Source organism: Hakea prostrata, chromosome 2, assembly GCF_041222555.1.
Source record: "Hakea prostrata isolate BN-2017 chromosome 2, UWA_Hpros_2, whole genome shotgun sequence".
In the NCBI taxonomy this organism is placed as follows: Eukaryota; Viridiplantae; Streptophyta; class Magnoliopsida; order Proteales; family Proteaceae; genus Hakea; species Hakea prostrata.
This window is the reverse complement of record NC_142601.1, coordinates 2,720,827-2,865,005: the sequence shown is the minus strand read 5'-3', so window position 1 is coordinate 2,865,005 and position 144,179 is coordinate 2,720,827. Positions and strand designations below refer to the sequence as shown.

At 38.3% G+C, this 144,179-nt stretch overlaps 6 protein-coding genes, 1 non-coding gene and 4 pseudogenes across 11 annotated transcripts; 10 read left to right on the top strand and 1 right to left on the bottom strand.

Moving 5' to 3' along the window:
* The first annotated feature begins 1,082 nt into the window (after positions 1-1,082).
* Positions 1,083-5,815, top strand: LOC149023281 (L-ascorbate peroxidase, cytosolic-like). Of its 2 annotated transcripts, none has more exons than XM_089143832.1 (10): positions 1,083-1,185; positions 1,310-1,447; positions 1,543-1,717; positions 1,819-1,884; positions 3,708-3,756; positions 4,100-4,182; positions 4,269-4,354; positions 4,474-4,576; positions 5,197-5,255; positions 5,379-5,815. In XM_089143832.1, the coding sequence occupies exons 2-10, from the start codon at positions 1,329-1,331 to the stop codon at positions 5,392-5,394; spliced, it is 756 nt and encodes a 251-aa protein (XP_088999958.1). In that variant the 5' UTR covers positions 1,083-1,185; positions 1,310-1,328; the 3' UTR covers positions 5,395-5,815. The 2 variants fall into 2 exon arrangements, with proteins under 2 accessions (XP_088999958.1, XP_088999957.1); XM_089143831.1 differs by having other exon boundaries at positions 1,303-1,447.
* An 840-nt stretch (positions 5,816-6,655) lies between these two features.
* On the bottom strand, positions 6,656-9,365 carry LOC149023280 (uncharacterized; annotated as a pseudogene).
* A 9,598-nt stretch (positions 9,366-18,963) lies between these two features.
* Positions 18,964-22,200, top strand: LOC149023279 (mitochondrial import inner membrane translocase subunit TIM23-2 pseudogene; annotated as a pseudogene).
* Positions 22,201-30,699: 8,499 nt separating this feature from the next.
* LOC149023278 (mitogen-activated protein kinase 3-like) lies at positions 30,700-39,899 on the top strand. 2 transcript variants are annotated; one of them, XM_089143830.1, is made up of 7 exons: positions 30,700-31,045; positions 31,165-31,294; positions 32,373-32,510; positions 32,637-32,969; positions 33,590-33,773; positions 39,101-39,272; positions 39,394-39,899. In XM_089143830.1, coding segments are annotated over exons 1-7 (1,167 nt in total). In that variant the 5' UTR covers positions 30,700-30,836; the 3' UTR covers positions 39,395-39,899. The 2 variants fall into 2 exon arrangements, with proteins under 2 accessions (XP_088999956.1, XP_088999955.1); XM_089143829.1 differs by lacking the exon at positions 39,394-39,899 and having other exon boundaries at positions 30,701-31,045; positions 39,101-39,310.
* Positions 39,900-44,151: 4,252 nt separating this feature from the next.
* On the top strand, positions 44,152-98,098 carry LOC149023277 (putative LRR receptor-like serine/threonine-protein kinase At1g67720). The gene is made up of 15 exons (XM_089142725.1): positions 44,152-44,611; positions 56,167-56,698; positions 56,971-57,476; positions 57,645-57,777; positions 57,983-58,054; positions 58,143-58,211; positions 58,303-58,374; positions 76,704-76,772; positions 86,672-86,826; positions 86,932-87,170; positions 87,232-87,251; positions 93,254-93,339; positions 93,443-93,629; positions 96,656-96,791; positions 96,967-98,098. The coding sequence occupies exons 1-15, from the start codon at positions 44,536-44,538 to the stop codon at positions 97,300-97,302; spliced, it is 2,688 nt and encodes an 895-aa protein (XP_088998851.1). The 5' UTR covers positions 44,152-44,535; the 3' UTR covers positions 97,303-98,098.
* Positions 98,099-98,948: 850 nt separating this feature from the next.
* Positions 98,949-103,045, top strand: LOC149023276 (receptor kinase-like protein Xa21; annotated as a pseudogene). Its single transcript, XR_016171512.1, has 2 exons — positions 98,949-101,702; positions 102,151-103,045. The product of XR_016171512.1 is annotated as a receptor kinase-like protein Xa21 (transcript).
* Positions 103,046-106,663: 3,618 nt separating this feature from the next.
* TRNAW-CCA (transfer RNA tryptophan (anticodon CCA)) lies at positions 106,664-106,735 on the top strand. The gene has a single exon. It is a non-coding gene; the product is annotated as a tRNA-Trp (tRNA).
* Positions 106,736-123,744: 17,009 nt separating this feature from the next.
* Positions 123,745-126,417, top strand: LOC149023274 (protein NRT1/ PTR FAMILY 2.7-like). The gene is made up of 4 exons (XM_089142774.1): positions 123,745-123,935; positions 124,040-124,257; positions 124,371-124,897; positions 125,511-126,417. The coding sequence occupies exons 1-4, from the start codon at positions 123,824-123,826 to the stop codon at positions 126,322-126,324; spliced, it is 1,671 nt and encodes a 556-aa protein (XP_088998900.1). The 5' UTR covers positions 123,745-123,823; the 3' UTR covers positions 126,325-126,417.
* Positions 126,418-128,822: 2,405 nt separating this feature from the next.
* LOC149023273 (receptor kinase-like protein Xa21) lies at positions 128,823-129,413 on the top strand. The gene is made up of 2 exons (XM_089142724.1): positions 128,823-128,867; positions 129,048-129,413. The coding sequence occupies exons 1-2, from the start codon at positions 128,823-128,825 to the stop codon at positions 129,411-129,413; spliced, it is 411 nt and encodes a 136-aa protein (XP_088998850.1).
* A 3,354-nt stretch (positions 129,414-132,767) lies between these two features.
* On the top strand, positions 132,768-134,674 carry LOC149023272 (protein NRT1/ PTR FAMILY 2.6 pseudogene; annotated as a pseudogene). The gene is made up of 2 exons (XR_016171400.1): positions 132,768-133,144; positions 133,771-134,674. The product of XR_016171400.1 is annotated as a protein NRT1/ PTR FAMILY 2.6 pseudogene (transcript).
* A 2,204-nt stretch (positions 134,675-136,878) lies between these two features.
* LOC149023271 (protein NRT1/ PTR FAMILY 2.7-like) lies at positions 136,879-140,647 on the top strand. Its single transcript, XM_089142773.1, has 4 exons — positions 136,879-137,191; positions 137,263-137,480; positions 137,654-138,189; positions 139,620-140,647. Exons 1-4 carry the CDS (start codon positions 137,098-137,100, stop codon positions 140,461-140,463), a joined length of 1,692 nt encoding a protein of 563 aa, XP_088998899.1. The 5' UTR covers positions 136,879-137,097; the 3' UTR covers positions 140,464-140,647.
* Positions 140,648-144,179: the final 3,532 nt, after the last annotated feature.

Below are 144,179 nucleotides of genomic sequence, written 5' to 3'. Positions count from 1 at the left end.
GTATAGGTGTATGGCTGTATGTTGTATGGGTAAGTTGAGTATAGATGACCAAAACCTCTACGACCTACTCATGTCAAACTTTTGTGAGTATCGGAAGATGGTTAGACTGACAGTATGATAGTGGAGAGGATCTCTAGTATCTGGGCACTCATTCACTCATTCTTTCATGAGTCTGACCATTCTTACTCCCCTGTTTTTTTTTTTCACCACAAAATCAAGTGGGCCCATTTGGAACGCACTAGTAATCCCATATCTAAATATTTTTTTTATTACCATTCAGATATGGACCCATTCCATTCTTAGGTGAAGATTGAAGAAGTGATCCGCATTCTTTTAAGTTATTGTTTAATACTTCAAAGCCCACATCCTTTTTCTTTCTTTGGTTATAAAATCCCACTCCCTTGCGTGTGAAAGGAATCTTCCACACCACAATTTATAATACCAAAACAAGTGGTATTAATTACTTGGCCACAGGATCTGAAGATGAGTGAGAGAGTAATAAGAAATTAAGAAACCATAGTGGCAACTGTTTTCTTTTATTGTTTTTTTAAGGGTCAACGTGTAAAGCAGTATTTGCTTTTTTTTTTTAAATCAATAAAAAACATTACTTTTTTATTTTTGGTAAATAATAAAAAAACATTACTTGCTTACCTACAAAAATGAAGCACGGAAGCTGCTGCCGTTGAAAATGAACCCTGACCCACGACTTTGACATGGACGGAATCACCGTTTTAGTGACGCCGTTACCTTATCCGCCAATCCCCGTGTCCCGCGTGTCATAATCATATTCCACAAATGGAGAGAATCATTACTTCCCCGGTGCGTTCACACGTAGCGCACGTCTAGGTTGACATTCCAGAAACAGGGGCAGTTTAGTAAATTTTCACCCTTGATGCTCTCTCACTTCTCGTGATTAGACCAATTAACGATTTTCCATTTTTAGAACTCGGAAAAACAGTAAAGATTTCACTGACCAAGATCTGAGCCGTTCATAGACAATCGATCAAGTCGTACGCAGATCCAACGGTTTATATTTCAACTACTTAAAAACTCCTAAACCTAGCACCCTTTATATTCTCATTGCGAGGGAGTGCTTGCTTGTGACCTCTGTTCTGCTAGTGAGATTAACATTTTAGGGCTCCCGAGTTTTGCTTGCTCTCGTTGTCTGATCTTCAAGTTTTGCAGGTCTGCAACTCTCTCGTTTCTTCTCATTTAATTGATCGCGATCGATGGATTCATCTGCTATTCATGTTTTTTATGCATTTTCATCAACTCATTTATGCTTGCTTATTGTTTTTGAAGTTGATAGGTTTTAAGAAACCGAAGCGATGGTGAAGGTTTACCCTACCGTGAGTGAGGAATATTTGAAGGCTGTTGAGAAATGCAAGAGGAAGCTCAGAGGACTCATTGCTGAGAAAAACTGCGCTCCAATTGTTCTCCGAATGGCGTAAGTGACCTCGATCGCTTCGATCCGTTTCTTCTTAATTCCTGGACAAGAGTACTACTGATGAGTAGTTGCTGATTATGTTTGTGATGTTTCAGATGGCACTCTGCTGGGACCTTTGATGTTCATACAAAGACCGGAGGTCCTTTTGGAACCATGAAGCACCCCGGTGAGCTCGCTCATGGGGCTAACAAGGGTCTCGAGATTGCTGTAAGGCTTACTGAGCCTATCTATCAGCAGTTCCCAATCCTATCTTATGCAGATTTCGTTCAGGTAATTAAAGCTACTATTATTGCTGGTTGATCATCGTTTTGTTCCTTTTTGCAGTTTTTCTTCTACTTGTGTGATCTTATTTTTAAGTTTGCTACTCGTAGTTGGCTGGAGTTGTTGCCGTCGAAGTTACCGGAGGTCCTGAAATTCCTTTTCATCCCGGTAGAGAGGTGAGAGATGATCCATTCTGAAATGTCAATTTTCTGATCTGTGATTGTCAACTTTATTCATGAGTAGACAATTATTGTTTAGTTAGAATAAAAATTTGAACCGAGTGAATGCGTTAGGTCAAATTTCAAACTTGTGTGTAGCAACGGAACGAGGATTCCCTGATCTGTTAGTGAGGTCCTTGGTCACTTGGTCACTGGTGACTGGCGATCATCTGTCCGTACGTGAAAGCTTCATGGAGGGTTTTATGAGATGCGTGTTTTTTTTTTACATAAATGTCCCTCGAAAATATTATTTTTTCGGCTAAATCCTCAAAAGAATCCTTCATGACAAAGTCACATCGCAGTAGTTGTAGAAAAAGGGGGAAAAAATTCAAATCGCAGTGAAATTGCTTTTTGTATGGGCAGCAAGGTGGCCAAATGGGGGGTTTTGAAGCTTCAATAAATGGGAAGTACTGACCTGCCTAAGGTGAAGGTCGTGATGAGTGATGAATTCTGGTAGTGTTGAGATTGAATTTTCACCGCTCGTTTGATTTTTTATTTTTTTTTTTTTACATTGAACAGAACGTTAAAAAAAAAAAATTTGGACCATAGACGGCTCATGCTATGCATTAGTTGTGCAACATTAAACTTTTTTCTTTTGGTAAGAATATATTTTTTATTTTCCTAAAAAAAATGAAGAAAAAAAAACATTTTCTATTCAGTAAAGAAATCAATAATTACGGGATTTATGTACGAATATGAGTTCCTTACCCAAAAACATGCAAGTATTTATTTGAGTTTCTATTAGAAAAAAAGTTAAGTAGCCACCAATAAACCTTTTTATTTTTTATTTTTATTGCCAACCTTGGTTTCCAAGGCTTTGCATAGACTAATCCGGTGTTCGGTCGCACACCTGGCTATGGTAGGTGAGTCTCTCAACGGGGATTTTTTACATCCACAAGGTTTTGATACCGGAACTTTGCTTAAGATGACCAAGCTGCTTACCACTTAGACTAACCCCGTTGGTTAAACTATTTTTATGATGTACTTTATTTATATGAATTTCGTTTTAACAAACTTATATGAACTTGTCTTTGGGTCTTTCACAGCGCCTTCTTTATTTCGTTATAGACATTCGTTAATTGCGAACAATTTAAGTAGATGATAGGAAATATCTTACATATTCTATTAAGTTTCAATTTCATCCGTTATTCTTTCATTATTGGTATAAACTTTTGTGTATATCCTTGAGCCCTCTTGCATGTTGGTGCATATCATTGCTTTTTTGAGCTTAGATTTTTTATTTTAGCATATAATTACTGAAACTTGATCCATGTGTAAAAGACATTATATTATCCATATTTGATCTTCACAATTATCAATCATTTTTCTTATCAATTACGATAGGGTAGAGTAACTCCTCTAACAAATCTGCCCATAGTTTTGGGCACAAAAAACTGTCATATAACAAAATTTTAAGGTTAAATATTACTTATGTTCCTTTTTAATTAATCAAATAGCGCTTGAATTTCTCTTAATTGGATAATATCATTTACTCTCTTTTTAAATATATTTTTAAAATTCCAAACCACCCTTAATAAAAATGTATTTTAATTTAACTTCTAAATTACCCAATTACCTTAATGTACAAAGATAATATTATTTCAATATGAAATGACAATGATTTGTTTTTTATTAATTGTGGTGGCCACTTTTAGTGGTTAGAATTTTTTTCCTTTATTTTTTTAATACATAGTTGATAAAATATTTTAATTTTTTCCATTAAGCAGATGCAATTAAGAGTCATTTAATATTTTAGTGATGTTGAATTTTTCAAATTACAGGACAAGCCCGAGCCACCCCCAGAAGGCCGTCTACCTGATGCCACTTTGGGTGAGTTTAGTTTTCTAACGTATGCCAGTCATAGAATGACACCACTATAAAGAAAATTTTATCCAGTTCATTGGATCATTCATTTCTTTTTAGATATATGGCATGTTTCTTAATATCACTTCAAATGGTTGATATTCATTTATAAGTCACGTCAAAGTGTTGTGATTAAATTTTAAAAAAAAATAATGTGACTTATAAATATACTTTCAGCTTTTGATTTGATGTTAGAATTCATGTTACATATCTAAAAGAAAATGGACCGTCCAAGACCATCCATTTTCTTATCATAAAAGTGCAAAAGTGCAGTTGTTTTAAAATTCTCAGATTCCTGTAATAATTTCAGGTTCGGACCACTTGAGAGATGTCTTTGGACACATGGGTTTGAGCGATAAGGAAATTGTTGTTCTTTCTGGTGCCCACACCTTGGTTAGTTCAGACTTGATACATCTTGGTGTTGGTGTTTTCTTTATTGTTATATTTTGATCTCTGATCTTTATTGTTATACTATTCAGGGACGATGCCACCAGGATCGCAACGGACCTGGGTTCGAAGGACCATGGACCAGCAACCCTCTCATCTTCGATAACTCCTACTTTGTGTAAGTCGGACACTTTTTATCTCTTTCCCTTGATGTTGGAGTCCTGGATGGGTTCTTTTCATATGTATATTTTTACATTCGTTGGCCTCAAAATTTATATTCTCATTTGGGTTGAACAGGGAATTGCTTACTGGAGAAAAAGAAGGCCTTCTACAATTGCCAACCGACAAGGTCCTTGTAGAAGACCCATCCTTCCGCCCTTACGTTGAGAAATATGCTGCGGTACGTTATTTATAGATTTTTTTTATTTTTTTTTTTCCTTTTCCAGTCATTCAAACGATTTGTAGCAGCTTCTACCCAAATTTTTTTTCCCTTTTATTTATAGCAGCTGTTTTGATCCATTTATATGGAATTCTCTTTGTTGTTAATCGGAGTGTTCTGGAGGAAATGCATTTGAATCTGGATTTTCCCTCGTCCATAAAAGATCCCTATTCTCTTAGCTTAATCATTAATAGAGATATCTTCTAGCCCATAAAATGATTCAAGTTTATCTATAGATTAAAAATAGGTGGCGTTGGACAATGAATGTCAATGATGAAACTGCTCCCCAGAGTGTTTAGGTGCTTTAGTATAAGAACGTGATCCCTATTCCCTTAGTTTAAGCATTGGATTAGTTAGGTCTTTCCGCACCCTTCGTTAAAAATAGGTGGCAGGACAAAGCATGGCTTATAAAATTAATAAGGCTTTATAAAGGAAGTCAAATCCAATTTGAAAATTATGAATGTATGATGCTAGGAGAAACTCAGGTGTCTTTGGTTTTGGTTTTACTGTTTAGTTAGAATTCTATCAACACTTTTCAGAGAATTGACATGATTATTTGTCTGCTAACTTTAATATGACAGGATGAGGATGCATTTTTTGCTGACTACGTGGAAGCACATCTGGCTCTTTCTGAGCTTGGGTAAGACAGGATCGCTTCTTTTCTTTTTTTAATTAACATTTTTACTGTTTAAATAATTCTGTTGTTCTGTTTTTGTTGCATGGAAATTCAAATATTTATGCTTGTGGTTGTCCTTGTTTTCAGGTTCGCTGATGCATAGTAAGAGAGCAGTAGCTAGCAATATTGGGACACTGGAGTTTGTGCGTCTCTCTTCTTTATTTGATACTGGATACATAGTTTAGATGGTTGGGAGAATATTGTTGGGGGTGTTTTGATCATTACCCATTTGGTATTATTTTTTTTTTCTTCTTCTTTTTTCTGGGTCTGCAGATGAAAATCTATTGTGGCTTTTGCATTGTCATTGCCATTCTCAGGGTTAAATAAGAAAGAAAGTGGCATAAATATAATCAATGGAAAGTTTGGTTTGATGAAATACTATGAATCTTGATGCCGATGCTCTCCTTTGATCTAAACTCTCTTCAGTGGGAATTTTCTTTTCAACCAGGTAAAAGAGTCTTTAAGATCAACGTAAAACACATTGAAAGACTAGGGAAAATACACCTCTTTGTTTCCCATCATGAGATAAAGTCGGTAAAAAAAATTTTGGTAAAAGACAAAGGCAGGAATACAACAAACTGAATTTGAAATCAAAAAGGTAATATCTTCGAAGACTGATCTAATTTGCAAAGGTGAAGACAGTATTGAAGGTCAAAAAGAAGGCCCTCTTGCTTGACTCAAAATTTTCTTACCAAGTTACATGAAAAATAATGTTGGAGATCTGTAAGAACTAAACGTTAACTGCTGGGATGAGAAGCAAAAATGTTCTGATGATGAACTTCTACAGTAATATCACCATGCTTTAAGCAATCTAGGACGAGAGTGACTTATTCAAATTTTATGATTTGTCATTTGGTAAATCCATTGTAAAACCGGCATAAGTACCTGTTATTTAGACACAAAAGTTACAACCTAAGTACCACTTTTCATCCGTTTTGTAAGCATTTACACCATTACTTGTGGGCGAGGATGTGGAAAGTAAAAAGATTGTTAATTGAGTCTCATCTAATGAAGAGTAAAGTCTGGGTAGCCATGAATTTTTAACGTCATATCTGGTTGTCTTGAAGACTCGAATGTAGACTTATAGTAATTGCATTTGTTTTTAGAAAACTACTTATTCCTTTAAATTAGTAGTATTTTGTTAAAATGGTTTTTCTCTATTGATGCCTAAAATTCTTATATAAACTATGCATTTGCCAAGCATAGGAAATTCATTAGATCTTGCCTCTACACAATTCATATACTAATAGCAAGTTACTGAGATGGTCAAAGTTCAGCCCAAACCACTCTCATCCAAGCACCATTGACATCCGGTGACCCAGACGATAATCAAACCATCTATCTGCAGGACAATAACATTAAGATTGTGCATTCCATCATCAGCCATCATTCTATAGGGCAACTCGACATGAATATCCTGTGGGGGATCTGTATGGTAAATAGAATCATAAGTAACAGTAGGGGAAAAATTACCTTCATGTGACAGCAAGTATCTAGAAATAAGCAATCCCCTAAATTGTTATGACATTACAGAGCAACAAAGGGCTCAAAATAAACCTGGAAAGAAGTCAACAATTCAATGAAAACAACATACTGTACAAGAAATATTGAAACTGAGAAGATATCCCAATTGCAGTAGCAGCACATATCACTAAACACTCACATCCTCCAACTAGGGAAAGAAGAAAAAGTTTCATCCCACAATTGCCCATAATGGGGGGAAAATCACTTCAACCAACAAAGACACAACAAGCTAACTAGTGATTTGATTAGCCTATGAAGGTTCCAGGGTGTTTAACCAAATATAAAAGTGAACGACATCCACCTCTGCCATAAGCCTTGAAGGCTCAATGGAGTGGTGTTTTTCTTAAACTAAGTTGCTTCTTAAGAGGAATCATCCAAAAGCTAAATCTTTTACTCACTCCAATGAAATGTGTATCTGAAATAAATTGCTCAAATTTTAGCTCTCATTACCTGCTAAATGCGATCAACCAGCAGTATCTGATAATACTCTCTCTAGGATTACTCTTGAGTTATTCAAATTGCAGCCAACCTTGCTTACACATACCTCCCACAAACTAGTCTCAAGGAAGGCTTCTTTAGAATTAATTGCCATGACAAGAACCTTGGTTACATCCTCTTGCATTCCTGACTGGTTAAGCCCTTCAACCAAGATAGAGTATGTTGACTTATTCAGCATACATCCCTTCTCCAACATCTCCTCTAAAACCCTAACTCCTTCTATTGCTTTACCCACTTTACAAAACCCCTTAATCAACATGGTATAGGTGAATGCATTCGGAGCACATCCCTTCTCCACCATGTCATCCCACAACCTTCCAGCCTCCTGCAACTCCCCTTTCTTGCACATTCCTAAGATTAGTGTGTTATATGTCAAAACACTAGGAATAGAGCCCTTCTCAAACTCGTCAAACAATTCCTTTGCTTCCAAGATCTACCCTTCTTGCAGAGCCAGTAAATGAGTGTGCTCGAGATAGCATTATCTAGAGTGCAATTTTTCCTCAGTAGCTTCTTCCACATAACACAAGCATCTTCCACTTTACCCTCCTCGCATAAAACATCGATCACTTTGCAACAGAGTGCTGAGCTTGGAATGAACTTTTTCTCAAGCATATCATTGAGCAAATTCAGAGCTTCACCAGATTTATTTACTTTACAGTGGGCCTCAATCATGAGTCCAAAAGTAACTTCATTGGGTTCAACTCCATTCTCTTCCATATCGTCCATGATCTTAATAGCATCGATCAACCTCCCTTGCTTACAGAATCCGTCCATCAAGATTGTATATGTCGTCGCATCTGGATTCCATCCACGATCCAATATCTCATTAAAAACATTCTTGGCTCTAGTCATATCACCACGGAAACAATAACCATCCAATATCGTTGTGTACGTGACAAGATTATGAACCATCCCCATTGCCGGCATTTCATCGAGAATCTTAAGTGCCCCATCTAAATCGTTATTCTTACATAAAGCTTTTATTAAGATATTACTTGAGAAAACATTAGGGATGATCCTGAACTTCTTCTTACAGTTCTGAAACAATAGATGCACCCAGTCATATCTTTTGTTTTGGATCATAGCGTTCAAGAGCGGATTCAAGGATCGAACGGATCTAGCAAACACCGAATTCTGGGATTCGGAGGAAAGTTTGGAGGGCCTGCTTGGGGCAGCTGGCTATACCGTAATTGCGGATCACCGTTACGAAGAGGTTCTCGCCACATTTGATATCTGAACGTTGGTGGTCCGAAAGAAGGGCCTCCAGGGGCTGGAAAGCTCGGGCACGAGCGAGTTTCTAGATCATGGCATTGTAGGTCTCGTAGTTATGGGAAAACCCAGGATGGAACTTGCCCGCGTAGTCGAAAATCTGGAGGGCGAGGTTGAGGTTCTGTTGACGATGAATCATGGAGACGAGGCGTTTGGGGTAGAGACGTTGTGGCCATGGTTTGATTGGGGGAGTGACGGTGTAGCATTTTAGGAGATCTTCTTTGGAGCGAATGGAGGTTAGATGGTTATGAGATGGGTGAGACACGAAGGGCTCCGTGGTAGTGGTGAGGTGGTGGGAAGAGGCGAAGGAGCTTGGTAGGGAACGATGGGTCAAAACTCTCCAAAGGACAGAGAGTGGTGTTTTCATTATAACCTAGCAGTACAGCCTTTGCCCACGCCCATACCAGAGCATCACCGATATGACTCAGTAACTGGAAATGGCAGAAGATGATGAAACTTGTAAACCCTAGGTAGAAGGAGGCAAAGGTTTTCCATTTTGAGTATTCATGGATGCATCAAATACCTCTTCCCTTGGAGAACCTGATTCGTCCCTCTCCTTCTACGGCAACTTCTTCGTCTTCTGCATCCGCAATTACGCTCACTTCCTCTGCTTTAGCTTCTGCTTCTTCTACTGCAACTATTACTCCTGCTCCAACAACAAGCCAGTTTGAATTAACCAAAAGTCAAGCGCTAAAAACACCATTGCCGGATTGTTACTGACCTTCCCGCGGTTACTGCAATGATAATCAAACAAGTATGAGGGAGGCAAATGATTCCGATAAATTAACAGGCAACCGTAGTGGTTGAATTGGGTTGTTTTGATTAATTTAAAACAAGATGCATTCCTAGCATTAACCCAAATTAAATAACAAGAAATTAAATCCAGGTTAATTGAAGTACGTTTTTATATTCCAGTTATAAGAAGAAGTATAGAAAAGAACACAAATTAAGATTAATCACATAAAGTAAGTAAGTGAAACCGTCCATACAAACCCCATGGATTCATTAGTACTAAATCCAGAGAACTCTCATCGTCTAGGATCCCTTACGGTTGTTAATGGATTTATCATCATCGCGTGATTCACAGAACACACCAGAGTAAATGAGTAATCCAGTTCTAGACTCACCTGACATTGTGAGGTGTTCACACGAGGATTGGCATTCGATCCTTCACCACCATTACCACCAAGTGTAACAGAAGTTACAGAACCAACAACCCCCTCAGCCATTCCTAAACCAACAACCCCCCATCTTTAGGTGATGTTTTAGGTCAAAATAACACTCCCAATGTATTTATTGGCCTCAAATTAGGCTACACGTCAAATTTCAAGTCAAAATGATCTGAAATACCCTTCGAAACAGGGGTTCGATTTTTCATCGAATCCCAACCAAAAGTCGGCGATTTTTGGCGACATGTCGCCAGGGTCCAACACGGCGACATTGGCCGACATGTCGAACCTTGATTGAAGCAGAAGCTTTGCGATGAAGGAAATGAGTCGAGATGAAGAGCTACAACATCAGCAATTAAACTTGTTTCCATTACATCCAGAGAATCTGTTCGAAGAACGAGATGCTCAAGACGACAACGTCACTTACTTATTCGATGCCAACGGTGGAGACAGCTTGAACAATCTTCTTGGAGTTGCAGCTAGAGTAAGAGCAATTTCTTTTCGTAAATTTGAAAAATTAAAAATTTTTACTGTAAAAAAGAAGAAATTATATTTACCACTAAACCCTATCCTTTTAATTGCAACCGTTCGATTCATGTGGTAAAATTTGGGGCGTCCGCTGCTGGCAGCCGTAAATAAAAATCCTATGTAATATCCCTGTACCTTATATATATAAAAGCGCCTTAAAAGAAAATTACAATTCTTTTTTTCTCCTTAAACCGATCAAAAAATGTGAAAATGTGCGTGTTAAAATAACTCTTTAATTTAAATTCTACTTTTTTATATATTTATATATAGAGAGACATGGGTGACGGAGAAATTCCTTCGCCCACTCGAATCAGTTTTAATGGCTTTCTTTTTGTATTTAATATAAAAGACAAGTAACAACTTTCATTCCCTTTTCTTTTTAACATATACATTTCAACCCACATCTTGAGCCAACTTGTGAGTGTGCTTCTAGTGTATTGGAAGACAGCTTCTTATTAGAGGCCTAAAGTCTTAGGAAGCCTATGATATTCTATATTTCCATTCATTAGATACCCTTGAAAGTGGGGTTATTATCTTCTCATTCTCTTGTTTCTCTTCTACTTTAGTAAAACCTCATCTTCATCCTTCAACTCTAATACTAAACCCAACCCCTGCAAGATTATGTACCTGTAATTCATTGAAATAGTTGTTATGAATGTAACTTGCTAGTCTCCCAACTCTATAAGGAGACTAGTAGAAAGGGGGAGTTAGAATTTAACTTATTGTAAAATTCTTACTCCTTTCTATTTAAAGATAATGAAACCTCACCCCAGAAGTAAGTTAGATTGGGGTTTTCTTGCTGTGGATGTAGGCTTCACAATGAATGCCGAACCATGTTAATTCTTGGATTCTTGTGTGTGAATGTTATGATAAATTTAACATGGTATCAGAGCTGGGTTCGGTGGTTTAAGGAAATGATACGTGTCAAGAAAACAGTGAAGGCTTCAACGGATTGATCGTAGTTGGATCACTGCCCATAACTCGAGGATCGTGTGTTTCGCACTGAAGGTACTCTTATTTGGATTTTCAGTACGGTGGATGGTTCCCGCTGGCGAGGGTTTGAGCGGTGCTAGTCCTTCATCTTCAATTGAGATATCCATCTTGACAGATAAGTAGTAAAATACATCTTTTCAATTTTATTTGTCTTTCGTAATTGTTTGCTTTAAAAATAAAATTAAAATTAAAAAATAAAATAAAATCTATGCAGTCCAATTAGGATCGTTGGCTGTTGCCGAAGTGTGCGATCCAAGTAGGATCACTGTTGCCAACAAAAAAAAAAAAAAAAAAAAAAGAGAGAGAAGTTGGCGTTGGAAGTTTGCCGTAGATTTTGAAGTTTTCCATTCCTTTCACATTAATTTTTTGTTTTTTAGTCTCATGTAACGATGACGTTCAAAAGTTGAAAAAAGGAAGGAAAAAAAAAATTTGGGGAAAAGACAAAAAAGAATATTAGGTATAAAAGAGTGGTTTGTGATTGAAACAAATCGGTACCGTTCAAGTTGTTTTCACAGGATTTTGTGTGAATGTGTTCTGTAAGGGATTAAGTCGCCTTAAGGTTTTTGGGCGTTCCAAACTCAGTGAAAGTAACGGATTGAGGAGATTTTGCTATTTTTATTTGATATTGTGGATTCATACAGAGATCTTCCCATTGCAAATTCCTTAGCAATTTGACTTCATTAATATGTATTTGGTATCAGAGCAAGGTTCGTCCCATCGTCATGTCTCATCTTCGAGTTTTTTGTTGCATTGTTTATGTTCATGCTCAGGGCGGTGGTAAAGTTGATCATCATGCTCGTAAATGTGTGTTTTTGGGATACTCCTCTACTAAAAAGGGTTACAAGTGCTTTGATCCATCTACTGATAATTTTTTATTTCACGGGATGTGTCTTTTGATGAAACTCAGATGTTCTTCTCTAGCAGGAATCAAACTCAAGGGGAGACTAGCAAGTTACATTCATAACATTTTTATTTTTTTTCAAAGGATATAATGTCTCTTCTCTTCAAGGAAATAGCCTTTTTTTAAGGTCACGAGTCACAACAGTTTCTCTCTCAGTTCTTGGCGGTTTTCGTTTCAGTTTTACGAGTCCCATTATTAGAATCTGAGATTTAAAATTGGTTTTGCGAGTTAGTTAGGAATGGCTTATTATTTCACAAGAGGAATAAAAACACCGCCATTGAAGGCCCTACTCGTTCAACTTCCCGGGCATTTCTAATCGATAGTTCTTTTCAGTTTAATTTCACAAGAGTACTCAAAACTTGCATTGAAGGCCCTACTCTTGACAAAAAAGAAGAAGGCCCTACTCGTTCAACTTCCCGGACCTTGTCGATCGACACGCTTGCCTTGTTTAAGAAATTGGACGCGGGGACTGCCCCGAGAACAAGTTGAGGCAATAATTTAAGTTTTCAAAGAGTCCTTGGAAAATGCTGCCGAGTCCTTTGTCTTCAAAGGAGAAATTGAGAAAGTGTCGGCATAAGCCGGGTACAGAAGACATTATATTGCACAAAACTTGGTTCCTGCTACTTTGAAGCAACAACCGGTTGGAGGGCTTCCTGTTTCAACCTCACATTCTGTGATTCCCACTTCTGGTTCAATTGATCCAAGTACTTCTCATGCGGACACTTCAGGATTGAAAGTGTAGAATTTGATCTTGCATGAGTTGATTTCAGAGATGCTAGTGGAAGAGGGTTCCATTGGAGGATTTGGAGCTTGATTTGACAACTATTTTGAGGCAGGAATTTGATGTATTGAATATTGATGCATTGGTTATTAAACTCTTCATTTGATTTTTTTGATTTGGTTCTTCAATTTTGTATATTTCTATACAAGTTGACTTCATTAATATGTATTTGGTATCAGAGCAAGGTTCAGTGTTTGTCGCTGGAAATGTGTGCGAAGAATTGATCGAAGTTGATTTCTCAGTGCAAATTTGGATTTGAAATCCTTGAATCGCATTTCTTTGGACAAATTGATTGAAAGTACGAAGTTTTTTTATCATTTTTTTTTCTTGTGCTTTGAGTGGATTAAAAAAAAAAAAAAAAGAGATTAGTGGTGCGATTCAAGTTTGGATCCGGGTTGTAGAATTTCTTTTTCTGCTGCACTAGTCGTGGTTAAAAAAAAAAAAAAAGAAGCTGATCTAGTCGTTTTTTAAGTTTACATTTTTTTTGGATGTAGAATTCACAATGAATGCCGAACCACGTTAAATCTAAAGTTCTTTGTATGAATGTTTATGGTTTATGATAAATTTAACATGGTATCAGAGCAATGTTCAGTGTTTGTCGCTGAAAGTGTGTGCGAAGAATTAATCGAAGTTGATTTCTCGGTGCAAATTTGGATTTGGAATCCTTGAATCGCATTTCTTTGGACAGATTGATTGAAGGTACGAAGTTTTTTTTTTCCTTGTGCTTTGTGTGGATTAAAAAAAAAAAGAGATTAGTGGTGCCATTTGACTTTGGATCCGAGTTGTAGAATTTCTTTTTCTGCTGCACTAGTCGTGGTTAAAAAAAAAAAAGGAAGCTGATCTAGTCGTTTTTTAAGTTTAATTTTTTTTTTGGATGTATGATTCACAATGAATGCCAAACCACGTTAAATCTAAGGTTCTTTATATGAATGTTTATGGTTTATGATAAATTTAACATGGTATCAGAGCAAGGTTCGGTGTTTGTCGTTGGAAGAATTGATTTCTGTTGCACTAGTCGTAGTTAAAAAAAAAAAAAGGAAGTTGATCTAGTCGTTTTTTAAGTTTAAATTTTTTTTTTGGATGTAGGATTCACAATGAATGCCGAACCACGCTAAATCTAAGGTTCTTTGTATGAATGTTTATGGTTTATGATAAATTTAACATGGTATCAGAGCAAGGTTTGATGTTTGTCGCTGGAAGAATTGATCGAAGTTGATTTCTCGGTGCAAATTTGGATTTGGAATCCTTGAATTGCATTTCTTTGGACAGATTGATTGGAGGTACGAAGTTTTTTTTATCCTTTTTTTTTTCTTGTGCTTTGAGTGGATTAAAAAAAAAAGAGATTAGTGGTCGATTCGAGTTTGGATCCGGGTTGTAGAATTTCTTTTTCTGTTGCACTAGTCGTGGTTATAAATAATAAAAAAAAAAAGTTTGGAATCTCCGATTGAAAAAAAAAAAAAAAAAAAAAAAAAAAAGAAAGAAAGAAAGAAAAGAAAAGAGGACGCTGATCTAGTCGTTTTTTAAGTTTAAACTTTTTTTTTTAAGGGATTTGTAATAGTGATTACTTTTTAAGTAATCCCTATTTGTTTTTTTGTGAGTGGAAGGAACGTGGGAAGAGTTTAAAAAAATAAATAAAAATTTGGATAGATTTTGTTTTTATCCAATTGGTACTGTTTTCCACAGAATTTTGTGTGAAAGTGTTTTGTACGAGGTTAAGTGGTCTTAAGGTTTTTGGACGTTCTAGACTCAGTGGAAATAACGGATTGAGGAGATTTTGTTCCATTTGCATTTGATATTGTGGGTTCGTACAGAAATCTTCCCATGACAGGTTCTTTAACAATACAACACTCTTTGGGAAATGTTATATATTTTCCTGAGAACTTCATTCAGTCTCATGGTACTACTCTTGCTCTCTCTACTTTTCAGAATTCATTTATAATAGATTCAGGTGCAACCGACAATATGTGTCGATCTACCAATATTTTATCTGATTTGAGCAGTGATAAGTTACAATCTTATCCTCCTATTACTGTTGCTAATGGTACTACTGTCCCAATCCAAGGTCAAGGGACATTGAACCTGTTTTCAACCAAGACTGATGCATTATTTGTGCCATCATTATCTGTGAATTTGTTGTCAATTAGTAAAATTACTCAGAGTTTAAATTGTAATGTGATCTTTTCAAAAGACAAGGTAGTGTTCCAAGACAGTTTAACAGGGACAACGATTGGTGAAGGTAGACTGCAAAACGGACTCTATATGCTAGATCCTACAAATAGCGCCTTGACTTCTATAAGTAATCTTGAGAAATCTCGACTCTTGCATTGGCGTATGGGTCACCCTTCTGATAGGATTTTACGATCTTTAAATCCTAGTTTATCTTTTAATTCTACTGATTGTGATGCTTGCCATTTTTCTAAGCAACACAGATTACCGTTTCCACTTAGTACTCATGTTTCAAGTGCATTATTTGATCTAGTGCATTCTGATGTTTGGCATTCTCCTATAGACTCTAGAGATGGTTTTAGATATTTTGTTTCATTTGTTAATGATAAATCTCGGGCTACATGGTTGTATTTATTGTCTTCCAAGAATGAAGTGCTACGATGTTTCAGGAATTTTGTCAAATGGTTTTGACTCAATATCAAACACGCATTAAAGTTTTGCGAACAGATAATGGGACAGAATACACCAATAGGTTCTTTCAATCATATCTCAAAAGTTTGTGAATCCTACATCTACATGTATGTTGATGAAAATGATACAGTTGAAACTATAGCGCAATTACTAATTCGCAGATCTACTCAGGTCTCTCAGCCTTCAATGAGATTGCGCGAGTTTACCACTTATCATACAGTTAAGTTTCCAATCCAATCTCATATAAGTTATGATAATATCTCCCCTCAATATTTTGCATATCTTTCGGCCATTGAAGACCATGAGGAACCGGCCAATTTTATTGAAGCTAAGAATTCACCTAAATGGGTGAAGGCTATGAATGAGGAACTAGAAGCTCTTCATAAAAATAAAACATGGGATATAATGCAACTCCCAAGTGGCAAACATCCAGTTGGATGTCGTTGGGTCTATAAAACCAAATTCAAGAGTGATGGGACTCTAGAGAGGTATAAGGCAAGGCTTGTTGCCAAAGGATATACTCAAACATATGGAGTTGATTATAGAGAGACATTTGCTCCTGTAATTAAAATGAACACTATAAGAGTGTTGATGTCAATTGCAGTTAATTGTGAATGGCCACTTTTGCAAATGGATGTAAAAAATGTCTTTCTGCAGGGAGACTTACAGGAAGAAATATATATGGAAATCTCTCCAGGCCACCCATTAGAAAAACAAGATAGACTTGCTTGTAGATTGAAGAAATCAATATATGGCTTAAAGCAATCACCACGAGCATGGTATGAAAAGTTAAGTACATCTCTTATTACGTTTGGATTCACTAGAAGTGGATCAGATTCCTCCATGTTTGTGAAGAAAGCTTCTACTAGCACAACAGTAATTTTGGTATACGTGGATGACATTGTAATCGCTGGAGATGATCATGAAGGAATCAATACCCTCAAAGAATATTTGAAGAAGACCTTTGACATCAAGGACTTGGGACAACTACGATACTTTCTTGGAATTGAAGTTGCTAGGTCTAGTAAAGGATTATTCATCTCTCAAAGGAAATATGTTCTTGACTTGTTGAAGGAAACTGGCAAATTGGGTGTGAAACCCGCCAACACACCTATGGATTACACTTGTAAGGTTACTAATGATGATTCTCCATTGCAGGATAATAATTGTTTTCAAAGGTTGGTTGAAAAATTGATTTACTTGACCATTACCAGACCTGACATTGCATATGTAGTCAGCTATGTCAGTCAGTTTATGCATAATCCTACCAAAGGGCACATGGAATTGGTTAATCATATACTACGTTATCTGAAGTCTTCTCCAGGAAGGGGCATTTGCATAAAGAATAATGGACACACAAACATTGAAGGATATACCGATGCAAATTGGGCTGGCAATCCTACTGATCGAAGATCAACTATTGGCTTTTGTGTATTCGTAGGAGAAAATTTAGTTTCTTAGAGAAGTAAAAAACAAAATGTTGTCGCTCGTTCTAGTGCGAAGACGATACGAGCAATGGCATCTGCCACTAGTGAATTAGTCTGGATTGGTGCCCTACTTCAAGAATTGGGGGTGAGAGGTTCTAAAAAACCCATGAAGTTGTTCTGTGACAATCAAGCGGCTACACACATTGCCTCTAATCCGGTGTTTCATGAAAGAACTAAACACATTGAAGTTGATTGTCATTTTGTTCGTGAGAAGGTTCAGGATGAAACTATAGAAACCCCTTATGTAAGAAGTGAAAATCAACTTGCAGATGTATTCACCAAAGCCTTGTCAAAGGGATTGTTTCAGATTGCATTGAGCAAGTGGACCTCAAATGATGTTCTCGATCCAATTTGAGGGGGAGTGTTATGAATGTAACTTGCTAGTCTCCCAACTCTATAAGGAGACTAGCGAGAGGGGGGAGTTAGAATTTAACTTATTGTAAAACTCTTACTCCTTTCTATTTAAAGATAATGAAACCTCACCCCAGAAATAAGTTAGATTATGGTTGTCTTGCTGTGGATGTAGGCTTCACAATGAATGCCGAACCACGTTAATTCTTGGATTCTTGTTTGTGAATGTTATGATAAATTTAACAATAGTCATCTAAAAAATGTGGTTTTTCAACTTCAATCTCTGTCAAAATTTGTAGTGAAGGCTATCAACCCACTTACTTCTAGATATGAAGGATTACTTCTAAGAAGCCAGATAGAAAAGAAGAGAGAAGAATAAATGATAAATGAGAGATCAAAAGTCCTTCAAAACAAACATTAAGGCTGCGTTTGTTTGTTGGAATAAAGGTGGGGTGGGAAAATTCTTAAAAAAAGTGTAGAATTTTTACTTTTCCCTTAAATCCCAAAATGGTAGATTGTTTAGTTGCTTGGGGTGGAAAAGTGAGAGACAAGTTTCATTGTCTGGTGATGTGGCAAAGCAACTTTCTCACCCCAAGCCATTTTAAAACCCCATATATTTGGTAGGACTTTGTGGGAAAATTGGGAAAAGTAAAAAGTGGGACCCACCACTACTTCTTTTCTTTTCACAAAACCCTTTCCTTTTCTTTTCTTCTCCCTCACCCAACTATCACATGGGACCCACATGTTTTTTTTTCCCACCCTACTTTTGCAAATAAACGCAGCCTAAGATTAAATTTATATAAAAAGACAAAAGTAGTTGAAGGATAGGAGCTCATGTTATGGGTATTTCTGTGAAATTGGAAGACATGGATTGTCTATTCCCAAAAGATGACTAGTGCATTTTTTTTTTCATTAGAATTTACAACAAAACACTTAAAAACCATATCAACCATTGCATTTGCATCCTATATAAACCTATCTTTTGTTTTGGCCAAATTTAACTTCTTTTTTTACATTTTTTTTATGAGGTTCACGGGCCAGTTTGCGCGCACCACGATTACATCCTCAAATTAATGCCACCGAATGAGGTGCGAACCCAAGACCTCTCCGTGGAAGGTAAAGTCTTTAACCGCTTTACTAACCCATCATTGGTACTATATAAACCTATCATCTCATGAAATCAGATGCTCAAATTGAATATCATCATAGTTTGAAATTGAAAGTGCTTAACTTTTCTTTTTTTTTGTTTTGGTAATAATTGAAAGTGCTTAACAAACAACAACATAAGTGACTATGGAGGATTGGGTTATTGTTTGAGAATTTGAAGAATTCTCTTCCCCCACCACTTAAAATCTAGAGTTTAAAAGAAAATTTTTGGACGAGGGTAGAAGAGGAAATCGTATTACTTCTTAATTATTTTTTTTTCTATTTATTAATTAAGGGTAAAATGGTCATTAACGATAAGCAATCGACAGCTGAGTACCATGGGTTTATATAACTGCTGGGAGCAGGTGCTGCCAAGCAAAATCAAGAAATGAGGGGTGCATGTGAGAAACTCGAAAGAGACAGAGAGAACGTTTAAGCCTGCACTGCACTCTTCTGCAGTTATCTCGTTCCAATTGCTCCTCACCTCCATCTCGAAGGAGAGGAGAAGAAACACGGTCAAGGAACAGCTGTTCAGATCAAGATCCAAAACCCAAAGTAGTAAAGTGGAAAAATTATGGCGAATTCAAGAAGTGACCAAGAAGAAGATCGCTCTCGTCTCTACAGCCCCTACCATGATCTGCAGCTACCGGCACAAACCCTCTATAAGCTCCCTACGTCCCCAGAATACCTATTCCAAGAAGAGGCAATCGCGCACCGCCGCTCATGGGGAGAGAATCTTACGTACTACACTGGCTGTGGCTACCTTACCGGAGGTATTACCGGCGCCGGCAAAGGCCTTGTGGATGGTGTCAAGGCCTTCGAAAATGGCGATACCTTGAAACTCCGGATCAATCGGTTACTCAATGCTTCCGGGCATTCCGGTCGCCAATTCGGAAACAGTTTTGGTGTTATTGGGTTGTTGTACGCTGGATTTGAGAGCGGTATCGTTGCCGCTAGAGATAACGATGATGTTCTTAACAGTATACTGGCTGGACTGGGCACCGGAGCTCTGTATAAGGCGGCTTCCGGGCCAAGGGCTGCTGCAGTTGCCGGCGTAATTGGTGGGCTGATGGTGGGGGCTGTGGTTTCTGGGAAGCAAATTTTGAAGAGCTATGTACCCATTTAGGGTTCGTTTTCCGACTCCAGCCTTCTTGATACCCATCTAGGGTTCGTTTTCCTGCTCCAGCCTTCTTGGTGGTATTCTCTTAATGTGTTCTCTCAGCTACTGAAAAGGAAATATACTTGTTACCAATTTGTACAGTCTTTAGCCTTGTAATGTGTAACATGATAAACGTTTTCGATTAATAGAGCAATTTAGAAATATTCTATATTGAGTTATTTTTGTAATCAATTTTTATTTCTGGAGCCGAAAATTTGATATCCATCATGCCTTCTAAACCCATTTGAGTCTGCTACAAGTTTATTGACTGGTTATCTCCTCTGTTATAGTTTACTTTCATAATTCAAGGTTTTCACTCTTGAAAGCTGTGTACCCTTTCTCTCTTCATTTTGCCGAGATCAAATGCTTGATTATATCTTTGAAAGCTCTTTCACTGACTATGAATTGCCCTTTACCTATGCATCCCTTATTTGGACTTTGTACTCTTCACTCTTTAAGAAGTAATTTGTGAACTATAGAGAACTAATGACAATGCAAGCACTTGTACTCTGCTACCAGAGTTTGGTAACTCATAATGTGATGAAAATCATAAAAATAGAAAGGGCTAATGTAGTTCAAGTTTTGATTGACATGTAGCTGGACCTTCTGAGGGATGCAATAGCCACTTGTTGATAGTAATTTCAGCTTATTTTGCTCAATTGACTGGTACTGTTTAGATTTTGGTTTTAGTTGATTGATATTTAGATGAGAAAAGGATCATGTAGTAAGTATTATTAAGTTGGTCTGAGAAATATTGATTTCCACTTTCTTGTTGGTAGTGAACGATTTTCAGATTAGGAAGAAACATGTGAAAAGAGGCTGAGATGGATTGTATAGTAGGCTAAACAAAAACAGGTTTGGATTTTCCAACACCAGGGATTTTGAAGCAGCTAAAATTGGTTGTCATCTGTTGTTAATTTGTGTGCCTTTATTTTGACAAGCATTTGCCTTCTCTTGTTTGTATTTTGATTTATCTCGTTTTATCTGACTTTTTCACCATACAAAGGAAAGTTGGGATTAGCTGACTGAAAATTTTCCCTTTTCAAATAAATTTCCACTATATCAGATTTGAAATATGAGATGCATATCAGGATTGAATAAAGATGATGCTGTTTAGTTGGGATTTATCTCGTTTTATCTTGTGTTATTGTTGTTGTTGTTTTAGGAACATCAGTTTGAATATGAGCACTGCTTGTGCTTTGTAACTGATGGACACAATTGAAATAGGAAATTATTTGGCTGCTCAACATGAACGTGTAGCTATGTGATTCTCCTTCTCACATGCAACTCTGAGTTCCTTCCCCCTTTCTTACCAGCCTTCCAGTTCACCAAGAAGGGAGCTAAAGGATTGGTGCAGAAGAGGTAGCTGTTGCAAAATAAGTATATACTACTTATAAAAGAAGCTGATTGTTTAAAATAAATTACCGTAATTGATAGAAATAGAATTGGCTGACCCTACTCATGGCTAATTTAGATTTGAAAGAAAACCAGTTTGGTTGTTCCAGTGAGTAGCTAGTTGACCACTATTGAGTAGCAGGAAATTTACTTAAAACAAAGGAAAGCTCATTAGTCCATCCTTACCTTCACCTTGTCTCCCTGACCTTCTGTTGTTGTTATTGCTGGTATTGTTGACTACTGGCTTGGAACTACAGAAGGGTGTTTGGAAAGATTGGGTTCTAAGGCAATATTATAAATGGAGTCAATTTTAATAAAATTAATGGAAATGAGAGAAAGAGTAAATGTTATCAGGAGGGTGATGCAATTATGCTTAGAAGTTGAAATTTTTTCATTTTAAAGTTAAAGTTTGTGATTTTCCTTCTATTATTGTTTAGATTCCATTAAGAGTCATAGTTGGTTCTAGAATCAGAGTTAACTGTTGTTGAGTCTCCTACCCCTCTTCTGTCCTCAGGGTTTACCGGTTCTATGTTCCTGAAATTCCCCCATTCCAGGGTCGTCAAAGCTCCATCCTTCTCATCCTTCTCATCCTTCTCGAATGAGCTGAGCCTTCCCTCTTGACCCATCCCCTTCCCCTTCTCCTCTAATTTCTTCCCCTAGGCTAATGGGCCCCTTGGAGCCTTCAGCCTAGGTCCCTAATACATCCCCTTCCCTGCCCAGGCTGGGCCAAGCCCATTTTTCTCCCCCTTGTCCCCCCATTTGTGACCTGCCTCCCTCTCTTGGCCCTATTTACCTTCCTCCTCTCCTTCACTTCCCCTCTCCTGACCCTTTGCTTGGACATTGCTCCGTGCACTTCTGAGCTTGAGGAATCTTCCTCTGCTGAGACTCCTTACGTCCCTTTGGGACTGTAGGCGTAGTAACCTGTCTACTGGAGGTTGCCACCACCTCAACAAGGACTTCATCATGGAGCTCCACTCTTCAAAAAAGAAGAAAAAAGAAAAATCGCAAACTCTAGTTTCACATTGGTGTTTGGCTTGGTCTTTTGGTCTTGGGTTGTCTTGTAATTCCTTGTGTTGCTGGGCATCTTGGCGTGGTAGGCTGTAGCCCTTGTTCTTTGTATCTCCTCCCCCCCCCCCCCCCCCATCTCTTCTTTCTCATTTGGTTGATGAATTTTTTATTCATCCAAAAAAAGAACTGTTGAGTCTGAAATAGAGTTGAACTCTATTCAGTTTCATATCAAGAATAGGGTTATTTATTTATTTTATTTTATTTTATTTTTAAAGGTGTGTATTCCCCTCGTTGGAGACTGATTGACTTTGAGAATATGTTGAAGTTTTGTTCGACACTGCTGTTCAGAGCTGTGCATATCTCTTCACATCCTCTATTTTCTACTTCTTTTTATTATTTATTTCCTATTACCTTGTTTGGTTTTCTGAGCATTACTTTCAGCCCTATATTGCTGGTTCAATCTTGCTGGAGCTTTATTATGCCTTCGATTTCAGAAACTAGGAGTGGCATTCCTACCTATAGGAGATCCTAATCCTGCTGCATCAGTCCCAAAAGGTTCTCTTTGGAGAATTTCACGTCTGTGTCCTAACCCATGACTGCGTTACTGCCTTGAGAGATTTCAGAGCTTTAGTACTTCATTGAGGCTTGCTGTTTATAAGAATTACCACCTGGGTATATGGAGCTTGGAATTGCAACCCTACATGTGAAATATCAAGCCAAATTGAGGCCAGACATGGGAGCTTTTTTTATCTGAGTTTCTTTTCCTCTGGGTGCTATTCATGACTGAAGGTTATAGAATATCCTATTTCCTTTCATAATTAATTTTTTCAACTTTTCTACTTTACTATTTCCTTCTTCCAAAATTATCCTTTTCATCCATATGTTGCCTCTTGTCTTGTGTGCTCTAAGATTACAATTCTGCCACCTCTCCTCGCTACTTTATGTAATTACAACCCTGCTCTCCCTACTATAACTTTCTGCCACCTGCATATCTAAACTTCTGAATATTTGCTGTTTTGCCTGTTACTTATCAATTAAGATGTGTAACACTTGGTGGGCCTGTAATGGCAATAAGAAGTGACCCGACCTGGATCCGCATCACAAGGATTAGTGTAACCTTAATTCAATAGACTAGTAGATGGAAGAGTAAAAGAGCTTCAGAGTTGGATGACTTTAAACTCTGGTATACCAGGGATGACATCAATAGAAGTGAATTAGGCATAGTGGATAAAGATATCAAGAATGATGTGCTGGACATTAAATGATCCAGTGAGGATTAAATTCATCAAGCTTGTGTTGGAGATAGAGAGGTTGTCAATATAATTTACATTTAAACACCTCGAGTAAGATTGAATGAAAGTAGTAAATTATAATTTTGGGAACAAATTAGTGGATTACTGAAAGATTTTAGTCAAGGAGAACATGATTATTGTAGGGGGTGATCTGAATGGACATGTTTGGAAATATCATAGATGTTATAAGCTGTTCACGAAGGATATGATTTTGGGGAGAGGAATAAGGGGATCTCAAGTTCATTTCTCTATGGCTTATGATTTATCCATTATTAACTCTTTCCTTGTAAAGGCAGAGGATCATTGGTTACTTTCAGAAGTGGGCATTGGAGTTGCCAAATAGATTTCTTTCTAACTAGAAGATTCGGTAGACTGCTAAATAAGGACCATAAGGTTATACCAAGGGAGGTTTTCCACAACATAGGTTAGTGGTCAAATGGAATGTTAGTTTTTATTGACAATATGTTTGATCATACAGATGAAGTCGCAGAACCACAAGTGTCGAATTGTTAACCGGTAGTGAAAACATGCCAGATTGTTTGTAAGGGAAATCTAGTAATTTGATAGCATTATAGATGTAATCAGGCATGCAAATGATATTTGGAAGTGCATCATAGCCTTAAAAAGGCTTTGGAATTGTTTGGAAGCACAAATAAGTTTGCGTATGCTAAAAATTTCAAAAATCGTAGGTCCGAGCAAGTGGTTCTACTTTGATGCCAATTTGTGAGATCCAGATGCCATATTTGGTCAGAAGGTTCTTTCCAAGAAATGTAGTTTGTAGAGTCTTGGTTCTATTGCACTGTGAATCACGTCAATAAGTGTTTAGATGAAGCAGGTAAACATTTTCCCTGAGGAGTGTGCAAAAAATAACAAAAAAGGCAAAGTTTGTGAAAATTTGGTGCTCATTAGTTAGCATTCTGCTGTTTTTCATGTAAAAAAATTTATGAAATCACATTCTAGTATTTACAGTGGTCATTGTCCAATTTGTTAGTAGAAATGATTGATTTATGAGCAAGAATCTTTTTCAGGAGCTGAGCTGAGCTTTGCTGGGAGGATTGTGTTTTACTGTTGTAAGTACTAAATGTATCATTTCACTTGGTCCACATGAGAAGATTCTGTTGTAAGAGGTTTTGTGATGGCATGCTTATAAGGCACAGAATAGAGCTGATTGGAGGGAACGAAAACAAATGTACTTGTGAAGGCAGAGATCATCCAGCCATTGGTGGAAAGGAGTGATCAATCAGACACCCAAAATCGTTCAGATTTAGAAATTTCAGCTGGAGAACAGATTAAGAGAGCTGGGCTGGAAAACAAAAGGGAATCACAAGCACTTGAGGTTGATGGAGGAGCAGTGGCAATGGCGGCAGTCTCAGGGATGCATTTGATTGGCAGTGAAGGAGGAGGAAGACCAAGCGAACCACTGACACTGAGATGTAACAATATTGACCTCAAGCTGTCATTTTCTGGTGTGTGGTATTATTGAAGAGGCTTGGTTAGCTCTTACCAGCGGTCTATTATCAGTGAATGAATACAGTCCATAATTCTCTGATGTGAAAATCCCTAGAGTTTACTATTGTAATTTTTGTGTGATCCTATTATTCTACTGGTTTTTGGGTTTCTGTTGCTGCTATAGTTTACTCTTGGAGTTGTTAGTTTCTTCTAGTCTGAGATTTTGGTGTAGAATATGCACCTTGATTGGATTGAAAAGACTAGTTGTTGGCATTGCTGGCAGGAGTAATTTGGTGGAAATGAAGTTTGGGACTGGATAGGGCCATCTATTGATATTTGAATGGAAGTAGATATTGAGGTAAGAGTAAGACTTGCTACTGTATCGATGACAATGAGAAAACATGCTTACTTTTTTTTTTTTTGGCAATGAAACTGTTCATTGAAGAAGGGGCCGAGGCCTAGAAAGTACAGAAGAGTCAGCTTGGGAACCAAGAGAGGAATGTAGCCACTCAATCCTATAAGAACAGGCGAGCGCCTTCCCGGGCTAGGGAATGGGCTGAGCCATTTAGCACCCTAAAAATATGTCCAAAATCACAATATTCAAGCTGTTCCTTAAGGATTCCTATATCAAACAAGATCCCAGATATTACTTTAGTTGCTTTTTATTAGGACTTGAATTGGCAGGCCTTTGTGCAAGCTTAGGTTTTGCTGTTGCCAACAGATCAAGTAAATCAATACCTTCTGAGGATTTGGTCAAGGTTAATCGTTTGTGATTATTCTTTATGCGATCACTTCACTAACTCCAGTGCAATCAATATTTGGTCATGAAATTTCACTCTTTATCTTGTATCTTGTTTCCCTCGATTTTAGTAAGTAAACAAGGATTATTTGTAAACTATATCATTACAATATATGATATGAAATTCATGATACAAAAGTTCTTTTTAGAGTTTTTTTATATGGCATCCATTATTAATGGGGTAAAACTAGTGACCATTCACTATTATGCTTTAAATTACATGGCATAGTAAAATTACAAGTTATTTATAGTTAAGAATTTCTATTAATTGATGGATAAAATGACATAAATATCTTTACTCCTATTAATTTAAAATTTAAAATATAAATTATCCAAATGCTCTTTGGATAGTATAATGACATTATTGTCTCAAATTTGACTCACTAAATGACCTAAGGGCCGGTTTGGTTACTTGAGTCTTGAGATTTCAAATCTAGAAATTTCAAATATATGGAGTAATGGCTTCATAAAATTAACTGTTAGGTTAACCTGAATCTTTGGAATGAAATCTGTAGATTCATCCTGAAAAAATATTTATGGAATCATGGTTCAAATGTTTAATGATTTTATAGTAGATGATGAAATCTCTATATTTAACTTCATACCCATAAATCTACAGATTCACGTTTTTAGTGTAAAAATGTGAATCTCTAGATTTTATGAATCCAGGGATTCACACAACCAAACAAATATCAAACTCCCATTTGTGAATCCAAAGTTTTCAAATCTCTAGGATTCATGTAACCAAACAGACCCTAAATGTTTTTATTCTCATTTAACTAATTCAGTCGGCACTTATTTTTTGTTCTTTACAAAATCACCTTGAAGTTGGAAATTATTCTAAGTGTACTGACTTCAACATCACTTATGCCGATCAAACCTGTCTCGATAAAGCCAGGCGGAGGTCGGTAAATTATTTCTGGGGGCGATATCCTCCCAAAGATTTGTCATAGGAGAAATTTTGGGGAATCCCAGTTAGAGCTAGATGATGTCTTTGGGATTCTTACACAAGCTCTTGAAAATATTACAGGACATCTCAATCGCATCGTTGGTCTTATTCTCAATTAAGTTACATGAAACAACTTATTGAGAAAACAGGGCACAGAAATTGAATGGTCATGACCAACTTAATTTGAACTTGGAAGTCAACCAACTGAGATTTCAAATGTTGTTCAACAAGAGCTGGTTGGAAATAGTGACGCTTCTCCTGTTGTCATTCGTGATGCTGCCATTGCTGCAACTCCTGCAGCTGCTGATGATGATAGAATTGTAGAACTTGGATCCGTTGAGAATGTTTGAATGATTGGTTCGACAAAGCTGGATTTGGGTCACTGGAGGGGAGCACAGTCGGCTACAATTTTCCAATTCACAAAATCTCTGGTTAAGTTTAGTTTTTGGGTTTCATTTTGCAAATCCAAAAACTTCAAAAGCATTTTTCTGCTCAATGGGCATTTGAATAATTTATATTTTAAATTTGGGATAATTACTGTTGCCCCCTGTAATTTGATTTTATTACTAATGAAACCCTGTTCTTTACGAAATTACTGTTGCCCCCCTTCTTTATAACAATGTTAAGTTGCCATTAAGTTTGAATATGTAATGTCTAATTTGCCCTTCATTAAAATTAATAAATCAAAAGACGATGCTACCCCATTTATAAAACCAGATTAAATGTCAATTTTACCCTTAAACTTCATTTATTTTGAATTAATGAAATGAGCAAAATTCAAATCCAATTTGGTTTCTCACCTTCACAAACTTCATCTATTTTGAATTAAAGAAATGAGTAAAATCCAAATCCGATTTGGTTTCCCACCCTCACTAAACTTCATTTATTTTGAAAAAATTGTAGGTGATATTCAGTTTCCAATTTGAGTTGAATTCGATTTTCTTTCCTCTCCGGTTTCTATTTGAGTTTTATTCAATCATTCTTTCTTTATTTGGTTTTTTTTTTTTTTTTGAGAATAAAACGGATTATAGTTAATTTTTTTTGTCCACAGTTAATTAAGGGTACTACTGTAACTTGACAAAAGGGTAAATAAGTAAAGAGATAAGTATAAGGGTATTTTGGGGTTTTTGAACAAATATAAAGATGCCACATCATCAGTTAACTAACGGAACTTAACAGTAGGGGGCAATAGTAATTATAGATAAAGTTGAAGGTTGAATTAGTAATTTTGAAAAGTACAAGGATCAGGTAGTAATAAAATCAAAGTACAGGGGGCCAATAGTAATTATCCCTTTAAATTTTCATTGAGTTAAATGACGGTAAGGGAATTTAAGTCAGCTTTTTCATCACTTAACGTAAAATCTTAACTGCGAATAATTTGTAATTGTGATAGTGGGTGCCATGTATTTTAGAGTATAATAGTGGGTGATTACGAGTTTCACCCCAATAATTATTGGGTGCCGTGTAAAAAATTCTTTCTTTTTTATTAAACTTTGCCTCCAATCCCTTCTTTTCTTTAGTAATCAAACGAAGCCGAAAGGATGATTAGTGACCTTTTGTGATAGGATGTATGATGATGATGATTTCATGCTTAAAACCCCAAAAGCGATATATTTTCTCTCAATCTCCATTGTCGGTTTTTTCATTTCTTATTTTATTTATTATAGACTAAAGAAAGAACATACCGACCCCATTTAGTTGGGACAATACTTTTTCTTCTTTTTCTTATTACTGGTATCGATTAGAAAAAAACACCCCACCCCACTAGTTGTATGATTGGTAGGTATCATGCTAGAGGTCTAACCTGACCACAATTGGATGAGAAATCACTAATCCATCCCTACCTACCTTTCCATGCTTTGTGGTACTTTATGGTAAGGTGGTCATTTCTTGTAAAGTTTTATTAAATGAGTAAAAATTTGTACATAATCGATAAATGATTTCAATTTGATTTGCCGAGTTGAGATTCTAAGTACGAGATTGTTACATTTAGAAAGAAAATCTATCTTTATATCGATTATAAATAAAGTTTCCTCTTAACTTAATGACAGAGGATCCGGACTTGATTTTGGCACCCTTGAAAAATATTGTTAGAATACCAACCAACCAATTGATGAATTGTTCATTAAGAATGACTTGATCTTATCCAACCCATGCAAGAGGGATTGTAATAATATTATTATTTTATTCTTGAGGGGTGCATGGCATTTCATGATTGATTGGTGGATCAATTACTTCCATTACATCGCATGCACCATTCACACCTTGTTCCCTTTTTGACGTGTGGGCACTCTGTAAGGTTTCATGTTGAAGACAAAAAGGAAAAGGAAAAAATTTGATTTTTTTTTTTTTTATGGAAATTCACCTAATAAGAAGAAAATCGTGATATAGCCAAGGATACAGGCGTGCATAGTGCCTAGAGCCATGGAGTGGAATTAGGCCAAACCGTTGCACACGAAATCGACAGGGCCCTCCTAGCAAGAGCGTCCGTAACTGCGTTAATTACTCTTGAAAAATAACAAAATGAGCGAGATAAAAAAATAGAACTTAGCTCACTTATGTCTTCTACCAGAGACACTAAGGAAAATGAAAAAAAATTTGATATCGATATCATACTAACTATATCATTTAATGAGTATTGGTATCATTGAAAAATGTTATCGATGAATGGTATTATGATGTAAATATGCATTTTGCTTGGAAGCAGCGCTGCTACCAGCAATCTACCACCCATATTTAATTTAGAATTCAGAACAATTCTGGATCATTAAGTTGTTGGGAGCAACATTAATTGCTCCCAAACATGATCTTGTAAATACACTAACAATGACATTAATTGAAGACTACTAAGTATTATGAAACTAACGCTTATACATTGACACCAATACACAATAGAAAAAGATATTATTAATTACAAAATAGTATATTTTGTAAAATAAAATTATATGAGTTCTATTTATTATATCCATCAAAAAACAGGTTGAGCATGATTTTGTGGTCTATGTAGAAGAGCAAGGACTATTTTCTCACCATACCAAAATCTCCTGGATCTAGTACTGAGTAAGTTGTGAGTGATCTGAACTTAAACATAGTTAGTGAATCATAACTTTCAAAAAATTGTCAGTCCCTATTCACCCTATGTTAAATTATGTACTTAACCTGTGATGAAGAATGATCATTCAAAAAAAGGATTTCATCATTCTCGTACAAGAATTTGTATTGGGTTCAGTTCTTGCTCGAATTCGGATCATTTACCTTGACAAATAGAGGTTTTAGCTCCCCGTACATGTTTCTATAACACATTAGGAGGATTTCACATTTGAATTACGAAGAATAATCAGAAGTAGATTCCCTCATAATATGTAGTAGAAAAGTGTCAGAGAGCACAAACCTCTACCCGTTAGAATAGAGGATCCAAACTTTCTCGCCCTACCCTTTATTTAAGAAGATCCAAAGTACCTTTTATGCTAATAAAAATGTTTTTGTTGGAATTAATATTATGTGATTATACACTACCAAAGAAAACTTAGAACATATATATGGAAAGTTTCTCTCCAGTATTCACCATGGTTGCATAGCAACTCGGACGGAGCTTTAGTGCTGTGCAATGTGCAATTGCTTAGTAATTTGATTACGGTGAAGATGGAATGGATGGTCAAGGGTGAAACCTCGATCACTGATTTGTATGTTTTTTTTTTTCCTTCTATTTTTTCAACAATATCTACCTATAACAAAAAAAAAAAGAAAAAAAAAATTAACATGCAAAATGAGTGGTCGAAATTTCGACCTTGACCACTTGAAGAGATTATACGCAAGGTCAGTGGTGCACCACTAAGTTGAACCCTAGCACCTCAGGTGCTCTCTAACGAAAAATGAAATGAAACGTGCGATTTGGTTTGGAATGTGAAAAGGAAACAGACAGTATCAAAAAACCGTTGACAAAAAAGACCGTTGAAAAATTGGACCGTCGGATGAGTGGCGGCTGTATTCTTAACCGTCCAATCTCTTCCATTACGCGGTTCGACTCCTTTCGCATTGGCTTCGCGGCAGTTGCTTGGGAACTTCTGTGAAAAGTGTAAAAACAAATCTCTCTTTCAACTATTTCTTCCTTAAAAATCAGATACAACCACCACAGGTCCACAACTTTCTTATTCTCTGAAACATCAGAACTCATCAGATTTCGATCGGACTAAGAAGAGAGAGAGAGAAAATGCAAGAAGGAGCTGCCGCTGCAACCGATACGGTGATGGCTGATGCTTCTGCGAACACCAACGGCACTCAGGCGACGGATTTTCCGGCAGTTCCCACACATGGTGGTCGCTATGTCGAATACAAAATCTTCGGTAATTTGTTCGAAATCACCTCCAAGTATCACCCTCCAATTATGCCTATCGGACGTGGTGCTTACGGAATAGTCTGGTACTTCGAAGCTTTTCTTCATTTTATCTTGATTTTCCAAATAGAATTGGTTGGATAAGATCTTCGAAACCTAATTAAGTGCAAAACTTTACTTACTGGTCTGGTTTTGTCTCTTCTAGTTCTGTATTGAATTCGGAGACGAATGAAATGGTTGCTATCAAGAAAATAGCCAACGCTTTTGATAATCACATGGATGCCAAACGGACTCTACGCGAGATTAAGCTCCTCCGACATTTAGATCACGAAAATGTATGGAAGTTCCCTTTTTTTCGCAACCTTTTCACTTTGATTGCTCAACATCATACTTCTTTTTATCTTATTTGTGACCTTTACGCTTCCAATAATTGTTTTCTGGACTTCCTTCCAGAGTTTAGCTTATTGATAATTATCGCGTATGATCTCTGATCCATAATTCTCTTATCCGCTTTATAAATTAGGGCTTAGAGAAAACAATCTTCCTTGGTGAGTATCTTTGTGTAAGTGTTTACTTTTAACGGTCCGTGAGGCATAGTGATCTTAGGGTCTTAAAGCGACAGTCACTCTGTTAAGTAATTTGCTAATCCTAAAGCAGAATGGCTGACTGACTTATTGTAAAAATTCAAAATTCAAGACCAGATGTCAACATCAGTGGTGTTTTTTCCCATTTACGTTTTTAAGTTTAAGGCAAGAACTTCCCTAAGCAAGAGTATATTTCCTTCTCATATACGTTTCCTTATTCTCTCTCTCTCTCTCTTTCTCTCTCTATTTTGATCATGCAGACCTCACGTGGATGATACCGTTTTCCACACTACCATTGGGATGGCTTGCAGATCCCTCTCATCTTGTCTAGTTGTCCTGGGAAGCTTTCCTTTGAGCTTTTATATGTTGCTGGTCATTTTTAGTTGAGTATAATATGTACAACTAAGTGGCTCTTTTATTTGGTCAAAAGTCAGTTTTTTTGATAAATATGTTAGTTTGTATCACTAGTTGTATCCATGTTTAAGCATGAGCTGTCCTCATGCATTATTATTATTGTAGAAATATATTTGCAGATTAAGAAATTCTAATTTATAACATAGTCTTCCTTTAAAAGTATACTGTTCTGTCTTCATGTTTGCTGAATCTTGGTAGGTTGGATATATTTGCATGATGTAGCTTGTGACTAACAAGTCTCATAAGTCCTTTATTGCAGCCATCACATCCCTGTAGTTTGTACCTGGGATTGACAGAAATATTTATTTCAAGCAAAATGAAGCATTAATCTTAACACTTTGTGGCTTTTGATCGTGAATCTGGTCCCCCCCCCCCTGATATATGTAAAGTCTAACAATGGTTTATGCAAAAACAGGTGATAGGTATAAGAGACGTAATTCCACCACCTGTACGAAGTGCATTTTGTGATGTATATATTGCAACCGAACTCATGGATACTGATCTTCACCAAATAATTCGGTCCAATCAAGAGTTATCAGAAGAGCACTGCCAGGTAAATTCTTTTCCCCATACATGCGTAGTCCAATTGTAAGTTGATGATTTGGTCCTTTTTATCCAGGAGCATTGGGCCTTAATTATTAACAGTTTATGTTCCCCTCATAATTTTCCTTCTGTGCAGTATTTCTTGTATCAGATCCTCCGAGGGCTGAAGTATATACATTCTGCAAATGTTATCCATAGAGATTTAAAACCCAGCAACCTCTTGCTTAATGCAAACTGTGACCTGAAAATTTGTGATTTTGGTCTTGCTCGGCCAACCTCAGAGAATGAGTTTATGACAGAATATGTTGTCACAAGATGGTACAGGGCACCAGAATTGTTACTGAACTCGTCAGATTATACTGCGGCAATTGATGTGTGGTCTGTGGGATGCATCTTTATGGAGCTGATGAACCGAAAACCGTTATTTCCAGGTAGAGATCATGTGCACCAGATGCGTTTACTGACAGAGGTAAGACGATGTTTAAGTTAAATTGAGTGTACTTGGTGATAGGGTGTTCAGCTTTTAAATCCCAATCATGTCAAGGTTTAAATCACGCTTTACTCAAAATTTTTTATTTTTTATTTTTTATTTTTTATTTTTGGGGGGGGCTTCTGGTGCAAGTTGTGTGATGTAATTTGGAAATCTTGACCACAGCGACAGGGTTCCCCCATATCCAGTGATGTATGGAGTAGATAAAGATGACTGCCTACAATATGGGAACTTGCATGGACATGCACATGTAAATGCAAGCAAAATATTTTGGCTGGGGCAGATTTTGGTGCCTATGAGACAGAAATGTTTCGCCACACACTTGTGCACATTTACAATTGGCTAGTTGCAATGGATTCTGAAACTTCTATTATTTTGTTTGAGTTTATGTTGATGACGAAGTAGTTGGAATTGGGGTTTTGCTGTTTCATTATATGCCTACAAACTTGACTGGGATGCTCAAATGTATTGAAAGACTTATGAAATATCCTTTATGATGATGCTAGGATTAATTTATAATTTTCTTTAGACTTTCTTTATCTAAAAAAATTTACGTTTCATTTTACAGTTGGTGCTTACACTTGGTTTTCTGCTTTTAGCTTCTTGGCACACCAAATGAATCTGAGCTGGGTTTTGTTCGGAATGAAGATGCAAAGAGGTATATTCGGCAACTTGCGCAACATCCTCGACAACCATTTGCCCGGATATTTTCACATGTTCATCCTGATGCCATTCACCTTGTGGAGAGAATGTTGACATTTGACCCCACCAATAGAATTACAGGTAATTTCTCTTATAGCGGTTACATGTTCTGTATCAAGGTTGTGACCAACAAATATCTAACCGGAAAAACATAGTCTGTCTATGACAAAGCTTCAGTCATCAAATTGCAGAATGAGTGACTTCACAATTCAGCATTCTTTAAATAAAACTCTTCTCATTACCCCCCCCCCCCCCCAACCCACCTGCCAAAAATGGGAAAATCGTTTCCCTCCCATTCCTTTTCCTTCTGGGAATGAAGAAAGTAAAATAGGAGGAGGGGCACAAAAGGAAAAGCATCTAAACGTATATAGGTGAATTGTGAGAAACATATTTGTGTTCTAGGTTGTTCTCATCCAGTAACGTACAAAGCTTTGAAAAAGGATTACAGATGAGGCCCAAGCACGATTAAAATGATTACTTTTTTCTTTCCTGGTTATTAGGTCATTAGTGAATTAACAACAACAACAAAAAAAAAAAGCCTTGTCCCAACTAAATGGGGTGGCTGTCCAATTACTAACCTCTCTTTCAAATTTATTCACTGGAAAATTGAGGGCATTTAAACTGATAACCTCTCCATTTTTCCAGTAGATAAATGTTCAGGAGCTCTTGGTAATTTGCCATTGACCTAATAACCAGGAGAGAGAGGGAGGGAGGGAGGGAGGGGGGGGGGAGAGAGAGAAATGAGTAATCATTTTAAATGCGCTTGGGCCTTGTTTGTTAGCCTTTTTCAAAGCTCCGTAGGTTAAAATTGGAACAAAGATGAAGAAATCCTAAGCAAAAGATGACTAATATAAAATCAATGGATAAATAAAGTTGCTGTAAGAGGGAAGATGGCTATTTCTGAAATCAAAAGATAACTGTAAGAGGGATGATGGCTATTTCTGAAATCAATGGATAACTAATCAATAAGAAGATAACCACCATCGAGAACCCTACTACTATCAATTAATAGTGAACAAGAGAATATATGGTGCAGTTTTAGAAATCACTATCTCTACTCATAACCTCAAATTCATTAATTACAATTTCCCCGTACAACCACATTCTTGTCCCTGACAATGAAATTGTTGCAATTCACATATTCATAACCTCTTCATAATTTTTTTGTTTTTTAATCTGTTTCAATCAATTTAATTTTGGGTCTAGATATTAGTTGGCCGGACATGGTCTGTTTTTCAGCCAGTCTAGCATATGTTTGCATATACACATACTCAAGCCTGGTTTTTGATATCCTAATTCGATGTGAAGATTTATTCTCTACTGTTGCTGGTGACAATTAGTATGCTTGAGGTGACATTGTTACCATAATGAGGCTCTTTGTACTCACATTCACGACTAGTTTTATGGTTAATTTCTGTTCTTGTTGTTTCAAGGTGGATCTTTGATATATCTGCCCTTCAGCTTGAGGGGGAGTAATAAGATACATAAAACTGTCCTGCAGTTCTTTAGTACTTTGTAAGAAATCATGATAAGGGAACGTGTCTATGGCATGATATATGTTTAGCTTATTCTTTTGTTGTACGTTTAGTTCGTTCTGTCGTTAGACATCAACTATGCTTAGGCTTTTGACTAAGAGTAATGGAAACCCAATTTTAGGGTTAGGGTTCCCAAGATGGTTTCCCTAACTTTGCCCGGAATCTTCTAGCAAATAATTAACAATAGAGTTTTTACGTGTGGGTCCCTTTAGTGGACCTTAGATTAATGTTGGGTCCCTTTTATGCAATATATTACGTGTGGGTCCCAAGTAGACTAACACCGTTAGCGCTATTAAGTATATTCAATTTTCAAACATGAAGGGACCAAAATGCCCCTCAGGTTTAAATAACATGAGTATTTTGGTCCCTTCACGTTTGAAATTTGAATATACTTAACGGCGACTAACGGTGTTAGTCTGGTTAGGACCCACACGCTAAGGGGACCCACATGTAAAAAACTCTTAACAATATTATGGGTTGCCTATGGGTATCTAAGGAAGTTGTTGGAAACCCTTAGGAGAAATATGGGTTTATAGGAAAAAGCTATGGGATGAAAGGATCAATCTAAATTGATTAGGAAAACTCAATTAAGTCAAACCTAAATGGTTGGGATATTTTTTGGGAAAAGGGAAAATTAGGGGTTTTATCAAATCCCTGGTTGGTTTTGAGATATCCAGAATCACCCAAGGGTTGAATGTAAATAGAGGGGATTGATGTTGGGAAGGTTTTGACTATGGGCTTGATCTCTGAAGGAAATAAAGGAGTCAGTCAAGTTCTTGGGCAATCTTTAATCTTTTTTTTTTTTTTTTTTGAATCCAAAGAGTTTATATATTGGGTGGGGGAATATTACTAATATAGGTGCCACTGGATGGGTGCGAACCCAGGACCACTCCGTGGGAGGTTGGACTTTTAACCGCTCTACTAATCACCATTGGCTTCTTTTCTTTCTTCTTTCTTTCTAATTTTCTGTTTTTGCCACAAGTCAGTAGAGAAAGAGAGAAGGGGCCAAGAGAGAAAGAAAGGGGGAGGAAGGTTGCCGCAATGTAGGGAGGGGCTGGAGGAGGATTTCCTTGCTGCCGCAAGGAAGATGGGGTGCTGGGGAAGGCCTGCGGGGGTGAGGGGAGGGCTGAGGAGAGGCTGCGATGGGAGGGGAGGGGTTTCTAGGGCCTGCACAAGAAGGGAAAGGGGCTGGGGAGGAGGGCGATGGGTTTGGGAGGTGAAGGGGAGGGTTGCGGTAGAGAGAGGAGGGGGTAAGGGGAGGGGGTAAGGGGAGGGGGTTTGCTGTACTTATTTGGAAGATGCTGTAATGGCTTGTAGTTGCTGCCAGCTGGAGACTGGAAAAGAGTGCCAGAGCTTGAAGAAGTGCAGATCTTGAAGAAGAGCTCTCAATCTTTACTCAACCATGGCCTCCTCAACAAGGCCACGATCCTTAATTCTTATTCAATAATCAGACTTAACCTTGCAATGAAAAGACTAGGCTTATGTATAGCCTACTAAAGACTCCAATCTAATTGGGAATTCTTTATAATTTAGGATCTCCCTTACAATTAATCTCAGCCACACAATTAAAGACTTTAATTTAAAGTAGACAACTAATGTACTTTTCTTGAAAATAGATTCCTCCTAAGACTCTAGGACTCTGACAAAACGAAAGGAACTCTTCTTGTAATAAAAGACTTACAAGAGTCCTTCGTTAAAGAAAGACTCCTAAAGGACTCAAGAACTCAACTTCAAATCAAACAAGACTTCTAATCTAAACAGGACTCTTGAAAATTAAGAAAATAATCTGAAATTTAATTCCAGCAGATATTTAGGATCAGAATTGACCAAAATACCCCTCAAGAAGGTTCGGCCAGCCCCAGGTGAGCCACTTTGGAGTGGCCTTGAGGCCCACAGCAGGGTTTTGACCCTTGTTCACATCAAAGAGTCTAGTGGATTATGTTATAAATACAGGCAGTAGGGCACCATGATAGATACTCCGAGCCCATTGTGGTTTAGTCTTCTTTCTCTTTACAGGTTCTGATTGTTAAAATTTGTTACAGAACTTTCTTTTGAAGTCCAAACAAATTATTTAAAAGTCTTACATGGTGTAACTACTTTGTTCATATTTGAGTTGAAGACTCATTTGGTGGTTTGGACCAGATAATATTTATGTCATTGGAGCCTATAATTCGGATGACAGCTGTTTGGTGCATACGAAACCATATCATTACTTTCTTTTGCTTTGCATTCAATGTGAATAGTGTACTTAATTTAACTGATTGTTGTACAACACAAAAATTTAAGTTGTAGAGACAGAACATGCAGTGATGGACAACCCTCAATTCCTCTTTAAAATTTTAAGAAGAAAGATTCACATTTAATTTGTAAATCTCTGTCATCAATTCTCATTATATTTCCAAGTTATGAGTCAGTCACCCATTAGGTGATGACCCATCAATTCGTACTTTATTTTTTTCCTTTTTGATAAGTAACTTTCGATGCAATTCACGGTAGACTTTGATACCTTGGCACAAGTGGAAACTATATCAAGGTTCAAGCAAGGTGATTGCTGCATGAGCATTGTCAAATAGTATATTAGCCACAAGTTCATCATTTATTTTATGTACAACTTTAACTTACTAAGATTTTTTGACTACTAGGGGCTAAAGTACATATCATTTCTTTCCGCTCCAGTCTATTCAAGGCTATATCAACTTAAGGACTCATATGGCTAACCGCCTCAACCATGTTGCTTTCAATCATTACCTTCACTACTTTATATTTTTGCCCAGTCTAATAATCCTTTTGCTGGTACATTTGTTTGTCCTTGCATGGGGAATCATCTCTGTTGGAGATTAATTTTAATGGAATGCATCTCTACACTTCATTCACTCAAACCCTAGTTCTACATGCAACAGCATCTTTAATCTCTCCCTCCTTACCGGTGATTCAACCAAGATGACAGCAACAGTTACTTTGAGATATCCTGTGGTAATCAATCTTAATAGTATCTTCATTTCTACTTCTCAGCAATCTTAATAGTATCTTCATTTCAACTTCTCAGTAATAAAATGCATTCCCTATTTTCTGCTTCAATCCATTATGTCTTAAGACTCCTGATTTTAAAGCATTCGATCATAATTCTAGTTAGTTACATGCCTCCTCAATAACGTCATGCCACCAAAATGTATCCTCCGCAATTAGCATGCTCAGTGGATTTAATCTCATGTGCATGTAATCAAAATTGATTTGTTTTCGTAAGGATGGATTTTTGTAAGGCCATTTCTCTTTTCCTTACATTGGAGAGAATAAATACATGTTGTATATCATGTAATCATGTATGGAACATGGAAGCTTGATGTCTGTCCTTCCAAAAAAAGGTATGAAGAGGAAGCTATCCGGCTGTATTGGTTGGATTTCTATATACCATTTTTCACCTCATATAGTTGAGATTATCCTAATTTGCTGGGCCGTGCCTTGTTCCTCTTGCTTCCATCTTTCATTCTTCTTTCTGGTTTTTTTTTTTTAATTTCAAGTTGGCCTTCCTCCATGTCTTTTTCTCCGTCTTCTCTAATTAGAACTGAGTAAACAGCCCCTCCCCCCTCTCTTTTTGTGTTTTGTTTTGTTTTGTTGGATCTGTGTAGCTGAACCCATTAAGTTGGGAGAAGGCTGAGTTTTGTTGTTGTTATTGCTGTTTACCATTTTTCATGTCATCAACAGACTAATGGTGTTTGCCAAGAAGAACAGTGCCACCATAACACTGAATAGACAGAAGAAGGATAATTATATGAAAAATTCAAATTCTGAGAACATTGGATGACGTACTCCTCTTATTTGGTTCTTCTTTATAGCTTTATTGTATCTGAATCTCAAGTTTCTCTTTGGCTGCAGTTGAAGAAGCACTAGCTCATCCTTACCTTGCAAGATTGCACGATATTGCAGACGAACCATCTTGCTCAGAACCTTTCTCTTTTGAGTTTGAGAGACAAGCCTTGTCGGAAGAACAGATGAAAGAGATGATATACAGGGAGGCATTAGCGTTTAATCCAGAGTATGCTATTTGGTAAGCCTCTGTGGTCTTGATATTGTAGATGAATGCAACAGTATGCAATATCAGGACACATGATGCATCATGAAGGGACTACTAACTTTCAATTTAACCTTCCACTTGTCCCATCTACTAGAAATCACGTCAAAGGATCTTGCATCACAATGTCGCAAATGATGCTCTCCAGGGAGAAATACTTGCAGATCTGTGTTGTTTCTGGATGGCTTTGTTGGATCATGATGTATTTTTCAAGAGAAGTGCACATTTCCTGCTGCATGTGTTTCTAGTCTGTGACTACAGATCATGATGCCCATCAATGGGGACTTGACCTACTGATTTAGTGATTGTAGGGAAGTGTTATAACTTGTGTCTGTGAAACTCCTATGTACTTGTTAGATCCCTGGTTTTCCTTTTGCTAATATTTGTTACTGGATAAGTTTGATCATCAGATCTTCTGGTGCATCTATGCAAATTATTACACTGTGTATATATGTAATCAGTAGGATTTCTTTGATTGTATCCTTTTAACAGAAAAACTGCAGTGGGTATTCTAAATAAGAAAGAAAAAGCACTTCATTTCCTTTTTTAGGACTCAAGTTGCATGGGCTTCTCTCTCTCTCTCTCTTACACACACACACTCTTTTGACCTACTGATGTCTATCTTAATTTTTCTGTAATCTCCAGAGATTCAAACCAACTGATTAAATGATCACCTAGATTCAGATTTTGCTTTTTCAGAAACAATGAGCTCTCTCCCCCCCCCCCCCCCCCCTCTCTTTTTTTGTGTGATAAGATTCAGAAGCAAACATCCAATGAAGATACATGAAATCTTATTCCTTAGTTACTAAGATTCATACGAAAAAGCAAATTAGCTGTTAAAATAAAGATCTCCAAAGAGAAATAATGGATTTTTCAGTGGCACGGGCTATCACTTGGTTTGGGATATAAAAGGTAAAGGCTCCAAAAAAGAGGGCCACCTTTCTTTATGTAAAGTTCTTTCAAAAAGATCATCACCACTTTAACAAAGGACAAAACCTTGAATGCATCAAATTGCATTTCCTGAAAGTTTCCCATTTCTGCGTTTGAGTAAACTTTCACCTTTTATATTCATTTCTTTAACTCTAGTTCTAAACCTGCCCCCTGAGTATTTCTTTTCTGACTATAACCCAAAAAAAAAAAAGTATGTATTTAAACGACCTAACTACATTATACGTAAGTGTAATGTTATATTAATCTTCAAGTGCCCACTTTTAGATTTTAATGTTCACATGATCACCCTTAATACAATAATTTGTGGCATATATTTACCAACTTCATAGCGCAGTCTTCTCCATTAGCCTAACTTTTAGTAGAATATGCTTTAATTGATGAAAATATGTTATATAAAAACAAAAAATGGTTAAAGAAATTGTAAAATACAATAGAGGCATTCACGGGATGGTAAAATGATACATCGGTCCTAAAAGGGTCCTCAGAACATATTTATGTTCTCTCAATAAATGCTTATTGAGTAGATTAAAAGCTACATGTAAAACTTTTTTTTTTTTTTTTGGGTGGAATTGTGTTTTTGAAAATTATGATTCAAAAGTTTTAGAATTTTATTTTTGTTTTTGAAAGGTAATTTGAACCTTTTAAAAAGCCAAGGAAAAAGAGAAGTAAAAGTAGGTTTTATTAGGTAGAATTTTGCTATCAAATATTTCCACCTTTGTTTCTTTTCTTTTTGATTTTGTTTATATTTTAGAGTATATAGATTGGCCACTTGTCTGGCTACATGGGCAGAATATTTTGTAGCATTAGGGGATGGATTAGAGGTTCAAACTTTGTGGAGATCCTTGACACATCTGTCAACTTTTGACAAATCTGCATCAAAATTTGTTATGGGAACTCTATAAATTTTAAAACTAATAAGAGGGTTTGAGGGACTACCTAGATAATATAAGCAAGGTTTAAAGTATTAGTATCGAGTATCGTATTGGTCATGTCATAGAACAAGATTCCATCGAAACTTGCAAAATTTTCACTTAAATTTCCCATTTTGGAAAATAAGAAACGAAACTCATGAGGAATGAAAAAAAGTCCTCAGTTTCTATCGAAATTTCGTCGAAACTTGTCGAAACTTGGTTCAACCAAGTTGGACCAGCTAGTTCATGAGGGGAAAAAAATTCCCAAATTTCGTGGGAAACTTGAGAAATTTCGGGAAAACTTGAGAAATTTTGTGGAAAACTAGGAAATTTCGTGGAAACTTGGGAAATTTTGTGGAAACTTGAGACTTTTTTCCTGTAAATTTTGTAGCTTCCCAAATTTTCAATTTTGTTGTTTATTTCATGTTTCCCCAAATACCCACGACAAATACCCCCTCCATCAGGACTTCTCTATCCAAAGTGCGTATTCCTTCAGGTTGGTTATCTACTTCTTTTAAGCATATTGATGACCAGACTCATAAAGTTATAGTTGTCGATTAATTTGACAACCATAGGCATCAAATGTCATGGGATGTCTATGTTTGTTGGTTGGAGGAGAGGATGTTACAGGCATAGTACTACTATGCTCATAGGATGAATCCACTCTTGGCACTTCTCTTAACACTACGTTGTATTTTCCTTTTTTTTTTTTTTTTTTTTTTTTTTTTTTTTTTTAATCCGAAGAGTTTATATATAGGGGAAGGGGAATATTACTAATATAGGTGCCGTCAGATGGGTGCGAACCCAGGACCTCCCCGTGGGAGGTTGGGCTCTATTAATCCACTATTGGCATTGTCAACTATTTTGAAGTTATAAATTATATATTGAATGTTATGTGCTTAAGTAGTTAAGTTTATAATATACTTTTGGACAACTCTACATTGATGTTATGTACATTGAATGACATATCTACATTTATTTTTTTAGCAAAATACAACAAATGCATTCTTTATACTCTAATTAGCTTAAATACAGGATCCCACCCCAAAATACTCTCTAAAACCTGTCGAAACTTGTACGGAAAAGTCCTCGGTTTCCTCGAAATTTTCTAAGTTTCCATCTAAGTTTCCTATTTTCACCCGGTCGAAACTTGAGTTTCCCTCGAATTTTTTACCATGGGTTATGTAAATATGTGATTTTAAGAGATTTATCATCTCATATTGAATATTGTATCTTATTGTCTAATGTATTTTAGTGCAATCCAATAAAGTCGTGATATATCGTATCGTTTGTATCCATTATGAATACGTATCGACTAATATCTTAAAGAAGATTATGTCTATCATGTCATATTTCTACATAATTATGTTATTCTTCCCTTCCCTCTTCTTGTGATATATATATATAAAATTTATGTGTTAATTAATTTTGTTGCATTATTAAATTTAGTTGTTATATTATAGGTTACGTTTTGTTGAATTAAGGATAGTTTTGACTAATACTAAAAATAGAAGATGTGATTTGTTGATGTGACAGGATTTATGTTATAGAATCATATTATCCATGGTAACAGGAATCTTCCTCTCCAAGTTTTTGTTCATGGCAATGTATTTAATTAATAAGGGGCTTTTATTTTTCATTCTATGCATCATCATTATGTTCAGCTTTTTAAAAGAACCTAACCTAGTTCAATACTAGATGGGCAATATTAAATGATTACTTACTTTCATGGACTTTCCTTGAGTTAATGCGTAGGACCGCCAAGTTAATCATTTTGGTCAGTTGGATTGGAATCTTCGATCGAGATTAGATTTCGATTTCAACCATTAATAAACAATTAAGATTTCGATGTAACATACCAAAATCTCGCTTGATTGTCATAAGCATTAAATGTACATAAACTTTCACTGGACAGACTTATCAAGTGGTGATGTAGACACCTAGTCCGCCATAAACAGTAAATCAAATGAATTCCACAATAATAAATATGACTCTTACTTAAAAAACTCAACTGGAGTCCACATGGATTATGATGTACATTCAACAATAAGACTATTTGATCTTTCTCATTTTTCGATAGCAATGAATAAAAATAGCAAAGTGTTAAAATGAACACTATGAAATAATGAATTAAAAAAGAAAGAAAATAAAAATATAGAGAAATTAACGTGGTTTACACACCAATACAGTGTGCTATGTTATTGAACGAAGAAGAAGAGCTTTTCACTATATAGAAAAAGTATAGAAGGAGATTTCACAAAAAATGGTCAAGAACGGCATTACAAGAACTCTTACAGAAATATATTAATGATGTGGTAAGTAAACATAAAATGCATATACATAGACTCCAATCAGGTCGATCCATTGAATTGGGTCGTATTGTACACTTCCTTCGTAGACTGACTCTGGGCTTGGGCCTATCGGATAAATCTAAGCCTTTCGCTTTGACACAAATCTCAAAAAATGGGTCATTTGAGTTGTCTATTAAAATATATCAATGCGTATCCATTTGGATTCACATCCTCTGTAATTTCTTTCTCTACAATTCCTTGTAATTCCCTCAGAGGATGTGAATCCGTATCGATTTTTGAATTCCGATACAAAAATTCAAATCATAACATAACATGAAGTTTTTTTGTATAAATTTTGTGGTAGGTTGGAGTTGACGCTTGAAATGGATTGGCTGAAACCAAGATTAAATCTTGGCTACTTGTACTACTTCCTTCATGACATTCAAAGATTTCTTAACCAGCGAAAGAGTGAAATTCTTTTTTCTTTTTCCATATTTATTTATTAATTTTTGGTAGGTAAGACTTAAGAGTTAAGACTTCAATTATTCTTTATAGGAGGGGAGTGGTAGACTAGTAGTCAAGCTAAGTCAACAAGATAGAGATTTCAGTTCGAATAAAATATAAAAAATGGTTGGAATCCACGTGTACGGGCTGTCACAATGAAAGCGAACGCTCAGTGGCTCAGTGGGACTCTGTTGATTGGATGCTTAGGCCTCCATGGCCATTGCTAATCTGGTAGGGGTAGAGAAAAAACCCACTTCTCTTCTCTTCTCTTCTTCACCTTTCTCTCTGTCCTTTGCTTCACTCTCTTTCTCTCTGTAACATTATTCCTTCTCGGTTATCTATATATATGGTGGTGGATTAATGATAAACAATTGAAAAGCTACAAACCCAACTTTTCCCCTCTGTTAATCTCCCAATAATTCTTTTTTCCCAAAAAACACCTACCCATTTCACTCTCTTCCTTTTTCTCTTCTCATTTCTCAATTTCTCAGTATTGTCTTCACACCATAGCTCAACTGTGAGCTTCTTGGCTATTTCTCTCACACACCCAGACACCTTTTTAGTGATAAGGGTACTGTAGAGATGGAGACGAGGCCTTTCGTCTTGCTTTCCCTTTTTTCTCTATTCTTCATCACTACGACTTATGCTCAGATGCCTGGTATGTCTGTCTTCTTCTCAAAATTTTCTGCTTTGTTTCCAGCTTGTAAATTTTGCAAGTTGTGGCATTTAATCTGGGTCAGATTTTTATTTGTTGGTGTTCTTTTTAATTATTACATGCTTGATGTCTGCATGAGCCTTGCAACAGTTCTGGGTTTTGAAATTAGCCGTCTAACAATTACTTCTTTCGCTCTTTCTGAAAACGATTGACAACCCATTTACCATCTGGCTTAATATCGTTGTAACACTCGAGATTCTTCTTCTTTCCTTCCATCCAGTTACAATGTGAAACACGGATAAGGCAAGAGAGTTATACACAAATAGGTATAGGGTATCAAAAAGAGGTCTGGTCTCCACTGATGTGAGCCGTAACTGGAAATGTTAGTCACAAGTAGACTAGAGAAGTTGCTAGGAAAGAGTTCTTATACTCAAATCTGACTTCTGAAAATAAATACAGACAACCATGGACATTGAAATCGGAAACCCAGTTGCCATATGACTGCCACTTGAATCCTACTCTTAAGAAAACGTTAAGCTCAAGCATACTAACATTGCCCTAGTGTCAGGAGTTGGAAAGCTGCATAAGTTCAAAATGGATCGGTTTAATACTTGACATTAAAAGTCCAGCCGGTTCCCCGCCCTTCCGTGGTCCTTTTCACACTGGTTGGTGGCCTTGACAACTTGATGGCTCCATATTGGCCCCTCCCAGAAAACTCTCTTGAATGATAATTGGCCACTGGAGTTGCCTAATTTGACTATTTTGTAGAATATCTGGTAACTGATCTGTTGATGGTCCTGCTATTTGTCTTGCACTGGTACCAGGTACCAACCCTACTTGTTTGTTGGTTCTATTCTTTTGTGGTTCTCTGCTTAAGCTACCTGGCAGGTTTTCAGGGATACTGCATTGCAAGATAGTATTGAAGGGACAGGTGGAATTGTAGTTGTAAATACCAACTTGACAGCAGAAAGGATTTGAACCCACACATAAATTGTTCTGCATTATAATAAAAAAGTGGGTTTCTTTAGCAGATCTTATCTGAGTCTTTAGGTGAAGAAATTTCACAATGCTTGGAGAACTTTTTCACATGCATCTTTTGGGAACAAGCCAAATTGCCTATTTCTAGTTAGAAGTACAAAATACATATGGCTGTAAGTGGGGCCTTAAAAAACCTTCTGGCTGATTAACTAGGTTATTTCTCAGAAGCTCAGAGATAATATTTCCCCGACCACTTCCAATCCTGTACAAAAAGCCAGAATGCACTTGTGCACTCATCATTGGCATCTAATTTCTAAAACTGGACTGAAAATTTGAAGTTAGAGAGGCCCAGTAAGTAATGTTGTGCTTTACCACTGTTTGCACAGGCTCAAAATGATTATTAAAAGTCTCATACCATCTCTGCTCCTCCACAAGCATCATATAACTATTTCAGACTGAGCACCCATTAACCTGCTGCTGCAGCTTAACCCAACTATAGATAAGGTCAAAATGCTCAACTGGAATGCCTCATTCTCACTGCATTAAAGGTAACAGTAGTCCACACAAGCAGTATATGGAAACTGCAAAAGAGATGGGAAACCATTCAGCATCCCACAAGGAGAACACTTTCAGGTTTTCTAGTCAATGACCTCTTAAGATCAGAATGCTATTCTTCCATATTTAACTTAACCTTAATGTTAGCCTTCCAAAATCCAACTTTTTTTGACTGCTAATAAGAGCAGCCAACTATAATTTTAAGAAAATATGGTATATACAATTCCGCTTAACATCCCCCTCAAACTAAGCGTGGGAGAATCTATGCCAACTTGAATTTGGCAACTGAAGTACCAAAGCATCCTGACAGATGGTCTCTGGTGAAGATGCCAGCAGTCTGATAAAAAGAGGTAACTGGTACTAGACAAAGGATGCCATGAACAAGATGTCAATGCACAAATTGACAATAAATGAAGCAGCTTTCTCGGGGAATTAATTATCCTTCCCAACCATTTATATATCTTCTCACAGTAGTAGGGTTCTGAATCCTATTGTTGGAATGCCAAAAAGAAAGCATTATTCAGTTGTAGCCACCCTACTTTGGCTATTACTATAAGAAAGACATGAGTAACTTGCTGTGCCTTCTGTATGGTCCCAAAGTTTTTCAAAAATCCCTTTAGCCAGGTAACTCCACATTTTGAATTTCTGACTATTTTTTTCTTCTCGTTGAATTCCCAACCAATCCTTGCTTTCATTGACATCTTGGCTCGTGGATTTCTGTCATAAGTAAATTGTGAAAAAAATCTTCTTGTTAGTTTATGGATGAGCATGAATAAGGCATTTTGCATTTGTCCTCATTCATGCTTGCACTACTTCATTTCGCTCTCAGTTTGCAATCTTGCATTGTAGAGTTCACTTGAGCTTTTCTTTCACCCTAGCTGTCTGTTAGTATGCTTATCATATGCTTCAGGTCTTTCATAATATATTAGTAATAGAGGACAAGGAGTTAATCTTTGTGAGTTAATGAATTATATATATATATTTGAGCAGCCATTTTATTATTTTAGTTTTTGTTGGAAGCAGAGAAAAAATAATGCTGTGGTGAAAGAGGAGACTTCTATCCTGAATTAAGAAAAAGGAAATAAAAGATGGAGCAGTATAAAGAAGAACAGAATATCAAGAAGATAATAAACATACTCACATAGAGAGGAGGATGGAGAGAAATCCCCTTACCCTCCTTTGTATAACTCTTAGAATTGAACTGATCATATGGCTAATAATCCCCTATAGATTCCATATTCATGCTTCAAGACTGAGGGGATCACTGCAAAGAATGAGCAAATAGTATTTAGAACTGTTAAGCTTCTTTGATGGAAATTTCACGTGGATTCTGTGGTGAAGTTAGCACCCCTCTAAATCCACATCTTTCTCTTTCTTCTTAAAGAAGTTAGTATAATTGTCTTCAGCAGGAAATAAATAAGGCTGATTTCTTGCTCACTTCCAGCACTGATAATGCCATTTCTTCCACCTGAAGCTTGCTGTTATCTTCTTCTTTTTATTTTTTTTTATTTTTTTTTATATTGTGTCATTGTGAGAGTAAAATCATCACTTGATTGGGGAAACCCTTAACTGTTGCATGTGGTGGCAGAGGTTGGGTCTATTGCTTTAGTTATCATTTGGTCATCTGAGGAAAGGACACCAATGTGCTACATTATTCATAAATAGGGGAAAGCTATATTAGTTTCTCATTGGTGCTTGTTATATGTGACTTGAATTATTGTACCCAGCATTGAAGATTGACCCATGCCGGCATTTTTTGGGGGGGCAACTTAAATGACTTGTTTTCTGAGATATGTGATGGAATCAGAGGGCACGAATTGACTTGTTTACCCAATTCATGATCTCTTGTAAAGTTATTTTGAGTTTTGGGGATTTATCACATTGTCTAGCACCCCTCCACCACTAGCACCTTCTCCTCATCCTTTGCTTGGAACCTTGCCCAAACATCCAGTTAATTGGTCACTTGGTACCCTCTGGTTTGGCTCAAAGGCCACATTCATTGCATGCCTTTGTTGTCTGGAGAGCTTTCAACCTTTGTCTCCCTATCCAATCATTCCTCATTCACAGACATCTTTCCCTGAATACCAACTTCATCCTTTCTTGGAATGGCACTGAAGATGTTAGCCACCTTTTCTTTTCCTGCTCCTCCAGTCCTTTGTGGGGGGAAAGCCATTGTGTCTACATGGCTGTGGAACTAAAACAAAAAAGAGAGAAGTAAAACGAATGAAGAAGAAAGCTCTGATATTGCCGTTGCTGTACTCTGTTACATAGAAAGACAGACCAAAAAAGGGGAAAAAAATTAACTAATAAAAAACTTGCTAACAAATGGAAACAACCCATGACCCACTAAACTCCACTAAACAACTGATTCCTACATCTTAGGGCTTCAATTGACTCTGTCAAAACAAGGACTCTTCTTAATTAATATTAAACATAAATAATAAAATATCTGCCTGCTTGCTGATGTTGGCAATCTTAGCACTCTCCCTCAACATCAGGTCTCGTATTTTTTATCATGCCAAGCTACTTAATAGTCCTCAAATTGGTTACCACTTAAGACTTTGTAAACATATTTGCAACTTGTTTATCTGATTTAACCAACTTCAGCTCAATCTTCTCTTCTAGAACTTTTTCCCTCACAAAATGAGAATGCATCTCCACATGCTTAGGTCTAGCATGAAAAACTGGATTTTTTGCTAATCTTATTGCTGAATGATTGTCACAATACAAAGGAACTGCGTATTTTGTTTGCTGATGGAAATCCATTAATAGCTGCATAAGCCAAGTGCACTCCTGAGCTGCCATTGCTGCAGCTCGTTACTCTGCCTCAGTTGTTGACAAAGAAACAGTTTGTTGCCTCTTGCTGCAGCCTGCACCATGAAACAGAGCCCGGTCATAAAAATTTACCCTGTAGTTGATTGCCTAGTATCATGATCTCCTGCAAAGTCTGTGTCACACATTCCATCTAACTTGCAATCTTCATCTTTCTTGTATTCAATACCATAACCAAGAGTATGCTTAACATATCTTAAAATCCTTCGAAGTGCTTCATGATGAGGTTTATTTGGACTTTGTATGTATCGACTCATAACACCAACTGTAAAAGAAATTTCTGGTCTTGTTAAAGTTAAATAAATCAGGCTTCCCACAAATTGTCTATACATTGTTACATCTTCCAAATCTTTTACTTGCACAGCACACAGCTTTGCATTTGGCTCCATAGGTGTTGAACTTGGCTTGCATTTAAGCATTCCAAATTTCTTTAATAAGTCTCTGGAATACTTTTGCTTATGGAGGAATAAATGTTTTTCAGTATCAATCTCTAAGCCAAGAAAATGCTTAAGTCGTCCAAGTTCCTTCATCTGAAAATGTATCGCTAATTTCTCCTTACTTTGAGGAATTTCTTCTCCCATTCTCTTGTAATAAATTAATAATCAAAGTCATCTACGTATACAAGCATAAAAGCTATCTTTGCTTCATTAGCTTTAACAAATAAACTTCAATTTTGCAGATGTCATCAAGTAGCCATTATGAGTTAGAAATGCACCAATTTGCCATATCAAGCTCTTGGTGCTTGTTTTAATCCATAAAATGCCTTCTACAGCTTACACACATATTCAGGTGTCTTGTACTTTGAAACCCCATTGGTTGATTGATATAAATCTCCGATCTAGCTCTCCATGCAAGGAGGTGTTCTTCACGTTCATTTGCCATAGGTTCCATCCTTTGCTGGCTGCAAGTGTGAGTGAAACACATACTGTTGTAAGCTTTGCAACTGGACTAAATGTTTCATCAGAATTTAGTCCATATTGTTGTGAAAATCCATGAGCCACCAAACGAGCTTTGTACCTCTTAATTGACCCATCCGTATGATGCTTTATCCTATAAACCCATTTGTAGGATATAGGCTTCAAACCTCTTGGCTTTGGTACAAGCTCCCAAGTTTGATTTCTTTTTAAAGCATCGATTTCCTCCTCCATAGCATTATCCCATTATGGATATTGAACTGCTTCTTCAAGTGACTCTGGTTCTTTTGCTTATTCTATTATTGCAGCATCAGCATATTTTGGATTTGGCCTCTGAATTCTTGTAGATCTTCTAAGTTAGCCAGTAGTTTGTGCTTCATCTTTGTCTGTCTGTCCATAAATTTCAGTTTGCCTAGGATTTGAAGTTTCTCCATTTTTGATGTCACCATCAATTGCTTCTTCATTTTCAGCACCACCTCCATGTAATTGAATTTGATCAGATTCGAACTTCTCCATGGAATTATTTGTGTCTGATTTGCAGTCTTGGGACCACCATGAAGATGCCTCATCAAATGCAACATTTTTGGTTATAGAACACCTTTTAGTTATAGGATCATGAGACCTCCATCCTTTACGTTGGTCATAATATCCTACAAAAATACATTTAACAACTTTCTTGTCCATTTTGCTATGTAAATGGTTAGACACAAAAACATAGCAATCCATCCAAATACTTGAAAGTAGCTTACTGTTGGCTTTAGATTCCATAACTTTTTAAGGGTGACAAAAAACTTAACCTTTGTTGAGGGAGCCTATGAACACAAAGGCTGCAGTCCTCATTGCTTCAGCCAAAAAAAACATCCAGGAACATTTTGGCATGGAGCATGCTTCGACAAGTCTCCACTAGATGCCTGTTCTTCCTTTCTTCTACACTGTTTTGCTGCAGTGTGTGGGCACATGTAAACTGATGGCAAATATGACAATCTCTAAGACAATTGTCAAACTCATCTGAGGTGTATTCCCCTCCATTGTTAGTACGCAAACATCGGATCTTCTTCTCAACCTCTGCTTCTGCCATGTCTTTAAACTCTTGAAACTTTGAGAAAGTTTCAGATTTTTCCTTCATAAAAGACACCCGTATATATCTGAAAAAATCATCGATGAAGGTCACCATATATTTCATTCCACCAAGAGATGCTTAATTGGCCCAAACACATCGGAATGAACCAGCTCCAATGGTCATGTGGACTCTTAATATGGCAGTTGGTGAGCCTTTCCCATATTGGCGACTTGCACAAACCGTATCAGTTCTCACTTCAAGTTGAGGAATTTCTTTAAGCATTGACTTCTTCATCAATTCAGTTAGCTTGGAATGGCTAACATGCCCTAACGTCATGTGCCACAGATCTGCAGCCTCATTCTTCTTTGTTTTGTCAATATATGCAGTTTCTGCAGACATAACATAAGCTGACTCCAATTTTCGGCCCTTTAACTCAGGTTCCTCTTTAATCTCCAAGTCTTGGTACACCTTCACTTCTTGAGGTCCAAATAGCACAAAATGCCCTGAGGATGTCAGTTCTACTGACAGAAGATTTTTCTTCATTCGTGGAACATGATAAACACTTTTAGGAGACACATCAATAGCAGAATTTTGAGGAGAGAATACCGTGTTACCAATATAGGCTATTGGTAATTTTGAGTTGCTTGCTATCACCATTACTGGGCCTCCCTTATATTCCAACACATTCTGCAACTTCTTTTTGTCCCCTGTCATGCGATTTGAGTAGTGCAAGTCAACAATCCAATCTTTCTTGTAGTCAATCTCTTTAGATAAAGTTATAACTCTTCTTATTCCTTAGGAAACAATGCCTCAACGTCCCACTCCTCTTCACTTTTAGAGGTAGCAATGTTACTCTTCACAAATTTCTTCTTTGACCAACAGTATTTTTGCCATGAGTCTCTTCTTCCCACAATTATAACACTTGCCTTCAATTCTGCTGCCGCTGCTAAGCTTCCTTGGCTCTCCCTTGAAATGAACGCTCTTTCTTTCATGGTTGCCATTTGTCTCATTTTCATTTGTTTTAACTTTTTCAACAACGTGCCGCTTTGGACTCCATTTGCTCTTGTTGGCATAAAACGTTCTGCTCTTGTTGATACAATGCCTCCTCTTCACATTTGAGTGGTACTCCACCCATTTGTTTATTCAAGGCTTCTTGTGCAGCAAGCAAATTCTCAAACTCAACAAGTGATGGTTGGTTTGGCCACCCTTGTATTGTAACACCAAAGCCTTTGTACTCTGGTTTGGAAGCATGGATGATTGTCCTCTTCATCTTGGTTTCTCTGATTGAGCTTGTGGATCTAGATATGAAATTTCTTGGCACAATGTCTTCACCTTGTGGAAGTATTGAGTGATCATCATATCACGTTGAGCTATTGACAGTGGCTCACTCTCTAGAAGTTGAAGTCTTGTGTCCTTGTTCTTGGAGAACAGTGTTGCCAATGTATTTCAGGCTTCCTTTGGAGTTTTGGCATCCCAAGTGTGTTCCAACACATCTTCTTCTATTGGTGTCCTCAAGGCAAACATTGCTTTTCCAACTTTTATCTTCCATTTCCTTAGTGTGCCATTTTCATCCCAGCCTCTGGTTATCTGATTTCACTTCCATTCACTACCTCCCATAGATCTTGGCCTTGCAAGTATGACATAATGACAGTTGACCAAGAATTATAATTTTGGTTATTGAGTTTCTTTACTCCACCAACCACCTGAAGATCACTTATGTTGCGAGCAATGGATCTTGCTCTCTCTCTCTCTCTCTCGATTTTTTATTTTATTATAATTTTTTTGACCTGGCTTGGATACTAGATTGTAGAACTAAAATAAAACGAGAGAAGTAAAATGAATGAAGAAGAAAGCTTTGATACCAGATTGTAGAACTAAAACCAAAAAGAGAGAAGTAAAATGAATGAAGAAGAAAGCTCTGATACTGCATTGCTGCACTTTGTTACATAGAAAAACAGACTTAAAAAAGGGGGGAAAATTAACTAACGAAAACTTGCTAACAAATAAGAAACAACCCATGACCCACTCAACTCCACTAAACAATTGATTCCTACATCTTAGGATGTCAACTGGCTCCTACAAAACAAGGACTCTTCTTAATTAATATGATAGGCCTCCTCATATCTCGTGTGTATTCTCACAAGCACAAGAAGAAAGGTGGATTTGGCGAACATCAGCTAGGGAAGACAATCAGATATGGTCCTGAGAAGGAGGTTGCCGACTAGAGAAAGCAATCAGATCTGGTCATGAGAAGGAGGTTGCTGAATAGAGAATGATTTACAGAATATTGTAGAATATTTACTACTGAATAAGAGGGATTTGGGGACAGGTAGAATATTGTGAATGATTTGCAGAATATTGTAGAATATTTACTACTGAATAAGAGAGATTTGAAGATGGGTAGAATATTGCAAAATATTTTACTATTGAATGAGAGAGATTTGGGGAGATTAAGGTTGATTTAGGGGTTATAAATAGGGGTAAGATGTGAGTAGTAGTTAAGGATTATTTATGTGAGTGTTTGGGCAGCCATAAGCTGAGGGGCAGCAATGTGCTATGGGGGTGATTGGCACCATTGTGACCAGTTTATCATTATTCTTCGTTATTCTATCAATTAAATAATAACGATTTTGCATTCGATTTGTGGGTTTTTATCAAATTGGTATAAGAGCAGTGACGATCTACGGGAATAGATGGACACCGGATTGTCCATGTTTTCCGGCGAAGGCAATGTGCAAGAATGGCTTCTTGAAGTGTTGTTATTCTGTTGGGAACACCAAATTGAGGAGGAGAGAAGGTTGAGTGTGGTTCTCCAACATTTGGAAGGAGATGTGCTGGATTGGGTGTATGATAGATCTTGGTCATAATTTACTTGGATGAGTTTCCAAGAAGCCATTAAAATAGATTTTGGTTATAGCAGAGAATCAAAACGAAATTTTGAGTTCGCACAATCCTGAAATAGCGATCAGCCTTAGTGAAGACAACCATGCTATGCAATCACAAGGAAGAGGAAGCGGATCGATGAAGGCGAAAATTGCGGATGAAGCCGTGATTAATTTCAGGCTTGCGCCAATAATCGAAACAATGGCATGGAAGTTTTATTTGAGTTTTCCACTAAAGAGAGAGAGGAGAAGAAACATAGGGGGGGCACAGAGGCTTCTCCGGATATAAAGTAAGGTGGATTGGGAAGCAAGAACTCCGGTGAAACCACCATGGTTGATAGTGGTAGTGATGGAAGGGGACTCGTTGGCACCGTTGGAGATGAAACAACTTGAATTATGGCAAAATTCTGGTGCGACATGGGTGCGATTGCCGAATAAATTCTTTCCCATTGAGGGAGATCTCCAAGATGTGGTTAACCGATTAGATTTGATGGTGAAATCTTTTGATGATTTTTTTGGATTGTTTGCAATTTTGAAGAGGAAGGAAATATCACAATTAGCAGTGGCAAATAAGGAATTTGGAGTTGGGATCGCAGTAGTAGAGAGGAAGATGAAAGGATTGAACTGGGTGGTGGTTGGACCACTAACCTTGGCCTGGTCACTTCATGTGGGTCAGTTTTTAAAAAACAGCAAGCGGGCTATGGGAAGCCCAGTTACTTCAAAATACCCACAGCCCACTTGTTTGAATTATGGGTTAACTAATTAGGAATTAAGTTTTGGTCCTCTTACCAGTTTTAATTTCAGGCCCAGCCCTGCAGTTTTGTTTTGGTGTTGTCAATAGTTGCCCAATTAGGAAATAACCCATTGACAAAGCAAAACTCCCGTGGGCATGTTTCAACACTGTTCCTTAATGGGTAATAGCAGTGTTGCTTAAGTGGAAAGGATTGCCACCAGTGAAAATACTGGGGGTACGATGTGGCAAAAACCATCAGATTCACCGAGGACAAGGGAGCGTGGAGGGGAGTATTGTAGGCCCTCATCTCGTGTGTTCTCGCAGCACAAGAAGGTGGATTTGGTCCGAGCAAGGAAGACAATTAGATATGGTCCTGAGAAGGAGGTTGCTGAATAGAGAAAGCAATCAGATTTGGTCCTGAGAAGGAGGTTGCTGAATAGAGAATGATTTACAGAATATTGTAGAATATTTACTACTGAATAAGAGGGATTTGGGGATAGGTAGAATATTGTGAATGATTTGCAGAATATTGTAGAATATTTACTACTGAATAAGAGAGATTTGGAGATGGGCAGAATATTGCAAAATATTTTACTATTGAATGAGAGAGATTTGGGGAGATTTAGGTTGATTAGGGGTTATAAATAGGGGTAAGATGTGAGTAGTAGTTAAGGATTATTTATGTGAGTGTTTGGGCAGCCGTAGGCTGGGCAGCAATGTGCTGTGTGGGGGTGACTAGCACCATTGTAACCAATTTATCATTGTTCTTCATTATTCTATCAATTAAATAATATCAATTTTGCATTCAATTCGTGGGTTCTTATTATAATATAAAACATAAATAATAAAATATCTACGAGCGTGCTGATGTTGGCAATCTTAACGATCGCCCCGTTGTAGATGCTTCGTTGGATTCTCCAAGGTTTAGTCATGGCTTTTGAGATCCTACTCCGGCACCTCTATTTGTGATTCAATTAGCAAGTTGGTGTTTGGTGCTATAATCTCACTTATGGTGGGAATGGAATCGTAGTAGATGGACTTCCAACTCCAGATCTTTGGATTTGATTTGGAAAGCCATTTGCTTTGATGTCTCTATAGGGCTTTAGACGCTTCCCAATCCCCCAAACTTGAAAACCCTAAGGAACAAGCTGATTGTTGTTACCTCGGTCTGCGCCTCCTTCTTATTGCCGCCTAGGTTGTAGCCCTTCCTCTCGCCTTCTTATGCGTTTCCTGTTTCTTCCCCTTTAGGGTTTGGTAATGAAATTCTTCATTCATTCTTAAAAAAAAAGGATTAAAAAAAAATAAAAAATAAAAGAGAGAGAGAGTGAGTGTTCTTCTTTGCCTGTGGACTTAGCACATTGTGTTGGTTTTTGGACCACATTAAATCTTTGTGTTGCTTTGATTTGGTTATGTTTTTGTTCGTGATTTCTTGGTGTTCATTTTAATGGTGCTTGATGATTGATTACATTTTGTGCCAGTTGGTTGAATTCTTTGATCAACATAGAAATATTGTACTGAAACATGAAACCAAGATCTCTGAAAGACCTGAATTGCTGTGCACCTGTATGATTTACTGTACTGATGCATTTGGTCACGTGAAGCAGGTTTTGTAAGCATAAACTGTGGAGGCAAGGAAAATTTCACAGATGATCTTGGGCTTGAATGGATGCCTGATGATCAATTTATTTATGGTGAAACAGCTAAAATATCTGTTGCAAATGAGACCCGGAAGCAATATATGACACTGAGGCACTTCCCAGCAGATAATAGGAAGTATTGTTATTCACTTAATGTTGCAACTAGAACACGCTACCTAGTAAGGACGTCATTCTTATATGGTAATTTTGACAACGATAATGTCTACCCTACATTTGATATATCATTTGGGGCCACTTATTGGTCGACAATTGTGATCTCGGATGCAAATACAGTTGAGGTTCGAGAGTTGATATTCTTGGCATCTTTTCCTACAATTAGCGTGTGCTTATCCAATGCTACAACTGGGAAGCCATTTATCTCCACACTTGAGCTTCGGCAATTCAATGACTCAGTGTACTATACAGATTTCGAAAATCAGTTTTTCCTGAGTACATCTGCAAGAATTAACTTTGGTGCAGACAGTGATGCTCCAGTGAGGTATGCCTCAAGCCATACGCTTTAAAGCACTTTCTGCCTTGCTACTTTTGCTTTTCCTACTTATGATTGCTTGTTGGTTATTCGGCTGTCTGATTGCATAGAAAAAAAAACTCTATTAAATATGGATCTATTTGGATCTTGCACTTTTCCCCCTGACTCATTTTTAAAACTGGATGATTCCAACTTTCAAGTTAGATAAGCTGTTAAGCAATGGCCTTTTTTCTGTCCCCCCTCCACTATGTCATTTTCTAAAAGAGAATGCTTCTTCTCAGGTATCCGGATGATCCATTTGACAGAATATGGCAGTCAGATTCTTTGAAGAAGGCAAATTACCTTGTGGATGTTGCTGCTGGCACGAAAAAAGTCTCAACTATCATGCCCATTGATGTTTACAGAGATGAAAGACCACCTCAAAAAGTGATGCAGACAGCTGTTGCTGGTACAAGTGGAGTTTTGACTTACCGCTTGAATTTGAATGGATTCCCAGGTTTTGGGTGGGCATGTACATACTTTTCTGAAATTGAAGATTTGAGTTCAAATGAGACAAGGAAATTTAGGCTATTCCTCCCTGGCCTTCCTGAAATCTCCAAAGCTGCTGTCAATATTCAAGAAAATGCTCAAGGGAAAGACCGACTGTATGAACCAATATTAATTAACATATCACTACCCTTTATATTGAGCTTCAAATTTCAAAAAACTTCCGACTCTTCCAGGGGACCACTGTTGAATGCTATTGAGATAAATAAGTACCTGCGGATAGATGATGGTTCTTTTGATGGTAAGATTTTGTTCTTTGTATCCTCTTCCCTTTTGTGCATCATATGTGGCTCTTTTGCACAAGCAGTTATTATTAGTAATTGATTGGGTTTGTATCTCTGATTTCATCTTGGATGGCATTCTTTGGTCCCAGTTAGGAATTACTGATGGAATGTTTTGGCTCCTTCAGGAATAGTTGCTGCCAGCCTAGTTTCTCACTACTCGGGAGCAGATTGGGCACAAGAGGGTGGTGATCCATGTTTGCCAGTGCCATGGACATGGGTGCAATGTAACTCAGATCCACAACCAAGGATGGTTTCAATGTATGTCATTTCTTGAATTTCAATTACAATCATCTCAGTTTTGTTGATACCTTTTTCTGCATATATCAGTTGGAAACTACCACCACTAATCTCAAATTTCCAATACATTCATCTTGGTTGCTGTTGATATCTTGTTCTGCATGTATCTATTGGGAACTACCGCCTCTGGTTTTTGTTAAATTGCTGCTGTCTGATGTCTGGGCAGATTTTTGTCAAGGAAGAATCTGACAGGAAACATTCCTTTCGAGCTGACAAACTTGACAGGCTTAGTTGAGTTGTAAGTTTCAAGACTTGTGAAGCATCCTCATATAGAATTAGTTTCCTCTGTACAATGAGATGGATGACTAATCATCTTATCACTGCAGATGGCTTGATGGGAACTCACTCACAGGTTCAATACCGGATTTTAGCAGATGCGTAAGCTTGAAAATAATGTATAAGACTGATTCTTTCCATCCAGTATTCATAGTCATGTTTCCCCCTCCTAAATTTAGCTTGGTCATTGTTGTTCTCTTTTTGTCACAGTCATCTTGAGAACAATCAGTTGACTGGCGAGCTTCCTTCATCTTTGGGTGGCCTACAAAATTTGAAGGAGTTGTAAGTATTTCCTGAAAAACCAGTTACCATGAATTATGAACAATTTATGGTAGCACTAGGGTGTATATCTGTGACTGCAGGTTTTCTGAGCCCTTATTGCTCGAAATAATTATTTACTCATATGTATATATTATAAAAAAAAAGAAAAAAGAAAAAAGATAGAAGCAGTAACTAGTCGGCTTGATGAACAGGGTGGGATCAACACTGTTTTGAGTGTAACGTCGTGAGACACCCTAGGCTGGTGAAATCTCCCAAACCAGGCATGAGGAGATCGTTTCAACCCATATAGAGCTTTCAAACTCTTCATTTGGTTTTATAACATACGTTGAGAAACACGATATTGGTAGAATGGCTTAATAGATCTGTGTGATCTCAAGCCCTTTATTTATAATAAATTGGGAATAACACTATTACATACATACCCCTATTTGGGTAATAGAAATTTACATAAACAAAAACTCTAATAGAGTTGAACTCATAGTAGAACTCAACCCACACTCCCCCTTAAGTTGAAGCATAGATATTAGTCATGCACAACTTGCCTACAATAGGAAGGAAATCTCCTTCCATCAAACCCTTAGTGAAGATATCTGCCACTTGGTCTCCAGACCTCACAAAAGGCATGCAGATGAGCCCTTGTTTCATCTTTCCTTTGACAAAAAACCTGTCAATTTTAAAATGTTTAGTTTGATCATATTGCACAGGATTATTGGCAATACTAATAGCAGCCTTGTTGTCACAATATAACATCATAGAGTTTGGTACTTGGACTCCAATATCTTATAGCAAGCCTTTCAACCATAGTAGCTCACAAACTCCACGAACCATAGCTCTATATTCAGCTTTTGTACTGGATAAAGCTACTACATTCTGTTTCTTACTTCTCCAAGTAACTAGATTACCTCCAACAAAGGTACAATAACCTGAAATTGACTTCCTATCAGGAGATCCAGCCCAGTCTGCATTAGTTTATGCTTCCACTCTTAAATTATCAGTGGATGACAAAAGTATTCATTTTCCAGGAGTTCCCTTCAAATACTGCAATATTCTGGTAACAACCTTCATATGAGTTAAATATGGATCATGCATGAACTGACTTACTGTCCCCACGGCATAAACGATGTCTTGCCTAGTGTGGGACAAGTAAATAACCTTCCCTACCAGCCTTGGGTATCTTTCCTTTGTCCACTGGTTCTCCCACTTTTTTCTTAAGTTTAGCTCCAGCTTCAATAGGGGTATCAACTGCTTTACACCCCAACATTCCCACTTTTGATAATAAATCTATGACACACTTTCTTTGGGATAGGAATGTACCCTTCTTTTATCAAGCCACCTCAATCCCTAAGAAGTATTGTAACTTCCTTAGATCTTTAATCTCATACTCTCTGCCAAGAAAGTCCTTTAGCCTTTGAATTTCTTCACCATCATTCCCTGTGATGACAATATTGTCCACATAAACAATAAGAATTGTGATGTTAGTACTTGACTTCTTGACAAATAGTGTATGATCAGCATTACTTTGTTTGTACCCAATAGAAGTCATTGCCTTCAGGAGCCGTCCAAACCAACATCTAGGAGACTCTTTTAACCCATAAATTGACCTTTTCAATCGACAAACTTTCCCTGTAGTATTGTTATCGAAGAATCCATGTGGGATTTTCATATAGACTTCTTCCTCTAACTCCCCATGTAAAAATGTATTCTTTACGTCTAGTTGGTGCAAGTTCCAGTATTTGTTCACAGGTTTAGACAACAGAACTTTGACAGTGTTCAGTTTTGCGACAGGGGCAAAAGTCTTCTGATAATCAATCCCATAGGTTTGGGTAAACCCCTTTGTAACTGATCTAGCCTTCAACCTTGTTGATGATCCATCCATATTTTGTGTAACCACAAACGCCCATTTGCAGCCTACGGGTTTTTTTCCTGGAGGAAGTGTAACCAACTCCCAAGTATCATTTTTCTTCATTGCCTGCATTTCTTCTTCCATAGCTGCCTTCCATCTCTTATCAGCATAGGCTTCCTGCCATCTTTTAGGAACAGATACAGATGACAAAGAGGATATAAAGCACGGTAGGAGTCAGACAAAGAGTTATAAGAAACATATTTAGCTATGGGATGTTGAGTACAAGATCTGACTCCTTTCCTAACAGCAATAGGAAGATCAGAAGAAGATACCTTAAGGGGAACAATAGAATCTGATTCTGGAGTAGGAGACTAAAGTGGTAACATGTCATCTTTCTCCACCTGCTTTGGCTGGTTGTAATTCTTCCTCTGATAAGTCTGCACCTCCTTATCCTGGTCAATCTTGTTTTGAAAGACCTCAATAGTGCCTCATAGGAGTGATCTCCCCTTGATTAGGATCTTCACATGGTTCAGAAAATGGAGGGGGAGAATTGGAGTCCTTAGGTATACTGGCCGAAGTCTCCCCCTCATCAAAAAACGCTTCTTCAACTCCTAAGTTGTGTTGTGGTGGTGTGATAGAAAGGTCTAGAGTTGGAAAAAACACCTCTCCTCTAGGACGCTTCCCCTGGAGAGGTGTATAGTAAGGGCAAGACTCATTAAAAATTACATCCATGGAGACAATGGTTTTCCTAGAAGGAGGATGATAACATTTGTACCCTTTCTGAGTAGCAGAATACCCCAAAATATGCAGCATAGGCCGTGGGGAGCCAACTTACTCTGGTGGGCTGTGATTCTGGCATAGCACACACATCCAAAAATCTTTGGGGGAATAAAAAAAGAAGAGACTCCCTAGAGAATCTCATTAGGACATTTACATTAAGTATCCTACTGGGCATCCTATTTATAAGGTAAGAAGCAATGAGTATATCATCGTTCCAGTATTGGTTAAGGACATTCATAGCAATCATAATTGAATGGGCTATCACTAAAAGATGCTGATTCTTCCTTTCGGCAACCCCATTTTGGGCAGCTGTATCAACACAACTGGTTTGGAGTATTATGCCAGAGTCAGAGAGATATTTCTGAAATTCACCATCAATATACTCTGTGTCATTGTCACTGTGAAGGATCTTCATAGTGGCATTGAACTGAGTTTGAATCATATTATGAAAATCACAAAAACATCAGAAAACCTCATTTTTGTGTTTTAAAAGATAAATCCATGTAGAACAAGAGTGACAATCAATAAAAGTAACAAAGTACCTATGACTAGTAATAGACACTCGTCGGCAGAGCCCCCACACATCAGTATGAATTAGCACAAAAGGAATAGATTTTCTATTATGAAAAGACGGTAAATAAGTAGAACGAGTCTGCTTTGCAAAAATGCAGGCTTCACAAAAAAAATAATCCGTTTTACAAGAAGAAACTAAATCAGGAAATACTTTCTTAAGAGTTCCTAGAGGGGGGGTGACCTAGTCTACGGTGCCAATGATGAAGGTCTGATAGGGCCGAATGGACCTGATTAGGAGATGCAGTCAGAGCAGAAGTAGATCCTCCAATTGGCTCCAACAGATAAAGTCCATTGTCTAGTTTACCACGTCAAATCTCCTTCCCGGTGACCAGATCCTGGAAGACACAGTAAGATGGGAAAAAAATCACTTTACAATTCAAGGCATATGTAAAGACTACTGATAGAGAGCAAATTAGTAGAGAAAGAGGGAACGTGTAACACTTTAGACACAGAAAGTGATGGAGAATGTTGAATGGTGCCTTTTCCAGCAATGGAAGAATAGGAGCCATCAAGAATTTGAACTTTATCTTTTCCAGAAGTTGGGGCATAATGTAAGAAAAAGAGGATGAACCTGTTATATGATCTGTGGCTCCTGTATCAATGATCCAAGGAGCAGAAACTGAAGAAACATGGAAGCCTGTAAAAGTTTTACTTGAAGTAGCAAGGTAGGAATTGGGATGGGTAGTGGAGGAAGCAGTAGTAGAGGTTGTACTGGCAGCAGGAGACTGCAAAATGCGTTGCAGAGTAGCTAATTCTTCCTGTGAAAAATCAATGTCTGTAGAGGTTGTTGTGGAAACCGTCTTATAAAAATTAGCCTATGGTTTTCCCCTTCTTTGTGCTTTTTTTTGCTCAAAATCAGTAGGTTTCCCATGGAGTGTCAAACAATTGGCCTTGGTATGATATGGTTTGTGATAGTGCTCACATTTTATAATCTCCTTAGCAGAATCAAATTTAATACTAGTAGACTGTAAGGCTGATTTCTCCACAATAGGAGCATGAAGCATGGCTAAACGACAGCTTTCCTCACACTAAACAAGGGCATAATACTGTTCAAGTGTAGGAAAGGGAAAACGACTTAATACTTGCACTATGATTTAATCGTACTCCACATTTAAACCTGCCAAGAACTCATATACTCAAATCTTATCAATGTGCTTCCTATAAGTAGCCACATCATCTGGATTAGTGGGGTGATAATCCCCATAATGATGTAACTCTTGCCAAAGAGATTACGACTTAGCATAATAGTGGGCCACAGTCAGTTCCTTTTGGGTAGTCTTATGAAGCTTTTTGCGGAGCTCATAAATTTGTGCATCATTCCCCAACTGTCCATATATTTCAGTAATAGCCTTCTAGATTTGGACTGCAGTATCAAGTAATAGATATCTACGGGCAATATTTGGATTCAAGGAATTCAAAAGAAATGACATAATAAGAGAGTCATTTGAGATCCATTTATCCTGTAAAGCACCTATGGTAGTAGGTTTGATAGTGGCACCCGTAATGTGTCCAACAAGTCTTCTTCCGGCAATAGTCAGGTAAGCAGATCGAGATCAGATCAAATAATTTGTTCCATCAAATCTCATCGAAAGAGGATGAAGAGTGGGGTAATGTTTGGAGCCAGTGGGAGCAGGAGTACCATCAATAGTTGTCATGTTGACAAAATTGTCTGCAGTTCTTCAGTCTTCACCCTTTTGAAGTACCAAAAATGTCGTAGAATGCAATAGCCGAACAACCCAAACAATTTTAAAAACTCCGCCAGTGTTTTGCTGCCGGTCCCAAGCCCGGGTAAAGGAGGAGGGTTGGTGCGTCAGGTCGGCAGCCGGCACCGGAAAAAATCTAGCCAAACCTTTTTTCATGGATTCGACCTTATATGAAAAAACCTATGCTAGGGCGTTCCCCGACAAAAGAAGCGACGCGCTACAATATGGCCCGGGTGTAGTGATAAGTGGGCAAGGGTTAGCTAGGGCGTCCCCTGTAAGCGACGCGTCGCATCGGCGCCCGGATGTGGTGATAAGTAGGCAAGGGTTCCCGCGCCGTGGACGAGTGCGGGTAAAGAAGCTAGTCCATAAGCGTAGGATTAGATTGGCATCTTGGAACATAGGATCTCTAACTGGTAAGAGCTTAGATTGATAGATATTATGAGGAGAAGAAGGATTAATGTAGCTTGCATTCAAGAGACTAGATGGAGGGGTAAAAAAGCCAAAGAGTTGGATGACTTTAAACTTTGGTATCTGGGGATAAAACAAATAAAAATGGAGTGGGTATAATAGTGGATAAAGATTTAAAAAATGATGTGGTGGATGTTAAAAGAGTGGGTGATAGGATTATTGCTATCAAGCTTGTAATGGAGAAAGAGTTCGTAAATATAATTTGTGCATATGCACCTCAAGTAGGACTAGATAAAAGTCTAAAGCTAGAATTTTGGGAAAATATGGGTGGATTACTGCAAGGAATTCGTCAAGGAGAAAAGATTATCATAGGAGGTGATTTAAATGGACATATTGGAAAAGATCAAAGAGGATATGAGAGTGTTCATGGAGGTTATGGTTTTGGAGAAAGGAATGACGAGGGGATTTCAATTTTGGATTTTGCTACTGCTTTTGATCTATCTATTATAAATACTTACTTCAAAAAGAGAGATGAGCATTTAATTACTTTCAAAAGTGGACAGCATAGAAGCCAAATAGATTTCTTCCTAACTAGAAGGACTGATAGATTGTTGTGCAAGGATTGCAAGGTGATACCGGGGAAAGCTTAATCGCACAACATAGACTTGTGGTCTTGGATATGTGCTTAGTCCCAAGAACACATAAAAGGTCCAAGGTAAACTATCTCAGAATAAGATGGTGGAATTTGAAAGGAGAGTACTCTAAATCCTTCGTTAATGAAGTAGTCAAACAAGGAAAATGGGTTTTTAAAGGGGATACTAATGCAATGTGGAATGAGATGGCTATGTGTATTAAGAAAGTGGCTAAAGATGTTCTAGGTGAATCAAAAGGAAAGATCCATTCTTATAGAGAGACGTGGTGGTGGGATAGTGAGGTTCAAGCTGCCATTAGGAATAAAAAAGCTAGTTTTAAGACATGGCAAAGAACTAAGGATGTTGAGGATCTTCAAAGGTATAGGTTAGATAGAAATGAAGCTAAGAAAATTGCGGGAAAAGCAAGGGAAAGGAAGTATGAAGAGTTATACAATAAGTTGGGCACAAAGGAAGGGGAAAAATCTATTTATAAGATAGCTAAGATGAGGGATAGGAAGAGTAGAGATCTTGACCAAGTTAGATGTATTAAAAATGGAGATGGTAAAGTATTAGTTTGTGAGGAGGATATTAAGAAAAGATGGGAAACCTATTTCTCTAGTTTACTAAATGAGCATTCTTCAAGCACTTATGTTTCGGACGATTACACTTTTCACCAAGGCATTGGTGTTCGAACTTATATACGTAGAATTTCGATGTCCGAAGTAAAAGAAGCTTTAAGGAGGATGAAACTCGGCAAGACACAAGGTCCTGATGAAATCCCAATTGAAGTATGGAAGAGCTTAGGAACCCATGGACTAGTTTGGTTGACTAAGTTGTTTAATAAGATTATGAGCATAGGGAAAATGCCAGATGATTGGAGGAGAAGTGTTGTGGTTCCAATTTACAAAAATAAAGGAGATATTCAAAGTTGTAATAACTATAGAGGCATTAAATTGATGAGCCATACGATGAAATTATGGGAGAGAATAATTGAAACCCGGTTGAGACACTTAACTACAGTTACGGAGAACCAATTTGGGTTTATGCCGGGAAGATCTACAACGGAGGCTATTTACTTAATTAGGAGACTTATGGAAAGGTATAGAGAATGTAGGAAAGACCTTCATATGGTATTTATTGACCTAGAAAAAGCTTATGATGGAGTCCCTAGAGCGTTAATTTGGCAAGTACTAGAGAAAAGAAGTGTTGCAAGTAAATATGTAGATATAGTTAAGGATATGTATGATGGTTCGGTGACTAGTGTTAGAACAGTGGGGGGACAAAGTAATGAATTCCCGATAACAGTTGGGCTACATCAAGGGTCAACTTTAAGCCCATATCTATTTGCACTTGGTAATGGATGAATTAACCAAAGACATTCAAGATGAGGTCCCCTGGTGTATGCTTTTTGCGGATGATATTGTGTTGATTGATGAGACCCAAGTGGGGATTAATACCAAATTAGAATCATGGAGAGTAGCTTTGGAATCAAAAGGCTTTAAACTTAGTAGATCGAAGACAGAATATCTAGTTTGTAACTTTAGTCATGATCGGGCAGATGATGAAGTGGTGATACTTGACGATAAAGAGATTCCCCAGAGTGATTGTTTTAGGTACCTAGGTTCAATCATAAGTAAAAGAGGTGATTTAGAAGATGAGGTTTCCCAAAGAATTAAAATAGGGTGGATGAAGTGGAGAGGTGCATCCGGGGTCTTATGTGATCGGCGTATTCCATTAAAGCTTAAAGGAAAATTTTATAGGACCATTGTCCGACCAGCTATGATGTACGGTGCAGAGTGTTGGGCTGTTAAAAAGAATCATATAGATAAACTCAGTGTAGCAGAAATGAGGATGCTAAGATGGATGAGTGGCAAAACTAGGATGGATAAGATAAGAAACGATCATATTAGAGTTGGTCTGGGAGTTGCTCCCATAAGTGATAAGCTTAGAGAAAGTCGTTTGAGGTGGCACGGCCACGTTCAACGGAGACCTATAAATGCTCCTGTTCGGAGAAGTGATATAATCCATATTGAAGGAACTAGAAGAGCTAGGGGTAGACCTAAGATAACCTTAGGAGAAGTGGTGAGAAAGGATATGTATAGCTTAGGCCTTGTATCTAGCATGGCCTTGAACAGAACCGATTGGAGGGCAAGAATCCATGTAGCCGACCCCATTTAGTTGGGAAAAGGCTTATTGTTGTTGTTGTTGTTGTTGTTGATATGATCCAAAAAATACATAGAAGGAACAGCTCTCTCTTTTTTTTTTTTAGGTGCTAAAACTATGAAAAAATTACAAATAAACCCTGAAAAGTATGAATTTGCAAATAAGACCCTAAGAGTATGTAAATTTACAATGAGCACTCACTTAAGTCCCTGGGAACCTAAGTTGCCATGGGGACAGCGATGCTGGACAAAACGAACGCAAGTACACATCAAAAATTTTAGGTGGAATAAGAAAGTAGAACCTTGGAGAACAGCAATATGGGTCTTGAAGTCAAGGACATGACTGGAAATCTGGTTGATGAGGTAAGCAGTAGTTACCACAGCTTCACTCCAATATGGAGAAGGGACATTCATTTCAAACAGAACAGCATGGGTCACTTTTTTCTGAAACACCATTTTGAGCCAGTGGATTAATGCAAGTGGTCTGATTAATCCTGAGTGGAAGCCTGACAAGAATGCTCCATTTATTCCTTCCCATTGTCACTACAGTGAATTTGGATGGTGGAGTCAAACTTTGTGTGTACCATGTTGTAGAAAGTTGATAGCCACGGAACACTTCACTTTCAAGTGCATCAAGTAAATCCAATGTAATCTTTGTTAAAAATCAGACTCTAAGAACCAAACCAGATGTGGAATTGAAGAAGAAACCAAGGAAGCAACAACTAGCAGGACTGAACTGCTTCCTGCGATTTTGGATGATCTTCCCAGAATTGCAGGCCTCTTTATTTATAGGTTGCAAGTCTCCAATTACAATCTTATAGGACAACTGGACAAGTAACCCTGTTCTCTGAAAAAGGAAACAATTATTACAGTAAAAGTACAGAATATTCTGTCCAAAATAGAAACAAACAACAAATAGATAGTACTAAAATAGAAACAAAGGAAAAAGGAAACTCCAGACTGTAGCTCCAATCCTTGCGCAAATCTCAACAATCCTTTATGACAATAAATAAAAGTTGCAAGCCATTGATAACTGAGAATTGAAGAACATGCTAGGCCCATGCATTGAAGTGAATTTGACATTAAAGGAAAAGAACTGATATTTAAACTGGAAAAATCCTAACAATTTGCCTGGATAAAATACAAGCAGTCTGTGGGGTTAGGTTCTGAAATTAATTGGGAAAAGTTAATAAGTGAAGTGTCAAGGGGGATGGCCTAAATGTCCATGCCAAAGTAACTCGGAGGAAGAGACTGACAGTGTAACAGTCTTATGAATCTGACCCCCTGAAGAATTGTCATCATTCAGAAAATACATACCACCGTGCATCCTACCACAGCCAATCATTTTCTATTTCACTGAACTTTGAGAAACACAATGAGAAGGGAAAAAGGGTCAGTTTACAGTTCAGATCAACGGTTAGATGGCTGATAGAAGATTAATAGAAAAATGGGGAAGATAAGCAAGCCGGCAACGCAGCCCACGACAGTAAAACACAGCTATCAATGAGGAGCTTGCGCATAAGTTTGGGAGTTTAGAAAGTATAGTTTCTATTTTGGTGGTAGTTTCTATTTTCAGAATTTTCATTTTAGGAGGGAAGTGGACCACATATCTACCAAGATGTGCCGATGGATTTTTGAAGAACAAGAGAAGAGGCGGATCGCAAGAGTCAGAATCACAAGCCCTTTATTTATAGCCTAATGAATCTAAACAACGAGAGACAAGTAGCCCGGGGCAGGAACACAGAGAGAAAGTCGGACTTGCTATACTAACAATGTGGAACATGAAGAATAGAGCAAATCATCATGTATTCTAACATAGTCTTTACTGGAACTAGGGGAATGCAAAAAAAATTTAAACCAAAAGAGTAGCCATATGTTTAGTGGCACAAAAGTCATTTACCCAGGGGCGAGAGTTAACCGATGCTTAATGTGTCACCAAACAAATACCTGAGTAGCAGAGCAAGAAACCAGAGTAGATGTAGAGGTAGAAGCAGGTACAGTAGAACACTCCAATAGGATCACCAAATACTCAAGCATAGAAAGCTCTACCTGAGAAAGAGAGGAACTGGTACTTGCAGGTCTAGGGTTCAGATGCATTGGTGTGATGGGCAGCTTGGGAGGATTGACCAGGACCATGACCAATGTGAGCTGGTATAGCTTCCAGCAGAATTCCTTGTGTTGGATTCTACTAGTAGTTAAATTTAGGGGTGTAAACGGACCGGATTCGGATCGGATAGTGGTATATCCATATCCGCATCCTATTATATTCGGACGGATTCGGATAATATCCTATCGGTTTTCCGACAGATTCTGTTGGATTCGGATGATAATCGGATAGTTATATTCTTAAGTAGATTCTTCTAAACGGACTTGAATATAGATTGAATACAAGTTTTCGACTACCCGTTTACATCTTTACCTTTTTATTTGTGAATGCTAGGTTTGAAATTTAAGAATTTAACAACTTTGCTAATTATTGTAGTAGAAAATCTAGAAAAATAGTTACATATCATAGGCAAAATATATAAAAAATAAGAAAAATAAATCTAAATAAGTAACTTAATCGGATAATTTTATCGGACGGATAATATTCGGTAAAAAGGGGCATAATTCATCCTATTAATAATCGAACGGATTCGGATACCTCTAAACAGATGCGGATGCGAATTCGGAAGCGGATTTCGATTATCCATTTACACCCCTAGTTAATTAGAGTTTGTATAGGGGTTAAATTAGAGTTTGTATTCATGTAGAATTCTATTCCTTGTAATAGTGTACTTTCCACTTAATTATAAATAGAGGGCTTGAGATCATTGATCAATAAGCCATTCACCACAATCGTTTCTTTCAACATGGCATCAGAGCCTAAATTCGATTATAATTTTTTCTTCTCTCTTCTTTCTTTTTTTCTCTCTTTCAAACCCATTGCAAACAATCGCAATTGGGTCACCATCGTTCTTCAGTTACTACCGCTGCCTATCTTTTCTGTTGCAAACCTCGAAGACCAGAAAGAAAAAAAAAAAGAAGAGAAGAAGAACCACGCTTCATATTACTGCCGCTGCTGAGGTACTGTCGCTGCTTCCTGTGCCATCGACGAAAAAAAAGGAGGCAAAACAGCAGACACAAAGACCCTGCTACTACTGCTGCTGCTTCCTGCGCCTAACAGTGAGTTTACCTCTGATTTTTCTCTCAATTTCTGGTGTTTAAGTCTCAGTTTCGTTGCCAAAGTCCCTGTGATCGATCGCGATTGAATCGCTGAAAAGTTTCTGTGTTTGTGGTGCTTCATCTACCGATTGAATTTTACCGTTGATTTATCGAATTAAAACGAGGGGTTTATTTTGTAAATTTGAATTCTCTCAATGACTTATTAGTAAATTAGCATAATTGCAGGGACTTATGCGTAATTTGCATTTTAGGGACCTTATTGCCATTTTCCAAAATTCCAGGGACTCATTTATAATTTCCAGTTTTTTAGGGGCATACTTATAATTTTCTAAATTAAAAAAAAAAAAAAAAATTGGACACATTGCTCTTTGGACCGTGTTTGTTTTCTTTTCGGGTATTTTGGAAATGTATATTGGGTGATTAAGTGCATGTTTAGGAAAATTTTGTCTAAGGAATTTGGTATTTAAGTGGACCGGTTGTGTCCCTCCAGTCTTTCCTGGAAACTTTCCTGATGTACTTTGGTTCAACAATATACTAATTGGAGGTAACCTAAGGAGATACTTTTCACGTGTTATCATTACTTAGAATTGTTTTGGGTTGTTTGGCTATTGCATTTTGCAACATTTCTGTTACTTCGAAAGGTTGAAGATTGAAGAACTGCAGATAATATTGTCAAACATGATAACTATTGATGGTACTACTATTCCCACCGGCTCCAAACATTACCCCACTCTTCATCCTCTTTCGGTAAGCTTTGATAGGACAAATTATTTGATTTGGTTCCGATCTGTTTACTTGACTATTGTCGGAAGAGGACTTGTTGGACACATTATGGGCTCCACTATCAAACTTACTACCACAGGCGTTTCACAGGATAAATGGATCTTGAATGACTCTCTCATATTATGTCATTTCTTTTGAATTCCATGATTCCAAATATTGCCTATGGATATCTATTACTTGATACTGCAGCCCAAATCTGGAAGGCTACTACTGAAACATATGGACAGTTGGGGAATGATGCATAGGTTTATGAGCTACGAAAGAAGCTTCATGAGACTACCCAAAAGGAACTAACTGTGGCCCAATATGATGCCGCGTTGCGATCTCTTTGGCAAGAGTTGGATCATTATGGGGATTATCATCCCACTAACCCAGATGATGTGACTACTTATAGGAAGCACATTGATAAGATTTGGGCATATGACTTCTTGGCAGGTTTGAATGTGGAGTACGATCAGATTAGAGTACAAGTCTTAAGTCGTTTTCCCTTTCCTACACTAGAACAGTCTTATGCTCTTATTTAGTGTGAGGAAAGTCGTCGCTTAGCTATGTTGATACTCCTATTATGGAGAAATCAGCCTTACAGTCTGTTCGCTAAATTTGATCCAGCTAAGGAGATTATCAAGTGTGAGCACTGTCACAAGCCATATCATACCAAGGCAAATTGTTGGAAACTGCATGGGAAACCTATTGATTTTGAGCAAAAACGAGCACAAAGAAAGGGAAAACCAAAGGCTAATCTGTCTGAGACAATTTCCACCACACGCATTGTAGGCGTTGGTTTTTTACAGGAGGAGTTCGCTACTCTGCGACGTATTTTGCAGTCTTCTATTGCCGGTACAGCCTCGACCACTGCTTTCTTTACTACCCATACCAACTCCTACCTTGCTACTTCAGGTAAAACTTTTACAAGCTTTCAAGCTTCTTCAGTTTCTACTCCTTGAATCATTGATACAGGAGCCATAGATCATATGACAGGTTTATCCTCCTCTTTCTTACAATATTCTCCAACTTCTGGAAAGGATAAAGTTCGAATTGCTGATGGCTCTTATTCTTCCATTGCTGGAAAAGGGACCATTCAACATTCTCCATCACTTTCTTTGTCTAAAGTTTTACATGTTCCCTTTCTCTACTAACTTGCTCTTATCAGTAGTCTTACACATGACTTGAATTGTAAAGTGACATTTTTCCAATCTTATTGTGTCTTTTAGGATATGGTCACGGGGAAGGAGATTGGACATGGTAAACTAGACAATGGATTTTATTTGCTCGAGCCGATTAGAGAATCTGCGTCTGCTTTGACTACATCTTCTAATCCGGTCCATTCGGTAATATCAGACCTTCATCAGTGGCACCGTAGGCTAGGTCACCCCCCTCTAGGAACTCTTAAGAAAATATTTCTTGATTTGGTTTCTTCTTGTAATAAGGATAATTTTTTTTTTTTGTGAAGCATGCATTTTTGCGAAGAAGGCTCGTTATATTTATTTACCTTCTCTTCATAATAGAAATCTATTCCTTTTATGCTAATTCATACTGATGTGTGGGGCCCCTACCGACGTGTGTCTATTACTAGCCATAGGTACTTTGTTACTTTTATTGATTGTCACTCTCGTTCTTCATGGATTAATCTTTTAAAACAAAAAAAATGAGGTTTTTCGATATTTCCGTGACTTTTATAATATGATTAAAACTCAATTCAATGCCACTGTGAAGATCCTTCGCAGTGACAATGGCACATAGTATATTGATGGTGAATTTCAAAGATATCTCCATGACTCTGGCATAATACATCAGACCAATTGCGTTGATTCGGCTGCCCAAAATGGGGTGGCCGAAAGGAAGAATCGGCATCTCTTAGAGATAGCCCGTTCCATTATGATTGCTATGAATGTACCTGACCAGTACTGGAGTGATGTTATACTCACTGCTTCTTATCTTATGAATAGGATGCCCAGTAGGATATTTGGTTTTAAATGTCTAATGAGATTCTTTAAGGAGCCTCTTCTTTTGTTATTCCCCCAAAGGTTTTTGGATGCGTGTGTTATGCCAGAATCATAGCCCACCAAAGTAAGCTGGCTCCCTGCGGCCTACGCTGCATATTTTTGGGGTATTCTGCTACTCAGAAAGGGTACAAATGTTATCATCCTCCCTCTAGGAAAACCATTGTATCCATGGATGTAATTTTTCATGAGTTTTGCCCTTACTATACACCTCTCCAAGGGGAGAGTCCTAGAGGAGAGGTGTTCTTTCCGACTCTAGATCTTCCTATCACACACCAACACAACTTAAGAGTCCCAGAAGAGTTTCCTGACTAGGGGGAGACTTCGGCCAGTATACCTGAGGACTTTAATCCTCCTCCATCGATTTTTGAACCATGTGAAGAACCTAGCTAGGGGGAGACCACTCCTGTGAGACACATTGTTGGGGTCTTTCAAAACCAGATTGACTAGAATAAGGAGGTGCAGACTTATTAGAGGAAGAATTACAACCGGCTAAAGCAAGTGGAGAAAGGTGATACATTACCACTCTCGCTTCAAAATCAATTCTGACTGTTCCCCTTAAGGTATCTTCTTCTGATCTTCCTATTGCTGTTAGAAAAGGGGTAAGATCTTGTACTCAACATCCCATGGCTAAATATGTTTCTTATAACTCTTTGTTTGACTCCTACCGTGCTTTTATATCCTCTCTGTCATTTGTATCTGTTTCTAAAAGTTGGCAGAAAGCCTATGTTGATAAGAGATGGAAGGTAGCTATGGTAGAGGAAATGCAGGCAATGAAGAAAAATGGCACTTGGGAGCTAGTTACACTTCTTCCAGGAAAAAAACCAGTGGGCTGCAAATGGGTATTTGTGGTTAAACAAAATATGGATGGATCAGTCAACAAGTTGAAAGCTGGACTAGTTGCAAAGGGGTTTACCCAAACCTATGGGATTGATTATTAGGAGACCTTTGCCCCTGTTGCGAAACTAAACACTGTCAGAGTTTTGTTGTCTGTAGCTGTAAACAAAGACTAGAACTTGCACCAACTAGACGTAAAGAATGCCTTCTTACATGGGGAGTTAGCATAAGAGGTTTATACGAGAATCCCACATGGTTTCTCCAATGACAATACTGCAGGGAAAGTTTGTCGGTTGAAGAGGTCAATTTATGGGTTGAAACAAGTCTCCTAGATGCTGGTTTGGATGCCTCCTAAAGGCAATGACCAGGGGGAGACCGGAGAACCGCACAGGCGAGACGAGAGGAGGGAGACGCGAGGGAACCGCCGAGACTCGCCAACCGCCAACGCAACCGCCAACCGCAACCGCCGGACGCGGAACCAAGCCTTTTGTGGATTGGCGAACACGCAACACCGCACACACAAGAAGGAAGACAACACCACTGTCAGAATAGATTAAGACTAAAGAACAAGGTGTAAATTATTTATCGAAAAGAGAGGATACCAAGGAGGAATTTGATAACAAAGAGTGAGTATGATATACGCTTCATTAGGCTAAAGTATATCAGTGTAAACAGCACCCTAACCTACACATTGGCCACAGGGTAGACGAAATCCGGGTGTTCAACAAACCAGGCCACCAACGGTTCAAAGGCCTAAAAAGCAAATACCAAGTTCAACCCAATGGACCCTAAACCACCGAGATGGGCCACCGAGTTGTGCCAAAAATTGTTATCTCGACCGAGTTCCGAGATGGTGGTCTCGGAGCGAGTCTTCCATGGCAATGACTTCTATTGGGTACAAGCAAAGCAATGTTGATCATACACTATTTGTCAAGAAGTTAGGTACTAACATCACACTTCTTATTGTCTATGTAGACGATATGTCATCACAGAAAATGGTGAATAAATTCAAAAGTTAAAAGACTTTATTGGCAGAGAGTTTGAAATTAAAGATCTAAGGAAGTTACAGTATTTCTTAGGGATTGATGTGGCTCGATTAAAGAAAGGTATATTCCTATCCCAAAGAAAGTAAGTCCTAGATCTATTATCAGAAGTGGGAATGTTGGGGTGTAAAGCAGTTGATAATCCTATTGAAGCTGGAGCTAAACTTAAAGAAAAAGAGGGAGAACAAATGGACAAAGGAATATACTAAAGGTTGGTAGGGAAGCTTATTTACTTGTCCCACACCAGGCCAGACATCGCTTATGCTGTAGGTATAGTGAGCCAATTCATGCATAATCCATATTTAGCTCATATGAAGGCTGTTATAAGAATACTACATTATTTGAAGGGAACTCTTGGAAAAGGAATACTTTTGTCACCCACTGACAATCTAAAAGTAGAAGCATACACTGATGCAGAGTGGGCTGGATCTCCAGACTGGAAGTCAATTTTAGGTTACTGTACCTTTGTTGGAGGTAATCTAGTTACTTGGAGAAGTAAGAAACAGAATGTGGTAGCTTTATCTAGTACTGAAGTTGAATATAGAGCTATGGTTCGTGGAGTTTGTGAGCTACTATGGTTGAAAGACTTGCTGCAAGATATTGGAGTCCAAGTTCCAAACCCTATGATGTTATATTGTGACAAGAAGGCTGCTATTAGTATTGCTAATAATTCGGTGCAACATGATCAAACTAAATAGATTGAAATTGACAGGTTTTTTGTCAAAGGAAAGTTGGAACAAGGGCTCATCTGCATGCCTTTTGTAAGATCTAGAGACCAAGTAGCAGATGTTTTCACTAAGGGTTTGAAAGAAAGAGATTTCCTTCCTATTGTAGGCAAGTTGAGCATGATTAATATCTATGCCTCAACTTGAGGGGGAGTGTTGGATTCTATTAGTAGTTAAATTAGAGTTTGTATAGGAGTTAAATTAGAGTTTGTATTCATGTAGAATTCTATTCCTTGTAATAGTGTACTTTCCACTTAATTATAAATTGAGGGCTTGAGATCATTGATCAATAAGCCATTCACCACAATCTTTTCTTTCAACACCTTGGTATGATGTTCCTTGTTATAGTGGCCTCCAGTGATTGGTTCGTTATTGGATGGTTGGTACAGTTTTTCAGGTTGTGTAGACCTAGAGTATAAAGCTGAACATTCCTGAGTAATAGCCTGTAACATGGCAATGAGATGGCTGGCCTCCAACTGAATTGATGAATAAGAATGATCCATGGTAGGGGAAGAGTCTGGGCTCGTTGCTTGGGCGCTTGGGCAAAATTCTGATCATACTTATTTAGAGCAGCCAAAAGATCATAAAACTGAAACTTAAAACTAGTAGCATCTGTAGGCTAGGTTGCCTGAAAGATGTCATAAAAATATAGTTCCTGCCACAGTATTTGTGACTCAGAGCAAGATTGAAAGAGTGGAGTCCTTTCACTTGGTTTCATGCAGTTTCTCGGTCGCTTCAGCCTTCAGAAACCTGAGATCATTCTCAACCCGGGTGTATGTACCCTGGAATGCTTTCCAAATCTGGGCTGAAGGTAACCATAGAACTGGGGTTGCATATATTATAAGAGAATCCATAACAGAAGAATTATCAGAAGATTCATAAGTCTACTTCTTTGGTAAAGCATCAGCAGTAGTAGGCTTCCCATTGTTTACTTTTGGATATCCCACATAACCACTTCAACAAATGGAGAGATAACAGGAACAGTGACGTCAGATAATTTCTTCCACCAAGTCGAGCGGATTAATAAGGAATGAAGGAAAATCATCATGGTCTCACTACTCATCCTTCAAGTCCAGATTGGGAGAGAGCTGTTCAACATAGGTACCAGTAGAAAAAACTCCAGTTGATGCTGGACATTTACAAAATATAATATTTAGAATGACAGTAACTATAATGAATAATATTACCAGAATTATAACCTTAAGTAGAGACCAAGCCTTGAAGGTATCAGTGATTGTCCACAAACCCTGATAAAAATCAGTGGTGGGTTTAAAACCCTGACAATACGTATTCATGCTGAAACCCTCTTAAAAAAAAATAATCATGGAGGGCTTCTCAGATCATCTTGGCGGTAAGATCTGAGACTCCAGAATGGAAGTAATGACCCCTGGTTGCCTAGGAAAGAAGAGAGGGAGTGTGTGACTAGGGCTGGGATCCCCCAAGAATGCTTATTCGGTAAAAACGGCAGCCCTACTTTAAGTGTCTTGGATCCACCAATATACCCTGTACCTCTATTACAATGATTTTGTATTTTCTTTTCTTTTTATTTAAATTTCTCTCAAGATTAGTTTTTGATACTTAGCACATCCTTCTTTTGTGGTTGAGCTGTGTTAAAGAACTCATTTATTTGACTCATGGAAGATGACCCTATGTATTTCTATTTTGATGGTTGCAGATATTTGCAGAATAATAGTTTGTCTGGAGCAGTGCCAAGCAGTCTTCTAAAAAAAAATCTGATTTTGAAGTGTGTATCTTCTTCTTACCCAGTTTAATTCATGTAATCTAGTCAACTTACTTGAATCTTCTCTGTATACGAAAAGAGGAGATATAATTCATAAGCACTCACATCTTATCATTTATAGGAGACACTTGTAGTTGTTTAAATTTATTTCTTTTCCTTGCCTGATAATCTGTGGTATTTCTTCTAGGGTGATTCAGGTTATCAGTTTCCCATCAGCATACAAAGCTCACTTTAAATAATTGTAGGTGGGAGAAGATGATTTTCTCTGCTGTTGGGCAATGTAGGACTCTACTGAAATCCTGCACCATTCATGTTGAATTTGGGGATTTGCGATTTTATCTCTGAGACACCAGTCCATCTTTGTTTATAGTAATGGGGTATAAATCTGTTGGAAAGTATGGACTGAGGTTTTGTAATTAGAATAGAATTGCGTTTCCTAGTAAGTGTAGAGTTAGTTTTTTACCTTTTTTCTATTTCCTTTTCCTACTTAGAGTGGGACTTAAGTAGATTGTAACTATAAATACCCTATTGGGGCTCATGAATCAATTACCTTCTGAGCAATATCTCTCCAAATTACAACAAAATCCTATTTTCACCTTTTACCCTTCTACCTCACATGACTCACTTGCATACAAGAGGACAAAAACCTAATTACTTGAACTCTTTTTTAAAAATTAGCCAGCTTCTTTCCAGATTTGGGAAAAGGAATGCAGTGCAGTCCTTGTGCTGACTTTTTTTTTGGGGGGGGGGGGGGGATAAATGATAATCAATTTCCACATGCTCTGTTTTGTCATAATGGACCAGATTATGATCGATAGGTTCAGTACTGACGGCAGGCTTTTCGTCACAGCAAAGCATCATGGGCAATGATGTAGGAACCCTAAGTTTTTGGACAGTCCCTAGAGCCACTATTCACAAATGCCTTTTGGGACATGCATGAAACTTGGCCTTAGCACTTGATCAAGCAACAACAGTTTGTTTCTTACTTCAACATGTAACCAGGTGTCCACCAACAAAAATGTGGAGTAATGAGAAGTTGACCATCAATCATGAAGAGGTTTTACCCAATTTCAGTCAGTAAGGGCCTCATGGAGAAAACAAAATTCATTTCTTATGGGCAGCCTTCAAGTATTGTGAAATGCAAATCACAGCCTCCCAATGAGAAGTATATGGGTTATCAATGTACTGGCAGACCTTGCTAACTGCAAACACTATATCAGGCCAAGTATGAGATAAATAGGTCAGCTTCCTAATGAACCTAAAATTTTTCCCTTTATCCACAGAGTTAACTTTTTTTTTCAAGTGAGACAAGCATTTGTTTCAACAGGTTATCTGATGGTTTACATCCTAATATGTCAGTTTTGGATGGAAAGTCTAAAGTTATTTACTTTGGGAGAGAAACACTTCAGTAGTAGGACACATCACCTTAATGCCAATAAAGTATCTCAATGTGCCACAGTCCTTGATTTTATAGTCTTCTCCATGAGATGATTTTCATTGAGCAATATTTTTAGTATTGCTGCCTGTAACTACAATATCATCCACATAGAGATAAGAATAGCTTAGATTCAGATTGCTTGGTAAATAGAGTATGGTAAGCATTGCTTTGGGTGTAGCCATGGTGGGAGATCTGGAGATCTCGCTGAGATCTCACAAGATATCTTGTTTTTTCACCTTGGCAAGACGAGATGGAGGGCGAGAGCAGAGAGTTGGGATATCTCACTCGAGATCTCGCCATATCTCGCTATATCTTGCTGGAACTCTCAACTTTTACCTTTTTTTGTGGATTTTGGCTGAATTTTCACTTGCAACTACTCTTAGCACATCTACAACAAGGAAGATCAATCATTCTCTACTTGTCTTATGAATTTATGATTTAATGACTTATATAGAACTTCTAATGGTTGTATAATTATTTTATTCTTGAAAATTGAGATTGTGATACTCATATGGATGGAATTTTGATAACATTTAAGTTAGTTGATGCATTTTATATACTTGCTTTTCATTTATATGCCTTAAAGGTTCTATATTACATGTTGTATAACATTGCATTCCCTAATCCTATTACATTTTGGTTTCACACTATAGGTAGACTTAGAAATCATACATAGGGTTGTTTTTAACAAATCCAAGGCCACCAACGTGTTCAAAAGGCCTTAAATAAGCTAAATACCAAGTTTCAACCCAATTGGGACCCTAAAACCCACCGAGATGGGCCATCGAGTTGATGCCAAAAAATTGTATATCTCGATCGAGATTTCACCGAGATGGTCGAGATCTCTCTTTTTCAAGGTGGTCGAGATCTCTCTTTTTCGAGGTGGCGAGATCTTCTACCATGGGTGTAGCCAGATGAGATCATTGCATTGGAATCTTACAAGGAGAGTGCTTTAAACCATACATGGCATGCTTCAGCTAGCATATCTTCCCATGTGTTTCTTGAGTGGCAAAGCTAGGTGGTATATCTAGATAGATTTCTTCTTCTAATTCCCCATGGAGAATTGCATCTGGTAAACCTGCTTGCTGCTACTTCCAACAGAGGTTAACAACACTTGAGTGACAGCGGCAGATCATGTTAGTTTTGCAACTGGGGCAATAGTTTTCTGGTAATGTTTGATGAACATGGTCTATGTGCTGCTAATATGGCGCTTGTCGAGCATTTATTAAATCACACCATTTTTATTAGAATGGGATTTTGTCCAAGGGAACATGAGCACTCCAACCCATAAGATTTCTTTTTACTCTTGTAAACAATCCCAAGATTTGTAACAAGTATTAGGTAGAGAGTAGAAGAAACAAAGATGAGGGAGAAGAAGAGAGAACAATTGGAGAACAAGGCGATATAATTGGTGTATTCTACCATAGCAAAAAGCATATATATTTATAATAAACTGAAATAGGATTACAAAAGGAAACTCAAATATAACTATTAACACTTACATAATTAAAAACCTAAATCTTAATAGGACACTTACTTAGATTAGGACACTTATGACCATAGTCCCAATAAGGAAACCACCAACTCCAAAGACCCAAAACCAATAAGGAAACCACGATAGGGGGACTTCCTGTTGGATTCTATTAGGAGCAATAAGAGGATGGAGAAAAGAGGCACAGAAACCGCCGAAAGTCACCCACAATAAATAAAGGGCGAGACAGGAAAAAGCCACTACACAACGCAACAGGCACGAGCAAGTGAGAAGAACCGCAAACCCAGAGAGCGATTTCTCTCTCGCACCAAAAACCATAAACCCAGGGGAACGCGAGAGCCCCGCAACAAGCGAACTCACAACATCGCAGGATTTGCAACAGGACATCAAATCCCGCACACGAGATATTCAAATTGAAATCCGCACATTGATTCTCGATTTGGAGGAAACGCCAGTAGAACAAGAAAAGGAGGGAAGAAGAAGAGAAGAGGAACCCACACCACACGCACCATCGAGCGGAAGCCAGAAATTCCGAATTTTCACCCATCGTACGGCAACCACACCGACCGCACCCAGAACCCCGAACCAGCGTTTCGGTTCTCAATCCAGCACCCAGAACCCGCAACCCATCTCCTTTCCCGTCGACACGCACTAAGGGGTTCGATTAGGGAAGACCGGGAAGAAAAGGAAAGAAGAAGAGAAGAAAGAGAAGAAACACCATCGCGGCTACGCTCATCTCTCCAGCTGGGACTAGAAGAAGAAAGAAACGAATCGAGAGAACCGGTAAACAATAAATCTGGTGAACCAATTTTGGTTCTCTCCAACTTTAGACCATATTTTGGTTCTCTCGAATTTAGACCAAACGGACCATTGCATATTTGGCCAAACCATATTGTTATTTTGTTTCTTATAATCTGCTATTGTTAAAAAAAAAAAAAAAAAAAAGGAAGAGGAGAAAATTGTCGAGTTGTTTGGCTATGCATCGCACGGTTACCGAAAGGGTGAAGACGAAGAACGAGATAATTTTGTCAACATGACAACATTGATGATACCGCTCCCCCGGATCCTAATATTTTCCACTTCATTCTCTTTGGTAAGATTTGGCACAAATTACGATCGGTCTCGATCCGCTACGACTATTTGGAAGATGACTAGTTGGATACATTACGGGCACTACTATCAAACCCACTACGGGTGTTTTGAGATAAATGGATATCAAATGACTCTCTATTATGTCATTCCTTTTGAATTCCACGCATCCAAATATTGCCGGGGTTACCTATTACGATCGCAACCCAAATCGGAAGGCTACTACTGAAACATATGGACGGTTGGGGAATGATGCACGGGTTTATGAGCTACGAAAGAAGCTTCATGAGACTACCCAAAGGAACTAACCGGGCCCACTATTATCTGAGTTGCGATCTCTTTGGCAAGAGTTGGATCATTATGGGGATTATCACCCCACTAATCCAGATGATGTGGCGACATATAAGAAGTACATTGATAAGATTGAGTATATGACTCTTGGCGAGGTTTGAAGTGGAGTACGATCGAGATAGAGTGCAAGTCTTAAGTCGTTCTCCCTTTCCTACACTAGAACAGTCTTATGCTCTTGTTCGGTGTGAGGAAAGTCGGATTAGTCATGCTCATACTCTATTATGGAGAAATCAGCTTTACGATGCGCACTAAATCCGATTTGGCTAAGGAGATTGTCAAGTGTGAGCACCGCACAAACCAATCAACCAAGGAAAATGTGGAAACACATGGGAAGCCTACGATTTTGAGCAAAAACGAGCACAAAGACAGGGAAAACCAAAGACTAAATACGAGACAGCCACCACACCCCGCAGAGTGGTCACGGGAGTCGCACCGGACGAGCAGCCCTGCCGGACAGCCGACACGCCCCACACCCCACCAACTCCACCAGCACCGGGAGCGGAGAAGGAGATTGGTCGTGGTAAATGGACTTATTGCTCGAGCCGATTGGAGGATCTAACGCGACACATCCAATCCGGTCCACGGAACGGACCTTCAAGGGCACCTAGGCTCGGTCAACCCCTTCAAATTTGTCACCTAGATTTGTTCCGATACATCTACCATTACAATCTTCCCCAAGCCCCATTGGAATTTCCGAACTTCCCACGGAACACTACACGGAGGGGGAGATGAAGATGTCACAACAAAGCCTCATGTAGACCCATGTAGAATGATCTGTTACCTGAAAGTTGCCCACCCGCAATCTCCACGGAGATCTAACAGCATAGAGCACGCGTGCTAAACGATCTCGAACCCTAGAGAAGCCCAACGACATCCCCGGAGATCTAACCGCAAAAGACTGGGAGGGAAGATCTCTATTACCGGAGATGTACTATCTTGACAAACCCCTACCTGAGATTGTCCCGGCAAACTTCCCAAAGATCAACAGCACAAATCAAAACCACTGGCGACCTAGCAGACCCCAAAAAAACCTCGATTGTGCAGAAAAGTCTCAACATGAAGATTTACTACGGGCGTCCGGAGGCAAAAGCGGAAAGATGAGGACAAATCAAAGGAAGTCAAAGGAGACGAATTATAAGTTTGAAGACAAAGGAGTACGGACAGATGTAACTTGGCAAGTGGACAGGGATATCCAGCCCAACGAGGGGGAGTGTTGGATTCTATTAGGAGTCTAATAAGAGTTGTATAGGAGTTAAATTAGAGTTGCATCAGAAACTTATTCCTGTAATAGTCTACTTTCCACTTTATTATAAATAAAGGGCTTGAGATCATGGATCAATAAGCCATTCTACTACAATCGTTTCTTTCAACACTTCCCCTATCGTGTTATCTCTAACACGATAGGGAAGTCCCCTTGTCGTGGTTTCCTTATTGATGTGGGTCTTTGGTGTTGGTGGTTTCCTTATTGGGACTATGGTCATTAGTGTCCTAGTCTAAATAAGTTTTCTATTAAGATTTAGGTGTGTGTTATGAGTTAAATTTGAGTTTCCTTTTGTAATCCTATTTCACTTTATTATAAGTTTTTCTTTCAAAATTTCAACAACCCATGTTGGACCAAACAACACCAGAGAAACAGAAGAAAGAAACCTTACCAAGAACCTAAACGAAAGATAAGATATACCTTCACCAAACCAAAATGAGATCCCATCAGCTACACCAAAACTTCCAAGGAAACTCCAATCGAAGCAAAACCTCAAAGCAAATTTCAGAAACCTCCAGACGAAGCTTAGGAAACTGAAAATGAAGTGCTGAAAATTTCTTGAGGGAGCCCTAGTTCATCTTCTTCAACTAAGGTCCCGTTCTTCAAACGCAAAACCTAAACGACTCTCAAAGCGGTAATAGATTATGGCTCTGATACCATGTAAACAATCCCAAAATCTGTAACTAGTACTGGGTAGACAGAAGAAGAAACAAAGATGAGGGAGAAGGAGAGAGAACAATTGGAGAACAGGGCGAGAGAATCTGTGTATTCTAGTGTTCCAGCAAGCATATATTTGTAGTAAACTGAAATATGATTAGAAAAGGAAACTCAAATATAACTCTTAACATTTACCTAATCAAACCTAAATCTTAATAGGAAACTTACTTGGACTAGGACATTAATGACCATTGTCCCAATAAGGAAACCACCAACACCAAAGACCCAAACGGATAAGGAAACCACGATAGGAGGACTCACCCTATCGTGTTGCATCATACTTACTCTCATTATCTCTAACCCCGTTTCCATCCTCACTTCTTTAGGTTTCTAGGTAAATGGGATCTTCGAGAACCTTTACCCATTCTTCCCATTTTCTTTCCAGTTCTTCGGGATTGTTTGCTCATAGCATGATGGAATTATCTGATTGTTGCCTGATGGCTGCTTTGTGGCTCAACATGAAAAACATCCAGCTCTACAATTTCGAGGGCATGCCTTTGAAAACCAAGTTGGGTACCTATTGGTTTGTGAGCCTTTACTACATCTGCCCTATGATTTTTATTGTATTTCATAAGTTTTGGATACATCATATTGCTTATTTTCTTCCCTTAACTTGATGAGATTTGCCTCTTAATACCCGAGATTATATTGTAAGTAGATACATGGTTTAAGATCTCGTGAGCGCTTTTGTGAGGTCTCAAGATGAGATCTAAGCTAAGTCTCACAAAATGCAAAATCTTGACTGAGTTCTCGGTAGAGTTGAGCTCTTGGTTTTGACCTAAGATCTTGGTCCAACTTTGGTTTTAAATACCAAGTTTCGAGCAAGACAGGTCAAGAAAAATTTCAAGTAAGATAGGTCAAGATCTCAACCTGTTTTGCCTCCCAACTAGTTGATAGCTTCCCGAGTTCATCTTTTGCCCAATTTTTGGCCAGATTGTTGCTTCCTCTCACTGACAGCTTCCCTAACCCACAACAACTATTTATGGGCCTAAGCCTGAACTGCTAAGGAAATCTCGAGGCCCAAAGTGATATAAGGACTTTATAGGGGGGAGGTAATTGACAACATATCTGAAGCATGAGCCATACCAACACTTCTATTATGATTTATATTGCACTTATGATGGTTGTCTTATTGTATTCTCAAGAGTCGAGAATGTGATGTTCTATTATACTCATATGGATGGAATTTTGTTGGTATTTAAGTTATTTGGTGTATTTTATCACTTGCTTTTCATTTATATTCTTAAGATTCTATATTTCATGTTTTATAATCTTGTATGTTCATTTCTGCAGCATTTCGGTTCAAAATTAGGCTCGAGTTAGAACTCATACTTAGGGTTGTTTTCTCACAAATCTATGGCCACCAATGCGTTTAGAAGGCCTAGAATAGGCTAAATACCAGCTTTGAACCCAACCTGACCCTTAAGACCCCCAAGATGGGTTCTTGACTAAAGCTGGCCTGGGAAAAATGCCAGATCTCGAGTGAGATCTTGCTTTTTCTCAAGGGTGAGATTGCCCTTGAGAGCAAGATCTTGAACCTTGATTAGCGGGAGTATGGTTGATTTTCTTGTTAAGTGCAGACCATAGGTTTGTGTGAAACCTCTAGCAACCAAACAGCCTTGTACCAATTGACTGTGCCATCCTGATTTTGTTGGACAGCATTCACTCACTTGCAGCTAAGTGTTTTAGGAAGACAAACAGAGATTTAGAGGAAACAAAGGTAGGATATGTGGGGGAAAAAGACTCATACAAAAACCTGTGAAATGGGGTGTTGCATACAACTTCGGCTCTTTTACGGTCATCATTAGGCAAATATAAAGAGGGGTCTTAAATTGTAGGGAGGGGTGAATAAAGTTTACCTAAAGATAGAGGATCCAATCCTGGAGGAGCCGGTGGATCTGGAGAAGCTATAGTGGACTCCACTTGTGCTATATATGCCTGATGAGTGGAAGTATAGGGAGTGATGCAAGGTTTACAAATAGGCTGTGTAACCCTTCAGGTGGTAGACTCTCCCCTGATAAGAGAATTGGTGTTCACAAGAGGAGGTATAAGAATGAGGGGTAGGCATAATTGCACCAAGAAAGTCACCCCCTTCATGAGATGCCGTAGAAAACTATGGACAGCTGACCACATCAGTGTCACATACATGCAGGTGGGTAAGCGGATGAAACAATTGCTATTCTTGCTTGCATGCGGATAGCAGACCAACAGCTATATCGGCTTCTTCACTCCGTACGGGCGTAAGCATTGATAGCCTTTTTGAGTAGGAGGATGGCTGACTAAGATGCACTTCAATCTGAAGGCTCCAACTTACTAGGATGGTGATGATTTTGGACATAACAAACAGAACCAAAATACCTTTTGTAGAATAGTGAAGGTATTAGAGCCTTGGAGAACATGAGTTGGTGAAAGAAAGTTGAGAACTAGTGTACATATCCTGTTAATTGCGCACACTGCAGTCAAAATGTCATTGCTCCAGTATCATGAGTTAGGCTACTTCCAATAAGGGGCACTTCTTGCATTTAGAGAAATGACTGACTTCTTATGTATAGATAAATTTGCAAGAAATACAAGCAGGGTGAATAGTGTTAGATAAAATGAACTTCTCCATCATTTAACTTGATAACTTTTCTTTCTTCACTTGTGATTAAGGCTGTCTTTTCCCTCTTTGTTTTAAGTTCCTGTATCCAAGGTTCCAGCAAGCAGCATAGGCCTCTGCCTGAACCAGAATCAGCTGGGAATTGGACAGAGCCCTAAAAATCCTGTACCTGATACCTGTACTAGTCTGCCGGAATCAGAATTGCATCCGGTCCAATCTGACTCAACTGGAATTTGTGGTACCTGTACCAATCTATGTTTTATTTCTTGACTTGTGGTTAAGGCTCCCTTTTCCCTCCTTGTTTTAAGTTCCTGTATCCAAGGTTCCAGCAAGTGGCATAGGCCTCTGCCTGAACCAGAATCAGCTGAGAATTGGACAGAGCCCTAGAAAATCCAGTACCTGATACCTGTACCAGTCTGCCGGAATGAGAATTGCATCCAGTTGATTCCAATCTGACTCACTGGAATTGGTGATCTAACTCCCGAAACCATCTCTGTTTCAGAAAAATAGACCTAGACTTGATTAATATATGTATGTGGTCAGGTAGGTAGATTAAGTTGATAAATGGGAGGTTAAAGAAAATGTCAAGGATTATGACAATGGTGGAGTGACAAGCTTAGAGTCAAAAGCATATGGGAATATCCTTCTTCGTAGATGTTAAGAGAAGAGCACAAATTACCATTGAGTAAACATGTGAATTATATAAGCCATAAAAGTGAAAGAGAACATAAGGAATATAGTGTAACACTGATTGGATTGGATAGGGTGACAAAATAACTCCTTTTCTGGAATTTGTTAATTAATTGAAGTTTATGATGATGATTTAAAATTTGTTTATAAAACCATATAGATTTTATCTTGTTCCAAACCTCCTCTTCCCTTCCCCCTGCTATTGCTTTTGGCTTTCTTCTTCTGATTTACCTTTTCTTTAATGTTCTATTATGATGATTCATAGTTATTCTGGGAATATCAATCTTCAGAAAGGGGGGAACCGACAGAGCCACATCAAAGTAATTATTGGATCATCAGTCGGTGCTGCTGTGCTGCTCATTGCTACTATAGTATCCTATCTAATTCTGCATAAAGGAGCAAACAAATATTATAAGGAAGGTCTGACTTGATATACTTAACTTTCTAATCCTTCTCTCTCATTAAGTATCTAGATGGACAAGAACCTGGTTTTCCTGATTTTTTTATTTTTTATTTTTATTTCAGAGAAGCTTCCTCCACTGTCTGTTCACAGCCCAATGTCTACCCTAAGTGATGTTGCCACAGAAGCTGCGCATTGCTTTTCATTTTCTGAAATCGAAGATGCCACCAGGAAATTTGAGAAGAAAATTGGTTCAGGGGGCTTTGGAGTGGTTTATTATGGAAAGATGAAAGATGGAAAGGAAATTGCAGTCAAAGTTCTAACTAGTAATTCCTATCAGGGGAAGCGTGAATTTACGAATGAGGTTAGTTAAAAATGTTACTAGATATGTATATGTTCTTATATTCTTGTACCCAATCTTCCAGGAACCATATGCTGAAAATATGTAATCATGCTTTAGCATTTGAATTTTCTGGGGATCTCGCATCACGAAACTGTTGAACATTTCATTTGAAGGGGAGCAGATACTGAGAAATATTGCTTTTTTTTTTCTTCTTTTTCTTCGGGGGGAAGATAATGGATCAATGTAATTCTAAGAATATAGTGTTGACTATAATTTGGTGGAATTTGAAACTCAAAAAGAATTGCAGCTGTGTATGGTTGCAAATGAAATGATGGGAAGAGAAATGGGATTGACATAAATAACATATAAGGCATCACAGTGCATGAGGCTCCCGCTACTGCAGGATTTGGGAGGGGCAAAGTATGTAGCCTTAACTCCATTCATGGTTAGGCTGTTTCCATGTTTCGCACCTACTACCTGATGGTTGCAATAGCTATTTAACTATTGCATCAAAGCTTGCAAATGAAATTAAAACATATGTGAAGTGGAAATATTTGCAATTATTATAAATACTGATTTCTTAACTACCTGATAAGATTTTCCTCACATGTGTTCTTTGGATTTGAATAGATGAAGACTTTTCCTTGTATTCCTTGGATTTGAATATATAAAGCATATTATATTTGAAGAGTTTGATTTCCATATTTGGTAAACATGGAAACAGTGACCAAAACTTATATTTCTGTCTGAGAAGAGTAGAATTCTATGAGTTTGGTAAACATGAATCAGTTATACAATCATCATTACAAAATTTTCTGTTTCTATTTTAAATTAGTGCCCCCCCCCCTTTTCCCCCCCCTTCCCCCCCCCCGGGGGCGCCCCGTGGGGGGGAGTCCCCCCCCCAGTAGAATGGCTTATTGATCCATGATCTCAAGCCCTTTATTTATAATTAAGTGGAAAGTAGAATATTACAAGGAATAGAATTCTATATGAATACAAACTCTAACTTAACTCCTATACAAACTCTTATTAGACTCCTAATAGAATCCAACACTCCCCCTCAAGTTGAGGCATAGATATTACTCATGCCTAACTTGCCTGCAATAGGAAGGAAATCTCTTTCTTTCAATCCCTTAGTGAAAACATCGCTAATTGGTCTTCTTGAGATCTTACAAAGGCATGCGAGATAAGCCCTTGTTCAACTTTCCTTGGACAAAAAACACTGTCAATTTCAATGGGCTTGGTTCGATCATGTTGCCTTTGGATTATTAGCAATACTAATAGCAGCCTTGTTGTCCAATATAACATCATGGGGTTTGGAACTTGGACTCCAATATCTTGCAGCAAGCCTTTCAACCATAGTAGCTCACAAACTCCACGAACCATAGCCCTATATTCAGCTTCGGTACTAGATAAAGCTACCACATTCTGTTTCTTACTTCTCCAGGTAACTAGATTACCTCCAATAAAGGTACGGTAACCTGAAATTGACTTCTGTCTGGAGATCCAGCCCGATCGCATCGGTGTATGCTTCTACTTTTAGATTATCGGTGGGTGACAAAAGTATTCCTTTTCCGGGAGTTCCCTTCAAATCTGTAGTATACGATAACGACCTTCATATGAGCTAAATATGGGTCATGCATGAATTGACTCACTATACCTACGGCATAAGCAATGTCGGCTTGGTGTGAGACAAGTAGATAAGCTTCCCTACCAGCCTTTGGTATCTTCCTTTGTCCTTGGTTCTCCCTCTTTTCTTTAAGTTTAGCTCCAGCTTCAATAGGGGTATCAACTACTTTACACCCCAACATTCCCACTTCGATAATAGATCTAGGACATACTTTCTTTGGGATAGGAATATACCTTTATTTGATCGAGCCACCTCAATCCCTAAGAAATCTGTAACTTCCCTAGATCTTTAATTTCAAACTCTTTGCCAAGATAGTCCTTCAACTTTTGAATTTCTTCACCATCATTCCTGTGATGACAATATCGTCTACATAGACAATGAGAAGTGTGATGTTAGTACTTGACTTCTTGACAAATAGTGTATGATCGGCATTGCTTTGCTTGTACCCAATAGAAGTCATTGCCTTCGAAGGCGTCCAAACCGGCATCTAGGAAGCTGTTTTAACCCATATATTGACCTCTTCAACCGACGGACTTTCCCTGCGGTATTGTCATCGGAAAAACCATGTGGGATTTCCATATAGACCTCTTCTGCTAACTCCCCATGTAAGAAGGCATTCTTTACGTCTAGTTGGTGCAAGTTCCGGTGTTTGTTCACGGCTAGGACAAGGAACGAGGATTTAGTTTAGAGGGGCAAAGGTGATAATCAACAAGGTGGGTAAATGAACAGTCAGCTTCAACTTGTGGGATCCATATATTGTAACCACAAATACAAGGGTTAGGAGGAAGTGAAGCTCAGTGTATTCCAGGCATTCCTACAAGCCTCCATCTCATGGATAGGCTCGAACTAGGAGAGATACGGATGAGGAGAGGATATAAAAGCACGGTAGGAGTCGGACAAAGAGTTATAAGAAACATATTTAGCTATGGGATGTTGAGTACAGATCGACCTAAGACAATAGGAAGATCGGAAGAAGATACCTCGGAGAATCGATTGGAGCGGGAGGGAAGTGGTAACGTATCCCTTCAGCGGGTTGTATTTCTCTGATAAGTGACCTCTTTATTTTGGTAACGGTTTGAAAGACAACGGGTGTCTCAGGAGTGGTCTGGAGGTTCTTACATGGTTGGAAATTGAAGGGGGAGGATTAGAGTCTGGGTATCGGGAAGTCTCCCAGTGGAAACTCTTGGGACTCTTAAGTTGTGTTGGTGTGTGAAAGGAAGATCTAGAGTGGAAAGAAACCTCTCTAGGACTCTCCCTGGAGAGGTGTATAGTAAGGGCAAAACCATGAAAAAGTACATCCATGGATACAATGGTTTCTTGGAGGGAGGATGATAACATTTGTACCCTTAGAGTAGGAGAATACCCCAAAAATATGCGCGTAGGTGGGGGAATAACTACTCGGTGGTGTGATTAGGCATAACACACGCATCCAAAAACCTTTGGGAAATAACAAAAGAAGAGGCTCCTTGAAGAATCTCATTAGGACATTTAAAACCAAGTATCCCGGGCATCCTATTCATAAGGTAAGAAGCGGTGAGAATAGCATCACTCGATCTTGGTGGGTACATTCATAGCAATCATAATAGAACGGGCTATCTCTAAGAGATGCGATTCTTCCTTTCGGCCACCCCATTTTGGGAGCCGTATCAACGAACTAGTCGATGTATTATGCAGTCGAGAGAGATATCTTTGAAATTCACCATCAATATACTCGTGCCATTGTCACTGCGAAGGATCTTCACGGTGGCATTGAGCGAGTTTTAATCATATTATGAAAATCACGAAAACATCGGAAAACTTCATTTTTTGTTTTAAAAGATAAATCCATGTAGAACGAGAGTGACAATCAATAAAAGTAACAAAGTACCTATGGCCGGTGATAGACACACGTGGGGGGACCCACACATCGGTATGAATTAACATAAAAGGAATATTTTTTCTATTATGAAGAGAAGGTAAATAAGTAGAGCAGTGCCGCAAAAATGCGGGCTTCACAAAAAAATCATCCTCATTACAGAAGAAACTAAATCGGGAAATATTTTCTTAAGAGTTCCTAGAGGGGGTGACCTAGCCTACGGTGCCACGATGAAGGTCGATATTACCGAATGGACTGATTAGAAGATGTAGTCGAGAGAGAAGTAGATCCTTAATCGGCTCGAGCAAATAAAGTCCATTGTCTAGTTTACCACGTCCAATCTCCTTCCCGTTACGGATCTGAAAGACACAATAAGATGGGAAAAATGTCACTTTACAATTTAAGTCATGTGTAAGGCTGGCGATAGAGAGCAAGTTAGTAGAGAAAGAGGGAACATGTAAAACTTTAGACAAAGACGAGGGGATGGAGAATGTTGAATGGTCCCTTTTCAGCAATGGAAGAATAGGAGCCATCGGCAATTGAACTTTATCCTTTCCGAAGTTGGAGAATATTGTAAGAAAAAAGAGGATAAAAACGTCATATGATCTGTGGCTCCGGTATCAATAATCCAAGGAGTAGAAAGCGAAGAAACTTGGAAGCTTGTAAAAGTTTTACTGACAGTAGCAAGGTAGGAGTTGGTTTGATTAGTAGAGGAAAGCGAGTGGTAGAGGCTGTAGGCGGTAGAAGATTGCGAGAATACGTGCAAAGAAGTTAACTCCTCGTGAGAGACCAACATCTCGAGAGGTCTTGTGGAAAGCTGTCTCGAGAGATATGAGCTTTGATTTTCCTTTTTTTGTGCTCTTTTTTCTCAAAATCAGCGGGCTTCCCATGGAGTTTCCAACAATTTTCCTTAGTATGATAGGGTTTGTGACGGTGCTCACACTTGACAATCTCCTTAGCCGGATCAGATTTAGTGCGAGCAACTGTAAAGCTGATTTCTCCAAAATAGGAGTATGAAGCATGGCTAATCGACGACTTTCCTCTTGAACAAGAGCATAAGGCGTTCTAGTGTAGGAAAGGGAGAACGACTAAGACTTGTACTACGATCGATCGTACTCACGTTCAAAACCGCAAGAAGTCATATACTCGAATCTTATCAATGTGCTTCTTATAAGTCGCCACATCATCTCGGATTAGTGGGGTGATAATCCCCATAATGATCCAACTCTTGCCAAAGAGATCGCAACTCGGCATAATAGTGGGCCACGATCGGTTCCTTTTGGGTAGTCTCATGAAGCTTCTTTCGTAGCTCATAAACTGTGCATCATTTCCCACGTCCATATGTTTCGGTAGTAGCCTTCGATTTGGGCAGCGGTATCAAGTAATAGATATCCACGGGCAATATTTGGAATCATGGAATTCAAGAGAAATGACATAATAAGAGAGTCATTGAGATCCATTTTCCTGGGAAAGCCGTGGTAGAAGGTTTGATAGTGGTGCCCGTAATGTATCCAACAAGTCCTCTTCCAGCAATAGTTAAGTAAGCAGATCGTGACCAAATCAAATAATTTGTCCCATCAAATCTTACCGAAAGAGGATGAAAATTTGGGTAATGTTCGGGTCCGGTGGGAGCAGTAGTACCATCGATAGTTGCCATGTTGAAAAAATTGTCTGCAGTTCTTGATCACCTGGAAAAAAAATAAAACGCGCACAATGCAATAGCCAAACAATGATATGATCAAATCTCCTTTCCCTCTTTTTTTTTTTTTTTTTTTTTTTTGAACCAAAGAAAAATTCTGGTCGGTCTAATAGAACCGAGAGACAAAAAAAACGAAAAATATGGTTCTGGTCTAGTCTATTTTGGACAATGAACCAAGAATTGAACCAAACAATGAACTAAAAAACCAAATCAGAAGTTGAACCCAAAAAACCAACCAAATAACAATCGATATCTTCTTCCACACACCTGAAAAATCAAAGATTTATGTTGCGCACGATTGGGAAGATGATGCAGCAGCAGCAGTAAGGTGAAGGCGATGGCGATGGTGGCTTCTCTTCTTCTTTCCTTTTCTTCTGGCCTAGCCACTGTGATTCAGTTTACCTAATCGCAAGAAGCAGCAGCAGGTTGTGGCTGGATTCTGTTTTTCTAATCCAAGAAGCAGCAGCAGGTTGTGGTTTTCTTCTCTTCTTTTTCCTTTTTTCTTCTCGGTCTTCTAGGTGGAACTGAAAAATAGTGCAGCGGTGCGGTGCGATGGGTTTGAAAAGGGAAAAAATTTCTGCAAACGATGGTTGCAGAATTAGGTTGTTGAAGACCAAGAAAAAACTGCGAAGGGTTTTGGAGAAAAAAATCTGCGTGGGTTTATAGGTTTGAAGACACAGAAAAAATAGAAGAACATACTAATCGAACTAGGCTCGATGCCATGTTGAAGAAACGAGAGTAGAAGGCATTGATCCAGATCTCAAGCCTATTTATAATTAAGTGGAAAGTAGATATTACAAGGAATAGAATTCTATATGAATACAAACTCTAACTTAACTCCTATATAGACTCCTAATAAGTATCACCCAGGACTGATCTGGACTATAAGACTGAGATCTGAATTCTTGGTTTTAACTCAGTTGCACAAAAATTTCAGGACCTTTGACACGAGAGAGAAGTATCAGTTGGCTCAAGCGCCTGGAGATAGCTGAAGATGCTGCAAAAGGTTAATATTGAAGGAAATAGTATAACTCTGAGTTTGGCAGAGAAACCTTATTAATTATCTGGAGAAATAATTGATTGCTGGAGTCTTGAATTATTTTTTCCAGGGATTGAGTACCTTCATACGGGCTGTGTTCCAACCATCATCCATAGGGATCTGAAAAGTAGTAACATCCTTCTTGACAAGCACATGAAAGCAAAGGTCTCAGACTTTGGTCTATCAAAACTTGCAGTAGATGGAGCTGCACATGTCTCAAGCATTGTTCGAGGAACTGTAGGATATCTAGATCCTGAGTAAGGCCCTAACCCCAGTCACATGGTTGGTAACACAATGTAATGAAAACTCAAGCTGGAGATGACCAACTGCAGTATTCTTGTCCATTAATGCAACTTTTAGATGTCTTTTCTTGACACCAAAGGGACTTTTCTGGATCGGCGATCCAGATTGATCCTTAGTGGATTGGACTTCCACTTGCTGGGTTGGATTGAGTCCACAAGAAATTTGTACAATCTTGTTAGTGAGTAGGGAGGACTGATGCTTATCAGGACCAGGGTTGAATGTTTTATCTAAGGCAAGGCTACACTTACGAATATTAATCATCCTTCTTCAGCTCTGGGATCTGGAGACTTTAAACTACCAATTGTTGTTACTTTTTGGCTGGGGTCCCACTTTTGATGTCTTTAATCATAATAAAAGGATTCTAAGGTGGAGGTTGGCCCCTGCCTGCTGAACCAGTTGACCATTAAGCTGCTGCTCTATTGGATTAGGTTACTGATGTAAACCACGGATCTAAGGTTAGGGTTTAGGTGGTAACTTCCCTAGAATGTGGCTGCCTAGGAGTTTCCAGGGAAGGTATGGTAGGTATTCTGGGGATTTCTTCAACAGTCTGGGTCTGAAACTTAGATCTGAATCTTATCAAAAGTTGAAATTCAGATTTGAAATTTCAAGTCCTAGGGCAGTTGGGATTTGGTTAGGTTTGGGGTTTGGGGAATGGGCTGTTGTCCTGCAGTTTAGAACTAGGGATGTCACAATTCTGCAGTTTAGGAACTGTTTCAGAGAAGGTAACGCGGAGGTATGAAGGTTTAGGGTTTTTTCTGAAATTTCAAAAATTTTTGCAATTCCTCTTGAAGAAGATGAAGTGCAAGAATTTTTCGGTCTTCAGAAATAGGGCTCATTAGGGGAAACTAAGGTTAGGATTTGGTTACATAAGCTTTTTTGATTCTAATGAGGGTGGAATGGTGTGAAACTGAGCAGGGAATGGGGGAAACCTAATGTGGTTAGGGTTTTGAAGCTGTGGGTAAGAAGGAAGAAGGGGGAAGGGCCTCTAGATTTGTGGTAGGGGCTGAGGTTGCAGGGACTTGAAGGGGAAGGGGCAGCAAGGAGTTCCGATGGGGGTGGGGTGGTAGCTAGGTCAGACAAGTGAGGGAAGGGGTTGGGAAGGGTGCGTGGGACAGGAGGTGGAGGGGAGGCTTGTGTTGATTGGGGGGGAGGTGGACAAGGGCTGTGACTTGGGATGGCTTGGAAACTTGAAGATGGTTGCTGTTCTTGCTGTTTGATGCTTCAGAACTTGATTTCTGGCTTGCTTGAATGCTGGGATTATCTCAGGAATTCTCAATGACAGCCACAGGGTCTCCCCCTAGGAACCCTGCCACACTTAGGCAATTAGACACTCAAAATTTTTAATTCATCAAATCTGAAAATGACTTACAATGAAGAGGCTATTTATAGCCTAAAATAACAGACTCAAGACTCAACTTAGGAGATCCTTATGGATAAGGATTCCATTACATAACAAATTGGCTTCTTATCTAAAATCAAAAAGGAATCAAATTGCTACGAGATTTCAGCCATTGGATTGGAATCTCATTACATGTTTTAAATTATCTATTTAAGCACATGCTAATTAGATAACTTGAGACACAAGCAACCAACTTAACATCAAAGTGGACTCTCAATAGAAGACTGAAAAGAAATCCAAATTAAACTTAGATAGACTCAACCAAAATCTGAAATTAAATTCAGGAGTAAATTGAGAGCTAAAATGCCCAATATACCCCTATTGTAAGGTTCGGCTACTTAATGGTGACTTCTTAGATCCTCTCCTGTGGACCCCACTTAGGGTTTTGGGCAGGGGTCTTTGTGTTCAAATCAGTTACCCTAACCCCTTCTATGAAGGTAAAATGGAAGTGTTGAATTATCAAGCTTAGACTCTAAAACCGTAAACTACTAATGGAATTTCGTACAGTTTTTTTGTAGCTTGCATAGACATGGAATATTTAGTTGGTTTCAAGGATTGAACCCCTAATCTATAGTCTATAATTTAGATGCTGTACTTAGCTTTTTGGCATGACCTTAATGGCTTCTTGTATTTTGAATGTGTGCTTGTAGCCTACTTTCAAACACAACTGGTCAACCTAGTGATTCATTAGGGTGCAACCTATCATTCAAACATGCAGGTGACATTCTAAGTTTCAGAATATTATATGAACTTACATTTCTTTCGAGTGAACTTCTCTGTATCTTTTGAGGGATATCTTAAACTGCTTCCGCCATTGAGGCATTGTAATGTTACAAATCATGGATTTGACAGGCTACTGTGCAAAAAAAATTCAAAAGGAGTGGTAATGTCTTGGTGTGTGCGGAGAGTTTCAGTCACATTTTCAGAAGTTAAAATGTAATGTTGTTAAATATACAAATAATTTGTCAAAACTTGGATTTTATTGGTTACTTCTTTGAGTGGAGAAATACTACAAAGTGCTTTCTTTTTCTAGTAGGTAATCTATACACTTCCTAGAATACCCTTCTTGAACTGCGGAGGATTAATGTATCCTTGTTCCCTCCTGAATCCCCTAGTCTGCCTGCTGCATGCGTAGATGGTTTATAAACCCATTGTAACAGTAAACTGCTTGCTTCGCAGCTCTTCTTTGCACTTGAAATCTATGTCATAACAGTTGTCTGCTGGGTTATAGTTCCTTGGGTTTGTCTGTGCTCTTGAGCCTTGACTTTGGGGTTGGAAGAAGAAGTATGCTGCTGATGTAGGTAGGCTGGGTGGTTCAATATTATCCCAGTCTGCTTTCCCTTTCATTATAATTTTCTTCTGCCTTGATGTGGGTGCATATTTTGGTGTATTTCGATGTACTTCCACCCCATTTCTGTTTTAACATTGAGTTACTGATTTGGTGGCCACAAGTAATTGGTTTGACGATGCTAGGCAATCAAAGCAGTTACATTATAGCATGTTGTTTTTGTAGCATCTTGTTCAGTATCAGTTCATTATGCTCTCTTTCCAGTATGGCTGATTTTGTATCTCGACATGCAGGTATTATGTCTCTCAGCAGTTGACAGACAAGAGTGACGTGTACAGTTTTGGTGTCATTCTTCTTGAGTTGATATCAGGTCAAGAAGCGATATCTAATGAAAGCTTTGGTGTTAACTGCCGCAACATTGTCCAATGGGTCAGTAATGCTTTTGTTTTCTGATCTAGGGTGCCTTGCTTGCCTATTACATGCCACAGCTAAAACCAGGAGAGCTGAACCATGTCTTTTAACTTCACTGCAAATTTGTAACTCCTATCTAGGCAGTTGTATCTGCTCCTGTTTGTTCCTGAAATGGTGGCCCATCATATTGCAGGCAAAAACACACATTGAGAGTGGGAATATTCAGGGAATTATTGATCCTTCACTGCAAAATGAATTCGACATCCAGTCGGTGTGGAAGATCGCTGAGAAAGCAATGATGTGTGTCCAATCTCACGGGAGTATGAGGCCATCAATATCAGAAGTGTTGAAGGAAATTCAGGATGCAATCTCGATTGAACGGGGAGCAGAAGTCAGAAGAGAAGGTAACTCCGGTGATCTGTCGAGGGGATCTATACAGTCTCCTGTCAATGTCGGCTCCATGGATCTTGGAGTTGCAGAGCCATACATTTCATTTGATGAATCTATCAGGCATCCATCTGCTAGATAGGCTACTTCTCCACCTACCAATGTATAAATATCTTGGTATTTTTATTATTAAATTTTCCTCCAATCTAGCATGTTTTGAAGTTAATGCCTATGAGTAATACAAGTCGTCCTATGCTCTTCTATGCTTGAGAAAAGTAGTAAGAGGAAAAATGCCATGGAAATGTATAGAAATTCTTGACAGTTTTATTGACGTGAAGCCTTAGATTACCGAAGGGCAACTGCATCTCCAGTTCCAGATCTTCATCTGCCTGGAAATGCTCCAGAGCCCCACCTTCCCTTTGTTCCCCATTTTCTATTAGCATTTGGTCCAGTGATTGCAACCGATGCTTGCCTCGCCTTTTCGTTGATTTCTTGTCCTTTTGTTTCAGCTTTTGCTGCTTGTGTTCTTTTCTTTTTCTCCAAACAAATTTAATGAGGTTTGATTGACAATCAATTAAATTAATGCGGTTTTTTATGGCACTGTCCCACAGTACCGTTAATTGAGTCAGCTGCCTTCTTCTCGGGGCAATATGATTTCTCTAAAAGGTGCTTTGAATTTCCTTTGTGGAAAGACACGGAAGTAGAAGCAAGGTTCGACATATCGACCGTGTCGGACCCTGGCGACACAGCGACTCGGGCGACATGTCGTCAAAAGTTTGGCGACTTTGGTTGGGGTTCGATAAAAAATCAGACCTGAAATTTGACGTGTAGCATAATTTGAGGCCAATAAACACATTGAGAACATTATTTTTGGCTTGAAGCATCACTTAATCTAAAGTTTTTTACTGGCACATGTCTGGCTATATGCAGGCAAAACTGGAAGTTCGGAAAATTCATATAAAGCAATGCAAAGAGAACACAATGCGCAACTAGTGAATAGATGTACTAAAATTTACAATTATGGTGAGTATGGTTCATGCTTCACATTTTGTTGTCGATAGACACAGGGGAGCCTGTAGAGATTCTACATCACTTTGGCAAAAATTGAACGAAAAACCGGTGAAAACCCGAATAAATCTTTATTAAATATGTGAATTGGGTGAAATATCGCCGAAATGTCGACTTTTCGATAATATATCGCCAAAATGTCGACATTTCGCGGACTTTTTGCAGAATTCGCGTCGCTGGGGAGTCGTGACGCCCCTTAGCGACTCGGTGATATAAGACAGTGTACCATGAGTAGAAGTAATTAAACCGACTCCAGTGGCTGAGTTTCGCTATCATCAATAGAGTAATAGACTAAGTTGCTTGCAAATTCTACACCATTTTATACGGTTGATGACTTTCAAGTATCTCAATTTGCAAACGATACACACAGACTTGGGATTTTGCTTTTTCGTTTCCTGGGCAATTGACGATGGTTGCCATACAAACAAGATCTACACGCACTATTGACAGTGATCGAGATAAAATTAACTCTCCCCATTTAATGTTCCTGGTGACCTTTGTTTGGAATTTGCTTGCAGCACAGCATGGTTGATTTGTCTTAATTTCATTCCAAAAGCAATGACCAGTAATGACTACATCGAACATTTGCTGACCCGTAATGACTACGTCGTACATTTGCAGGCGTTAATTTAAAGGCTAGCAACCATCCACATCGAGAAGCAATGACCCTATATAAAAGCTAACAATCTTATAGAGAGTTCATTCATGAATTCTGTAAGCTTCTCAACTCATAAACCCAACTCTAGAGTTCTGCTTCAGTGCCTCCTTCAAAATTGAGTTTGATTGATGGGTTTTATGTGGGTGCTTTGGTTGATTTGCACTGATGCCGTTCTTCTTCTCTGGTGCAGCAGCTGCATGGGCGTGGCACAATTACATGAATCAAATGGAACAGATCGGCTAACCTTGCTGGCCTTCAAGGCTCACATAACCCAGGATCCCTTTCAGGTTTTGAGCTCCTGGAATGATTCTGTCCCTTATTGCAAGTGGCTGGGTGTTGCATGTGGTCGACGACATCCAAACAGAGTCATAACTTTGGATTTACAGTCAAGTGGGTTGGTGGGAACCTTGGCATCAGAAATAGGAAACCTCAGCTTCCTTCAAGAAATTTCACTGCAAAACAACAGCTTTCATGGTGAAATCCCTTATGAAGTAAGCTTTCTACCAAGACTTCGTTATATGTTTCTAAATAACAATTCTTTTGAAGGGGAAATACCAACCAACATATCACGTTGTTCCAATCTTCTAAACCTTAGATTGGGCGGTAACAATCTGGTTGGAAAAATTCCAGTAGAACTAGGAAGCTTGTCGAAACTTAGATTACTTGATTTTTATGAAAACAAGCTGTCAGGACGGATCCCACCTTCCATTGGGAATCTTTCATCCCTTGATACCCTCTCAGCAGCTTGGAATGAATTTAGTGGAAGTATTCCAGAATCCATCGGTCAAATGAAAAGATTAATTCATCTTGGCCTTGCTGAGAATAAGTTGTCTGGTACCATCCCTTCCACACTATGTAATATTTCCTCACTGGGTGTTTTAGATTTCTTAGATAATGAACTTAGAGGGAGTCTTCCACCAAATTTAGGCTTTAGTCTTCCTGATCTATGGGAACTTCAAATTGCTGGAAACCACTTTGATGGACCAATTCCAACTTCAATATCCAATCATTCGAAACTCATTGTATTTAATGCTGAGAGAAACAATTTTATTGGGAAAGTGGGTATTCATTTTGGAGGCATGTCTAAACTACAGATACTTTCTTTGGCCGCAAATCATTTGGGAAGTGGAGAGGCTGATGACCTTAGTTTTATCAACACATTGACCAACTGCAGTAGTTTAGAAGGATTGTGGCTCGGTCTTAATGAGTTTGATGGTATGCTCCCCAACTCAATTGTGAACTTGTCGATCCAACTTACAGAGCTTTCGATGCCACTAACTCAAATATATGGAAACATCCCCCTGGAAATTGGGAACCTTGTAAGCTTGCAAAGCTTATATCTAGATGGTAACTTACTACAAGGAGGTATTCCAACTTCAATTGGGAAGCTTCATATGCTAATTGAACTTTATCTGTCTGGGAATAGATTCACAGGGCACATCCCTACTTCTCTTGGAAACCTAACTTTGTTGAATGATCTCTATCTAGATAGTAACAGATTGAGTGCAAAAATACCACCAAGTCTTGGAAAATGCAAGCAATTGTTACGCTTGGGCCTTTCTGGTAATGGTTTCAATGGTACGATTCCCAAGGAGATGTTTGATCTTTCAATGTTAATAGAGCTAAACTTGAGTGGGAACTATTTCATTGGTTCTCTACCTTCAGAAGTGGGTCGACTGATCAATCTTGAAATCTTAGATGTTTCTAAGAACATGTTGACTGATGAACTTCCTGCCACTCTTGGTGCTTGTACAAGTCTAGAGCACCTTTTTATGGAGATTAATTTGTTTCAAGGATCTATTCCATCGGCTATGAGTTCTCTAAGAGGTCTTCAAGATTTAGATCTTTCACAAAACAATATTTCTGGTGGTATCCCAAAATACTTGGCAAGCTTTAAACTTTTTCAAAATTTGAATTTATCATTTAATCATTTGGAGGGGAGGTACCTGTAGAAGGGGTATTTCGAAATGCGAGTGCAGTTTCAGTCTTTGGAAACAATAGGCTTTGTGGAGGTATACCAAAACTTCATTTGCCACCATGTCAAACCCAAAATCCTAAACAACATGGCAGGCCTCGTGTTTTTAAGCTGATACTCACCATATGTGGTTCTGGGGTCTCTCTATTTTTACTCTTTATGATCTCCTTTTTCATTATCTACTGTAGAAGAAAGAAAAGGGAAGAATCACCGTCAATCTTTATGGGGGATCCTCAGTTTAATGTTTCTTATGCTCAGCTCCATAGAGCTACCAATGGATTCTCTTCAGAAAATTTAATTGGAGTGGGGAGTTCTGGCTGCGTGTACAAAGGCACTCTCAATCATGGGGAAACAATTGTTGCAGTAAAGGTCTTCAATATAGAACAAAGAGATGCTTCAAAAAGTTTCATTGCTGAATGTGAAGCCTTTAGAAACATCCGGCATCGTAATCTTGTTAAAGTCTTGACATGTTGCTCAAGTATAGATTTTAAAGGAAATAATTTTAAGGCTTTAGTATATGAGTACATGCCATGCGGGAATTTGGAGGAGTGGTTACATTCACATATAAATGGGTTACAAGATGAGTGTAGGCATTTAAACTTACTTCAGAGATTGAATATTGCTATTGACGTTGCAGTAACATTGGATTATCTTCACCACCATTGTCATATGCAGATTATTCATTGTGACATAAAACCAAGCAATATTCTTCTTGACAATGATTTGACTGCACATTTGGGTGACTTGGGCATATCAAGAATTCTGTCAACAACCACATGTGGATCTCAACACCACCCTAGCTCGACTGGGATAAAAGGATCTATTGGATACATTGCACCAGGTAATGTAACTCTTCCATCAATTATGTATAATTCTTTTTCTCCTTCTATTTTACAAGTGACTTACTGTACCTTAGATTTGTCAAACTTAGCTTAATGAGCACTCTGACATTTTTTTTCTCAAACTTAGCTTAATGAGCTTGTGTATCACGTTAGAGTTGGGATCCTCTACCCGTTGGGCCATTGGGATAGAGGATTGCACTCCCCTCACACCCACCTCTCCACATGTTTAGGAGGAGAGCCCAACTTTGTCCACTTTATTAATGCTCAAAGATGGGCCTCCCTCTTAAATATATAGGGAAGGGGGTGTGAGAGGAGCACAATCCTCTATTTGTCAAGGTAAAATAAGCTTCCCAATGGCATGTCATTCTTCCAATTTAGACGAATAGACTTTAGTTCTATTTCCCCCAATTAATTACAAAATTACTTACTTAATATGAGTAATTGCAGAATATGGTGCAAATGCCATTGTTTCAACTCATGGTGATGTATATAGTTATGGGATTCTCTTGTTAGAGATGTTCACAGGGAAGCGGCCGACTGATGAAATGTTCACAAATAACTTCAATCTTCACAACTGGGCTGGAATGACTTTGCATGATGAAGTGATGTCTATTATTGACCCCTTGCTTCTCCCAATAGAGGAACATGAAGAAGTGTCAGGAAAAATTGTTGCCAGTATCACTAGCAATCAAGGATACATGAAGGGTAGAACGCACGAGTGCCTTAATTCAGTTATTAGAATTGGAGTTGCTTGTTCAAATGAATCACCCTGGGATCGAATGCATATAAATGATGTAGTCAAAGAATTAATTCATATCAGAGAAACTTATGTTGAAGTTACCACTGAGAGAAATTAACTAAAATATGATCTCAGAGTTATGAATCATCATACTCAACATTTCCTTTTGAACTTTTTCTATTTTCTCCCTTTTTCCTTCCTTTTTCTGCGTGGTTTGTGTTGCAGGATTGGTATGCACTGAAACCTAGCTTTCTTGAATTCTATTGACTGGAGGATGTCGCATTGCTTTCGTGAAGTGAATCATATTGCAGAGTTTCTTGCAAAATTTGCTGCTAAGGATCAGACTTCTTCCCCAATTGTGGTTCAGCCTGAACATATTCAGAAGGAGCTACAGTGGGATGCCATGGAGCTCCCATGCTTTAGGATTAGCTAAGATATGGAGTGTTTTTTATTTATTTTGATATAGGAACTAGTGGAGTTGGATGTATGAGGGGCAACTGTTGTTGCAGGGTTGAGTGTTTTGGTTCCATTGAGCGTGTAGTTTCTTTCTCTAAAATTTAATAAAGTCTAATCCTTTTATTAAAAAAAGAAGGAAAAAAAGAAGGAAGCTAACATTTCATCCCGTATGTGATAAGTATGTGCGTACATGAATTGGGACATATTGTTGCAGTTTTTTCTCTGATCTACTACAAAGATAAGGTTTCGTAAGATATAAATAATAGGGATAATTACTATTGGCCCCCTGTATTTTGATTTTATTACTATTGTATCCCCTGTACTTTTCAAAATTACTAATCCAACCTTCAACTTTGTCTATAATTACTATTGCCCCCCTACCGTTAAGTTCCGTTAGTTAACTGATGATGTGGCATCTTTATATTTTCTCAAAAACCCCAAAATACCCTTATACTTATCTCTTTATTTATTTACCTTTTTATCAAGTTACAGTAGTACCCTTAATTAACTGTGGGAAAAAAAACTATAATCCGTTTTATTCTTTAATAAAAAAAAATAAAAAATAAAAAACAAAAAATACCAAATAAAGAAAGAATGATTGAATAAAACTCAAATAGAAACTGAAGAGGAAGGGAAATCGAATTCAACTCAAATTGGAAACTGAATATTACCTTAAAAAAATTCAAAATAAATGAAGTTTAGTAAAGGTGGGAAACCAAATCGGATTTGAATTTTGTCCATTTCATAATTCAAAATAAATGAAGTTTAGGGTAAAATTGACATTTAATATGGTTTTATAAATAGGATAGAATCGTCTTTTAGTTTCTTAATTTTAATGAAAGGCAAATTAGACATTAAATATTCAAACTTAACGGCAACAGTAATTTTGTAAAGAACAGGGTTTTATTAGTAATAAAATCAAACTACAGGGGCAACAGTAATTATCCCTAAATAATATCATTTTTTAGAAAACTATTGGTGCAACTCCCATTCATCACACCTCATGGAGAAACTTCATTTTCCTTTTTCAATTGAGTGCTCTGTTGAAATTTAAATAAATGAAGTCATATGAGGGTATGTTTCTTTTTTTTCTTTTTTTCTTTTTTAAATTTTATTCTTGGGTCATGTCAAAGGCCTTTGATTTGATTATTCTCATCGAAAACAGCAAAGAGCACTAAAAGAATCTGTGTGATTGACTTTATAGGTGTGAGGAGTCCAATTCATCATTCATTTTTTTTACGATCTTCCCTTACCAACTTTGATTATCTTTCTTTTCTTCTTCTTCTTCTTCTTCTTCTTTTTTTGTGTGTGTGACAAGTGGAGGCCAGTCGTCATGACTAGGGGCCCATAGCCCTTTTGGGATGGGATGGGGGGAGGGGAATGTGGAGCGAACGAAGGATCGAGCCATATATCTCCTTGGACTTTAGGCCTCTAAAAGAGGCTGCCTCCAAATGTGCTAGAAGCGCACCCTCAACTTGAATATCCTTCAAGATTAGGGATTTTTTTTTTTTGAGCCACACAAAAATATTACAACTCAATTTTTTCTGTTTGTAGCCTACCAACATAATAATAGTATTCAATTTTTTACACAAGGACTTCTCAAAGCAACTCCTAAGTTCTACGCAACAATTATTGGACCCCGATTGCTCAATTTCAATGGGCACAAAATTCATATAATACAATTCTGACTTATTTCAGCCTCATACTCAACTTTGATTTTTTCCACTCACTTTAGCTTCACAAAGGATTTTGGTCCTAGCATGTTACGTTGGGAATACAGATGCACAAGTACGAATGATGAAGAAACACAAACAAAATACACATGGAAAATTTAACATGGTTTGGCAAACTCCTGCCTACTTCAACCAGAGAGAAAATAAATTCCACTTATTCTAGGAAATCTCATACTATCACACCTCACAAAGTGCTACCTCTTTACTTGTCCATAATCCTTATCCTCAATGATGGGTTCCTCAATCCCCTATAAGGATTGATACATCTAGGTTATCCCACAAAGATTATTTATAGGAAAACTTAATATAAGTAATTGACCCAAAATCCTGATCCAATTACAAATACAACCTAATTGTCATTATATGGACCCGTATAATACAAGACACTGAAACCTAAATCTCCACCTTGGTTTGAATTCTGCAAACTATCTTGAAGAAAATCACTGCCGTCGTCTATATGCAATCACTGGCCCTATGTATCTGCTACACATTACCGCATGGCCTACATGCCTTCCAGGGATACAATCCTAATCGCCATCACTAAAACTAGCATAACAAACACCACAAAACCTGGGGTATCTCGTACAACTCATCACTGCCATACGACGTGACATGGCTCCACTTCTCTTGCTACTGGAGCTAGCTCTGGGAGATCCCTACTAGTCACCAAATCTGAAGCAAAACCGTCTTCCTTTTGGAATCACTCTTGTTTGGTACGTAACAACTTGCAAATTTTGTCTGCTTGTACCCCTTGCCCAAGTGCTAATTGGAACTCTATTTATTTTTACACTCCCTACATGCCTGTATAATTCGCCTGATCTGTGCCTTTCCTAACACAGTTGATCTCTGTATGAACCCACAAGATCAATACCAACCTGATATATGCCCTTCATAACCGTCATCAACTAAAAGTACTTGATCGTTGATCTATGTATGAACCACAAGATAAAAGGTAAAAAATAAAAAAAATTCCAAGATTTCTAAACCAAAAAATCGTACTTTTGATAAATATGTTAAGGTCTTTTCCATTCTCATTGCACCGTTCATTTCATTCTTAGATCTCCGTAAACCTTAGGTGATGAGTCCACCGAACCTTGCTTTGATACCATTTGTTGGAAATACAGATACACAAATACAAATGAAGAAGAAACATAAGAAAACTACACACAATGAATTTAATGTGGTTCGGCAATGCCTACGTTCACCAAAGAGAAAAGAAGTTCTAGTATTTGTAGGAAATGTCAAACTAATTTCACATCTCACAAACCCTTTGCTCGCCCCTAATCCCTATCTTCGAGGATGGGTTCTCCAATCCCCCCTACAGGGATTGATAATCTAGGCTATCCCACAAAGTATTTAAAAGGAAACCTAAAACCTAATCCCCATATAATGTAGTTTTAACCAAATACAAGTAATTGATATAAAACTCTGATTCAATTACAAATACAATCTAATTATAATTATACGGACCCGCAGAATACAAGACATCCAAACCCAACATGTTAATACTTGTGATCGAGTACCTAGGAATATTTCTTTTCGTAAAAGTGGCCTAATCAGCAATCAAAATTAATATAGCGTTTGAAATGGATACCAACCAGATTTATGATTATTTGGAATTTGGAATGAGTGGTGAAAAAAAAAAAAACATTTTCTTTCAAGTTTAAAAGCAATGAATGTGAAATATTTTTATTAAAGATGAATGCACAAGTATGAAGAAGAATCCAAGATTGTTGTTAACCACAAGGTCGGAGGTTCAAGCCCTCCTCCTAGCAAAAATTAAACATATTTTGCCAATGCAGTGTTGGTTGAGTGGTAAAGATCCATACTTCTCAGTGGAGAGGTCGTGGGTTCGACCCTTGCGGACGGCATTAAATTTCCAAAATTAAAAAAGCACTGTACCCCCAAAATTTTTTTTTTAATTAATTAACATATTTTAGAAAACAGAATGCTTTCCATAATAACTATATAAAAGTTTGCTCTGTCAATGCAAGGTTGGTAGAGTGGTAAGATCCATACTTTTTAAATATAAGGATCTGTGGCGCAATGGTAGCGCGTCTGACTCCAGATCAGAAGGTTGCGTGTTCAATTCACGTCAGGTTCAAATTCCTCATTATTTGCACCCCTTTTAAACATTTACTTTGGGAGGAGATGGAAGCTCTAGGAAATTCGGAGGTGCCTAGGGAATCGGTCTTCTTGCGTTTGAAGCCTCTAGAGAGGTGCCTACCAATGGGGATAAATCTTATGCGGGAGTAGTGGGGAGTTTGTTGTTGCTGGAGATCGATTCCCTCCCTTCTCCTATACAAGCGGGTAAGTTTTGCAGGATTGTAATCCCGCAACAGGAATACTAGCTGCAACGAAATCAGTTCCGTTTTTCGTTGATTGGGCGAGCTAATTTTCGCATCACTACCATGGATGAATTGCGAGAGCTAGCTAGGGGTGCTTGGAAATTGTCTCAAGGGGTGATCTTACATTCATTGGGGAAAGAATACTAGCTGCAACGAAATCAGTTCCGTTTTTCGTTGATTGGGCGAGCTAATTTTCGCATCACTACCATGGATGAATTGCGAGAGCTAGCTAGGGGTGCTTGGAAATTGTCTCAAGGGGTGATCTTACATTCATTGGGGAAAGGGTTTATCATCTTTCAGTTTCATAGTGAGGCAGATATGACTGAGGTGTGGTGCAGAGGTTTTTGGAATGTTGGAAAGCAATACATTCGTTTTCAATGATGGAGGCCGGATTTTAATATCCACTCTCCTCAACCAGCAGGTAAGTTGGTGTGGGTTCATTTCCCTAATTTACCTCTTGAGTATTGGCATGAGAAAATGCTTCTTTCTATAGCAAAATCTGTTGGGAGACCTGTTTCTCTTGATAGACGATCTCGTCTTGGTTCTATTGGTCATTATGCTCGAATTTTGGTTGAATTGGAGGTCGATGCTGTTCGAGTGAATGAGGTTCAGATTGAGCGCCTTGAACCAGGAACTCTTCAAGTTTTTAGTTTTCTTCAGAAGGTAATTTTTGAGGATGATATTCTGCGATGCTCACGGTGTAATTGAGAAGGCCACCTAGGTCTTCATTGTAGGTTTGCTTCAAACGATTCTGTGGATGGTTTGCAGGTTCAGTCCTCTATCGTTCCTGCAAAAAACCTCCCAGCAGATATTCCTATTGTGGATGGGATTCCTACTGACGGTGTGAGAGTGCAGACTCCAAGCTCACTCCAACATCAGATTCGTGTGGCTCTAGAGGTGGCGGGTTTGGAGGACTCTATTTCATCCAATGAGGGTGCAGCAAATTCAATTTCAAATTTCAAATCTACAAGGTTGGTTCCCTCTGATGTGGTGATCACGTCTAGCGAGAACTCTTCTCTTGATCTTTCTCTCTCTCAAAGTGATCCTTTTCAACTTCAAAAAATTTTAGATAAAGGCAAGAGTTCGATGTTGGTTGGTAATCTTTCAAAGAACGTAGTTACCTCTGTTGGTCCCACGACTAACCAACTTCCACCTAATTCGGCCACTAAGGATATTGGCTCTTTTGAACGGTTTGAAAAGCTTCATGAGAGGCCTTGTGGGGCCCTGCTGAATTCGGTTAGAGTGGAAGACTCTTCTACGGAACAGAATTTGGTTTATGTGGAAGACTTTTCTACGCAACAAAATTCGATTAGATTGGAAGAAACTGCATTGGACGTGAACTCTAGTTTGGAGCTTCAAGTGGGGTCATGCGGGGCCCAACAGAATTTGAATAATTTTGAAGCAGCTTCTTTGGCCGTGGACTCTAGTTTTGAAATTCAAAATTCCTTAGATGCGGCAAAGTGTTTTAATTCAATTGGTAAACTTCCTTTGGGGAGTTCACTAGTGGGACCTACAGATAAGCTCGAAAGTGGTTCGGCCACTCCTTTTGAATTTCAAAAAGTGCTTGTTGCAGGTAAGAGTTCTATGCAAATTGGAAACCCTTCTTTGGAGTGTTCATTGGTGGGATCTGAAGTTGCAAATATTATTAGAAGTTCAGCCATTGAAGAAACTACGGAGGATGATTTGGACTATTGTGGGGCCGATCAGAATTCGGCCAGGCTGGAGAGTTTGGCCAATGATGAAACTTTGCAATTGAAAGTAGTTCTTCCACTTTCGTCTTCGTCTATATCAGTGCGGGCTGAAGGTTCTCCTCGTTGGAAGCCTGGTCGTCCGAAGAAGAAGGCTCACGCAGTGAAGAAAGTAGTAACAAGTAAAAAGGTTTCTATAGCAGAGGAATTCAAGAAGGTAGATGCAGCTTTAGCGAAAGTATCCACAGTGCATCAGAGCCTCCCATCAGGAGAGAATAGTGCTGCTATGTAACTATTGTTATGAAGCTTTTCTTAAAGATCTTGATTTGGATGCATCTAGACGTCCTACATTTTGTTTCTGATGACTTAGTTGTTGTCAATTATGAGTAGGAACCAGTGAGGAAGGGTGTGTTGGGGGCAACTGTTGTTGCGGGTGAGCAAGGTAGGTACTAATTGCTGTATTTCTTTTCTTTTTCTTATTTTCGTTATAAAATGACCTTTTTAGCGAGAAAAAAAATGAAGAAGAATCCAAGTAAAACACACTTATAATACTGTAGTTCAACAAAATTATTTATGCGGAGACTTCACTATCTTGTGGAAAACCTTTCTATGCTACTCTCCATCTAAGAAAATCCTACTCTTTGGTTGTACTACAGGGTTTTCTTCCAAAGTAAAACTTATAGAGAAACCTAGTCCCCTAGATTTGATTTGTACATCTATTAAGTAATATTGTCTTGAAAACTCATTTCAATTATAATTTTATTTAAACTTTATTTACGTCAACCAACATGATAAAATGAAAACACAAATCCAATTAAATAAGTGGTTCAGTTTCATATTCAACCGTTCTAGTTTACTAGATGTCGGAGGATTCATTCAAACATTATAGAAAGTTAGGATCCAATTTTGATCTACTTTGTATTCAATGCTCAGAGATGGGACTCTCTTCCTAAATGTGTATGATAAAAACTGAATTTTCTGTTTTTACAAATAGAAGATCTGAACTCTATATACATTGACTAGATTCTATTGTTCCTTTCCAAAGGCATTCCAATTTCAAATGCATGCGGTACACATATGTTGAAACACCAATTGGTGTTTAAGAATGATAGGTATGCCCTGAGTTGGTCGCTGAGATTTGGGGTTAACTGGTGGCTTCATAGAGTGCACCTTTGAGCATCATGTTTAAGAGTTGAACTCATACGAGGACTTTTTGATTGGATAGTTTTCAACCCACTTAAGAGGTTCAAGGGGTTATCTTTAATGTTCGAAATGATGCCAATAGAAGAAAAAAAAAAATATTACCATCATCTTAGGTTGTATTTTCCTAATAAAGGTATATTTTTCCACTAAAAAATATAAAAAAATGAGAAAAAAAGAAAAAGTAAAATGATAAAGCACACTTGACGGTGCGTTCCAACTGTGACCTATTTTTTTTGGGGTCAAAAGATGACATTAGATTAACCAAGCTGGGTTGAAATACCCAACAGAATAAGATACATTGTTTAACAAACATAAAGGTGATTGTAACTACCAAACTTTAGAAATACCTAATGATCTAGATCCTTTAGCCAATAAATCAACATTACGATTAGCTGATCTAGGAATAAAACATACATCCACAAAGTCAAACAAAACCAATAAGGATCTAATGCTCACAGAAAAACAAAGCCAACCTAAGGAGTTTTCCTTTCCCAAGAGACTTAAGATTGCCGAAAGATAATCAGAATTTTTGTGAATGTTCTTAATCCGAACCGTCCATGCTATTTGAATGATATCCCTGATAGCCTCCAATTCAACCTGAGTTGCTAATAAAGCTCAACCTGACTTGATTTTTGCTGCTAAGAATCTACCATTAGGTTGCCAAATGATACCAACTCTGCCTCCGCAACCCTCACCGTCCTCCCATGAATCATTCGTATAAATTTGGAACACACTTGATGTAGAAACTTGCTGAGGCTCTTGGTGAAATCATACCATGCTGCTGAATTTCTTCTGTCTACCACAGTTCGGTCACCTCTAGAGTTTGTAATCGCATCTAATTCACCTAACAAATTATTAAGATGAATCATTGAGCTGTGAAGATTAGGAATTTTAGCTGAAAAAATAAAATAATTTATTGATTTCAAGATAATCCAACGTAAAATACTCCATATTGTATGTATCAATATTTCCTTAATTTTTGAATTTTCCTTCAATGATATCCCACCATTCTAGCATGCTATCTCCAACAAAGTCATTCATATCTAACCTTAAGAGGGATGCTTTCTAGCACTGTTGGGCAAAGGTACACTTAAAAATGTATGAACTATTGACTCAGATGCATTCTTACATAAAAGGCATAATGGGGAGAGAGTTTCACCTTTCTCAAAAAGAGCCAATCCTGTTGCAAGAGCATTGTGTCCTGCTTTCCACAGGAATGACGATTTTACCTTGGGAAGTGTTTTGATTTGCCAAATTCTCCTCCAAAAGATTGCTCCATAGGATGTAGATCCTCTATTTTCCTACAAGTTCAAAGTATTCAGTTCCATATAGTATGTAGATTTTACATTGAAATGCCCTTTGAGTGTTCTACTCCATATCCACCTATCTTTTGTATTGGGGTCAACAATTGGGATTTTTTGAATTGTTGCCATTTCTACCCATGAAAATAACTGCCTAAGTTTAGAATAATCCCATGTATAAGTTTGCCAACAAATAAGCTCACTTACTTTGGTTGGACCCCCTCGAATTGGAGGGCTGAAAATACATCTCAAGGGTAAAGATGGTATCTAGGGGTCACTATATATCAAGGAATCTTGCCCATTTCCTATTCCCCTAATCAAATCCTTTTTAAGAACATTTTTTCTAATAAGTAAGCTTTTCCACCCCCATGGCACACCACTAGATAAAGAAATATCCAAAAAACTTGCATATGGGAAGTATTTACTTTTCATGGTTCTTGCCCACAGGGAGTCTGGGTTGTGAAGCAATCTCCAAGTTTGCTTTGCTAGAAGAGCTTTATTAAACATATGTAAATCCCTAAAACCAAGCCTTCTCTCGTGTTTTGGTTTGCATAATTTCTCCCAGGTCACCCAATGAATCCCTCTTTTTTCAGCATTGCCCCACCAAAATTGCCTATCTGTTTTGTTAGATTATCAGTTACCCCTTTGGTTAATAAGTAATTCGACATTGCATATGTGGGTAGAGCAGTAGTCACTGCCTTGATAAGAACTTCCTTCCCAGCACTAGATATATATCTTCCTTTTCACCCTGCTAATCTTTTACTCATCCTCTCACAAAATGACGCAAACACTTGTGTTTTTGATTTTCCAAAAATGGTTAGTAAGCCAAGGTAGATTCCATGATATGATACCTCTTTAAAATGCAACGTGGAAGATACTAACCTGCGAATGTCCATTGGGGTGTTAGTGTTGAATAGGATGGATGACTTTGAAGGATTTATGGGCTGACTGGATACATTCATGTACTCTTGCAAAATGTAGTTGATATGATGAGCATTTTCATTTGTTGCAGGGGTGAACACCATACAATCATCTGCAAAAAAAATAGATGGTTAATGTCAGGACTAGATCTAGCAATTTTAATGCCAAGTAATCTTGGAGTTCCTATATTTGAGCTTAACCTCCTAGACAAGGCTTCTTGACAAAGAATAAAAATAAGGACTAAGAGGGCAACCCTGCCTAATTCCTCTATATGAAACAATTTTTCTTGTCAACTGTTCGTTTATCTTGATTTGAAATTCTACTGTTGATGTACATTGCATAATCCATTTGATCCATGTGTTTTGAAACCCCAAAAATTTGAGACTTTCCTCAACGAAACCACACTCCAACTTATCATATGCCTTACACAAATCAAGCTTAAAGCCATGTAACCCGACTTGGATTTGCATTTTTTCATGAAATGCAAACACTCATGTGCCAGATAAATATTATCTGATATTGATCTTCCAGACACAAAAGCACTTTGGGTTTCACTAATGATATTTTTAAGAAGGGGTTTAAGCTTGTTGGCTAGATATTTTGCAATTATTTTATATGGAATTGTGCACAAGCTAATAGGCCTAAAATGCCCCACTTCCACGGGATTTTTCCTTTTTGGGATGAGGGATATGATGGTTTTATTGAAACTCTTAAGCATGTAACCCCTCTTGAAAATATGTTGAATCCCTAACACTAAGTCTTGCCGTACTATGTCCCAATTTTTTTGATAGAATATGGCTGGAAGCCCATCTATTCCTGGGGTTTTGTTGCCCTTCATGTTAAAAAGAGTGGACTTGATCTTTTGTTGGGTGAAATCCCTACATAAATTAGAATTATCTTTTACTGAAATGCAACAAGCTGAATTTGAAAGAAATTGAGTTGGGTGTTGGGGATGGGATGAAGTAAAGAGAGTTGAGAAATAAGACTAGATTTCTTCATGAATGTCCCCTTCCTCTGTGATCCAATGACCCAAATTTGATTTTAACTTGAAGATTGAATTTCTCTGTCGTCTATGGGTAGTAACTGCATGAAAGAAATATGTATTTTGATTTCCAACTTTGAACCAATTAATTCTTGATCTCTGGTGCCAATATTTTTCCTACTCTCTCATCAAAGTAGCTAATCTATTTGAAAGCGTATCTTCAAGGTAACTCTTTTCTTGTGATGGATCATTTTGCTGTAGTCCTGTTAGCTCCTCTTGCCCTTTAGTTATTTCTTTTGTTGCTAGCCTAATGTGTGATTAGCTCCAAGCCCTCAGGGTAAGTATACAGTTACATATTTTGTGTTGAAACCTGTATGCATCCGACCCTACCTTTGTTGTTTCCCATCCCTTAGCAATTGTTTGCTTCAGGTCTTGACGTTCTTCCCACTTCATCTCATAGTAGAAGGTTACTGGTCTTTTCTTTGCTTTCATCAAATTCAGCTCCACTGGAGTGTGTTTCGATCCCAACATAGTCCATTTGTAAGCATTAAGCCTTGGAAAGAGTTGTACCATCTCATTGTTGCAAAATACAAGGCCAATGTTTTCTTTCACCAAATTATGTCCTTTCCTTTTATTGGACCATGAATTTGCTCTTGAGCTTCTCACTTCCTATAAAGCACAACTATGAATTGCATCCCTAAATTTATCAATTGGCCCTTGTGTTTTTCTTCTTCCTCCCCATTTCTTTTTATTACTCATTACCTCATTAAAGTCTCCTAATACAACCCAAGGTGAATTTACAGTTCTCCCCAATTGTTTCAATTCCTTCCAAATGATTTCTCTTCTTTCCCTTCTTGGATCTCCATATATTAATGTCAAACGAAAATTTGCATGTATAGAGAGCCAAGTTATTATAACATCAACAAAATGAGTGGAAATAGAAAGTAAAGTTAAAGATATGTTGCTATCCCACATCATTGTAGTGCCTCCAGATTTTCCCACAGCATTAAAAAACAAAATGTTAGTAAAACCTAAAGAATGTTTAATTTTGGTCATGAAGCTGTCAGCTTGCTTTGTTTCTAGCAAAAGCAATAAGCTAGGCTTAGATTTCCTCCAAGCCTTTGTAGGTAACTTTTTGTCAGGGATTGGCCACATCCCTGACAATTCCAAAAAAATCAGATTCATTGCTCCTTTGGTGGCTGTTTAAAGGCAGCCAACCACATCCTTTTAGATTGTTCACTTTGGTCTTTAGAAAGATTTTGTGAAGAGGAGTTCTCTTGACTAATAATTTGTGGAATTGATCTTGCATATCTGGCTTTTTGCTACCATTTCCTATCATAAGGTGATTTAGTCAAAGTTTGGCTAGGGGAAGAGCTTCTAAAAGTGCCCATTTTTTCAAAGCTTAGCCTTTTAAATCTTTTGGTCAGTCTTTCTATTAAATCTGACTTCCTCTTGAAGCTCACATCTATTTTCATATCTGTATTTTGAGAAAGTTCCTCAGTTACCATCGAAAGAAGGGGAAATGCAAATTGAAGTTTCCGAAGTGAGAATCACAATTTTTTGAGGTTTGATCAAACTAGAAGACTCTAGGTTAATTTTCAACCCCTCAACATGTATCAGTAGTTGCCTCTCAGAAGGTTCACTCAGATTTGAGGGAGAAATTTCCTATAATATATTTTCCTTACTACTGCCTAAGTCTTGCCTTGTTGGCTTTAGAATCTCCTCAAGAACTGCTCGGTTAACTGGGAAACATTTTCTCCCCAGATTTGTCTAGTGTTATCATCTGAGGCTTTTTGAGAATTAATAAAATTCTCTTCAAATTCCTCACTATGGTGTTCCGGCTTGGATCAGTCCCATTTCTTTCCTTTGTTGCCCAGAAGTTATACTTCCTCTCCTTGAGGCTCTCCCTTACTGAAATGCCTAAGCATCCTTGTCCCTTCCCCCACGGTTGGTAACCCAGGGCTAGCTATCTCTAGAAATGGGTTGCCCAAGAGAAGGTGGCAATCCCTAATGTAGGTCCAACAACCGTTCAGGTTGGTTAGTGTCCCTATTATGCATTCATTTGGTTTGAATTAGTTGAAGAAGACGTACCTGCCCTTGAAGACGAGGATTTCCCTTGAACATACCTTAAATGGTGCCTTGTGATGCTTGTACCCATCATGGAATGCTGAGGTTGGTCTTCCATAATCCCTTCCATTATTTGCCTCACCATGATCATAATTTTTCATAGTAATTCTATCTCCACTTCCTCCGGTGCCCTTGGTATAACTAGATTTCTTTCCAATAACATAGCTTTTAACATTAGTTTCTTCCTTATCTCAAAAGATGGTTTCTCAGTTAAATCTCAAGTTTTCATCCAATATTCGAAAACCACCTCACTGATTTGTACCCCAATATTAGCAAGAAATCTTTTGAATCTTGGATATCCAACTCTGTTTATATGAGCTTTAATCATACGTTGTCTAGAATCATGTCCTATCACTCCACAGAAGAAACAGAAATTTGGAAGTTTGAAATATTTCAGCTCCACCCTAACTGATGAGATACCAATCCTATTGATTCGCATACAAGGCTGAAATGGTGTGAGGATTCTTCTCTCAACTTTGATTGTAATGGATTTTCCTAATCTTTCAGCCTGTTTGATACCTTCCATTCCTGGAATCTGCCAAGTTGATCCCCAATCTGCTTTGCCATTTCCTCATTTCTCAGGTTCAAAGGAAAATTGGACACCTGAACCTCTATTTCAAATCGATCAAAGACGATTTCTATCAAAGGAATATGGGATTCCCAAATTTTAAGAAGATATATAAAGACTCGTATGAAATGTGCAATTCTTGTTAGCACTCCTAGAATGCAAACCTTCTTAATTTAGTGGAAAAACTGTTTACCCAATAAAAACAAAGAATTTAGTGGGAAAGTTTATTTCAATTGGAGAAAGCCCATGTGATGATATGTCTTGTCCTACATCACAGAACCTGGTTCAATTTCTTGGATACTGTTAAGATGAAGAGAAGAGTATCCTTGTTTATGAGTACATGCATAATGAAACTCTGAAGGGAGCAGCTTAAGATTGCATCTTAACCTGGTTTAGTATTTTGATTAACTTTTTCTGGTTTCTGTTTAGATCAGCTGCTCATTGATTGCTTAATCCACATCAGTATCACCCAGGACTGATCAAGACTATAAGGCTGAGATTGAATTCTTGGCTTTAACTCGGTACACAAAATTTTCAGGACCTTTGACACGAGAGAGAAGTATCAGTTGGTTCAAGCGCCTGGAGATGGCTGAAGATGCTGCAAAAGGTTAATATTGAAGGAAATAGTATAACTCTGAGTTTGGCAGAGAAAACCTTGACAATTATCCAGAGAAATAAATTTGATTGCTAGAGTCTAGAATTTCTTTTCAAGGTGTTAGGAAAACCTTCATATGCTCAGTGGAATCAAGCATAAAAATAGAGACAAGAGACAACAATTTTACTTGGTTCGGTCAAGTGACTTACATCAAAAGATGAGTCAAGAGGACTCAAGATAACATGTACAACTAAATCAATGTAAGGTTTAATCAAAGTAAAGTTGGGTACAAAAGGAACTCACAAATAACATATAAAACTTCTCAAAGAACGAACGCTCAAGAGATCTATCAATAAATAATGGCATCACAACACTCAAACACCACAGAACGATCTCACTCGAAAATGCACAGCAGCAATACATCCACAAACAATACAAAGTTAAATCGAAGGCTAGAACACTATCGAATCACAAGGGGAACCAACACCAAACCTCAAACCAGAGAGCAAGAGAGACAAAGAAGAATCATAGCTTAGAGAGAGAGAACGGAACGCAAATTGTGGATGACCATATGAAACCCAAAAGCCAAAACAAGGGTTTATATATACAACGCTAGAAAGGACAAAAAATGCCCCTCTAAATAAAAACAAACTACAAGTAAACCACTTGAACAGAGAATGATCATCAATATGCCCCTATTAAGAGAGATACTCCAACATAGGAATTGAGTACCTTCATACGGGTTGTGTTCCAAGTTCCAACCATCATCTATAGGGATCTAAAAAATAGTAACATCCTTCTTGACAAGCACATGAGAGGAAAGGTCTTAGACTTTGGTATATTAAAACTCAAAAGATGGAGCTGCCCATGTCTCAAGCATTGTTAGAGGAACTGTTGGAAATCGAGTCCTGAGTAAGGGCCTAACCCCAGTCACACGATTTAATTGGTACCACAATGTCATGAATTAAACTCAAGCTGGAGATGACCACTTGCAGTATTCTTATCCATTATTGCTAATTTTAGATATCTTTTCCTTGGCACCAAAGGGAATTTTCTAGATCGGGAGGTCCAGATTGATTCTTAGTGGATTGGATTGAGTCCAATCTTGTTAGTGAGTCCACAAGAAATTTGTCCAATCTTGTCAGACCACGACTGAATGTTTTATCTAAGGCAAGGCCACACGTAGGAATGTTAATCATCTTTCTTCAGCTCTGGAATCTTGAGACTTTAAAGTACCAGTTGACTATTAGGCTGCTACTCTAAACCAGTTGACTATTAGGAAAGAATCCCCTCAACTTTTATGGGGACCCTCACTTCAACATTTCTTATGCTCAGCTCCATAGAGCTACCAATGGATTCTCTTCAGAAATTTAATTGGAGTGAAGAGTTCTGGTTGTGTGTACCAAGGCATTATCAAGTAGAGGTCTTCAATATTGAACATGGAGGTGCTTCCAAGAGTTTTATGGCTGAATTTTAACCTGAAAAACATCGACATCATAATCTTGTTAAAGTCTTGACATGTTGTTCAAGTATTGAATTTGAAGGAAATAATTTTAAGGCTTTAGTATATTAGTATATGCTAGGTGAGAATTTGGAGGAGTGGTTACATTCACATAAGAATGGTGGTAGAAGATGAGCATAGGCATTTAAACCTAGTTCAAAGGTTGAATATTGCTGTCGATGTAGCAACAACATTGGATTATGGTCACCACCATTGTCATCATATGCAGATTATTCATTGTGATATAAAACCAAACAATATTGTTCTTGACAATGATTTAACTATAGATATATGTGACTTGGGGATATTGAGAATTCTATCAACAACCACATGTAGATCTCAACAACACCCTAACTCAATTGGGATAAAAGGATCTATTGGATACATTGCAACAGGTAATCTGCCTCTTCCAGTAATTTTATATGATTCATTTTCTCCTTCTAGTACAATTGTGACTTATTGTACTTTAGGTTTGATGTTTCTTTCTCAGTGATAGCTTAATGAACACACATATCACATTAGAGTTGGGATGCTCTACCTTAATGGGTACGTAGAGAATGGTGCTCCTTCATACATACCCCTCCACCATATGTTTAGGAGGGAGGGTCCATCTTTGTAAGTTTGGATCAGTCCCCGTGAAGGACGAATAATGTGCTCACTTGACACTTTTGAATCATAAAATGGAGATAGGGCCCCACGGGGGATCCATTAACATTCTTCTTTTCATTTTTTATTTTTGTCCAATATTTACAAGTGGGTCTTACTCTTACCATGTTTTGTGGTGAGAAAGTGCCAGAGGAGCACGTTGTTCTCCCTTGAGTGGGAGGTGATCCAAATTCCACTTTTGTCCACCTATGGTCCACTATATCAGACATGGTCTTCCTCTTCCTCCAAAACATGTGGTGAAGGGGTGTGAGATGAGCACAATCCTCTACCCGTCAAAGTAAAATGAACTTCCATGGCGTGTCATTGTTCCAATTTAGACCAACAAACGTTGCTTCTATTTCCACTAGTTGATTACAAAAGTACTAACTTAATATGAGTAATTGCAGAAAATGGTTCAAATGCTGTTGTTTCAACTTATGGTGATGTATATAGTTATGGGATTTTCTCTTGCTAGAGATGTTCACAGACAAACGACTGACTGATGAAATGTTCACAAATGACTTTAATCTTCACAGCTGGGCTGAAATGGCTTTGCGTGGAGTGATGTCTATTATTGATCCTTTGCTTCTCCTAATTGGAAGAACACGAAAAAGTGTCGGGAAAACTATCACCAACATCACTGAAAGTCGAGGATACATGACAGATAGAACACAAGAGTGCCTTAATTCAGTTATCAGAATTGGAGTTCTCTGTTCAACTATATATCACCTTGGGATCGAATGCATATAAATGATGTAATCAAAGAGTTACTTCTGATCAGAGAAATTTATGTTGATGCTGCCACCGATAGAGGAAAGTAAACTATGATCCCCAGGGTTATGAATCGTCATAATCATCATTTCCTTTTTTCGGCCTTTTTCTGCGTTGTTGGAAGGAAAATACATTCTTTATTAATTGACATTTTAGAAGACATTTCATTCCCACATGTGTTAGGTATGTGTCATATATGAATTGGAACACACATTATTGCAGTTCCATCTCTCATCTACTATGAAGATATCATAGTAACGATTCGTATGATACAGATGATATCGATCATTTTTGAGACAACTATTTGGTGCAGCTCCTATATTTATCACACTCATCATGTTAAATAATGAAGCCCTGTGAAGGTATGCTTCTTTATTTTTTTTGAATTTTATTGCTGACACAGGTTCAAGGCATTTGATTTGATTTGATTATTCCTATCGACAATAATAAAGAACACTAAAAGAATCTGTGTGCAACTGTAAAGGTTTGAAAAAGACTATCTTTCTTGCCAACTTGAGTATCCTCAGCTTAGAAGAAGAAAAAAGTAATTAAATATGTTGAACCTCAGAAAAACATTAGATCTCAATTTTATGGACCCCAGTTTTATACACAAGGACTTCTCCAAAACAACTCTAAGTTCTACGCAAGAATTAATGGACCCCAGTTGCTCAATTTCAATGGCACAAAATCCATATAATACAGCTCTCACTTATTTTCTGCTTCAGACTCAAGTTTGATTTTCTATCTCCACTCACTTTAGCTTGTTATTTGCTTGTAATCGAGTGCCTACAATTATTTCTTTTCGTAGAAGTGACCTAAGTAGCAATTCAATATAAAGTGATGGATAGTTGGTGGAAATAAAAACACATTTTCTTTTAAGTTCAAAAGCAATGAATATGAAATATTTTTGTTTAGGAAGGATGCACAACTACAAAAAAGAATCTAAGTAAAATACATTTATAATGATAAAGAAATTTACTGTTGATTGATAAAATTGTCAATGTATGTGAACAAGAGACTCCACTATATTTTCTATCATGGAAAACCTTTCTATGCTACTCTCCATCTTAGAAAATCTTACTCGGTTGTATTACAGGGTTTTTCTCCAAGGTAATACTTATAAGAAACCCAATACCCTAATTTCATTAAATTTGAGCTCCACATCTATATAAGTAAATATTGACATTGACCAAAAAACACCTTTCAATTATAGCTTTAGTCAAACTTTTAAATATGTCAACCTACATAATGTAATGAAGATGCATCCAAATCCAACAATTTCACATTTGTTTGAATCTAAATGATTGGTTTAATTTCATATTTCATTGTGTTCTAGTGACCAAATGTCAGAGGATTCATTCAAATATAACACAAAGTTAAGACCCAATTTTGGTCCACGTTTAGAAGTGGACTCTCCTTCTAAATTTATGATAATAGGAAAATAATTCTCTTTTTTCACAAATAGAAGATATCAACTTTGTACACAAACCAGATTTCATTGTCATTTTCCAAAGGAATATCAAATTTAAATGCATGTAGTACGTGTGTGTTGAAACACATAATGGTGTTTTAAAAAAAATGGTTGGTATGTGATGCGTTGGGTCACTGAGATTTCAAAGTTTAGAGTGCACCTTTGAGCATTGTGTTCGAGAATTGAATTCATGCGAGGACTTTTTGGCTGGACTTTTTCAATCCACTCAAGAGGTTCATTTTTATCACTATGCTCTTTCTTTGGCTTTTTTAATATTGTTCGAAATGATGACAATGTAAAAAAATATGGATAATTATTATAGTCTCTTGTATTATAGCTTAATTATTATTTTATCCTTTAGATTTTTTCAAATTATTAATAAAACCTTAGACTTTTACTCTAATTATTGTTGCCCCTTGCCATTTAAACTCCGTTAGTTAAGTGATGATGTGGCATTTTTATTTATTTAAAGATCCCAAAATAACTCTAAGGTTTTATATTTTTTTATTTACACTTATATAAATAAATTACATCCCTTAAAAAATTAAGAAAAAAAAATACTACTTCAAAAAAAAAAAAAAAAAAAAAAGAAAAGAGAAAAAAAAAAAAAAAAAAGAAAAAGAAAAAGAAAAAGAAAACTCATCTTCTGCTCTTACCCTTCCCAAGATGGGGGAAAAGAAGAAGAGAGAAAAAAAAAGAGATCTTCCTCTTCCTCTCTGGATGACCGTCAGCCCAACTCCTTTTTCCTTGATAAAACCCAAAATCGAGATTCAAAATATAAGAAAATAAAATAATGGTAACTACTTATTTTTTTAATTTCTATACACTTATTTTTCAATTTGGTGTTTTTTTTTTAAAGTTTTTGTAATTGACATTTCAATTTTATGTTATTAATTTTAGAAAGTTCCTATTTTCAGTAATTTTTTGTTTATTTATTGTCTAATTTGACCTTATCATGTTAGGGAGTTCCTTTCTTACAAGAGAAGACGTAATTTAAGAAGGTTTTTTTTTTTTTTTTTTTATATATTATTTTTTTATTATATTTATAAGTGTAAACTTGGAATTTCATATGCTTTTCCCCCTCCTAAATGAGGATGATATTGTCTTTTGAATGAAAAAATAGACATTAAACATTTAATTATATTGGTCTCTTAACTCCGTTAGAACTGGAGGGGGTGGGGGCCAACAATAATTTCATAAATAGCAATGTCTTTTTAGTAATTAAACTATAGTAAATGGGGCAAATGGTAATTATTCCAAAAAAATATTACTTCCTATAATTATCTTATCTTAAGTTGTCTTTTTTTTTTTTTTTTCCGGCAAATATCTGATTGCAGTCATTCATAAAAATGAGTCTGGGGAGATCATCCAAGCAGGAACAGATACATAATGTGCTATAAAACTTGGTGGATGTACCGCCAGACATTCAGACAAGCCCAAATAACGGCGCGCCCTTGGCTAACAAATTAGCCATATGATTAGCAGATCCATCTATATGACATACCTTAACAGTATCAAATAAATGAAAAGAGTCTTTAATAAGTTGAACTAATTTAAGACACATCCAGTCCAAACTGGAAGAGAGTCAAGCCCAGAATTGCTGCCTTACAATCTGAAAAAAGCTTTGCATGTTTGATTCCAATGGTGCTAGCAATTTGGAGAGCATCATAAATGGTTTTCAATTCGGATTGAGCAGTGGATGATGCCCATCCAAATCTCATATGAGCAGCAAAAAAATTACCATCCAGACTCCAAATAATCCCAACGAGTCTGTAAGAGAATAAGCCCAAGTAGGTGCTGAGGATATAATATGCATTGAATGAAAGGTTTCAGTCGAAGATGAGGCTAATGGATTCATAGGCCCTAATAAGCAACCAAGTACATCAGCTAGAAGAGAAGCCAAAGAGGTTTGAAATTGAAATAAACAAGTTTCATTGCCTTCAAATAAATAAAGATTCCTTGCCTTCCAAATTAGCCAAACCACTGAACTCCAAATAGAATGCACCATAAGAAGATTTTCAAACTCTTTATAAAGTGACTCAACAAATTGCCACCCCAATCCATAATATCATTATCTTGAAAGAGGTCGGAATCAAGTCAAAGAGGAGATGCTCTCCTACATTGTCAAGCAAAAGGACACTTAAGTGATATATGAACAATAGATGCCTGTAAGCTTTTACAAAAAGGCATAAAGGAGTTAAACTAAACCCTTTTTGAAATAAATTCAAATCCGTAGAGAGAACATTATGCCTAGCTTTCCAAAGGAGATTTCTCACCTTAGGTAAGGTGTTGATTTTCCAAATATTCGACTAAAAAGTTGAACCGGTAGAAGAACCTCCTCTAGAAACCTGACTATCAATGGATTTTTATTCACGCCTGTGTGGATATCTGACCGCACAGGAGCGTGAGAGCGTGTTTCTTCAAATTTAAGAAACGGCTGAGATGTATTGAATGTAATTTTATATTTAGAAAGTCTTCAATAATTACAATTTGTGAACCCTCAGATTTCTCAAATTCACAAACTCAACCTAAAATTCTCCTGATAAAAAAAGTCATAATCCGCAAAGACGAGGTTTTTGCTTGTAAAAGATGCAACCTGGGTACTCCAATCCCCAACCCTAAATCAACAATAGAGGTACAAAAAAAGGAAGAAACACCAGAGTTTCAGCTCTTCTCAGTCACCCAAACCCAGCTGAGTAGAACAAACCACCACTATCCATTATTTCAATTGGTGAATGTGATGATATGTCTTGTCCTACATATTTCACGAGGTTAGGGTTCTATTATGAGAACCACTTCCACTTGTCCGCTCCTTTTGGGTGGTTGCCGGGCATATGAATCATAACACGTTGGGTGGTTGCCGGGCATATGGATAATAACACGTTTGGATTTGCTTCTGTTCTGAAAGACTTCTTAAAAGGACCATCTCTCTCTCTTGTTTTTTTAGTCGAAAACTTTCTCTCTCTTACTAGTGGATTTTCCACAACATGGCTAAATACGATTCTATAAAATGGTCGATCTCTTCCTTCTTCTCAGTCTCTTCGAGAAGTTAAAAGCCTAAGAAGAAAAACATGGGAGGCATTAACCCACAGCAAGAGCAGTTCCGTGGTGAACTTTCCCACGCAGAGACCCAAACCACAAGCCCCAGAAGAGGGGGTTGGATTACCTTCCCCTTCATCACAGGTTCTCTCTCTCTCTCTCTCTCTCTCTCTATTGTGTCAAGCACTATACTATATACGAACATTCTTAGTGTGTTATTCTTAATGCATTGGATCCATGTTTTGTAGTTGCGATTATGGGTCTGACACTAGCATCTGCGGGGTGTTTGGCAAACCTTATTCCCTATTTGATCCAACAGTTCAACGTGGAGAGTGTTGACGCCGCTCAGTTCTTCAACATTGTCAATGGTTGCGCCAATCTCTTCCCTATCGCCGGTGCCATTCTAGCCGACTCCTTCTTCGGCTGCTTCTGTGTCTTCTCTTTCTCCTCTGTTATCTCTCTTCTGGTACTTTTACAATGTTGTTGTTATTCTTTCTTTCTTTCTTTCTTTTCTTATCTCTCCCTATATATATATATACCTATGTATATGTGTAAATGCAATTAATACTACACTTACAGGGGATAGTTCTGCTAACCCTAACGGCAACGGTACGCTCGCTAAAGCCTTTACAGGGAGAAACACCGTCAAGTCTTCAACTTGGGATTCTATATGGTGGCTTGGCTCTGACCACAATAGGGCTTGGAGGCACGCGTTTTACCATAGCAACGATGGGTGCAAATCAGTTTGACAAGCCAAAGGATCAGGGAGTCTTTTTTAACTGGTTTTTCGTCACTTTCTACTTTTCATCTGCTATCAGCTTCGGCATCATTTACTTAGAGGATAATGTCGGGTGGGGTTGGGGATTTAAGGTATCTGCCGCTGCTAACGCCGTCGGCTTGGCTGTATTTCTGTTGGGGAAACGTTACCATCGTACTGTCAAGCCAACGGGAAGCCCTTTCACAAGCTTGGCTAGGGTGGTCGTAGCTTCTATTCTGAAATGGAAGTTAGCAACACCGTTGGTGTCTTCTCAAAATCTGCTACTCGAAGATGATTCTTATTATTATGGTAGAACTGAGATTCAAAAGTTGCCTTCTCAAAGCTTTAGGTATCAATTTCTATTCTAATAAAGGAGAGGTCAATAATTAATTTCGGATCATGCACTGCACTAGCAAGGTTGGTTCCAAATACTAAAGGAGTGTAGATATTCTACTCTTATTCTCATGCTTCTGCACCACATAATAGGGTTGGAACAGACTTCTTAATATTGACAAAATGTATTAGAGGTGAGACCTTCAATGGGTCACACGTGAACGTCTCCTAATATGTGGTGGAGATGTGTCGCGAGAGCATGGATCTTAATAAGTTGGTGCGTGTAACGGGATGGTGCCTAATATTGGATGGACGTCTCGACTAGATTAAATTTCAATAACACCAAAAATGCTTTAGTTTGAATAAAGGGAAAAAACCGTTTATTTCACTTAAATTGGCATAAGCTGCAAACGCTCTTTTGTGCAGCTAAGACTTGATGGAATACACGTGGTGCACATCCAAAACTAAGTACCACAGGCACCAGCACTCCACAAGCACCAGCTTAGTAAGATCCAGGGAGCACATAGCTCTACCATTTTAATTTTTTTTAAAACCTCTACCTTTCTACTAATGGATTCATAATTATTAAACTCAAGGAATTTGCATTTTCTTTTTTCTTTGGAGTGTAGATTCCTGAACCGGGCAGCCCGAAAAACAGACGGTGACACTAGACCGGAAGGCACAATTGCAAAGCCATGGAGGTTATGTACTGTGGAGGAAGTCGAAGACCTCAAAACCCTAATCCGAATCTTCCCTCTGTGGTCCGGCGGCATCATCTTGAGCATTACGATCGGAATCCAAAGCAGCCTCAGGATTCTCCAAGCCCTCACGATGGACCGTCACCTTGGGTCCCACTTCCAAATCCCTGCTGCTTCTTTATTCATCTTTTCTCTCCTGTCATCGGCCATATTCATCTTCACCATCGATCGTTTCCTCCATCCAACATGGCAGAAGTTGACTGATTTTTCACTGACCCCACTCCAACGAATAGGATTAGGCCACGTCATCAACATTCTGGCCATGGTTGGGTCTGTTCTCGTAGAGTCAAGACGACTCCATGTCGTGCGGTCCAACGAGAACCAGATCGGACCATCTTTTTTGCCCATGTCAGCATTGTGGTTGGCATTGCCGTTGATTATCGCCGGCGCGGGCGAAGCCTTACACTTCCCTGGACAGGTTTCTTTATACTATCAAGAATTTCCGGTGCCACTCCAGACAACCGCAACAGCTATGATTGCATTGCTTCTTGCCACCGGCTTCTACCTGAGCACGGCAGTGATCAGCATGGTCCGGAGAGTCACGGGTTGGTTGCCGGAAAATATAAACCAGGGAAGGATGGACTATGTTTATTTGCTGTTAGTGGTGATGGGAGTGGCCAACTTTGGCTATTACCTAACGTGTGCATGGTTCTACAAGTACCAAAACGTTGAAACGTCTGATTAATCGGAGTGCCAGAAGGACCAAGAGTGATGGATTCCAAATGGACGGTCCATATCAGTTTTGTTAGTGGTTGTATCTTTGTCAAATCAACCTCCTAATTCATCTTATCGTATAAAAAAATTGAACAAAAACATTCAATTCTATTTTTTTGTTCTTGCTCCATTGCTACAAAGACGCTGCACCATGCATGCACTAGTTCTAGTTTACTTATACATTACAATTCTGAAATCTTAAAGAGGAGGAAGAAGAAGAGATATTTTACCCTGACAAAATCTTTAAACCAAGAATTTGGAACAATGCACTAGATATAACCTAATCACCCCCCTCTAGGTTGTATTAACACTTAATACAATTTTATATTTAAAATTTTAAAATTGAGATTTGAAAATATGAAAAAATAAGTTGGGCCGTTTGGATTTAGTGTGAGAGTAAAAAGTAAAACTGACTGCTAAGTGCTGATAAAAATTAATGGGTCCTACCAATTAACTCTCCCTCCCTCCCACTTTTTCAACCTCGTAAAATCCATCATGTAAATATTAAAATATACAATCATATAATGTAACAAAGGTATGTACATCCTATTGCATGTCACGTCACATCCTTGGAAATCACATAAGACACATAAAGTAGATTAAAAAATTAAAATATATTACGATATTTCGTCAGAGTTCATAAAATCTGTGATATATTTCCGATTTCGATAATAAATAGTGATATATTGGTGAAATATTGCTGAAAAATGGAAGGTTTTGGTTTTGGTCCCAAAATTAATTCACCAGGTAGCAAATTAGACGACTTTTGGTGAATTTCTCCCAACATTTGATGAAATGGTTTTCCATGAGCTAACTTGAGTAGGAACTATTTCATGGGTTCCCTACTTTTAGAAGTGGGCTAACCAATCAATCTTGAAATCTTAGATGTCTCTGGGAACATGTTGATTGGTAAACTTCCTGCTACCCTTGGTGCTTGTACAAGTGTAGAGCACCTTTTCATCGAGAGTAATTCATTTCAAGGATCTATACCCTTGGCTATGAGTTCCCTAAGAGGTCTTCAAGATTTTGATCTTTCGCAAAACAATTTTTCTGGTATTATCCCTACATATTTGGGAAGCTTTTAATGTTTTCAGAATATGAATGTATCATTTAATCATTTGGAGGGTGAGGTACCTATAGAAGGGGTGTATAGAAATGCGAGTGCAATTTCAGTCTTTGGAAACGATAAGCTTTGTGGAGGTATGGTAGAAAAACTTTATTTGCTTCCATGTCAAACCCAGAAGCCAAAACAATATCACAAGCCAAATGCTTTTAAACTGAAAGTAAGCATATGTGGTTCTGGTGTCTCTCTATGTTTACTATATATTATCTTTTTCATTATCTACTGGAGAAGAAAGAAAGGAAAGAATCCCCTTAGCTTTTTTGGGGGACCCTCACTTTAACATGTCTTATGCTCAGCTCTATATTCAGAAAATTTAAGTGGAGTGGAGAGTTCTGGTTGTGTGTACCAAGGCATTATCAACGTGCGAAACAATTGTTATAGTAAAGGTCTTCAATATTGAACATAGAGGTGCTTCAATTCCAAGAATTTTATGGTTGAATGTGCCTTTAGAAACATCCTACATCGTAATCTTGTTAAAGTCTTGACATGTTGCTCAAGAATTGATTTTGAAGGAAATAATTTTAAGGCTTTAGTATATGAGTACATGCTAGGTGGGAATTTGGAGGAGTGGTTACATTCACATAAGAATGGTGTAGAAGATGAGCATAGGCGTTTAAACCTAGTTTAGAGGTTGAATATTGCTGTCAATGTGGCAACGACATTGGATTATCTTCACCACCATTGTCATCATATGTAGATTATTCATTGTGATATAAAACCAAACAATATTCTTCTTGATGATTTAACTGCAGATTTATGTGACTTGGGGATATTGAGAATTCTATAAAAAACCACATGTAGATCTCAACACCACCCTAACTCAACTGGGATAAAAGGATATATTGGATATATTGGATACATTGCACCAGGTAATCAGTCTCTTCCACTAATTTTATATGATTCATTTTCTCGTTCTAGTACAATTGTGACTTATTGTACCTTAGGTTTGATTTTTCTTTCTCAGTGATAGCTTAATGAACACACATATCACATTAGAGCTGGGATGCTCTACCTTAATGGGTAGAGTAGAGAATGGTGCTCCCTCATGCCCTTCCACCATATGTTTAGGAGGAGGGTCCACATTTGTAAGTTTGGATCACGTTCCCTGTTAAGGATGAACAATGTGTTCCCCTAGCGCTTTTGAACCACACAATGAGGATAGGACCTACTGGGGATTCATTGACATTCCTCTTTTTGATTTTTTTTCCCTTCCCAATATTTACAAGTGGATCTTACCAATGTTTTGTGGTGGGAAAGTGCTAGGGGAGCACGTTGCTCTCCCTTGATTTGGAGGTGATCCAAATTCCACTATTGTCCACCTATGTCCAATGTATCAATGCTTAGACATGGGTCTTCCTCTTCCTCCTAAACATGTGGTGAAGAGGTGTGAGGTGAGCACAATCCTCTACCCGTCAAAGTAAAATTTACTTCCATGGCATGTCATTGTTCCAATTTAGACCAATAGACTTTGCTTCTATTTCTGCTAGTTAATTACAAAAGTAATAACTTAATATGAGTAATTGCAGAATATGGTGCAAATGCCAATGTTTAACTTATGGTGATGTATATAGTTATGCGATTTTCTCTTGCTAGAGATGTTCACAGGCAAGCGAATGACTGATGAAATGTTCACAAATGACTTTAATCTTCACAGCTGGGCTGAAATGGCTTTGCGTGGAGTGATGTCTATTATTGATCCTTTGCTTCTCCTTATGGAAGAACACGAAGAAATGTCGGAGAAAACTATCACCAACATCACCGGAAGTCGAGGATACATGACAGATAGAACACAAGAGTGCCTTAATTCAATTATTAGAATTGGAGTTCTCTGTTCAACTGTATCACCTTGGGATCGAATGCATATGAATGATTTGATCAAAGAGTTACATCTGATCAGAGAAATTTATGTTAAAGCTGCCACCGACAGAGTAAAGTAAACTATGATCCCCAGAGTTATGAATTGTCATAATCATCATTTCCTTTATCTAACTTTTCCTTTTGTCTGCCTTTTTCTGCGTTGTTGGAAGAAAAATACATTCTTTGTTAATTGACATTTTAGAAGGCATTTCATTCCCTCATGTGGTAGGTATGTGTCATATATGAATTGGAACACACATTGTTGCAGTTCCATCTCTCATCTACTATGAAGATAACGATTCGTATGATACAGATGACATCAATAATTTCAGAGACCACTATTTTGTTGCAGCTCTTATATTCATCACACTCATCATGTGAGAAACTTCTTTTTTCTTTCTTTCAATTGAGTGTTTTGTTGAAATTTAAATAATGAAACCATGTGAAGGCATGCTTCTTTATTTTTCTTTTGAATTTTATTGCTGACACAGGTTCAAAGCATTTGATTTGATTGTTCATATGAAAATACGAAAGATCACTAAAAGAATCTGTTTGTAACTGTAAAGGTATGAAAAGTCAAATTCATCATCATATTTTTTAAACTAAAACCCTTTTGAAATAAATTGATCAAATTCGTTGAAAGAACATTATGCCCAGCTTTCCAAAGGAAATTTCTCCCTTTAGCTAAGTTGTTGATTTTCCAAATATTAGCACAAAAAGCTGAACCGGCAGAAGAACCTACTCTACAAACCTGACTATCAACATAAGTTAATCTTATGTTGTCATTATCCTAATAATAATAAAAAACGGCTAAACCAATTGTCCGTTCCTTTTGGCTGGTTGCTGGGCATATGAATAATAGCATGTTTGGATTGTAAGAAAAAGAGAATTAAACGATTTTGCTTCTATTCTGAAAGACTTCTTAAACAACATGTCATTAATCATTATATCATGTCATTAATTGTATAAGAATCAGTCCCCAGTGAAAGACTTCTTAAAAGGACCAACTCTCTCTCTTTCTTGTTTTTTCAGTGCAAAACTTGCTCTCTCTTACTAGTGGATTTTTCCACAACAGGGCTAATAAATACGATTCTATAAAATGGTCGATCTCTTCCTTCTTCTCAGTCTCATCGAGAAGTAAATAGCCTAAGAAGAAAAACATGGCCGGCACTAATCCACAGCAAGAGCAGTTCCATGGCGAACTTTCCCACGCAGAGACCCAAACCACAAGCCCCAGAAGAGGGGGTTGGATTACCTTCCCCTTCATCACAGGCTCTCTCTCTCTCTCTCTCTCTCTCTCTCTCTCTCTCTCTCTCTCTCTCTCTCTCTCTCTCTCTCTCTCTCTCTCTCTCTCTCTCTCTCTCTCTCTCTCTCTCTCTCTATTGTGTCAAGCACCATACTATATACGAATACATTCTTAGTGTGTTAGTCTTAATGCGTTGGATCCATGTTTTGTAGTTGCGATTATGGGTCTGACACTCGCATCTGCGGGGTGGTTGGCAAACCTCATTCCCTATTTGATCCAACAGTTCAACGTGAAGAGCGTTGACGCCGCTCAGTTCTACAACATTGTCAGTGGTTGCGCCAATCTCTTCCCTATCGCCGGTGCCATTCTAGCCGATTCCTTCTTCGGCTGCTTCTGTGTCTTCTCTTTCTCCTCTATTATCTCTCTTCTGGTACTTTTACAATGTTGTTAACTTGTTATCCTTTCTTTCTTTCTTTCTTTTCTTATATATATATATATATATATATATATATATATATATATATATATATATATATATATATATATATATATATATATATTGTTGTTCCATTGGCCTAAAATGAAGGTGTTGTCATTGTTGGCAACTTAAGTGGGCTTTGATATGGAAATTAGATTTGAGAGAAAGAATCCAATTCAAATAAAGAAAATTCAAGAATCCCGTTTTTGAGGGTCTCTGTCCAGCGTTGATCAACCCTTTCATCGGATGGTCATACAGTGTCCGATTGAACCTATTTTTGGAGGAGAGCTTCACGACTTCTTGATCTTCAAATCCAACGGTGGGATTGTTCATTGGAGATCTCTAAGTTAGTCCGATTGGTACGTCAAAACACTCCTTGTTTAAGTCAGATAGGAACTCTGAGTTTGACTCAAACTCTGAGTCCAGTTTTGATCAACCTCTTCATCGGATGGTCATCCAGTGTCCGATTGAGCTGATTTTTGGAGGAGAACTTCACGACTTCTTGATCTTCAAATCCAACGGTGGGATTGTTCATTGGAGATCTAGAAGTTAGTCTGATTTGTACGTTAAAACACTCCTTGTTTAAGTCAGATAGGAACTCTGAGTTTGATTCAAACTCTGAGTTAAATTAATCTATAAAAGGAGAGCAAACTCCAGCAAAAGAAAAAAACGTTTTGAGAAGCTTGGGAATAGCGTGGAGGTCGAACCAGAAGACGTTGGTTGGCTATGGAGATCTGAAGCATGGGAATAAGAAGTCTTTTGTTTTGCTGAACAAGAAAGAAAGTGAAAGAGAAGAAAAGAGAAGCAGCAGAAGAAAAGAAGGGAACATGGTTGTATGGCTTTTTTAAAGAGAGAAAACTGAAAAAGATTGAAAAGAAAAAAAAAGAGTTGGAGAAAAAGAGAAACAAGTATTGTTACCATGCATCTTACACAAGTTGAGGTAACCCGTATTCACAAGTGATTGTCTATTATTTTCGAGGTTATGTTTAGTGATGAAGAATCTATCTCATGAATGTAATTTGGGGAACTTGAATTATTGGTTTACATTGTGACCTAGCAAGTTGGAGCTTGTCTAGGGGGTTGGGGTTGGTGCCTTTGTCTGAATTGCATTTTAGACTATAACAGGGATTGGTGTTCCTGGACTGTTGTAGCAGTCAAAATAATGTGACCTAGCAAGTTGGAGCTTGTCTAGGGGGTTGGGGTTGGTGCCCTTGTCTGAATTGCATTTTAGACTAAAGCAGGGATTGGTGTTCCTGGACTGTTGTAGCAGTCAAAATATCTAAGAGTGTATTGAGTAATATACGAAACCCTATGTTGGGTATTATTCCGTGGATGTAGGCAATTTGGCCGAACCACGTAAACTCTGGTGCATTGCGTTTTTGTTTATTTTTCTTTGTTGCACATATTGGAGTGCCTTGATTGCAGAGTGGTGGTACACTGTCTGGTAGACCCAACCACATTGTGGTGAATTTTTGAAGACACTGATTCACCCCCCTCGGGGGGAAAAGGAGGGGAAAAAAAAAAATAAAAAAAAAAAAAAATATAATTCTTTTGGGGGGGTGTTTTTTTTAAACATCGGGGGGGGGGGGGGCGCGGGGGGGGGGGGAGGGGGGGAGGCGTGTAAGTTTTTTTTTTTTTTTTTTTTTTTTGTGTTGGGTTGGTGGAAAAGGGGGGGGGGGGCTTGGAGGCACGCGTTTTACCATAGCAACGATGGGTGCAAATCAGTTTGACAAACCAAAGGATCAGGGAGTCTTTTTTAGCTGGTTTTTCGTCATTCTCTACTTATCATCTTCTATCAGCTTCGGCATCGTTTACTTAGAGGATAATGTCGGGTGGGGTTGGGGATTTAATGTATCTGCCGCTGCTAACGCCGTCGGCTTGGCTGCTTTGTTGTTGGGGAAACGTTACTATCGTACTGTAAAGCCAATAGGAAGCCCTTTCACAAGCTTGGCTAGAGTGGTCGTAGCTACCATTCTCAAATGGAAGTTAGCAACACCGTTGGTGTCTTCCCAAAACTTGCTACTCGAAGATGATTCTTATTATTATGGTAAAACTGAGATTCAAAAGTTGCCTTCACAAAGCTTCAGGTATCAATTTTCTATTCTAATAAATGGGATGTTAATAATTAAGTTCGGATCATGCACTAGGAAGGTTGGTTCCAAATACTAAAGGAGTCTAGATACTCTACCCATCAGGAAAAGACCTGTGCTCTCCTCGTGCTTCTGCACCACATAATAGGGTTGGAACCCACTTCTTAATACTAAAAAAATGTATTAGAGAGGGGACCTTCAATGGATCCCACATGAACATCTCCTAATATGTGGTGGAGAGCTGTCAAGAGAGCACGGATTTTACTAAGTTGGTATGTGTGACCTAATGGTGCCTAATATTGGATGGACGTCTGGACTAGATTAAATTTCAACAACACGAAAAAATGCTTTAGTTTGGATAAAGGAAAAACCGGTTTATTTCACTTAAATTGGTATAAACTGCAAACACTCTTTTGTGTGGCTAAGACTTGGTGGAATGCACGTAGGGTCCATCCAACACTGAGTACCATAGGCACTAACACGTCAAAAGCACCAGCTTAGTAAGATCCAGGGAGCTCATACCTATCCTATTTTTTATTTATTTTTAATACCTCTGCGTATCGACTAATGGATTCATAATTATTAAACTCAAATTTGCATTTTCTTTTTGTCTGGGGGTGTAGATTCTTGAACCGTGCAGCCCAAAAAACAGAAGGTGACACTGAACCGGAAGGCACAATTGCAAAGCCATGGAGATTATGTACCGTGGAGGAAGTCGAAGACCTCAAAACCCTAATCCTAATCTTCCCTCTATGGTCCAGCAGCATCATCTTGAGCATTACGATTGGAATCCAAAGCAGCCTCACGATTCTCCAAGCTCTCACAATGGACCGTCACCTTGGGTCCCACTTCCAAATCCCTGCTGGTTCTTTCTTCATCTTTTCTCTCCTGTCATCGGCCATATTCATCTTCACCATCGATCGTTTCCTCCATCCGACATGGCAGAAGTTGACTGGTTTTTCACTGACCCCACTCCAACGAATAGGATTAGGCCACGTCATCAACATACTGGCCATGGTTGGGTCTGTTCTCGTGGAGTCAAGACGACTCCATGTCGTGCGGTCCAACGATAACCAGGCCGGACCATCTTTTTTGCCCATTTCAGCATTGTGGTTAGCATTGCCGTTAATCATCACCGGTGCTGGCGAAGCCTTACACTTCCCTGAACAGGTTTCTTTATACTATCAAGAATTTCCGGTGCCGCTCCGAACAACCGCAACAGCTACGATTGCATTGCTTCTCGCTGCCGGCTTCTACTTGAGCACGGCAGTGATCAGCTTGGTCTGGAGAGTCACGGGTTGGTTGCCAGAAAATATAAACCAGGGAAGGATGGACAATGTTTATTTGCTGTTAGTGGTGATGGGAGTGGCCAACTTTGGCTATTACCTAACGTGTGCATGTTTCTACAAGTACCAAAACGTTGAAACGTCTGATTACTCTGAGCGTCATAAGGACCAAGAGTGATGAATTCCAAATGGACGGCCCATTTCACTTTTGTTAGTAGTTGTATCTTTGTCAAATCAAGCTCCTAATTCATCGTATCGTATAAAAAAATTGAACAAAAAAGTTCAAATCTATTTTTTTTCTTGCTCCATTGCTATAAAGACACTGCACCATGCATGTATTAGTTCTAGTTTAAGTATACATTACAATTCTAAAATCTTAAAGAGGAAGAAGAAGAGGATCTTTTACCCTGCAAAATTCTCAAGACATTTGAGAAAGAAATCATGGTAAGCTATTAAGGAATACTCAACCTCCTCATGGGTATATGGTAGTAGTTAAAAATAACATCGTTGTTAGCAGCACTAAATGCGAACACGGCGTTCTGGATGATTTGGGCTGCAGTGGAGTTTCCAACCAAAGCCTTGAACCGAGGTAAGTATTTCTGGAAATACTGGGTTGAGACACGACATTGTTGTGTCTCTAACTTCTTCGAGAGCCGGATCGTTGAATAACCTCTTGGAAGCTTCTCCAACCGAATAGGAATTTGTAGATCTAGAGAAGGGAGAACCTGTCCTCCAACACATCTGTTCTCCACCTCTCTTTCTCTAACTCGAGTAGTAACTTGATTGGAATTCGTCACCTGGTTAGTAGTACATCTCGTCATGACTTTCTATGACGTTTCCCATAGACGGTGCAAATTTGTTGCATCTCTAACTTCTTCGAGAGCCGGATCGTTGCATAACCTCTTGGAGGCTTCTCCAACCGAATATGAATAGCTAAGAGGCCTGCGCTCACAAAGAAAACAAGAATGGGCCGGCCAAGTCTTGGTCGGGGAACCGCCTCCGACGCCCAAGTTAGTCTAGGCAACAATAGAAGACCTTGAGAGAGTTCTCAAGGCGTAATGAATAATGGTAAAAATGAATCTCCTCCCTTTCTCCTTGTAGGATGAAGGTTTATATAGAGAATACTTGGAGGCGGCGTCTCCTTGTATTTCACCTATTCTGTTGAAGAGTGGGCGAGGGATCTAAGGAAGCACACTCCCTTCTTTGGCGAGCCTAATAGAGTCGTTATTCGCTTATCCATCTCCCCAAGTCTCGGAACGGATATGTTGAGTAGTTATCTGTAACTTACCTTTTTGACTTGATTGTCTTCAACGTCACTCTTGGACTAAGTATTGAAGGTCTTCTTCGTACTCTTCTCAAACATGGTTCTTGAGAGGATAATGCGCACCTGCCCGAGTGGGCATGTGCTCTCTCCTTAAAAGGGCTCTCTGAGTCTCCCGAGGGAAGGGAACACACTTACCCGAGTGGGTGTTTGTTCCTCTCGAGGGGGCTCTCTGAACCTCCCGAGGGAAGGGAACACACTTGCCCGAGAGGGGGCATGTGTCTCTCCCGAGGGGCTCTCTGAACCTCCCGAGGGAGTGGAGCACACCTACCCGAGTGGGTGTGTGTCCTTCCCTAGGGGGTTCTCTGAATCTCCTGAGGGAGGGGGACACACCTACCCGAGTGGGGGTGTGTGTCTCTCCCGAGGGGCCCCTTAGGCTATATGTTCTCCACAATAGACATGTTTATAGCACTGTTTATCTTTGCAATTGTTATGCAATCCAGAACCCCAGAGGCAAAGCTTACGCTGGTCAGCAAGTCATGGTTGGTGATCTTGGGATCAAGAAGCTACTTATTATATATAGGCTTCGACAGATAGAAAAGTCTTAGGTCACTGTTAGTTCATCTTGATTCGATCCTTGTGAGAAACTAAAAGAAAATCACAAAAGAAGTGAGAGATTTGATAATGGAGTTCAGTCTTGCGACCTACATTTCTGGGGCTCAAGAGAGAAGCCCAATTCACAATATCAGAGGGTAAGTAACTTACAAGTTTTTGTACAAAAGTTACAATCGTAGAATGCCATCAAAGAGACCATCACAGTAGCATAATCCATAATGCTCAAATCCACTGTTCATACACTGATAACCCATACACTCGTATAGTTAAAAGTTGACTACCTTCAATGGAATTGCTTTCTCTTTACCAGCAGAAGAAGAAAAAAAATGTAAAGCATACGAATTGCGTTCTACTGTTAAAAACCAAAAATAAGCTGAAGAGGCCAAAATTCGATTCGTCCTGTCGGGCTGTACTCAGGCACCGTCAGCAGGGCCTATGGGAAAGCCGGTTTCTGCGGCGTTCGACAGCTACTTAATCCATATAAATTGGCTTCGCTCTCTTAAGTCTTAATCAAGATAGAGTAATGTGGTTCTCTGTTCTCATACGAAAACCTAATCATATTCGTGACTCACTACTGTGGAGAAGGACTTTGTGAATGTCAGTGGCCTTAGGCCAGCTCTATATGATTGCTCATCATTACAAATCCCCAAATGGCAGGTTCTGTTCCAAGGTCTTTGTTAAGGGAACCTCTCCCTCTGGGGGTTTCAAGTTTCTAGTTCTTTATAGCTTTTAAAGGCTTTCCTCTTCGAGTAGATATCTCTTACCGTAGCTAAGAGCGAGTCTCAAAAATGGCGGGCACTGAAGCACAACAAGCAGAAGCCCCAACCACAAGCAGTATAGACTCCAAACAAGGGGGTTGGATTACCTTTCCCTTCATCACAGGTTCTTTCTCTCTCTACTTTATCGAAATATATACCTATCAACAGATGATTAACTTGTTTTGGTATGTATAGTTGCTGTTATGGGTCTGACGCTTGCATCTGGGGGGTGGTTGGCAAACCTGATCGTCTATCTGATCCAAGAGTTCAACGTGAAGAGCGTTGACGCTGCACAGATTTACAACACCGTCAGCGGTTGCACCTTTCTCTTCCCCATCGCTGGTGCCATCATCGCCGACTCTTTCTTCGGCTGTTTCTCTGTCATCACCTTCTCTTCTGTTGTCTCTCTAATGGTACTTTAAAAATCAACTGTGAAGTAGTTTTATCAAATAATTTTCTACGGATTTTTTCATTTCTTGAAGCATGCAGAAAAACTGTTTTTTGTAGGTTATCAAATAGATCCTAAATTGCCATTATTTTCTTTGACATGGAATTTGAGTTAAGCCATGCACCCATGAACGTGCAGGGTATACTTCTGTTGACTCTAACAGCGACCCTACAATCCCTGAAGCCTTCTCAAGAGGAGACACCATCAAGGTTTCAACTGGGGGTTCTATACACTGCTTTAATGTTAGGGTCCATGGGAGTTGGTGGCACTCGGTTCACCATAGCAACGATGGGTGCAGATCAGTTCGCCAAGCCAAAGGATCAGGGTGTCTTCTTTAATTGGTTTTTCTTCACTCTCTATGTTGCTTCTGTCATCAACTTCACAGCCATCGTGTACGTGGAAGACAACATTGGGTGGGGCTGGGGGTTTGGGTTAGCCACCGGTGCTAACGCGATTGCCTTGGTGGTTTTCTTGGTGGGGAAACGCTACTATCGTCGTGTGAAGCCCAAGGGGAGCCCTTTCGTAAGCTTGGTTAGGGTTGTAGTGGCTACCATTCAGAAATGGAAGCTAGATCCATCGGTGTCTTCTCAAACACAGAATCTGGAAGATTATTACTACCATGGCAAGAATGACGTTGAAAAGTTGCGTTCTTCAGCTCCAACTCCTAGTTTCAGGTATGGTTATTCTCTTTAGAAATCAAATTGAAAATTATTTTAGGGATTCTTATTTTGTTGAATTCATCAATTATTTAACCGGAAGGCCCAAATTGGTATCATTTCTATTTTAATTTCATGGGATGATTTCTGATCCAGAAATTATTTTGGTTCAGATAGAATGGAAATTCTTGAAATAGTTGTGGAGTTTAAATGTTTGAAAATGAAGCAGATTCTCGGGCTCTTCTAATGGGACCCCAACAAACAATATGGATAAGTTAATGAGCAAGTTAAGTGTGCATAATTAATGTGCGACATTTCAAGCGAACGGTCCAGATCTAGATCTCAACCGAGATTGAGATCATCACCAAGACTATGAGAATTTTGCTACGGGATGCTGAGATTTCAACCATCAATTTTCAAAAAATGTGTTTTCACATTTTTGTAAAACAGACGGTTGAAATTAAAATCTCGGTCAAGATCTCGATTTTGACCGTTCATAGCACAATGTTGCGCATTAATTACATAGCATTGAAGTTGAGCCCCTACTAGTCACAACCGTTCGCAGCACAATGTTGCGCATTAATTGCACAGCATTGAAGTTGAGCCTCTACTATTATAGCAACCACCAACATTGTCAGATCACCAGTTTGCCATTGTCAACCACCTCACCATCCTCTCCAACATAAATGTAAAGAATTTATTATAGGAAATTTTATTACCAAATAGATTTCTTATTCTTGAAATATTTTATATGGAAGCAAACTATGCACTTTGGATTTTATGATTAAAAAGTTATATATGTTGGATGAATATTTCATAATTTTAATCAGCTATGACCTAATGACCAGTTGTTTCAATGCGAAGAGAAAAGAAAATTGGTGCAAGTCTCACCGTCTCATTTTTTACAAATAAAAAGACAAAAGAATCACGAAAACGGAAGACTCAATTATGTATCATATATTATATTGGTTATAGTCAATTATGTATTATATATTATATTAATTATCTATTATAAATTACATGAAACCAATAGTACATCTTCCTTATCCCTTCTCACATTAGTGAACGAAAATTTGGTCTTTTTTTAATAATTATATTAATTATAATATTAACATATGGATGGCATACATGCAAAATTTTAAATAATTAAAGAATCACATGATGCTCACCCATGGCATATTGTAAGACAAGATGAAAGATTTTTTGAAACTGAAACTAACAGCTTGTGCAACCTTTTTTTTTATACAAAGTATTAATTACTAAAAGATTAAAAAAAAACATATATTTTTAAGAAAAACTATTTATATATAGATAAATCACATAAAAAAAATTTTTTTTTTTTATGCACTTGAATTAGAAAATCACATACATGAATAATAGGATAAAAATAACTAAATGTAATTATATTGATACTGAAATGCCAATCTTTATATATATTTTTTGTGCAGATTCCTGAACCGTGCAGCTATGAAAACCGAAGGTGACACCCGGCCGGACGGTTCAATAGTAAAGCCATGGAGGCTTTGCACGGTGGAGCAAGTGGAAGATCTCAAGAGACTACTTCGGCTCTTCCCACTCTGGTCCACCAGCATCTTCTTGAACGCTCCGATCGGAATCCAGATCAGCCTTACGGTCCTCCAAGCACTCACAATGGATCGCCACATTGGGCCCCACTTCCAAATCCCTGCGGGTTCTTTCTACGTCTTTGCTCTCTTATCCTCTTCTTTCTTCATTCCCATCGCAGATCGTTTCCTCTCATCCATGTGGCACAAATTGATTGGTCGTTCAGCAACTCCGCTTCAACGAATAGGACTCGGCCACATCCTCACTATCATGGCCATGATGGGGTCTGCCCTCGTGGAATCCAGGAGGCTCCACGTTGTCCAGTCCAACCAACTAGAGAACCGGACCGGATCAACCACCCTTCCAATGTCAGCACTATGGTTGGCATTGCCACTGATCGTCGTTGGCGCCGGTGAAGCCTTACACTTCCCAGGACAAGTGTCATTGTACTATCAAGAATTCCCGGTGTCGTTGAGAAGCACAGCAACGGCGATGATTGCATTGATCATTGGGATTGGGTTCTACCTAAGCACGGCGCTGATCGATTTGGTTCGGAGGACCACCGGTTGGTTGCCGGACAATATAAACCAGGGGCGGATGGATTATGTGTTCTGGATGTTGGTAGTGATAGGGGTGGCCAACTTTGGCTATTACATAACTTGCGCAAGGTTTTATACATACCAAAATGTTGATGATTCCAGTTCAGAGTCGTCTGAAGACCAGGAGTAATGTGAGTTGGGATCTTCGATCTATCTCTGACAACACATTTTGTGATACGTGAGAGATAATGAGTTTGAAAGGTTACCACTGGTCTAACAGTGATTCATATAATGCTTTCTCACAAAGCCATCTCTGTGAGACAAGTCTTTTGCACCCTTGCTTTTTTTACATGTAGAATCTGAATCTCTCTTCTTTACAGTTTTGGACTCTCAAATATCAAGTGTTTGGTATGTGTTTGATACTTGAAAAACTCTCAAAGTCTTACTGAAATACCTAGATGCATACATGGGTGAGAGGATTAATTCTCGATGACCCATCTCTTCCTTTTCAGTATTCACACTTTTTTGTGATAATTGTCTGCTTAATCATGCTTAGGATCAGCAAGTATATGTGGCTCGGAAAACCAAATGCTCATATATTGACCATTGGTCTGGACCAACCAAATTTGGCCTAGCTATATGCGAAAAAATATCAATATTTTCATCAAGAGAGATTATTATCAATGGAATTTCTCCAGCAATATGATAACAGCCAACTGAACAGCTGGTGCTAATTAAAATTATGACATGGGCATATGCAGTACAGGATCCAAAAAAGAACCTTGAATATGGTTGTCTCCAATGGAACATGATGCAAAAATGATGTAATCCTTGGAGTAGCAATGCAGGAGGAAGAAGACCAAATCAATTACATAGCTTGCAGCTTGATTTGGCTATTGTGGATGTTTTCACTGGATTGCAGTCCAGGTTGTTGTCCACCAGCAGAGCCAAGTTATGGGGTTTATGTTGGACTAGTGTTTTATTACCTTTGTTTACCTACTTACTTTACAGATTTTCCTTTAGCAGCAAAGGGTACTTCTTATTTCTAATAATTTTCATGTTTGAATTGAACTTTGCAAACAGAGTTGGAACCATCAAAGTGAACTTAAAATGCTGTGAAATGCTCTGAATCACTGTGAAAGTGCAGGATATTATCAGATTCAATCCAAAAACACTAATTAATTTTATCACCACTTTGAAGTCACAAAAACCTCCATATTACTCAAACAACCCAATACTATGGCCATGAAGTGATGCGGCTGATTGAAAGCAATTACTTTGGCATTAAATTTCCATGCCAATATATTACCATCATTTGTTCCAACAAAAGGCATCATGTTGCCAACAACAAGAGCATGGACATGTCCAATAGGTCCGGTATGACTATGTTCATTGATGTACCATATTCATCATAGGCAGTTTGGGTGTTCCACGCCTTGACAACATTTGGAATTCCATCAAGAAGCCTTCACTGATCATGCATCCAATCTCACCTCCCAACCAGCAACTACCCTGCTTCGAGCCTGGATCTTTGCGGGACCTGGGCAACCTCGGCTCAGCCTGACAAGGTCCCCAATAATTCTCCCCCCCCAGATCCAAGGCGAGATTATTGAATAATTGATGTACCATATTCATCATAGGCAGTTTGGGTGTTCCATGCCTTGACAACATTTGGAATTCCATCAAGAAGCCTTCACTGATCATGCATCCAATCTCACCTCCCAACCAGTAACTACCCTGCTTCGAGCTTGGATCTGTGCGGGACCTGGGCAACCTCAGCTCAGCCTGACGAGGTCCCCAACAATTCTCCCCCCCCCCCAGATCCAAGGTGAGATTATTAGATAATTGAACCTCAGCACAACCCTAAAGAGATCAAGAGCTTCGTTTGCAAGACCATGAACAGCAAGCCCACAAATCATCACACTCCATGTATCGATTGCTCCATGTATCGATTACACCTAACATACCCCTTTATAAGTGCATTCCAAGAAGTAACATCTCTTTCAGGACACCGATCAAACAAGAGGCGTGCAACATCTATGGACCCACATGATGCATAGAAATTAAGAAGTGAGGTCTGGATGAATGTATCACAATCTTCAAACCCTTGTCTAATAACAGACCCATGAATACCCAACCCAAGATTATGATCCATCAGATGAGAACACGCTTTGAAAACAAAAGGGTATTCGAGTGTAGTGAAAACAGATCGAGCATAGTCAAGGTTCGAAGGATCTGAAACAGCTATGTCGGCTATGAGCCTCCTGACGGCTAAGATGTCTTGCATGCCAGAGTTTCTGATCAACTTAGCGTGGGTTTGCTTCAATTTATGTTGGGAAGACGAGAAGATGAAAAGGATGCGAAATTTGGTTTTGTTTGGAGATAAATGTTGAAAACTGAATTTGATTTCCCGCGACTATGAAAGGTTAACGACCTTATGAATTTAAGAACCAGAACAACCATCACCAACCGTAACAACTGTAAATCCTAGAAGACTACACAGAAGGGCCACGCGCCTCTATGGATATCTATGCAATCATATGCAAATTTTCAAAGTCATATGCAATCAAGTGCTAATTTTGTATGGACAAATCCACGCCATCTATGCATATCTTTCTTTCTTTCTTTCTTTCTTTTTTTCTTTAAAGCCAATCAAAGAGACTACATGAATAAGCAAATTAAAGCAAATCAACTTATCTGGGTTAGCATGGAGTGGCAAAAAATCAACTTCTCATGTTCGATTAGTGGGCGTATAGGGAATGTATAACGAACATAAGTTCTTTCCCCTCCACAACTTCTTTGTCTCATTACCAATAACTCAAAGACATAGAAATACATAAATCAAATACATGCATAGAAAAGAACTATCAATAGAAAACCCGTGCTGGGACTAGGATTACAATAAAAATTAACATGAGTATAAAAAACTAGATCTTAACTTTACTTTTTATGATTTACTTTATGGAGGGAAGAGTACAAGAACAAAGATGACAGCAACTTTTGAGGTTTTCTAGTGTTTGGATTCTTGGGAAGCATAAGAGATGACTTGGGTGACTTTTTCTTCCAACTTTTCCCAGTTAATCCAACTTTTCCCAAGATTTTTATTTGCGGCAGCACTTGCCTGCTGCTGTCGACGGTCCTCATAGTGCCACATCATTAATACTTGATCAAACGGTTGAAATTCAACTAGTGAAAACTTATCTGTAAATATTGATTTTTGTTTTGTATTTTAAGGGCTTAAATTTTATTAATTTACAAAAAAGTCCCTCATCTCATCGCTCCTTCCTCATTGACAGCGTGTGTTTTCCGTCATTGCCGGAGACGAGCCCTCCCCTTCAAGAACACAGGCAGGCTCAAACAAACCGTTCTTCTTCAAGAACACAAAGAGGCTCAACACGCATGTGGAAGTGATAATTTCTTACAATAAAAATGTCCAGGCAATGAAAACTGAGATACTGTGACTAGGGTTTTTCACAATCCAGGTGATCCCAAATCTGCAGCTCCAGAACCTGCTATACTGTTCTCTGCCTCCGCCGCTAGTGCTTCTCCTGGAGAACTTACCAGAGAGGATGTCACCGTCGTGGGTGGTGATATTGCAAATGGACCTGGTGCTTCAATGGTTGTCGGAGCTAGGGTTGGAGATGCTGCGAGGGTGGGAGATGGAGAAGAAATAGGCGCTAGAGATGGTGCCGGAGAAGGCTCCTTCCCGAGCAACTCGGTCAGAAGAAAAATATTGTCGACGGTGAAAATGCATACCGGAGTGTTATCAATCACCGTGTCAGCAACTCTCGAGGAATCGACACCGGTGTCCAAGGTCACAGAATCTCCAGCTGGTTTCACCGTGAGGTCATACTTTCCGACGCCGTTGATTGCAAGAGTGCTGATTGGAGTCTTGGTGGTCTTCAA

What these genes read in the sequence shown, in the direction of transcription:
- LOC149023278 (XM_089143829.1), top strand. Translation starts at nt 30,837, where the DNA reads ATGCAAGAAGGAGCTGCCGCTGCAACCGATACGGTGATGGCTGATGCT. An exon ending in GACATTTAGATCACGAAAAT is followed by an intron (nt 31,295 to 32,372) that starts GTATGGAAGTTC and finishes ATGCAAAAACAG; the next exon opens with GTGATAGGTATAAGAGACGT. An exon ending in CCCCACCAATAGAATTACAG is followed by an intron (nt 33,774 to 39,100) that starts GTAATTTCTCTT and finishes CTTTGGCTGCAG; the next exon opens with TTGAAGAAGCACTAGCTCAT.
- LOC149023271 (XM_089142773.1), top strand. Translation starts at nt 137,098, where the DNA reads ATGGCGGGCACTGAAGCACAACAAGCAGAAGCCCCAACCACAAGCAGT. An exon ending in CTTCTGTTGTCTCTCTAATG is followed by an intron (nt 137,481 to 137,653) that starts GTACTTTAAAAA and finishes ATGAACGTGCAG; the next exon opens with GGTATACTTCTGTTGACTCT. An exon ending in GCTCCAACTCCTAGTTTCAG is followed by an intron (nt 138,190 to 139,619) that starts GTATGGTTATTC and finishes TTTTTTGTGCAG; the next exon opens with ATTCCTGAACCGTGCAGCTA.
- LOC149023277 (XM_089142725.1), top strand. Translation starts at nt 44,536, where the DNA reads ATGGAGACGAGGCCTTTCGTCTTGCTTTCCCTTTTTTCTCTATTCTTC. An exon ending in GACAGTGATGCTCCAGTGAG is followed by an intron (nt 56,699 to 56,970) that starts GTATGCCTCAAG and finishes GCTTCTTCTCAG; the next exon opens with GTATCCGGATGATCCATTTG. An exon ending in AGATGATGGTTCTTTTGATG is followed by an intron (nt 57,477 to 57,644) that starts GTAAGATTTTGT and finishes TGGCTCCTTCAG; the next exon opens with GAATAGTTGCTGCCAGCCTA.
- LOC149023274 (XM_089142774.1), top strand. Translation starts at nt 123,824, where the DNA reads ATGGGAGGCATTAACCCACAGCAAGAGCAGTTCCGTGGTGAACTTTCC. An exon ending in TACCTTCCCCTTCATCACAG is followed by an intron (nt 123,936 to 124,039) that starts GTTCTCTCTCTC and finishes CATGTTTTGTAG; the next exon opens with TTGCGATTATGGGTCTGACA. An exon ending in CCTCTGTTATCTCTCTTCTG is followed by an intron (nt 124,258 to 124,370) that starts GTACTTTTACAA and finishes CTACACTTACAG; the next exon opens with GGGATAGTTCTGCTAACCCT.
- LOC149023273 (XM_089142724.1), top strand. Translation starts at nt 128,823, where the DNA reads ATGGGTCTTCCTCTTCCTCCTAAACATGTGGTGAAGAGGTGTGAG. An exon ending in ATGTGGTGAAGAGGTGTGAG is followed by an intron (nt 128,868 to 129,047) that starts GTGAGCACAATC and finishes TGATGTATATAG; the next exon opens with TTATGCGATTTTCTCTTGCT.
- LOC149023281 (XM_089143832.1), top strand. Translation starts at nt 1,329, where the DNA reads ATGGTGAAGGTTTACCCTACCGTGAGTGAGGAATATTTGAAGGCTGTT. An exon ending in CTTATGCAGATTTCGTTCAG is followed by an intron (nt 1,718 to 1,818) that starts GTAATTAAAGCT and finishes TGCTACTCGTAG; the next exon opens with TTGGCTGGAGTTGTTGCCGT. An exon ending in TCTACCTGATGCCACTTTGG is followed by an intron (nt 3,757 to 4,099) that starts GTGAGTTTAGTT and finishes TAATAATTTCAG; the next exon opens with GTTCGGACCACTTGAGAGAT.